We start from the raw sequence: 144179 nt of genomic DNA, 5'->3' as shown, positions 1-144179 counted from the left end.
TTTTTGTTTTATTTTTTGCCAGTCCTGGAGCTTGAACTCAGGGCCTGAGCACTGTCCCTGGCTTCTTTTTGCTCAAGGCTAGCACTCTACCACTTGAGCCACAATGCCACTTCTGGATTTTCTATCTATATATGTGGTGCTGAGGAATCAAACCCAGGGCTTCATGTATATGAGGTGAATACTCTACTGCTAGGCCATATTCCTAGCCCTTCTAAATATTTTTTTTAGCATATTGTATTAGATATTGCTAAATGAATCTTGGATTGATGGATTCTCTGAGTGTGGCACTCTTGGAATGTTTGTTCTGGGTAGATGCAAATGCTCTCCGTAATGCCACCCACAGTTCACACCAAAGCTAAGCTGAGATGTGATGGAGGAGGAAATAGGGGTTTCTCTTCAGCCTGAACAGATTTGAACTGAATGTGTAGGTGGTGATGATGTTAACTATGTACACAAACTTGCAGATTTATTTTTTTACTCATATGCAATTTCCATGGTATACATGCCAGCCACCAGCCACTTTCAGCCTTATCTACGTTTCACAGCTTCTGAACAGTTGATAGAATTCTAGCAGAAGTTCTCATAGTGTTAAGTGGGTGGTGGGTGGTCAGAGGTTTTCTTTCTCCCTTGATGATTACATTAGGTCTCCCATTTCTGGAGATCAAGTGAGGAACTAAAAGGATGCTTTTAGACTGATACGGGAAAATAAAATCACAGCAGTGAGAGAAAGGTGTAAAACTCATCTCTGCAGACAGAATTTATTTTGGTTAATCGTGCTATAACTCCAATGGCTGTCCTTGGCATATTGTGGCATCCAAAATGCAATACTGCTTGAAGTTTGGGTTTGTCTGAAGGTAGTAAGGTATGTAAAGCATGTAAGACAAGGAATGAAAAACTGGGGGTTCTTATACTACATTTGCCTCGAACTATGGAAACGAACTTGAGTAAGTCAATTAATGTTTTGACTCAGCCTACAGCAAAGATCTCACTACAGGAGTAAATGAAAATTTGTTGGGAAAGCTCTTTGTAAAAACACCACAGAAAAATAAAATGTCACCAGTGTTCTATCTTGACAACCAAGGACAAAATCTACCACTTAGATAAAACCAGTCCTCTGTTACAGTCATACATATGGTAATAATACAATAATACATATGGTAGGAATCATTAACATTTCTTGATTAAAGATACAAGAGGCAAACTGTTCTGGAATGTATTTATTTAGCTCATAGGTTCACATAATAGTGAATAAGTGTCATGTTATTGCAAAAGGAATAAGAAAGTGGGGAGGGGAGGGAAAGAGTTACTTATATTTTCTAACACTTACCTGAAAAACACTTGAGAATTTTGTTTTTTATATATGGTTATTCTTCTCTTGTTAGAAAAAGCCATCCCAATGTCCTGGACTTTGAAACGAATGAGTATTGAATAGTAAAGTTAATAATAGTGCCCACTAATTGTTATTTTAGTGTTTTCAGCCTTCCTTTTGTTTCCTTACAGTTTAATAGTTTTTCACATCTAGTTAGTCCTAATTAGAGTACATGGCTTTTATGTTCTAGATGTACCCATTTTTAAATGCAGAGATCTTGTGATTTACATTTGCTGGATTTTCAATGTCATTGGAAGTCATGGCTAACTTCATTCCTTTCCTGTTCTCGGTTCATTTATTCATTTAATGAATATATCAGAAGCCAGGTACTAACCATAGCTACTCAGAAGGCTGAGATTTGAGAATCATGGTTGGAAGCCAGACATAGCAAGAAAGTCTGGGAACTATTTGAACCACAGCTCTGCTTCTAGCTTTGTGGTGGTTAATTGGAGATAAGAGATTCACAGACTTTCCTGCTTAGGCTGGCTTCAAATGATGATTCTTAGCCTCCTGAGTAGCTAAGATTACACAGGTGAGCCACCAGCATCCAGCTTAAAAACATCTTTGATAGGTTATAATGAATTTCATGCTGAATTATATTCTCTGGGACAGTTATTAAGTGCTAATGCAATCATTTCTTAAAAGTATGAGCACATTGGTTAAAATTTTATTAAAGAGTTATTGTGTATTTAGTCTTCAGTTTTAGGGCTTTATTGATCATATTTTGGTGCTTAAGTGTGAATGTTTTTATATAATAAATTGTCTTAATTGTAGAGTAAATAAATAAAATTGCCTTAGGTTGAGTATATGAAAGTATCATATTTATAATTCAAAAGTGAGAGGCTATTGAGTTTCATATACATTGATCTCACACAAAAAAGGATCCATTTAGATATTACTGAAGCAGAATTTTAAATAATTTGCATACTCAGCATATAGGGAATAACTCAAGTCCAACATTGCTATTAACCAAATAAGTGTTACAATGTGTGAGTAGAAACTTACTTTCTAGAAAAATTAGCCATGTAACTATCTCTAAGGGAGTCAGGACAGGCTTCTGCCTCCTCCATCCAACCAGTTTTCCAAAACTAAAAGCAGAAACTGGGATATAAGAAGTGCCCAAGAGATGCCCAACCATCATTCCTGGTAGAGCCTCCAGGGCCTGAAACTCCACCCCTCACCCAGCATTTATCTGCCAAGATCCAGTGTTCCAGCTCAGAAAGCAACAATATGAAACCAGAGTGGAGTTGAGTCCTGTTAAGTTTGCTGTCAAAGAGGACAAGGTTAGAAGAGAGGAACATAGCAATGTAAATTAAGCCAAATATTGACTGAAGAGGTGGGGACAGTGAAAACTGAGGAGCAAGGATTGAGAGGAAATGAATCACCCAATATAGGGTAGAGATGAGATACATTATTGAATTCTCCTCTTAAAAAGATTGCTCATTCCTGGTTGATAGAATTGTGATGATGGAGTCAATACTTGTGACAAGTTGAGACTGTGCCAGCCACAGTTAACTGTTAACCAAGGCAGAGAAACAGTCTGATGGCAAGGCTCATCAACCTCTACTCTTCACTTTCATGAGTCAGATCATTCTTTGTCTTAGGGTGCTATCCTGAACTTTGTGTGAGATGCATAACAGGACCCCTGGCTGCTACCCACGTGATGCCAGTAATATTTCCTACCATTTATAATCACTGAAAAAAATCTCACAGTACTGCCAAATGTGCTTATTAGGAAAAGGAGGTAAGGTAAGGAGTAGGGTAGGGACAGTATTTCCCCTGGTTAAAAACTATTGATTTAGATGCATTATTTATCTCTTCATACAAAACTCTTTACTCCTTTCCAGGACGATTAGCTTCCGTAATTTCTTTTAAGTGGAACTTCAAAACTCCAAGCCCAGGCTGACTTCCTAGAATGGTTTCAAAGTCGGCCTCCACAGTAATAATTTACTGGCTACAGGAGGTGAGGGGATTTGCTTATGATCTGTAAGGTATAATGTCCTGCTCAGAGTCATCATGCTGGATCCTATTCCTACTCTGCAATTAACTCATTGGGTCTCAGTTTCATCATTGCCCAAAAGGGAGCAACAACACCTCACCCACCTTATAGACAGGTGATTATAAAGGTATCATGAAAAGTAATAGAAAAGTGCTTTGAAGTTAAAAGAAAACATAACCAGACAGAAGTCTCTGTTGTCTTTGAAAAGAAAACCAGAAAGAAACAAAAAGTGAAAATGCATTAACAACATTAAAGGGCCTGAAGCCCTTTTCTATTTTAATTCCAGATGATTTGCCTTTAGGATCACTAGCCACTAAAAAACACTACTCATGTGCTACTACTAAAAAGGTAAATGTGAGCTGATTCTGTGAAAAATGCTATATTCAATGACCTTCAGATTTTCAGTTGATAGATCACCTCTTCTTATAGGCTATCACCACAGCTGAAGTGACTATAAAGAAAAAAAGCAAACAAACTCTTAAAGCTTTTTAGAGGCACAATGGATACGTACTGGTGAATAGGAAGTTTGAGAGATCTTCAACAGTTTAGGAGTAATGAATCCAAATTTCTTTGAGACAAGGAAGGTTTTTTGTTTGTTTGTTTTGTTTTGTTTTTGCTAGTCATGGGGCTTGAACTCAGGGCCAGGGCACTATCCCTGAGCTGCTTTTGCTCAAGGGTTGCACTCTGCCACTTGAGCCATAGAGCTACTTCTGGCTTTTTCTGTTTATGTGGTGCTAAGGAATCAAACCCAGGCCTTCATGCATGCTAGGCAAGCATTCTACCACTAAGCCACATTCCCAGCCCATTTGTGACAAAGAAATTCTTATAACTTTTGAATTAGGTCACAGATTTTTTAGGTCCCTAAAGAAAGAGGTTTCAGAGATAAAAGAGACGTGCATAAGGAAGATTGCAAGACAGCCAATTTGCCTTCAGTTGGCTGACAATTTTCTAAGTTGCTTCTGGTACCAATGGTTCCATCAATAACCCAAGTCATTAAAATATCCTTCCACCAAAAAAGATAGCCTTTTCAATAACTGAGAAAACTGAGCATCTATATGTAGAAAAATAAAAATGGAACTGTTTGTCACCATGCACAAATACTAACTCAAAGTGGATCAAAGACCTCAATGTCAGACCTGAAACTGGAATTACTGCAAGAGAGAGTAGGAGAAACACTGGAACTTATAGACAAAGGCAGGAACTTTTTGAAAAGAGGGGCACAGCAGATAGGTGACAGACTTGACAAATGTAATTACCTCAAAATAAAAAGTTTCTGCACAGCAAAGGATATTGTTGCTAAACTAGAAAGACAGCCAATAGATTGGGAGAAGATCTTTACCAGCAATACATCAGACAAAGGCCTAATATACAAGGCAAAATATACAAGGAGCTCAAGAAACTTACCCTTCCCAAAGCTAGTAAACCGATCATTAAATGGGTAAAGGAGCTAAGGAGAGACTTCTCAGAAGACGAGGTAAGAATGGCAAAGAAACACACAAGGAAATGCTCAACATCTCTCACCATAAAGGACAGGCAAATCAAAACAACTTTGAGATTTAATCTCACTCCAGTTAGATTGGCCAACATCGAGAATTTGAGCAACAACAAATATTGGCAGGAATGTGGGGGGAAAGGAACCCTATTGCATTGTTGGTAGGAATATAAACTAGTACAACCACTTTGGACAGTGGTCTGGAGGTTCCTCAAAAAACTAACCATGGATCTTCCCTGTAAATCAGTCATACCACTCCTGGGCATCTTCCCAGAACATCAAGAGTCAGGATTCCATAAAGACACTTGCACAGCCATCTTCATTGCTGCATTATTTACAAGAGTCAAGCTGTGGAAACAGCCCAGATGATCTGCAATAGATGAGTGGATCAAAAAAATCTGGTACCTATACACAATGGAATTTTACATGGCCATTAAAAAGAATATATTATGTCATTCGCAGGGAAATGGATGGACCTAGAACAAATCATGTTACATGAGATAAGCCAAGCTCAGAAAGACAAACAACAGGGAGGAGGAAGATGGCGCCATCACAATAGGGAGGCACCCCAACTCGCTCCAACCGAATAGTGAGCTGGGAACTCCAGCACCAAACACCCCATCAAGAGTCCAGCAAACCCAACAACCAGAAGCAACAGAGAAACACAGGAAACAAAAAAGAACAAAAAAATAAGAGCCTATAACATACACATAGCCAGAAAATCTCCGGGGTACCCCCCTCCCCCCACCGACTCCGCCCCGAACAGGGCCAGGCTGGGAAAGTGGACCCGGCCCAGTAAATGGGACCACAGACCATCAGTGACCAGAGAAGCAACAGCCAAAAAGTCATGCCAGGAGTGTAGAGTCCAGATAGCAGGAGCTCCATGGACCCCAGACGGAGCACAGATCAACCGAGACAGACGGCAGGCCCGGGACCAAACAGCCGGGAACAGACAACAGCAGCAGGGGAACTGGGCGGCGCAGACAGGGAGAGCCAGACGGAGAGAGCCGGGACCACCACCACCAAACGACTGATCGCCACACCCCAACACCCCAGCCCCAAAAAGCCCACAGTAGCGCGGGACACACACACAATCCAGGACCAGTAAGTTCCCCACTGCCCCCCCTCACAATGGGAGACCAGCTCTAGCAAAGACCCAAACCCTACACAGTAGCTAGAGCTCCCTCACTCCCCCTCCCTACCCCGAGGGAACAAAGGAGCCCCATATCTGACGGCTCTAGGACCTTACAGCCTCTGGAGGACACGGGAGCTAGCAGAGGCCAAGCAGCACCCAACAAAGTGACCGGGAAACACCTTAGACAGGCGTCCCCCAAAGCCCCAGCTGGGGAACCTGAACTTGGCCGCACCAGCCCCCCTACACCCCCAAGCAGGGGCCCAGGGACTGGTAGGCCTTGGAACGCCACCTGAGGTGCCCTGGTCCACGCGGACTTTTTGAACAACAGTCACAGGCTTGCTGGTGTGCAATACCAGCCAAGCAGGGACACCTGGGCTCCAACACATGCCCCCTCACATCAGAGGCACAGAGAGTCTGTGTGCACCAACCCACGCCCAGACACTTGAACCTGCTGGGGTCCACGCATACCACCTCGCACAGAAGACTCACAAGAGGGCACAAGCACCCTCCAACAACTCGGGACAGCACGCCCCCAAAGGAAGCACTAGAGTGCACATGCACGTGCCCCCCGGAGGGCCAGCATGGGCCAGCGTGTTAGCCCTCCAGCAGGAGGATCTCTTGCACAACCCCCCGCGGGAGCGCAAAAGTGGGCAAGCTTCCCCCTCAGCAGCAACACCCACTCTGATAGGTGCACTCGCCCAGGAGGGCAGGGCCCCGCAGCAGCCGTGCCTGCTCTGATAGGCACACTCCACACAGGTGGGCAGGCCATCCCTCAACAGCAACACCTGCTCTGACAGGAGCAATCCACACAGGTGGGCGAGCCGCCTCTCAGCGGCAATTCTCAATCTGAGAGGTGAGCTCCTCTTAACACGGTACTGAGTGGGAAAAGAATCAAATAAGAGAAAAGTCTCCACGCCACACTGAATCAGCGACCTGCAAACCCCCATCAGGGGCACACTAGGGTCAGCACAACACAGTGGCAGGACACAGTCCTGCAGAGAAAGACACAGAACCTACCCACCCCCAAGTGCAGTGAGGGTGACCACCCCGGCAACAACCGAGATGGTCACACTCACCCATTGGGCAGTAAGGTTCAACAGCCAAACTCAAACCCAGAACCAGGACACAAACAAATCTCCACTGATGGAACAGCAGGAACCAGCACAAAGCCAAGCCAAGGTCACCACCTACAGGTGCAGATCTCCAGATGCGCAAATCACAAAGAAATATTACAAATTTCATGAAAGGTCAAGACAATTCGCCAGCTCCAAAAAGTAGTACCACTGAAGAGGAGATGGAGAATAAAAAAACAACAGAGGCGAAGATAGCAGAAATGATGGAATGCCTCAGGAATGAATTCAGAAAACAATTCCAGGAGTTTAGAATGGAAGTCTCAAAGGACCTTCAGGAAGTCAAGAAAGAAATGGAAGCAAAAATGGATACAGTACACTCCTCCGATAAAGAAGACCTTAACATCCTGAGAAGCGAAATGCATGAAAAAATAGATTTAAAATACAACTCTTTAAAGGAAGAAATTTCCACTATCAGAGCTTATCTGGCAACTATAAATAGCTCGCTGACATCCATAAACTCCACACTCAAAGCCACATCACAAAGAATTGATCATACTGAATCCCGAGTCTCTCTTTTGGACGACTATGCAGCTGATAAGGACCAGAAAATTACCACACTCCAAGAAATGGTTAAACTCCAGGGCAGACTAATCCAGGAGCTAGTGGACAAAGAAAAGAGATATAATCTGCGCATAATTGGAATAGATGAAGGAGCCAAATACCAGAGCAGAGGAATACAACATATTTTCAATAGAGTCATTGCAGAAAACTTCCCCAATCTCACAAGGGACCTCACCCAAGTAACCGAAGCCTATAGGATGCCTGGCAGACCAGACCCTAGAAAATCCTCACCCAGGCACATAATAATCAAGACTTCAGATCTCAAGAATAAAGAGCAAATTTTTAATGCAGCCAAAGAGAAGAAAGAGCTATATTACAATGAAAAAAGGATCAGGATCACAGCTGACCTCGCCACACAAACCTAAAATGCACAAAGAGCGTGGAAGTACACAATCCAAGTCCTCCAGGCCAACAATTGCCAACCTAGAATTAGATATCCTGCAAAACTAGAATTCACCTTCGAGGGAAAAACCAGATCTTTCCATAGCAAAGAGGATCTAAAGGAGTATGTGAATAAAAAACCAGCCCTACAGTGAATTCTAAGAGGGGAACCCCACCCAACAGAAAACCTACAGTACCCCCAGACAGAAACAGAAAGAAACTACAATAGCCAGAGCCCAACAGAAAGAGCAGCTCAATAAAGACAAGAAAAAAAGGAGAGGAAAAAAAGCCTAACACGAAAATGGAAGGGAAAAAACACTCTTATCCATGATCTCTTTGAATATAAATGGTATAAACTCTCCGATAAAGAGGAACAGACTGACAGAGTGGATCTGTAAACAAAAAGTTGCCATCTGTTGTCTTCAAGAGACCCATCTTACAGCAAGGGACAAAAACAGGCTCCGAATGAAAGGATGGAGCAAGATCTTCCAAGCAAACGCACCTACCAAAATGGCAGGAGTAGCCATCCTGATTTCAGACATGCTGGACTTCTCATTAAAATCAACTCAAAAAGACAAAGAAGTGCACTACATTTTAATACAAGGAAAACTCCAGAATCAAGACATCACGGTGATAAATTTATACTCACCAAACAAAAGAGGCCCTACATATGTCAAGCAAATTCTCATAGAACTACAGAACAAGATAGACCCAAACACTATTATAGTGGGAGACTTTAATACCCCACTCTCTCCAAGAGACAGATCCAACACCCAGAGGATTAGCAAGGGAGCTGAAGACCTAAGTAACACCATATCCCAAATGGATATGATAGATCTGTACAGAGTCTTTCACCCTACAGAGACCCAATACACATTCTTCTCAGCAGCCCATGGAACATACTCCAAAATAGATCATGTCATAGCCCACACAAAGAACCTCAACAAATACAAAAGTATTGACGTCATCCCATGTAGTATATTTGACCACAGTGGAATCAAGGTAACCCTCAACAACAAAGGATACCACAGAGGCTATACAAATACTTGGAGGCTCAACCCCTCACTGTTATCTAACACTTGGGCCACAGACCAAATTAGGGATGAAATTAACAAATTCATAAGCCACAACGACAATGAAAATACATCACAAAGAAACCTATGGGACACAGCTAAGGCAGTACTGAGGGGCAAGATCATTGCCCTCAGCACTCACATTAAAAGAATGGAAGCAGAGCAGGTGAATAACTTCACGATGAAACTAAAACATTTGGAGAAACAAGAAATGATCGAATCTAAAATGACTAGGAGAAGAGAGATCACAAAGATTAATCTGATTGAAACTAGAAAGACCATTCAACAAATAAATAAAACTAAAAGCTGGTTCTTTGAGAAAATAAATAAAATTGACAGACCCTCACAAGACTTACAAAAAAAAGAAGAGACTCATATCCGTAAAATCATGGACTCCACCGGAAAAAATCACAACAAATACACACGATATTCAAACAATAATAAGGAATTATTTCCAGAACCTGTACTCACTAAAAAACAATAATTTTACAGAAATGGATCAATTCTTAGAGAAGTATAAACTGCCCAAACTGAATCAAGAAGAAATAAATCAACTAAATAAACCAATAACTTACAGCGAGGTACAGGGGGTAATCAAGAGCCTTCCAACAAAGAAAAGCCCAGGCCCAGATGGATTCACCAATGAATTCTATAAAACCTTTAGTGAGGAACTAATACCAATACTCCTCAAACTCTTCTGCGAAATAGAAACAGAGGGAGAAATCCAAAACTCATTCTATGAAGCTAATATTATACTCACCCCCAAACCAGGCAAAGACCCAACAAAAAAAAGAAAACTACAGACCAATATCACTAATGAACACAGACGCTAACAGGATCCAGAAACTGATAAAAAAAAAAATTATACATCATGACCAAGTAGGCTTCATCCCACAGTCACAAGGATGGTTCAACATCCGTAAATCAATCAATGTAATTCACCACATCAACAGAACTAAAATCAAGAATCACATTGTTATCTCAGTCGATGCCCAAAAAGCCTTTGACAAAATACAACATCCATACTTATTAAAAGCTCTGGAGAGAACAGGAATAGATGGAACATTCCTTAAAACAATAAAAGTCATATACAACAGACCACTGCTAATATCATATTAAATGGGGAGAAACTAAAATCATTCCCCCTAAACTCAGGAACAAGACAAGGATTCCCACTCTCCCCACTTCTTTTCAACATAGTGCTGGAATCCCTAGCCATAGCAATAAGGCAAGAGGAGGACATCAAAGAGATCCACATCGGCAAAGAAGAAATCAAACTATCCCTATTTGCAGATGACATGATCTTATATCTGAAGGACCCAAAAAACTCAGTCCCCAAACTCCTACACCTAATAAACCATTTTGGCAAAGTAGCAGGATAGAAAATCAACCCACAAAAGTCAGCAGCTTTTCTGTACACCAGCAATGTACAAACAGAAAAGGAAATTATGGAAATAATACCATTTACAGTAGCTGAAAAAAGAATAAATTACCTAGGGATCAACCTAACTAAGGACGTGAAGGACTTATTTAATGAGAACTATAAAAATCTAAAAAGGGAAATCAGAGACACAAGAAGATGGAAAGACCTCCCATGCTCATGGGTAGGCAGAATCAATATAGTGAAAATGGCCATATTGCCCAAATTGTTATACAAATTCAATGCAATCCCCATCAAGATCCCAGCTACATTCTTCAGTAAAATAGAGAAAGCAACCCATAAATTCATATGGAACAGCAAAAGACCTAGAATAGCCAAAGCAATTCTAGCCAAAAAAAAAAAGCAGTGCAGGAAGTATCACAATACCAGACTTCAAGCTCTATTATAGAGCCATCATAACAAAAACAGCATGGTATTGGTATAAAAACAGACCTGAAAACCAGTGGAATAGAAAGGAAGACCCAGAAATAAAACCACACTCTTACAGTCAGCTGATATTCTACAAAGGAGCTAAAGACATACAATGGAAAAACCAGCCTCTTCAACTACTGGTGCTTGGAAAACTGGGCAGCCATATGCAGAAAACTCAAAGTAGACCCTAGCCTATCACCATGCACCAAGATGAACTCAAAATGGATCAAGGACCTCAACATCAGACCTGAATCCTTGAAACTACTGAAGAACAGAGTAGGAAAGACGCTAGAACTTATAGGCACAGGAAGGAACTTCCTTCTTGTCAAATGGTATTTCCCACAGGTTTGGGTCAGCGACCCTACGTTATGCAACCAAAGAACTTATAAACTTATAAAGGCCAAAATTAGACCTCTCAGTGGATCACAATAGCTCAAAAGCTATGTATGCATGATCATATAAGACAAAGATAAGCAAACTCTATTGTTGACGTTACATTTAAAGTCCTAGGTGAATTTCCTTTGGTGTAGGCCACATGGCTACTGTATATGTTTTTGGTACACTGTATATGTCTACCTGATCTAGGGAAGGGAAAGAAAAACAGGGTGTAAGATATCACAAGAAATGTATGCACTGCCCTATTATGTAACTGTACTCCTTTTGCACAACACCTTGTCAAAATTTTTTTAAATTAATAAATAAATTAAAAAAAAATAAATGCTGCCCTGGTAACTTAGCAGAGGGGCCAAGAACAGTAACTGTTACCAGGTGTCCTCATTTAAAAATATATGATTGATCTTATCACATGAGCAAAATGCATAGAACCCAGGCACAGTGACTCACATTTGTAATCCTAGCTACTCAGGAGGCTGAGATCTGAGGATCACAATTTAAAGACAGCTTGGGAAAGTGCATGAGACTCTTATCTCCAATTAACCACCAAAAAAGCCAAAAGTAGAGCTGTGGCTCGTGGTTAGACAGCCTTGAGCAAAACCAAAATTTTTTTAAAAGCTCAGGGACAGCACTCAGGACCTGAGTTCAAGAACCAGGAACCTCAGAGAAAGAAAAAAAATATTAATGTATAAGTCATGAATAACAACGCATGCCAACTCTTCTCAATGATTTACTATACACTGATTAAGTTTAGCATTGTGTTTTAGGACACCTAAAAAAAAAAAAAAAAGAAAGACAAACAACACATGTTTTCTCCCATAGGTAGGAGCTAGATCTAAAGTACATAATAAGTTATACAGGATTCTAGGCACTCACACACAGTGAGACCAAAGGAGGATACTCTTAGGGGAGGAATACAAAAGGCATAATGCCTCTCTGACTTTGATCATATAAAATAATACTTATTGAAATGAACTTTAGGAAATAGAAACAAGAGGGTTTTTATCTTCTTTATTTCACTTTTTTGTTTATTTTTTGTCTTGTTTGTTTTTCTGTCTTGAGGCAGGCAAAGGGGACACAAAAATGAAGGGACAATGGGTGAACAAATGCATAGACACTATGTTGAAAATGAACTACACATCTTGTGAGTCAGCACAGAGGGGAAAAAAAACGAGGAGAGCACCAAGGAAGGGGTGACATTGTCCAAAAAGACACGTACTCATTACCTGACTTATGAAACTGTAACCTCTCTGTACATCACTTTTATAATAGCAATAACATTGTAAAAATATTCTTTCACTGTAAAAAGTATGTCACAAGATGTATGAACAATCCCATAGATATGGAACTATGAATTGTTTCTGGTTTTCTCTCTTATTTAAAAAATATAGTTAGGGTTGGGAATATGGCCTAGTGGCAAAATTGTTTGCCTCATATACATGAAGCTCTGGGTTCGATTCCCCAGCACCACATATATAGAAAATGGCCAGAAGTGGTGCCGTGGCTTAAGTGGCAGAGTGCTAGCCTTGAGAGAGTGAGTTCAAGGCACAGGACCAGAAAAAAAAAGGATGCATTTGAAAGAAATGGCAGTATACATTTGATATTTTTGTTGGTGTTTAACTATATATAAATATATATAAATATATAATATATAATATATATAAAATATATAATATATTATATAATATATAATATAATATATAAATATATAATATATAATATAATATATATAAATATATATAAATTTATTTTTTGTTTTTGCCAGTCCTGGGGCTTGGACTCAGGGCCTGAGCACTGTCCCTGGCTTCTTTTTGCTCAAGGCTAGCACTCTGCCACTTGAGCTCACGTAAACTGGAGGTAAGAGTCTCACAGATTTTTCTGCCCAGGGTGGCTTCAAATTATGACCCTCAGATCTCAGCCTCCTGAATACCTGGGATTACACATGTGAGTCACCAGTACGTGGTTCAGAGGCTTTCTTGATTTATGAAGATTGATCAAGGACTATGTACATTTTTAAGCTTTCATTTTGACAATTTGTTTTGAGGAACTTCTCTTTAATTTCTATGGTGTCAGCTTTCTGTGCTAGATACAACTGAACCACTTAGCACTGAAGCAAGTGTCTAATGATACTTAGGATACATTCTAACTTTGACATTTTTCAAAGGAATGTGCACATGACCTTTAAATATGGAAAATCTCTAAATAGAAAGATCACAATTATAGTTGTTCTTTGTCTTCCTTTTTTTGGGATTGCCATTTGTGCTTTATACATCTTTAAATGTGCAGTGTTTACTTTGGGTAATCAGAAGAGAAATTGTCAAAAGGTTCTTTTTGCAACCCTGCCCTGAAAACAAGCTTCCTGGCTACATCAATGGCTTTCTGCAAGTATTGGATATTTCTCCCTATTGAAAATTATGTTCTAACAGCTTGATTCACAGTTGTTGAGAACATAAGAAACAGAATTGGGGATAAATGACAATTATTTTTACTTAAAGACAAAGAGACAAATGTGTCCATCTCACTAGGAAGTGGCAGCCTCTGAACTCAACCTTTGCCACAAACTCTGGCGTGCCACGCACATCACAGGATTATATCTATTTCACACTTAAGCTGGAGCCACAGCATTTTCCCAAAGCAGCTCACTTGTATAACCTCGTCACTGAAATTAGGGAAGGACAAAGTAAGCACATCTGTTGTTCAGCATCGAGTGCAGACCTCTTCTGTCAGACACTCATGTTCTTAAAGAAGTTGTACTTCAACATTGCACTTGCTGACAAGGACGCAGTAGAAGTGAGTAGTGATTCTGACACTGGCTCACAGGTGAACCTCAAAAAATAAGGAAGTGGGGCTGGGGATATAGCCTAGTGGCAAGAGTGCCTGCCTTGGATACACGAGGCCCTAGGTTCGATTCCCCAGCACCACATATACAGAAAACGGCCAGAAGCGGCGCTGTGGCTCAAGTGGCGGAGTGCTAGCCTTGAGCGGGAAGAAGCCAGGGACAGTGCTCAGGCCCTGAGTCCAAGGCCCAGGACTGGCCAAAAATAAATAAATAAATAAGGAAGTGCCAGTGTCAAGATAATGTTTTAAGCTAAGAAATGTGTATTTAAAAATTGTATTCCAGCAGAGATCTGGCAATCCTAGCTATGCAGGAGGCTGAGACCTGAAGATTATGGTTCAAAGCCAGCCTAGGCAGGAAAGTCCATGAGACTTTTATCTCCAATGACCAGAAAATCAAAAGCGGCACTGTGGCTCAAAGTGGTAGAGCACTAACCTTGAGCAAAAATTGCTCAGGGACAGCACCTAGGCCCTGAGTTCAAGCTCCAAGACTGACAAAAAAATTATATTCCAGCTCTTCTACATTATGGAGGAGAAGAAACAGTAACAAAAAGTAAACAACTTCCTATTGTTATAATATTAGGAGATTTTAGTGTTTTGTTGTTGTTCTTCCTTCAAAAAGAATTGAAAACCTGCTAGAAATACTTGTAATATACCATTCTAGAAGATGTGAACATACAAAGTGACTCAAAAATGAACTCAACTTCGAAATACTTGTTATCATAGAAGGACAATATTTGTACAAAAGGGGACTCAGCTCCAATTAACCAACAAAAAGCCAGAATGGAGATGTGGATCAAGGAATAGAGTGTCAGCCATGAGCAAAAAAGCTAAGGAGAATATAAGACCCTCAGTTCAAGCCCCAGTACACACACACACACACACACACACACACACACACACACACACACACGCACACACACACACACACAGAGAGAGAGAGAGAGAGAGGACTTAAACTATGCACCAGTGGCTCTTGTAATCCTAGCTACTCAGGAAGCGCAGATCTGAGAATCATGGTTTGAAGCCAGTCTAAAGCAGGACAGTCCTTGAGACTCTTACCTCCAATTAACCTCCCAAACGCCAGAAGTGGAGCCAGGACTCCAGTGGTAGAGTGGAAGCCTTGAGCACCTTGCCCTAAGTTCAAGTCCCATGGCCAGCCCAAACACACACACACACACACACAAAGATTTAGAGCCAAACTCGAGTCCAGTTACTAAATACTCTCCCCTCAGCCTCCTTTACCTCAGTTAGCAGCCCCCATATCCACTCAGTTGCTCAAGCCCCAATGGTATAAACTATCCTTGATACCTCTCTTTCTCATCTTCCATATCTAAGAAATCAGTAGACTTTGTCAGCCTTACCTCCACAGCACCTCAAATCTGGATACTTATCTTCTCTGCACATTTCCATTGATTCCACTCAAGTCTCAGCCATTTTGCTACAAGTAACATGGTGCAAAAATCTCTTAACTAGTTGCCCTGTCTTTGCTCTGGTCCCTCTTTTTACTACATGATATTAGCTAAGGTGTGACTGTCTAAAATCAGATCATGTCACTCTACCCTTTACAATCATCCAGCCCTTCTAACTACAATCCAAACTTCTCTTTGTGGACTTTAGGGCCCCATGTGACCTGGTCTTGCTTGACTCTGTGCCCTTATTTCCGTGTGTGCCTTCTCCATTCATGGGTGCCATCCCTGCCAGCCCCGTTCTTCTCATGGGTGCACAAAGCTCCTCACACCTTTGCACTTGCCATCCTCCTGCTGAGAATACTTCTCCTCACAATTTTTACGTAGCTTCCCAATCACCTAAACTTCTCCATCCTTTACCTTGTTGCATTTTCTTGTAACACTTGTTTCATTATATATTTTCCAAGTGTACTTCTCCTACCTAGAATGTAAGCTCTGTGAAGGATTTTTTTAGGCACAGCTCCTAGAACAGTGCCTGGTACAGAACAGTGCTCAGTAATGATTGTGCAATGAATGTGCCTGAGTTTCACTTACTTCCTGCCCCTCCTCTATCAATTTAACCCAAATTGTAGCTCTTGATTAAAAAACAAACAAACACTGGGCTCACTAGCTTTGTTATTTAATGCTTTCCCATAAGTCAGTTTGTGCACCCCTGGAAAAAGCGGGGCCTCTCTGGGCCTGGCAGAGACCTTAGGAAAATTTGTGCAGAAGGAGACATTTTTGTTCCTCATAGACATTCTCCTAGTGGGAAAAACTTTTTTCTTTGCATTGAGTCACTATCTTTACTTATGGATTGAAAACTTCAAAGTTTCTTATTGAGTCCTGATGACTGACCAAAATAACTGTATGATGTGTGTATGTGATGCGTGTGTGTGATGTGTGTGTGTGATGTGTGTGTGTGTGTGTGTGTGTGAGAGAGAGAGAGAGAGAGAGAGAGAGACATGAGGGCCCAGCTTTGTCCTAGTTCATTGAAAATGTTTATGTTTTTACAGCCATTGATACACATTCAGGGACCTGCAAATTGTGGAAAATAGTCCTTATAGTGAGGAAATGTTGCAAGGATTAATTTTTCTATGCTATTTGTATTTAATCCTAGTAAATTCTTGTAAGTGCCTACCTAGTAGTAGTTCAACAGATTCTGAGTGAAATGCTCAATTAGAATGTTACTAAATTCTAAATGGCTGAAAGCTGATTATATTTTATTTAAACACATGTACACACATGTACCTTGAATAAATTAAGTAGTAATGATCCTGAGCCACAAGAGAGGATTCTCCATTCCTTTGTTAGGGCAGAAAGGTATTTGTTGTGTTACGGGAGATCTTTACCTGTCTCCGGGTCTAAGCTTGGAATCATCGCTTGAACCTCTTCTGGGATTGTGAGTGTGCAAGGGCACCCTCAGCACTCCCCCACAGGGGGAGGAGAGCGTCAGAGATGAAGAAGAGAAGGGAAAAAGGGTAAATGGGACTGATTCTTTTATAACCAGAGGAAGGCAGCCTGAGAACCTCTTAATTAACTCCCTTTTAAGGTTTAGCAAGGATAAAAATGCATTGAATTTAGATATGCTTGCTCTTACTGCCTGAATGGCTTGCTTTCTCTGAGGAAAAAAGAAATGGGCAAGGAATTACAAACAAGAAAATGTCTTGCTTTTATTCTCTTTTCTTTTTAATTTTTTTATCTTTAAATAGTTGTACAAAGGGGGAATTTAGACTTTTTATGAAGAGTATATGAGAGGAAAATAGAAATGCCATATAAAAGAGTGATAATATTTTCTCCCTATCACTAATATCTTAGATTAATGTATCCGAGTGGCCAAGGACATTAGAGGCATCATGCTGTTTATTTTGGGCTGGATTATATCTCCTCAAAGTCCTTATGTTAAAAATGCACCTCCAACGTAATGATGTTAGGAGGTGGAGCATTTGGGAAATAATCAGGTTGAGATGCAGTCATAAGAAAAAGAAACATTATCCCTCTCCCCCCTTCCTCCCCTCTCTCCTCTATTCTCTTCTCACCCCTCTCTTTCTCTTTCCTCTCCTCCCCTCACTTCTCCTCCTCTTTCCTCCCCTCCCCTCCTCTTTTTTCTCTCATACATTTATGGCTATTAAGCGACTCAATATAAAAGAATTTGCTAAAGAGAAACAAATGCTATGTGTCACAAAACAAGCCAAGGAACTTGGATTTCAACCCACAGGACAGTATTTTCAAGATACAAGTTTTAAATAAATTTAGGGAATCCCTGATGAAATTAAATGGGGGGAGGGGGAGGAATCACCACTCTAGACAAAATCTCATTGCTGAGCTACCACACTTCTTTGTCCTCTTCTCCATCTGCTCTCCAGTCATTTTGGACGAAGGCTAATTGTCTTATTTGCTCTTTTTACCTCTTAGGAGGCATAGGTGTGTCTGGATTCCCAGCACTTAGTATAGAGTAAGTACTCAATAAATGTCGTGACACACTAGTGAAGGTGTAAGGTGAATTCATTAATTTGTATTATTTAAGGTATAAATGAATCTACTCAAACAATAACTACAGACCTATTATAAAATTTTCCTGGTATTTAATGACATAATGCCATCTGATTTCTCTCTTCCTATTTCTATCTCCAGGGTCTAACATTTCATTTTAGTAATAGCTACTTAAAGTTTTCTTTTCTCCACTATTGTAGCGTAGAAAAGGCATATATTCGAATCAAATAAGATATGGCTTATCACATCGCAGTATTTAAAGTGTTTTGGACCAAATTACCTCTATACACCTTGGTGAGAAGTAGTGTATGCTTTGTGCAAACCAAAATTTAGTCATTTAAGTTGAAAGTATTTTATGGTGATTCATCAGTAAAAGTAGAGGCTTTTAACAAACAGTACAAGAAATGTATCCAATGCCTAACGTATGAAACTGTAACCTCTCTGTACATCAGTTTGATAATAAAAATTTGAAAAAAAAAGTAGATGCTTAAAAAAATGATCTATTGGCTGGGAATGTGGCTTAGTTGTAGAGTGGTTGCCTAGCACACGTAAGGTCTTGGGTTCATTTCCTTGGTACCACATAAATCAAAAAAGTAAATAAAACTAACTAAAAAGAAAAAGAAGAATGCCGCACCCCTAAGTTTAAAAAAAGATCTAGTGGGCTGGGAATATAGCCTAGTGGTAGAGTGCTTGCTTCATATACATGAAACCCTGGATTCGATTCCTCCGCACCACATATATAAAAAAAAGGCCAGAAGTGACACTGTGGCTCAAGTGGTAGAGTGCTAGCCTTGGGCTAAAATAAGCCAAGGACAGTGCTCAGGCCCTGAGTTCAAGCCCCAGGACTGGCAAAAAAAAAAAAAAAACACACAAAACAAGGAAAAAAATCTAGTATAATTATAAACTTAAAAAAGTTAACATTAATGGATTAATATCAAACATAACTCTAGTAGCCTTTGATATAGCTTCCTTACTATGTATATGGAAAAGTTCATGTTTTTCTTGTTCACTTCATGCCTAGACCTTGAATCAGCCATTTTTCCAAGTAGTCTGGCTCCTTTTGTTGGGCTGTGTCATTTCAACACTGATCAGTGTCCTTGGAAAAGGTCACTGCTTCTGGGTTGGTTAGAAATTGACTTCAGAGTTTTAGATTACTGAGATGTGTGCAGTTAACAGCAGATGTTCCAGAGGTAGACTACCTGAGTTTGAATCACCACTTTCTACAGGTCTGTGAGACTGGGTCCATTTATCAATTTATTTGTCCCTCATTTTTCTCAACTGTAAAATCTGTACAACACCACCAGTACCTAAATTTGTAGGATTCTAGTAAAGTTTAAATTAAATAACCCATGTGAAGTGCTTAGAATAGGTCCTGGCACATAGGACCACATAAGTTGGTTATTATTGTTCTTATTACTTGTCTCATTCTAGCCTAGATATTTCAGTCATTGTAGTCATTGTTGCTTACTCATACTGTGGTCATCTGACATGCAATACAGACTTACATTTTATTCCTATCTAGTGACACATTCGTTTATTTTAATAAAAACGATTCTAAAGTTCCATGTGCCACATTTTTCCTGCTAGTATGCTGCTCTAAAAATGATTCAACACACATATTAGAACATTTCCTTTAAAGAAATCCAAGTTCAACAAAACAAATGGCATTCATAATGTCCCTAAACACCAGTGCACTTCCTGCTTTTTATATTTATCTGGAAAGGGACAGATTGGCAGGAATCTGGCTGGGAGTGACCAAAGGAGTTAAGGTTTACTTTGCTTTGGATATTTGCCAAGGCACATTTGTTTGGTCTTCCCTATTTGACCATAGAGAGTTATCAAGGATAGCAGTCCTCAGAGCCCTCCAGTGCCCTTTCTAATCAAACCAACAGAGCTACCAGACATCCACGATCACACAAATCCCAACATGAGTTCTACCCGGAATCTATTAAATATTATGAAATGTTAGTCTACTCGCCTTTGTTACACTATTCTTCCTACATGTGTGTGAAGTTAAATGTCCTCGGAATTACGACCACTGAGTTTTCCAGAGAAAAGATAGTGAAAGGGAAGCAATAGCCTTATGTGGTAGTCCAGGAGACTCAAAAAAAGCCTCTAGGTGCTTCTCTACACTTGAAAACTCTACAAAGTTCTAATGCAGAATCTCAATCGTGGCTATGCCAGACACCCTTCAGAACAAAGGGATTTCCAACTTTATGTGCTTGCCTCACTGACACTAATTGTGCTGCCATTGCATCATCCTGCCAAGATACCTGCAGCTTGTTCTCTAGAAATTCCCAGGATACACTGAGGTCCAGTGTTGCTAAACAAAGACTTACTTCCCTGGTTTCTTTTTCTTTTTCTTTCTCTTTTTTTTCTTTCTCTTGACAGCCCTCAGTAATTTTCAAAGAAGCTGTTCCACTTAGATGACTTGGCACTTAAAGTATTTTAAGATATAATATTAATTCAAATGTTTGTCAGTTGGAAAGGGTCTATAGATAAACGACAGCATATTTGTAGAGCAGATACTGCTCAGTCACTAAAAATAAAGTAGAGCTTTGAGTAGTGACAAGGAAACTTGTTTTGAGGAAAAAAATTCAAAACAGCAAATAGAGGATTGTATTTTAGTCAAATAATAATTACTACTACTAATAATAATTACTATATATGCTATGCTAGCATATATGTGTGTATGTGTGTATATATATGTGTGTATATATATCTATATCTATATCTATCTATCTATCTATATATATATATATATATGTCTGAAGAAAGCACAATTTGTAAATAGTGGTTACCTACAGGGAAAAAGTTATCATTCAATTTTCTTATGTATTTCTATAGTCCCTGATTTTCCTATGAATATATATTATTTTTTCAATCAGAAAAGATATACATTCTTTGGAAAAATGTATGTTATTACAATTTGTTCAGAACATAGACTACATTACAAATCGTAGAAAGCAAATTGTCTAATACTGGTAAGCTTCTATTTTCACTTTATTGTTAAACAGTAACTGAACATTTTTTAAAGTATATCTAGTGTTCATTAACTAAACAATAGGCTAGAATACATTCAATACATATTTGAAACTAAATGGAATTTAAAACATTGATAGAACAGACCACATTCACCAGATGGACATGTATTTCTGCTATATGTGCCAAAGAATGTGCTAGGTGTGTAAGTACCATCTATACAGAGAAGAAGAAAAAACTCAGCTCTCCTCATCTAACAGTATGAACTTCCCTATGTGTATCCTAGAGCATTATCAACCATTAGCTATAAGAATTACTGCGTATGAATAAATTATAAGCAAACTAATTATGGTTCTATTGAAATCTTCATGGCTAAGATGAATTTTTCATTTGATTAAACTAAATGTCTGAGAAGATTGTGTACTTCATCAGCATAGTCGCAATATTGTCACTTGCTGGAGGTTATGTGTTCAAATTATTGGTATCTCTAAATCAAATATAAGATAAAAAGAGAATAAATAGATGTGAAAGCTGATGGTTCTTTGTCAGTGGAACTTTTGTTTTAAGTGTGGCATCTGACTTTGTAAGGTGTGTGTGTGCGTGTGTATGTGTGAAGTGTGTCTGTGCTAGTATTAGGGTTTGAACTCAGAGCCTAGCTTACTTACTCAGAGCTGGTTCTCTGCTGTGTACCACACTCCTCCAGTCCAGCATTTTGCAGATTTTTCTGCCTACGCTGGCTTCAAATTAAGCTTTTCCGGGTCTCAGCCTCCTGAGTATCTAGGTTTATAGTCATGAGCCACCAGTGCCTTAAGGCATTTTTTTTGTCTTAAGACATCTTTTGGTTTCTGATTTCTGGTCCTGTTCTGGTCCTGTTCTGATTTATAAAGTTAACAAGTCAATTGCTTGACTTATGTAACTCCTCTGTACATTATCTTTATAATAACAATTGATTGATTTTTTTTTTTTTTTTTTGGCCAGTCCTGGGCCTTGGACTCAGGGCCTGAGCACTGAGCACTGTCCCTGGCTTCTTTTGCTCAAGGCTAGCACTCTGCCACTTGAGCCACAGCGCCACTTCTGGCCATTTTCTGTATATGTGGTGCTGAGGAATCGAACCCAGGGCCTCATGTATACGAGGCAAGCTCTCTTGCCACTAGGCCATATCCCCAGCCCCTTGATTGATTTTTTTAAAAGCTAACAAGTCAAATTTAAAAAATCATTAACACACCTAGCCAGGTACCAATGACTTGCACCTGTAATCCTAACTACTCAGGAGGTGGAGATCTGGGAATCACAGTTCAAAGTCAGCCAGGGCTGAAAGTCCATAAGACTCTTTTTTTTTTTTTTTTTTTGGCCAGTCCTGGGCCTTGGACTCAGGGCCTGAGAGCACTGTCCCTGGCTTCCTTTTGCTCAAGGCTAGCACTCTGCCACTTGAGCCACAGCGCCACTTCTGGCCTTTTTCTGTATATGTGGTGCTGGGGAATCGAACCCAGGGCCTCATGTATACTAGGCAAGCTCTCTTGCCACTAGGCCATATCCCCAGCCCCATCCATAAGACTCTTATCTCCAATGAACTACTTAGAAAAAGCCCAAAGGGGGAGTAGGGATGTAGGGAGGGAGGAGGTGGAAGAAAAATAACAGAAGAGGTAACAAATTGAATAAGAAATGTACTCACTGCCTTACGTATGAAACTGTAACCCCTCTGCACATCACTTTAACAATAAATGGGGAAAAAAAGTCCAAAGTGGTGCTGTGGCTCATAGTGGTAGAGTGATAGCCTTCAGCTCAAAGAGGCTTAGGAACAGCACCCAGTTTCTGAGTTCAAGCTCCAGAACAGGCAAAAAAATAATAATAATTAACACCAACTTCCATAACCTATAGTCCAAATTATACCTACAGCTGGCCACAGTGCTTTCTTTGAAACATCTGCAGATATCTAGGTAAACTGTAGGGAGGATCAAAACAGCACATGAAATAGATGAAATAGAATTTGGACATGTGGAACTGAAATTTCTTGAGAATGCCATATCTACTACTATTCTAGACCAAGGGTCAGCAAATTTTCACTGATATTTGTACTGAAAAGGGCCACGTTGTAAATGTTCTTGGCTTTGTGGGCCAGTAATCTCTCAACTTGTTGGGGTTCAGCTTTGGCCTTGAGGGGGAAGGGCAATGGAGAGCTCTCCCTAGACACCGCCCTTCTCCCAGCCCTGGGGGAATGTGGAAGCAGGCCACAATTCTCTGGGTCCAGAACCAGAAGAACTGGCTTTGCGAACAGCCCCCCAACTTTCTCGCTAGCCCATGTGCTCCCCATTCTCGCGGGCTTTTCACCCCTGGGGTGGTGCTAAGCAAGTGACATTAGCTCATGAGGGGGTCCTATGACAAGCTCGCCAGCCTATCGCCAGCTCTTTGGTCGATCACCCCCTTCCCTTGTCGCCCCCTACTATATCAGCTGCTAGCCCCTCCCTATTAAATCAGATTTGCTCTTGAAGCATCTCCGAGATCCCTGTACGCCTGGCTTTCTTCACGGGTAAGGAGGGAGGTAAAGCGATCTCGAACAGCCGCGTGCACCTGAGGTCTTTCCTGAGCCCCCCACTCCACTCTGGCCTTACCTGTGGGTCAGGTGACCAGGGGAGAGGGTGAGAAAGGGAGCAATTAGAGTAGAGTAGAGCCTAACCTTCCTCTCCAGGGGAGGCGACCCGAGCCCCGCATCAACTCAAATGGACTCAAATCTGTTGCTGCAGGGCAGAAGCAGGGAAAGACTATACAGAAGCAAAGGACTGTTGGCTTCAATACAGGTTGATCTATAGACATTAAACATGTCCATGTTGTGTAATTTTTACACATTATAAAACATTACTCTTGTTTTGATTTTTTTAAAAAAATCATTTAACAGTGTAAAATTCATTCTTAGCTGGATGACGTCACAAAAAATCTGGTGACTGCCTGAACTTGGCCCAGGGCTAGTGGCAAGCCTCTGCTAGGGCAGGTCAGTGCTTAGAATCCACCACATCTCCCCAGTCCTACAACTGGGAAAGAAGCAGGAGAGGGCATCCAAGAGACTTGTAAAACTTATTGCTTTTCTAAAATAATAATAAACAAATTCAAACTGCTTTGTTAATCCAAGAATGTTACTATTACAAAGAACATTTTAAACCAAGCTTATAAATAATATTTTTAAAAAACAGAGAGATTTTTTGTTGTTGTTGTTTGGTTTTTTGTAGGTCACAGGGCTTGAACTCAGGTCCTAGACATTGTCCCTGAGCTCTTTTGCTCAAGGATAGTGCTCTACCACTTTGAGTCACAGTACCACTTGCTGTTTTCTGGTAGTTTATTGGAGATAGGAGTCTCAGGAACATTTCTGCCTGGGCTGGCTTTGAAACATGATCCTCAGAGCTCAGCCTTTTGAGTAGTGAGGATTACAGGTATGAGCCAGGGTTACCAGCACCTGGGCTGCAACAGTGAGCTTTAAAAGGCAGCTCTGAATTATAGAGATGTCTATTCCTCCCTTTTCTTGTTGCACATTAGGGAACAATTATGTTTTTTAAAATTATGAAAATTTGTCTGGATTATTTATGTAAAATTCTTGACATATTCACAAGCCATTTACCTTTTATTTTTGCAAATTGTTCAATATCTTTTGTCTGTTTTTCTATTTGGATATTTATTTTTCTCATTTATTTAGTACTGGAGATTGAACACAAGACCTTGTACTTTCTAGGCAAGCACTCTACCATTTGAGCTACATGGCCAGCCCTCCAACTTACTTTATTTAAGTCCTTTGAATTGATATTGATCTTTTATCTATTGTTAAATAACGAATATTTCATATTTATGTCTTGTTCTTTTATTTTGTGTAGTATGTTTATAGTAATCTCATTGTAGTTAAGAGCAATCTTTTCTTCTATATTTTATCTGTTTTCTAAATGAACTTCCCATCAGGACATAGTAGTGCACCTCTGAATTTCCAGCATTTAGGAGTCTGAGTGGGTCAGGAGAATCCCAAGCTTAAGGGCAGCCCGAATAACATACTGAAACTTACTAATGTATAAACAGTTGAAAATGTAAGTGAATGTTTATGGGATTTTGAAACAGATAGATATATAGATAGAGGTAGAGATAGAGATAGAGATAGATATAAATGAGTGGGTTTTATTTATTGTTTCGTTTTATTTTTTGGTGCCAGTCCTGAGGCTTGAACTCAGAGCCTGAGCACTGTCCCTTTATTGCTCAAAGCTAGCACTTGACCACTTGAGCCACAGTTCCACTTCTGGATTTTTTTTGATAGTTAATTGGAGAGTCTCATGGACTTTCTTGCCTGGGCTGGCTTTGAACCATGATCCCCAGACCTCAGCTTCCTGAGTAGCTAGGATTACAAGCATGAGCCACCAGCATCCATCTGGCTTTATTTTTCCATATTAAACTGTTGGGATTGATATCCAGAAACCCAAAGTTATAATTATTTTGGGATTGGAAGCATGAACCACATGGTAGGGTGCCTACCAATGAGGCAAGTTTGAGTCTCTGTCTTAGAAATGAAAGAAAGAAAGAAAGAAAGAAAGAAAGAAAGAAAGAAAGAAAGAAAGAAAGAAAGAAAGAAAGAAAGAAAGAAAGAGAAAGAGAGAAAGAGAAAGAGAAAAAAGGAAGAATTTTCTAAATAACTCAGCTACTATCCTATATTCAAATCCTACCTAATCTTTAGTGTCAGCTCAAGTGCATGGTTCCCCAGGAAGCCTTTTAGAATCCCTCACTTGGAAGAAATTCCCCTGCTGTTCTTTTTCTCCCTCCTCCCCCATATTTCTCTTTCATATTCTAATTATTGTCTATTCTATTATACCAGGCTGAATGGTCCTTGAAAGCTGGAACTGGGTCTTATTCTTCTTTGTATCCCCCAAAGCTCTCATCCAGGGCCTCATGGTTTTGTGGGAGTAAAGGGCAAGTAATGTCAACTCTAGGCTCTGCCCACCCCCCACCTCCCACGTACTCGCAGAGGAGAGCAGATGAAAGCTCACAGTCTGTATGGACTGCCTGTCTAGTGCATCTAGGGATTTTATGGTGGCCAAGAATCTAAGGCCGCTCTTAGTTGAACTTATTTGAAGGATGCAATTTATAGAACAAAGCCACATACTTCAGGCTAAACAGATATAAGAGATGTCAGTCAGGAGCTAGGTAGATAAAGGACTCTTTGGACATCTAGATCCTTCCTATCTGGGAGCATCAGGAATGTCCATATCACTGCCAGAACAAACAGAGATTCCATGACAGATGTCTTAACCTTGCTAGTCGTGGGGCTTGAATAGATGCCCACAGAGTCCTTTATCTACCTAGATCCTGACTGACATCTCTTATATCTGTTGAGGATTGAGTTCAGCCTATTCCTTTTCCATTCTCCTCCATTTTCCTAACAATGCTAAATGCATTCATAAGTAAACCCAGTGACAGAGAGAAAGCCAAATCTAGAAGCTTCTTCAGGTCCTCAGCATTTTCCAGTGACAGCAAGCTGAGCTGGCTCCTGTTCCAAGTATAATTTCAGAATTATGAGAAGAGAGTCTGTTCTATCTTTATGGACTGAAATATTATTTCTAAATACACTTGCTTGATGATAAATCAGAAGCTCCTGAAATCTTGAAATGTAAAAAGAAAAAAAGTTAAACATGCTAAATTCCTTCTTCATTCCACTAATTGTCCAAGAGTTCAATCATAATGAAAAATGCAACAAGTAGGTTGTTGAATAGAAGAAAGTCCCTGAACAGCTTGAGCCCTTCAATAATAGATACAAAGTTAAGGAAATGTCAACACCAAGAATAAATTTCTTAGGATGACTCAAAAGCAGTTTCTACCCCACTGATCACTTCCAGTATTAACTGTGCTTTGAAAAGCAAATAGCTCTCACATTTCTTCCATGGTATAAAAAAGCCAACAAGTTCAGTATTATGAAGTTGGATAGGCCTTGAATAGGAATTACTCAGCATTGATTTTAAAAAATGTCCCCAGAATTTCTGTCTTCTGAAAATATTAAGCACATTATTTTTCTACCCTCCATTTACTCTTCTGGAACTCCAAGAAATGAAAGGACTTGAGCAGGATGATTTTCTGTTGTATTTTGTGTGTGTGTGTGTGTGTGTGTGTGTGTGTGTGTGTGTGTATGTGTGTGTGTGTGTATTGTTTTTGTGTATGTGTGAAGGTCCTGGAACTTGAACTCAGGGTTTGGGCACTGTCCCTGAGCTCATTTGCTCAAGGTTAGTGCTCTACTACTTTGAGTCACAGTGCCATTTCCAGGTTTTTGGTGTTTAATTGGAGATAAGAGCCTCACAGACCTCCCTGCCCAGACTGGCTTTGAACCACAATCCTCAGATCTCAACATCCCGTTGCAGGCATGAGCCACTGACACCCAGCCAGAGTGGTTATTTCTTTTAAATTTATTTATTTATTAAACAAATTTTTTTTGACAAGGTGTGCAAAAGGGGTACAGTTACATAGTAGGGCAGTATGTACATTTCTTGTGCTATCTTACACCGTGTTTTCTTTCCCATCCCTAGGTCAGGTAGACATATATACAATACACAATGTACCAAGAACATATACAGTAGCCACGTGTCCTACACCAAAGAAAATTCGCCTAGGTCTTGAAATGTAATGTCTACAATAGACAATTTTTGACCTGTATATGTTGAGTAGTTGTTTGGTTTTAGTTGCATAATGTAGGGTCGCTGACCCAAACCTGTGGGAAATACCATTTGACAAGAGGTTTTTGGTTTCACAGACCTGGTCTCTACTGTCTCCCCATCACCCCATCTTAACAGTCACATATCAGGGAGATCATGCCCCTTTGTTTTCTGTGTTCTAGGCTTGTCTCGCTCAACATTATTTGTTCAAATTCTGACCATTTCCCTGCGAATAACAATATTTCACAATTCCTAATTGCTATGTAGTATTCCATTGTGTATAGGTACCATATTTTTTGGATCCATTCATCTGTGGAGGGGCATCTGGGTTGATTCCATATTTGGCTATTGTGAATTGTGCAGCGATAAACATGGAAGTGCAAATGTCTTTTTGATATCTTGGGACCTGCTGTTCAGGATAGATGCCTAGGAGTGGTATGGCTGGGTCATAGGGCAGGTCTATATTGAGCTTTTTGAGAAACCTCCATACTGTTCTCCAAAGTGGTTGTACCAATTTGCACTCCCACCAACAATGGAGAAGGGTTCCTCTTTCCCCGCACCCCCTCCAGCATTTGTTGTTGGCTGAGTTCAGAGTATAGGCCATTCTAACTGGAGTGAGGTGGTATCTCAGGGTTGTTTTTATTTGCATTTCCTTCAGAATGGTTATTTTTTGCAGGTATGCTCTGGGCAAGAGAATACTACTGTATAAGAATCCATGTTAGGAATTTGTCCAGGGAAAAGCCACACACCCAAAGACAGAACATATGATGGTGTGAGTGCAGTACAACTCTCAGGAGCTCCGAGCAGAATAAACAGTTTCTAAATATTTGAAAATTAGGCTCATCCAACCAAAGGAGAAAATGTGAAGGAGCACATAGATAAAACCTCACACTCATAGAAGGATATCATTTATTCCTTGGGGAACAACTCTTTTCTCTTCATGGTAGTTCTCAGAAGTGGTAAGAAAAACCTTCAGTTAAAAGAGGACTGTCAAATAATGAGATTTAAAACTATTCTGGAATGTCAGTTCCAAAAGTTCTCTCTCATTGGTAGCTGTAAAAGAAACAGAAACACAGCTAGACGACCCTGAAGTCCCTTCTCACCTCCTATTTTATTATGGCCAGAGGTACATTCACTCCAGGGTACAATAATTTCAAAACAGAACAGTCAAGTACATGTTGGGATATAGCATAGCCAATAAAGGCTCAGAACATTCTTGCTGATGAAGAAAACAAATAATCACAACAGCATTTCTTGACTACTTATCAATAATGCAGAGTAGTGTCAATCTATTTTAGGAGACATATGCAACTCATTTGGATCCTTTTCCAAAAAAAATTGTCTCATTCTTTAAGTAAATGTAAAGGTGTTTATTCCAGAAACAAAACTGAAAATCAGGAAAGACAAACTTACAGACCAAAAATATCATCTTTTTCCTTGCAGGATCATGAACCTTGGAAAATTTGCTAGTTACCAAGTTGCCTTTTATTTTCCAGCATTATTTTCCCCACAATTCATGAGGGTAGATTAGAGTACTTACATGAAAGAAACCCATTTTTACCTTTCTTTTCCATGATTTTAAAACACCAACTAGCTAGCTAGCTGACAAAGCCTTTTCCAGAGGCTTCTTCATATCCTAGACTCAGCCTCATATCCTAGGCCCAAAGAGATGGCAGTATTAACATAACCAGATATCCATAGCAACAGTGAGAAAACATTTGCATGGTCTTTGCTGGTCACTTCGTTTTGTGGTACCTCACTCACCACTGTACAAAAATAACTCTACCTGCCATATATTTGTGGGGGAAAGGAGGGGTTGATCATTTTCCTAATCAGACCATCTTTCCTGGGAGTCTAGATTCTTCCCAAGCACCCAAGAAAGGTATTTGGGGCTTTTTTTTTAAGTCTCCACTAGGTAGTTTGGATGGGATTTCACAGAATGAAAGCCAGATTGCAGGGGCCAGATGGGTGGTAAGCATTTGATAAATATTAACACTCAGCCCTCTCTTCCTCCATCCTGTCAGTCACAATGAACTGATATATTCACAAAAATTCCCTGGAGGAAATCCGCCCGTGCTGGCCATTGGCTCTCTGACTGCCTTTTGCCCTAGTGATTGGCTGGGCTTGCAGACTCTGCAGTGTGACTCAGCGGGTTGAAATCAGGCTTTGTGGGCACACACAGTTCTCTGTCCTGCTTCAACTACCAAAAGCAGCTGATTGCAAGGATTCTCAGGGGACCCTGCTCCAACGGTGTTGTTCAAAAGGAGTGAGCACACAGGTAGAACCTTCCATTAAAATCCTGCTGAAACCAGCAGAATGCACGTGGCCTTGTGAAGAGCACAGAGGCTGTGAGAGGTTCCCTTGTGATTCCAGGTCTGTCTAATGGGGGCTGTGGCGGTGATGATGGAAGCACAAGCAAACAACACTACAAATAAGGTATCACGGTCACAGTGTTTATTATTTGCTCAAGGCTCAATCCTGAAGATAGTAAAATACTCATTTTGCAAATGAGGGAGTAGAGGAGTCACAGGACCAAAGTCAAGTGGAGAGTAAACAAGATATTAGACTAGACTGTGGGGTGAGGGGTCCAGATAAAAGTCACTTTAACATTCCTGGATTCAGAAAAGCTGCACTGAAGGGGCGGGGGTGAGGGTGGTTCCACACCTAGAGTCCTAGGTACTCAAGAAGCTGAGATCTGAGAATTGTGGTTCAAAACCAGCCTGGACAGGATAGTAGGTGAGGTTCTTATTCCAAGTAACCACCAAAAAGGTTTGAGTGGTAGACTAGCCTTGAGTGAAAAAGCTAAGCACCCAAGCCCCTGAGTTCATGCCCCAGGAACAGTACAAAAGGCATAAATAAATAAAAATAGAAAAGCTGCACTTTCTACCGTGGTATTGTTTATGTAAACCTGGCCCAGAGGAAGGAATATGAAGCCTCAAATTGACCTCTGCATTTTATATAGCGCGGCATCTTGCCAGATACAGCCTCTCCAGTAAGCTCGGAGCCTGGCTGCCTGAGCTATGTCTGCAGCAACCTCAGAAGCTGTTCCGGACACCGACCCCTGCGACTCCCTGCATCCAGCCTGCCATTGGCTCCTGGCCCAGCCTGCAGCTTGAAGTGTTTTTATAAAAACAGATTTCCAAATGGATAAACCCTGAAGATTCAGGGCTGAACCTCTACTTCCCCAACTGAATAAATAGCAGTTTGAAGTGGCAAGAATGTAATTAAAATAACCGATCACTCTCAATTCTCATTTCATGGTAGAATCTAAGTTCTGGACAATTCATCAGAATCACTTGTAACTCTGGCTTCTTGGTTTTATTTCTCTTATTAACCCTCAACTGGAGTTTGTAGAGTAATAAAACAGCTAACAGCAAAAACAAACAAGTGGCAAATCTGACATTTATAAAGATAGGGAAGCTGGGGGCTGGACATGAGAGAATAAATTTTAAAAAATGTGGCCAGAACCACGAGGAGCACAGCAAGATCCACAGACAGCAAGCCCTGGATACTTTGCCACTCCACGGTCTGTGGAAGCCCAGAAACGGGATGATTATTATCAGATAGGGAAAGACAAGACATGTCCTGTGCTGTTCCCAGCAAATCAAAATACCTCACCATGGGGGGACACCCCCACCCCCACATACTTCTTTTCTTCTGGGAGGAAATGAAATGATTGGGCCTCAGGCTCCTACAGTGAGAGAAAGTACATTCTCATCAGGAGCAGAAGCCTTGCCTACCTATGGAAAAAGATCCCCGCCCCGTGCTGGTTTCTGGGGCACACTTGGGAAGCTGGAATTAAACTTAAGTTTCAACACTCACAGGGTAGGATGTCAGACATGGCTGTGGCTCCTTTCCCCTTATTTAGTAGCCCTGACTGCTCCAGTCTCCTCTGGAAAGCTTCTATCAGTCTACAGTGGGAAGAAAAGATGAGGAGCAGCCACTGCCCTGAAGGGAAAAGTTGCTGGATGGCCCAGCTGAAGACCAGGAGTGTGGATTTTCTTTCATGAGGTGTTCTGTCTTCCTGACCTGAGGACCCATGCACCCAATATAGTAAATTGGCTCATCAGCCTGATTTTCCTGCCCATGCCCTTTCCACCCCATGCACACATGCCCACATGCATTGTACTCCCTGAGAGATCTCAGGAGGATCTATTACCTTTGTAGGGATGACAGAGAGGTGATCCCCAGTGCAAAGTGATTGCAGACTGTGACTGACCTGCCTGGGATCAGAAGGCCAAGCAATCTCCTATCTCCTCATCTGCTCCTGAAAAGTCACTCAACCACCACTCCCCTCCCAAATGCAGATGAAAAGAAAATATCTATGACCTCTGAATCTGATCCCTAAGGAACAAAACTGGGTTGTGAAAGAAACTTCTATGCTGGACCTCTTGGCCCCTGCAATGATCTTACAAACTTGCTTTAGGAAACCACTTATTTCCCAGAACTTGGTTTTCTTTGTACTTGCTGAAATTTGTGTTTTCCTTTTAGAATGCCAAATATACACATTATAGAAAGACATAGCTAGATTCACTTATTGTTTTCTAATCTATTGTCTGTGAATATACAACAAGACAGGCACACTTGGAAGAGTCTGGATGCCACTCAGGGCTTGCCTCTTTGGGATGTGTTGGTGTTGGTTGGTTCTGCTCTCTCTTCTGTGATAATTCATTGCAGCTCTGCTCTGCAGTGCTGAGAGGTGAGTCAGCATCAGAACAAACTCATTTCCCTACACAGTGGCTGCAACTTGAAGAAGGTAAGGAATCCCCAAAGCCCAGGTCACCACTGAGGTCTCCTGAGGAAGGCAATCCAGAGAACCACAGAAATTTAGCATACCCATTTAGTCTGCCTTTGAAAATCTGTCCTACTATCACCTCTGAAGCATCCTTGGATGCATCCCTGGATGGCCATAGCATGAAGAGCAGTGACTCCCAATTACCTCCCTTTGTCACTCCTAGTAACACTAAAGAGTGATTTGGCCTATAGGCAACATTGAAGACAGCTTAATAGACAGAAGTGTCTGTCTCCTTCTACCACGCTTTACCTCCTAGTAGCAAATACATAGATTTCAAGCTCCAATTCTGGGAATACAGATGGTAAAGTTGAGAGAATATTTTAAAATTCTTAATCCCTGACTTTCCAGATGGTGTGTGTATGTACATGCACAAGCATGTGTGTGTGTACACGCATGTGCGTTCAGTCTTGGGAACTAAACACAAGGTTCCAAATTGGCTAGACAAATGCTCTGCCACTTGAGTAACACCCTCAGTCCTTTTGTTTTTTCAGTTGGTTTTTCAGATAGAGTCTTGTGATTTTTGCTCAGGATGGCATTCAGATCTCAGTCCTCCTACCTCAGCCACATGAATAACTTGGATTACAAATATTACAAGTATCATGCCCATCCCCCACATGTATTATTAGCATTAAACTGTGCATATTGATTTTCTATGGCTTTTGTAATGAAATGACCAAAATAAATTAAAACAACATGTTTAATACACAAACATATTCTGTCATCATTAGAAGAGAAGTGTTCTGTCTTTCTCTCTGTCTCTTTTTCTTTTCTTTCTTTTTTTTTTTTTTTGCCAGCCCTGGGTCTTGAACTCAGGGTCTGAGCACTGTCCCTGGCTTCTTTTTTATCAAGGCTAGCACTTTACCTCTTGAGCCTCAGCGTCACTTCTGGCTTTTTCTGTGCATGTGGTGTTGATGAATCAAACCCAGGGCTTCATGCATGCCACAGAAGCACTCTACTGCTAAGCCACATTCCCAGCCCTAGTTCATACCTTTTTTTTTTTTTTTTTTTTGCCAGTCCTGGGCCTTGGACTCAGGGCCTGAGCACTGTCCCTGGCTTCTTTTTGCTCAAGGCTAGCACTCTGCCACTTGAGCTTCAGCGCCGCTTCTGGCCATTTTCTGTATATGTGGTGCTGGGGAATCGAACCGAGGGCTTCATGTATACGAGGCAAGTGCTTTTGCCACTAGGCCATATCCCCAGCCTAGTTCATACCTTTTTAAATGATTTCTTTTTACCACATGTTGAAAGGGTAAACTGTCAACTTGCATTTCCTGTTCAAATTTAGAGTCATTAATAATCTGCTACCAAACTACCCTCAATTCCTTTATAATATATCCTCAGGATCATTTTCAACTCTTGAAACATTCTCACTACTTACTGCTGCAGAATCTCAACTTATTGAGATATGGGGACTAGGGATAATAGTGCTTCATACTGTGACAGCTAAGACTCTCAGGGTATATCCAAGATGGCTGTTATGAAGGACAACCCCAAAAGAAAATCACACAGCAAGGAGAATAGACCTTCTTTAAAAGTTCCAGAGTAGCCTCGTTTCTAATTGTTTTATCAAGCTGCTCTGGGACCAGCAGCTGAAAGGACCCTGGGCATGCTAGAAGCCACATGAGAGATTAAAAACAGATAATGGGTGGGGAGCTAGGGGCTCACGCTTGTAATCCTAGCTACTTTGGAGGCTGAGATCTGAGTATGGTGATCATAAGTCAGCCCTCCCTGGAAAGCCCCTGAGACTCTTATCTCGAATTAAGTACCAAAAAGCCAGAAGTGGCGCTGTGGCTCAAGTGGTAGATTACTAGCCTTGAGAAAAGAAGCTCAGGGACACACCAGGAGTTAAGTCCCAGGACCACACCAACAAAAAATAAACAAAAAACAAATAAGAGACATATATCAAAAATAGACAAAAATTATAATAAAAGAATTCACCATTATTGAGCAATACAACTAAGTAAACAGGAATGTTAAATTGCTTTAACCACGTAATAGCCATATGATCTTAGGCAAGTTTCTTAACATCTCTGAACCTTAGTTTTTGCATATGAAATTGAAGTCAACAATAGACTCACTCATAAAGAATTCCTATATCAGAAACATTGGAAATATCTTCTTATTGTTATCTAGAAATATTATTGGTTAAATGGTACACTAGGCATTCTCCAAGCATTTCTTTGTGTGTGCTAGTCCTGAGGCTTGAACTCAGGGCCTAAGCACTATCCCTGAGCTTTTTTACTCAAGGTTCACACTCTACCACTTTGAGCCACAGAGCCACTTCCAGTTTTCTGGAGATTAATTGGAGATAAGAGTCTCAGACTTTCCTGCCCAGGCTGACTTTGAACTGTGATCCTTGGATCTCAGCCTCCTAGTAGCTAAGATTACAGGTGTGAGCCACCAGCACCAAGCTTAACATCCCATTTTTATTTATTTTTTTTTTTGGCCAGTCCTGGGCCTTGGACTCAGGGCCTGAGCACTGTCCCTGGCTTCTTCCCGCTCAAGGCTAGCACTCTGCCACTTGAGCCACAGCGCCGCTTCTGGCCGTTTTCTGTATATGTGGTGCTGGGGAATCGAACCTAGGGCCTCGTGTATCCGAGGCAGGCACTCTTGCCACTAGGCTATATCCCCAGCCCCTAACATCCCATTTTTAAATCCAAGGATGAGGCTGGGAATATGGCCTAGTGGTAGAGTGCTCGCCTCATATACATGAAGCCCTGGGTTCGATTCCTCAGCACCACATATATAGAAAAAGCCGGAAGTGGCACTGTGGCTCAAGTGGTAGAGTGCTAGCCTTGAGCAAAAAGAAGCCAGGGACAGTGCTCAGGCCCTGAGTCCAAGCCCCAGGACTGGCAACAAAGACAAAACAAATTTTAAAAAAAGGACAAGGATGAACTTTTCTAGTCACATATCTGATAAGTAACAAAGGCAGGATCAGAATCCAAGGTGACCTGATTGAAAGTCTTGATAAACACTCTTAACTTCAATGGGGAACAAAAGGCTGGGGAAAAGAATGGACTATAACTGCTCATCTCAGCTGTACTTTCTAGTACTTTGTCTTACGGATGGATGTTGCTGCTTGTGTGATAGATCATGAAACCTCATGAAGTAGGCATGAGGCACACACATGTAACTTTGAAACAACTAGTGTGGCACATCCCTAATTCAAGGCAACACCCAAGTTGAATGTGGGGTTTTGAGGCTGTGCATAGTTCTGAGCATTTTCTTCAGAGAAGCCTCCATTCCTGATGAGCCTCTTCTCCATCTCCTGGAAATCAAGAGCCATAATTTCCAGTCCTGATTCAACATAATACTGAGAGAAAATGAAATCCTAACCAAGTTTATTTCACACACCACACACACACACACACACACACACACACACACACACAGCCTGAGGCTTGATCTCAGGGCCTGGGCGCTGTCCTTTAGCTTTTGTGTTCAAGGCTAGTGCTCTACTAACTGAGCCACAACTCTACTTTTTGATGGTGACTTGAAGAGTCTCATGGACTTTCCTGATCTCAGCCTCCTCAGTAGCTAGGATTTTAGGCATCAACCACTGGTGCGTGGCAATTTGTTATAATCCTAAAGAAAAGGCTATGCTTCTCTGAGACATTGCTATGCATCTAAACAATAAGAGAGACATGGCTATCAAACAAAGAACAAGAGTTACCATGTTGAAAACTTGAAACTTTACAGATAAAACATTGAGCAAAAGAGATTATACACAAAAGAGTACGCACCTGGTGAATCCATTTGGATAAAGGTCAAAAGCAAACAAAACTATCCTGTGCTATGTGGGGATGTATTTTTAGATGGTAAAAAGATCAAAGGAAAAAAATTGTTTACCAGAGAAGTCAGGAAAGTGGTTGCTTCTGGGCTGAAGAAGGGGGTAGGAGTGTGTGTGATGCGTGATACTAAGTTGAAGGCATGGCTGAAGTGGTAGCACACCTGCCTAGTAATTACAAGGCCCTTAATTTAAACCCCAGTACCTCCAAAACAATAATACCTTGTCTTCTGCCCGTTTGATAATGTAGCTCTATCTAGCTTCTAGTCTGAATAACTTATTGCATCTAGTTTAGGATACGGGAAAAATCCTCCCTACTTCTCCCAGAACACACACATACACATTCACACACACACATACACACACGCACACACGCATACACACACACACCACTCTCAATCAACATGATCAATTATCCCTGTCAGATTGAAGTTCCACCAAGTCAGAACTAAGCTTAATGTTTCTGAAACCATGCAACCAGCCCTTAGAACAGAGGGAAAAGTCAGAACAGTTCTAGCCCAAGGACCCTGAAAGAGGCTGTTCCATGATGCAGGTGAAAGCACAGCCATTCTGTTCCTGTTTTTTTTTTTTTTATTGCTATCAGCCTTTAACCATCCAATATGGATCTCTGCCAATGTATCAGGAAGCAAACAGCTGACTTCTCTCCTGTCTAAATTCTACATTATCTTCCTCAGATGCTGCACAAAATGCAAAATAGCAGCTAAAATTAGAAGCTGAGGTGCTGGTGACACTGATTCGTGTGTGGAAAAGAAGAATGGAGATGTACCAGGAAAGGACTTGGTGGAAAGCTGCCTGCGGCCCCTTCCTGAGCTGTCAGAGCATTGAAAAGAAAAGGAAGGGGACAGGGAAGGAGGATGGGTGCACCAGCCAATTAGTATACCTGCAAGAAATTCTTGTGGATGGCTTTCTGTTATTGTTGTTCTTTAAAAACACCCTGACCTATTTTTAAAGTGATTCCTTATTCATCAAATTTTTGCTGAGTTGCAGTCAACTTTCCTACAGTGCAAAATTTTGTTTTCTACCCCAGGAGCTGTGGTTCAGATCTCTGTGCAAAATAGTAATATAGGAGGCTGATGATGGAGATACTGAATTTCTTGAAATGGCAGGCAAGCTGCAATTGTAAATGAATCCATCTGAAAAGCTTTGAGCAAAGCCCTTGGGTCTTTTCAAGATTGAGGAGCTCAGGTAATAATAGCTGGCTGGCCTCATTCCTCACACTTAGTAGATGTGAGTATAAAAGCCCTACAGTAGGAGTAAATATAATGGTGTCACGGATTTATAGCATACTTTTCCTTATATCCTCTCTGGGCAGAGTGACCAGTTCAACATGAACTCTTGTTTGATCCTAGAGTGAAAATTATGCAAGTATTACAGAGAGAAAAAGAAGGGGAAAAAAACCCCACAACCTAGGGAGAGAAACCAGTTGTGGCCTGGGATCTCCCAGGGCAGCCTTGCTCCTAGGCAGGTGGCCGGGCCTGTGGAAGGGCCTGTGGTTTCAACAGCTGCCCCTCCTCCCTCCTGTGGTAAGGCTTCACTATGAGACCAACCCATAATTTGCTGGGGCTGTGGAAGTCAGGCCATTGACTAGCTGGCTTCTCATTCCTCCTTCTCTCAGTTCCTTGCCAGCTTCAGACACAGAGTGTGCAGATGGAGTTCCCGGAGCCCTTCCGTCGCTCTGCTGAACTGGTTTTTAAATTGTGGCCATGGCAAGTAGCTGTGAAATGTAAGCCCACGCCTCTATGTGGGCTGCATGCAGCCCATACTGGCCCCACAGCCCTGAGCCATGGGACGATGAAGGTTTCCCACACCAGCCCAGGATGTGGGCTGCACTCCAGAGCCTCTCTCTGCCCAGAGTAGTTAGAGAACTAGCCCCAGGCAGTGGAAGCCACGAGTCTTAGAAGTCAATCAACCCTTCCAGTCTTACTCGCTGTAGCTCTCTCAAGTTGCTTTTCCCAGCAGGACTCTGGCTCACTAGAGACAGGAAGATTCTACAGGCTGGGTCCCTGGAACCCCAAAGAAACTGAAAGCCAGGCTCTAGCCCGTCCTGCCAGCCCCTCTCCAGCCCACACTTCCTGAAAGGGCCTTCTTCCCAGCCTAACACTAGCATCCATACCTCTCAATTTCCTCCACAGAGGACTAACAAGAGACATTTTTTAAAAAATCTTTAACTTGATCAAATTAATGTGGAGATGGGTAAAGAAATATCCAATGTTCCTAATGTTCTCTCTGACTCCTGTGAACAAATGTTGGTCTGAGAGAAGCAGTCAAGCTCTGGCTAGGAATATAGTGTTGTTATTATTAGAGCAACTGGAGGCAGTCATGCCATCTCCAGGCAGGGCCCCGGGTGGGCCCGTGTGGGAGGCAACTGTCAACAGCTGCTGGGAGAAAAACTTGTTTATTGTCAGCAGCCTGGTGCAGAGATAAGAACCAGTTTGGGTCTCCAGGTCACACCCATGTGGCTGTAGACAGTGGCTATGCCAGACATTGCATCCAATTGCGGGGGGTCCCCAGGGTCTTTATTCAGGGATGACTCAACCAGCAAGGAAACCCAGGAGGCTACCAGACAACTGGAAAATTCTCATGGGGCCATGAAACCACACACTCCCAATTAAAGGAAAAAAAAATCTGGGCTGGCAGTAGTATGCATGAGACCTTAGGTTTGATCTCTCCATACCACATACACAAAACAGAAGTACAATAGAGAATGCCTTCCGCAACAGAAGAAACCCAAGAACCCAGAACCAGCTGTGAATCCCACACAAGCACTCTGCTGTGTCAAAGAGGTTTTCAGTCATTCAGTAAATACTGGGGCACTTTTTGTTTTGAAAGACACAGTACATGGGACTAGAAATAAGACAGTGAACTACATAGACCTGATCTCTGCTCACACTTTATTGCTATAAATTGCTTGGGATTAAATTGGCTATCATGGTTGGGTGCTGGTGGCTCAAACCTGTAATCCTAGCAGTACTTAAGAGGCTGAGATCTGGGATCACAGTTCAAAGCCAGCCCAATCAGGAAAGTCCCTGAGACTTCTAGTTCCAATTAGCCACCAGAAAACCATAAGTGGCCCTGGGGCTCAAATGGTTGAGCACAATCCTTGAGTGAAAAAGCTCAGGAACAGTGCCCAGGCCCCGAGTTCAAGACCCACAACCCGGAAAAAAAAAAAGAAGGCTATCATGATGAGTGTTATAAAAGGGGAAAGTCCAGCAGCGCAATCACAGATGAAATCTAAAACAACCACAAATAATTGGCTGGACACTGAGGTGATAGATAACAGACCCTGGGAAGCTCAAGCCCTTAGACTCTCAAGAGATTTCAGCCTAAAGGCCACAACTGCTTTTTCTTCTGCACTAATTAAACTTTTAGCTAGTATCTATCTATCTTGCTCTTATTCTATTTCATTACCATCTCCTTGAATAGAAAACCCTGGGAAAAGAGAACTATAATCCAGATTTTTGAGGCATAATTTAATCCATTGCAGTCATTATGATTATGCTGTTGTCTACTGTTGCTATCTGCTATTAATATTACTCTTGGTCTGGCAAAAATAATCACCAAGAATGCCCTCAGGCAGGTTCATGGTCCATACATATGTCCCCTTCATCCTTCTACCCATCTCCCCTGGGTCCCACCCTCCCTTTCTGCAAGCACCTAGGTCCAGCCCTGGAATAAATAAATAAATATCAGCTAGAGGAACTGATAGGCTGAGGTACTCTCAATCTAGGCAGAAAAAGTGAGAAAATGAAAAGTTACACTAATTTGTACCAGCCTAGCAACCAGGGCAAGCCGTTTAAAATGTAAGTCCCATGTGCTCTCCTCTGCTCCAGACCCCTTGATCTTTCCAGACTCAAAGCCTGAGCCCTGATAAGGGCTCCGAAGGCCAGAGTGTCCCAGCTCCTGCTGGACTAATTGGCTTCCCATGGAGTTCCTCGGAATGAACCACACGTGTCTTCTTGGTGCTTTTCCTGGAACACACTGCTTACACTCTCCCCTCAGAAGCAACTTGCCATGCCCTCTGCCTGGAGCTTTTATGTACCTCCTGACTACTCTCTTGCCTCATGTCTCCACACAAATATCACATTGTAGGTGATGTCTCCATGATCCTTCTCCTTGTTCTGCTCCACTCACCTCACAGAAAATATGACACACCACATAATTCATTCAGTCACAGTTTGTCTTTCCTACTAGAATGGATACACACTGATACAGAGATTCTTTACCTTGACTGTTTTATCACCAGGGAAAATGTCAATAAATACCTCTGAATAACTAAATTATAAATTAATTAGGAAAGGAAAAATTCCCTTAAATGGTATTAAACTGTGGGGAATTCTAGATGAAGAATAACAAAATTCAATTCCTATCAAAGTAAATTCAGGTTGTATTAAACAACTACATATTTTTAAAAAAAACTTACAACTTTTTTTTTCATCCAAGACCAGGTTTCAAACTTGGTACCTGATCCTTTCGCTCATTGGCTACCACTCTACCAACTGAGCCATGCCTCCAAACATTTTAGGGTTGGTTATTTACTTATTGTTTTTAGCTTACAACTCTTAGATCATAACCTAGAGGTCTTTATGGTGCCAAGATGAGGAATGTTTTAAAAATAAGAATGAGGGCTGGGAAGGTGGCTTAGCAGTAGAGTGCTTGTCTTGCATGCAGAAAGCCCTGGGTTTGATTCCTCAGTACCACATACGCAGAAAAAGCCAGAACTGGCACTGTGGCTTAAGTGGTAGAGTGCTAACCTTGAGCAATAGCAACTCAGGGACAGTGCCCAGCCCTGGGTTCAAGCCCCAGGCCTGGCAAAAAATAAATAAATAAGTAAATAAGGATGATATAACAAGGTTTAAAAATACAATAAACTGAGATTGAAATTTGCATCATGTACATGGGTGCCAGTGGCTCACACCTGTAATCCTAACTACTCAGGAGGATATGAGGAGATGAGGATGTGGGTTCAAAGCCAGCCCAGACAGGAATGTCTGTGAGTCTCTTATTTCCAATTAACTACCAGAAAACCAGAAGTGGAGCTATGGTTCAAAGTGGTAGAGCGTTAACCTTGGTAGAGCATTAACCTTGAGCAAAAGAGTTCAGGGACAGTGCCCAGGCCTTGAGTTCAAGCCCTGTGATGGAAAAAAAAAGCTCTGTGTATGTGTGTGTGTGTGTGTGTGTGTGTGTGTGTGTGTATGTGTATGTGTATGTGTGTATATATGTGTGTGTGTGTGTGTGTGTCAAAAAGGATCTGAATTCAAAATATAAGAATTTCCAAAATAATGAAAGGTAAATTCCAGTAGGAAGAGAAGAAAGGGTGAAACAGAGAGGCAATTCACACAATAGAGAACTGAATGTCTGGTGAGTTTAGAAAAATCTGCCCAACCTCTAGAGCAATGACTCACTCACCTCATCAAACTGACAATAACTGAAAATTAGATCCATTAAATGCAGATGGAATGTTAGGAAAATTAGGCCTCTTGTTTACCACTACTTGGGAGTCTGAATTTGTATAACAATCATGAGGGGAATCTGTCAGGAAAACTACTAATGAGTGTCCATTTCTCTCAGCAATGGTACTTGTTGTGAGCAGCCTTCCAGTGCACAGGAAACCCGTGGCCATGGCTTCTGGTTCTGTCAGAGCCTCAGTGTTCTTCAAAGGGTATGTTTGTTACACACGTGCATAAAGGAAGTCTATACAACTGGCCTCAGCAAGCTTCTCTGAGCAAGAAGGTAAATATTTTAGGCTTTGTGAAACACTTAAATGTGTATGCTTCAGACTCTTTCTTTTTAATCATCTTTGAAATGTAAAAGCATTCTGAGTTGCAGAGAAGCAGCCAAACTTATTCACAGGCTAGAGAGGCTTGCAAGCCATCATTTGCCATTTCTGCTATGCAGAAATGAATAAATTTGTTCTATATGTGTCAAGTTCAATATGTCCCTTTAAAAAATGAATGAAATCTAAAATTTTAAAAAATGAGTGAATAAAATACTATTTCAGAAAAATATGTACAGGTTAGGTATGTCTAGGTAAACATTTTAATCTTCACTAAATTATATATATGTATATATACATACATATATGTGTACACACGTATATATGTATGTGTGCCTATTATCTATTTCATAATACATATAGGAAGGATATAGATGAATTCACAAAGAAGGTATCTTTGGGGAAGGAAGAATGAAAATGTGATCTGAGCAGGAACCAAGGGGACATGGACTTCATCAATAATATTTTGCTTATACAAAATAATCTAAAGCAAATTATAAATATTTATTCATGAGTATTTATTGTGTTCATCCTGTATTTCCTTTTTGTTTTCTGTTTTTTTGTTTTGTTTTGTTTTTGTGCTAGTCCTGGGGCTTGAACTCAGGGCCTAAACACTGTTCCTGAGCTTTTACACTCAAGGCTAACACTATCACTTGAGCCACTGCTCCACTTCCAACTTTTGGTGGTTAATTGGAGATAGAGTCTCATGGCCTGAGCTGGCTTCAAACCACCATCCTCCACTCTCAGCCTCCTGAGCAGCTAGGATTACAGTACCACCAGCCACCAGTACTCATTTTTTTTTCTATATTTAACTACTCTTTTGAAATATATGCAGGAAACAATAGTTATCTCAACATAGGTAAAAAATTGAATAGTGGTTATTTCTGTTAGATAGGAATGTCAGTCAGCTTTCTGTTACTATAAACAAAATGCCTGAGATAATCAACTTAGAAAGAGTCAAGGTTTATTTTGGCTCACAGTTTGGAGGTTATAATCCATTGTCATTTGGTCCACGGGAAGGCAGAACACGCTGGTGGAGCTCACATGGCAGAAGAGAGCTCCTACCTCATGACTCAGGAGGCATCTCAGACAGAGCCTCTCAATCCCCTTCCAGGGGGTCATCAATAACCTAAAACCCTCTCCTTCCCCCCATCCCCTCACTAGGCCCCACTTCTTTTTTTTTTTTTTTTTTGGCCAGTCCTGGAGCTTGGACTCAGGGCTTGAGAGCACTGTCCCTGGCTTCTTTTTGCTCAAGGCTAACACTCTGCCACTTGAGCCACAGCACCACTTCTGCCTTTTTCTATATATGTGGTGCTGAGGAATGGAACCCAGGGTTTCATATATACAAGATGAGCACTCCTACCACTAGGCCATATTACCAGCCCTAGGCCCCCACCTTTTAAAGCCTCCATCACCTTCTAAAATTGCCATTGGCTTTACCACATGAATCTTTGGGGACCATTTAATATCCAAATTATAATCATGGAGTGTCTTATTTTTCTACTTTCTATGTTTTCTAAATCATCATCTGTCTTTGATCATGAAAAAGTAAACTTATAAAAGCTTTCTAAGGTGGTAGCACAATGACTGAACTTGTCTTAATTTTTAGAATCCTGAATGAAAAAAGAAAACCTGCAACCATTTTCTAGAATGCCCTTGCGAAGAAAGCACTTGCTAAGAGTCAAAACAAGGTTCAGTCCTCTCGCCTAGACATAAGGCTTGGCCACCTGGTTTCCTGTATCTTCTGTTTCTCTTTGCAATGTATATTCATCTCCTTATCTGGGGAAGGCTGAGGGCACTGTTTACTGCCCTGAGCGCTGTTGCCAGCTCAGACACTAAGATGAGAGCTGAGTATCAGTAGGAGATCAGCTACCCTGGCCTGCTCTCACCACGTCATCAGATCTTGTGGTGGGAGTAAGGGACAATGACAGCAAGTCATTGTCTTTCAAGCTATTTGTCTATATGGTACCTGTACTTTATAATTTAGGCAGTGTGCTGGTGGCTCACGCCTCTAATCCTAGCTACTCAGGAGGCTGAGATCTGAGGATCACAGTTCAAAGCCAGCCCAGGGAAGAAAGTCTGTGAGACTTTGAGTACACTACTCAGAAAAAAAAGCCAGAAGTGGTGCTGTGACTCAAATGGTAGAGGGCTAGCCTAGAGCACAAAGAGGCTCAGGAACAACATCCAGACCCTGAGTTCAAGCCCTGGGACTGGCAAAAAATAAAAATAAATAAGTTAGGCAGTGATAGATTTCTATTTTGATACCATGTTTCTGAGTCCAAGGGGCCCTCTGACTTAGAATACTGGCTAGCTTGGAGTACAAAGAAATTAATTGCTTCACCATTAAGGTTTGCACATGCATACTGGGTCAGAGCTGGCTCTAAGGGCTTATCACTTCTATCATTGCGCAGACCCCACTCTGAATAAATACCCCCTTTGGTTTAAGGTTCCATGGCCACTGTTTGTCATGGGGCTTGAACTCAGGGCCTGGGCATTTTTTTGCTAAGGGCTAGTGTTTTACAACTTTAAGACACAGCTCCACTTCTGGTTTTTAGGTAATTAATTGGAGATAAGAGTCTTATGGCCTTTCCTACTCAGGTTGGCAGCAGCAGCTGCACCCCAGAAAAAGAACCGGAAGCCAGGGGCAGTGACAAGGGCCTGCCCAGAGAGCTTATACCTGCATCTCTACAGCCCAAGCACTGGGACAGGAACTGCCTGAGCTTGGGTAGTGAATTATGGAAGAGACTGAACTCCCAGGGAAGGGACTTAGTACCAGACACACAGAAACCCAAACAGCCAGTTTCTCAGCCTTTTCCTATGGATCCTGTTTGGCAGACAGATAGCCAGAAGTCAGAGTGGGGGTCTCAGCAATGACTAAAAGCCCTTCAGGTCTACAAGGCTAAATCATAGGACAGGGACCTGGGTGAAAGTGGCAGGTACTGAGTTTGAGTTCTGGTCTTGGACCTAAAAAACAAGAAGATGCATGTACAAAGCCAGTCGTGGTGATATACACCTGTAATGTTAATAGTAGGAAAACTGAGGTAGGAGGATTATGAGTTTGAGGCCAGCCTGAGCTATATAGTAAAACCTTGTCTGAAAACTAAAATAAAAAATTAACATGTGCAAAAATGATCATTATAACACTGTGAAGGCATACAATTGGAAATGGCCTAAAAAATGAATCTGCATTAGTGAGGGAGAAAGTGCTTTTGATCACAAATAAAAATGTTTGTGTTTGAATGTGCTGGCAAGGAGATCATTTCAACTTAATTATCTGAAAAAGAATCTAATTCACAGTAAGTAAGTCAGTTCCATTGCCTGAAAAGTACAGATAAGAAAAGGAGTATGATGTTTGTGTCTCTGGTAATATCTCCTCTGTCTGTAGCTAAGCCCAATGGCTCTCTTCCATTCTTGCCTAGTCATGCTGTTTGGTTGAGGTCATTTTGCACGAAGTCTACATTCCATAGAGGGTTATCAGCTTCCATCATTCTGAAAAGCTAAGCCAGCTAGGTAGGAAAGTCTGTGAGACTCTTATCTCCAGTTAACCCCCAGAAAAAATGAAAGTGGCACTGTGGCTCAAAGTGGTAGAGTACCAGCCTTGAACTAAAGAGTTCAGCAACAGTGACCAGGCCCAGAGTTCAAGCCCTACAACCAGATTAAAAAAAAAAAAGATCGTCTCACATACGAACTGTGATCTCAGTGATGTCAGCTTCTTTCAAGTAGCTGGATTACAATTGTGAGCCATGGCATCCCAGCCATTTGTGCTTTCATTTTTTAAGAACTGTCCAATTAATCTGTTCATCCATTGATTAAACTGTTTATTCTTTTGGTAGTTCATTTTGAGTTCTTTATATGTTCTGGGTATGAATGAATCACTTGTCAGATGGTATCTAGAAATTTTTTTTTTCCCCATTTCACACCGGTAACTGTTGTCTGCTGTGCAGAAGTATGTTTTTGTTTGTTTTCTGTTGATCATGGGGCTTGAACTCTGGGCCTGGGCACTGTCCTCAGCTCTTCAGCTCAAGGCTAGCACTCTACCACTTGGGCCACAGCACCACTGCTAGTTTTCTGGTGATTAACTGGAGATAAGAGTCTCACAAACTTTCCTGCCACGACTGGCTTTGAACCACGATCCTCAGATCTCAGCCTTCTGTGTAGCTAGGATTACGGGCATCAGCTACTGGCACCTGACTTGCAGAAGTGTTTTAATTTGATGCAATCCCAGCTGTCAATTCTTGTTATTATTTCCTGAACTATCCAGAAAGTTACTGTCTATGCCTATATCTTGAAGAAGTATTTTCCTGTAGTTGTTCCAAAGTGTGAGTCCTTATGTTAAGGTCTTTGCTCCATTTTGAACAGGGTGAGAGGTAGGGATCTGGTTTTACACGCACACATCTAGTATTCTAAGTGCCACGGGTGAAGAGGCTATCTTTCTTTTCTCCAGTATATGTTTTTTGCTCTCCTGTTGAGGATTAGACCACTGTACTTATGTGGGTTTATTTTGGGATCTTCTATTCCATTGGTCTAAATGTCTTTTTTTTTCAGTACCATGTTTTTGTTACTATAACTGTATGATATAAATTGAATCAAGTATTGTGTTACTTATTTTGTTCAGGATTGCTTTGGCTATTTGGGTTTTTTTGTGCTTCCATCTGAATTTTAGGATGCTTTTTCCTAGTTCTGTAACACATGCCATTGGAATTTTGATAGGAAGTGGATTGATTCTGTAGATTGCTCTTGGTAATGTAGCCATTATCACAATAATGAAATATTAGCATTGAATTGTGCCTGTCTGTAAACATAGGATGTCTTGGAATGATCTAGTGTCTTTTTCCAGTGTTTTATAGTTTCCATTGTAGAGCTCCTTTACCTTCTTGGTTTGGTTTATTCCTAGGGGGTCACTGTTATTGTTGGGGTTTTGTCTTGTCTTGTTTGAAGCTACTAAGAATGATGAGGCTCATTGCTTCCTGGCACCAGGACAGTCCAGGTCCAAAGTTGAGTTGCAGTCCCAGACTTATTCCAGTGCTTATCTGAGACTAATGCCTAGGATGTCATCATAAATCAAGTGTCCCCCACTTCCACCTGTAGTATACCTTCAATTAAGTCATTTACTTCCTGGTGTAAAAGGGGAAATAAGAAGCTGTTGTCTTAAAGCAAATAAGTATGCAAAGAGAGTATTACTTTCCAGGTTTAAACAAAGAAGGCAAAGGAGGATGGGATGGGAGGTAGGCGTCCATACAATGTTATGAGTTTAAAATCCAAGTCTCCAGATCCAGTCTCTGAACCTCATTCCATGATTGGAGCTTTTCAGAGCTTCAGGAAGGTGCTCTCAATGCAACCCCTCCCAACCTACTCACTACAACCATCCCTAGGTAATCACTGATCCACTTCCTGTTGCTATTACTAGAGTTTTCTAAATGCAATCATATACTAATATATTTTATAGCTTTAATTCAGTGTGTTGTGAGATTCATTCCTGTTACATGTATCCGAGGTTGTTTTTCATTGATGAGAAATATTTCATTATGTGCCTGTATCACACTTAGCTTACCCATTTACCTGTTGATGACCTCAGAGGCATTTCCAGTTTAAGGCTATTACAAATAAACAGGAATGTATGTTTACCCATTTATCGCCTAAAAATATGGCTACTAGCAAAACTAAAATGTGGCTCACATTTCTATGAGCACACATTTAGCTTCTTCTCCAGGCCCTCTACTTTCCTGTGGTCAGCTAAGTGCTTACTTAATTGAGATTAATTCAATAAAATGGTACCATGGGCCAGTACAGAGCAGGTGCAGGGAGACCATTGCTACAAAAGCAAAGAGCCTAGGAAGGGGAGGAACAGTGGACAAGCCTCCATCTCTGTCCTCCAGACCAAGGCACAGCTTCAGGGGCCGGCAGTCTGGTATAAGAGACAGATGCATATATAGTCCCTAAAATTCAATAGCAGAAGCCAGAGAGAGAAACAGAAAGGAGGAAGCACTTACTTCTGTCTGGGAAGCTGGGAAGGTTTCCCCAGAGTTGTGATTTGCACTGGGCCATGGAGGATGAGATTTCCACAAGCTGAGTGGAAGGGGCTTTCTCCATGTGGGAAGAAGCACTGATATGCCCCGGGCAGGGCAAGCAGGAACTGGGCAGAGAGGAGGGCATGGGATCCGGTGTCAGGAGAACAGGAAGGAGATCGGGGAGCTGAGCCTCATGGAAGGGCTTGTCACACCACACTGAGAGAAATGACCCTGTCCGTCCTCTAGACAGTGTGACACTGCAGAAGCAGGAGAGAGCCGGACTCAATTGCAGTGTGGGTAACAGGAGGGCTGATGAGCACTCATCTGATGGGGATGGGTGGCCGGAACTGAAGTCTACAGTTTAGAAGCAGGCTCAGAGGAAATGGTGACTAGCTGGAGGGAGGGTTTGGAATCCCATGGCTCTGGAGTCCCTCTGGGATCACCTCTGGTGGCCAATACTGCAGGATGGATGCCATCCTTTCTTGTCTCCACTCTGGCTACAGCATCCCCACCCCAGCCCTCTCACCTGGCCAGGCCATCATCCCTACTGGCACAGGGAGATTTAGTGTCTTCTATCCACTCAGTTTCCCCTGTAGCCTCGCCAGCTGTAAAATGAGATCTCACCTCCCTTATGTGGGCACCTGGCCCTAGGAAAGTGGGCCCACAGCAGACCTGTGCAGCCTGCTCCTTCCATGCCAGCGCACTGCAGCCCTTCCTTCCTGCCCTGCAGGCCTCCGCGCCCTGCCCCCAGCATAATTGAGCTGTGTGCCCCTCCATCTCCGTGTTCTCAGCCTATGTGCCTTGTCCCATATCCCACACACAAAGCTTCCTCCAAGGCCTGGAGATTCCTTCTCCAGGAGTGCTTTGTCTTTTTCTTTTTCCCTTTCTCTCTCTCTTTCCTGTCTCTCCCTTCCTCCCCTCCCCCTCTCTTTCTTTCTCTCTCTCTCTCCCTCCCTCCCTCTGGGCCCACAGCCCTCCTCCCAGACTCAGCTCATGCTGTACATTGCTAACCTCGTTCACACCCATGAAATCACAACTCCTTGAGAGCAGTGCCCAAGTCTTTTTGGTTTTGGAAACTGGAGTGCTAGAGATTAGAGCGATGGATATTGGCAGTAACTGGCCTGGGAAAGCTAACGATGGAAGAAGAAACTCAAGGAAGAACTTCTGTCCCACCACAATGTGAGAAAAAAGTCAGAGGTGCCATTTCCAGATACAGTCATTTTGTCCATCTTTAGTCTGAAAGTCCCAATGGGTATCTTGAAGGAGGGACAAGCTATAGGGAGGTAAAGAAAATACAGAAAATCTCTGCCCTTAATATACTAATGACTAAGGTGAAGCAGACAGAACATGCAAGCATAAAGGGACATCAAAATAGTTTCACGAAAGAACAAATAAAGGTGACTTAGAGGGAAATTTTTGCATTAAAAATTAACCACAAGTATTTATTGTGCTCTTACATGTAGTCAGTACTGGCCTGGAGCTATTACACATATCCAAGGGAAACCTTAGGTCTCATGTCCTTGTGTGAAGGTGGTTATACTCTTACTGGGGAAACAAGACCCACATGCATGAAGAACCTAGGAATGAGTCAATCACTAGGAGGAGAGGCATCTGGTACATGGTTTCCTAAACTTCACTGTGGGCATGAAATACCCAGAAGTTTTACTCAAAACACATATTTCTGAAAGATAATTCTTAAATTTTATTTAAAAAATCATCATGAAGGAGACTGTGGAGGGAATCTCAGAGTAATAAAAAATAGAAAATTTGGGGGAGGCATCAGAAGTGACCCTTCATGTTCCAGAATAAAGGCCTACAGTTCAAATATAAATAAATAAACTAAAACCAATTTTTACTTAGTATTTTTGTGGTAGAACTTGAGATCTTATAATTCTCACATTTCCCAGTAGAGGCTGAGGCTCCTATTTTGAGGAACAAGAACCCTAGTGAATGGTGAGAATGACGTGAGCTGGAACATTGAGGAGACTCTGACGTGAGCTGGAACATTGAGGAAGTCTCCATAAACAGGGCAGGGTGAGACCTGAAGAGTGGTCCATAAACAGGAAGGCTGTGGAACAAAGGGTGAACCAATGCAACAGTGATACTCATAGACACTATGTTGGAAATGAATTTTACAACTTGGGGGAAAGGGGAACATGAAGGGGCAGTGGGAGAAAATGAGGGAGGGCGTAACCCTGTTCAACCCAGAATGTACTCATTACCTTACTTATGTAACAGTAGCCTTCTGTACATCTCCTTTGCAATAAAAATTTTAAAATAAGTAAATAAAATAAATTTTTTTTTTTTTTTTTTTTTGGCCAGTCCTGGGCCTTAGACTCAGGGCCTGAGCACTGTCCCTGGCTTCTTCCCGCTCAAGGCTAGCACTCTGCCACTTGAGCCACAGTGCCGCTTCTGGCCGTTTTCTGTATATGTGGTGCTGGGGAATCGAACCTAGGGCCTCATGTATCCGAGGCAGGCACTCTTGCCACTAGGCTATATCCCCAGCCCCTAAAATAAATTTTTAAATAAACACATGAAGGGCTGAGACCTGAAGGCAGAGTTGACTAAACCAAGCAGGAAGGAGGATTCCAGATCAAGTCTCTCCACCTTAGCTGAAGTGTGAAGCAGAGTTCAGCTCACAAGTAGGAACAACCACTTAAATGAAAATAGATGCACCAGAACTGAGGAAGTCACACTGGAGAATTCTTAGCAAGAATTAAATGGGACTAAATAAGAGCTTTTAAATGTTACACTGAAAACTTTCCATTTACTTTTCAAGGAATACTGGCTAGGGTTGGTTCTTGAATCATATTCTGCTGACATGTTTGACAAAAGGAGAGAAAATATAGGACTATGCATCCATGCAGAGGATAAGGGGAAATAGAATGGACCTCCTTTTCCTTTTGTTAGAAATTCAACCCATCTCTTTGAGGGTCTGTCCCCAGCCACTCCCCTACATGCCCGTACCTCATTTTGGGCCCTTCTGTTTCAGAACTTGGCTCTAGAAACCTGTTAGGAAAAGAGCTGAGATGAGCTAACGACGTAAGTGGAGAAAAGCTCTCTGGTTCTGTGGAGTCTTTCTTTTTCTCCATGGATCTATAAACAATTCAACAGCACATGATGGAAGTGGAGGGAGGGGAACCCACATTAATTTCCTTGAGGCAAATGATAAGCTGGCAAGTTTGGTTCCATGGAAGGAGATAAAAGCTCCAAACAGGGCTGAATGACTCTTGGGATCCGAGCCTGGTACGGACGCAAATTAAAATACAAACTATATAAACAGCAGTACAATCGCACTATTCAGGGCCGCTTCATTAGCAGCCAGCTATCCAGTGCCACTGCTCCCAGAGACAACTCCCCTTTCTTCTCCCTTCTCACTAATTTCCAAACTGGTCAACAAAAGGATGCTAAGGACAAAGGCAGTTCTAATTGATGAGGCTCTGGGGAGAGGGTGGTGAGGGAAATTCATTTTATATGTGCAAATTAAAAAGCAAATGTGATGTGTGAGACCAGCTGGGGACAGGCCTCCTACCGAGGTGCCAAGCCCTCCTCTCAAAGTGCCCCAGACCTGGCTGAGCTAACAACTCAATGGCCACATACATCAGCAATGTCCCCTTAGTGCCCCCAAAATGCTGTCTTGTGTAGGGAAATCCCATTCAACAGTCAGGCCCACAATGCAATAACACAGCACCAGAGTCCAATAAAGAGTACCAGCCTCGACCCTTTACTGCACTGAAGAGTTCATTCATTGTGTGAGCATGAAGCACCATTATGTTGGGCAGGCATTGAGATGAGAAGACACAGTTTTCCCAAAATTGGTCTCTCTCTTTTTGTGTATGTGCTTGGGGGAGGGGTCCTAGGGCTTGAACTCAGGGCCTGGATGCTGTCCCTGAACTTTTTCCTCAAGGCTATCACTCTACCACTTGAGTCACAGCTCCACTTTCCATCTTCCTGGTAGTTAATTGAAGATGAGAGCCTCATGAGCTTTCCTGCTTGGGCTGGCTTTGAACTTTAATCCTCAGATTTTAGCCTCCTGAGTAGCTAGGATTACAAGCATGAACCACCAGCACCTGCTTTAAAATCCATCTCTTATTGCGTGTTCAGTCTCCAGATGGGAACCTTTGCCACAAACCACAGGATTCCTCATTTTCTTGCCATTTAGCTAGATTTCCTCATCACCCACACCTGCCTCTTCAGGAGCCTTTTCAAATGTCAGGCTGTTTCTTTTAGAACAGGTTCTTAGAAACTGCTTTTTGGTAAGAAGCATTGATTCCTGGCTTGGGCCTACAAGATAACTAAAACATAATACACTAAAAATATAATAAACAAAAACATAATAAAAGTCTGACACCTTGACCTTCACTTTGTGTTTGCCTCCTTTACTTTGTCAGACTCATGTTAATTATGAAAGGAGTGTCTGTCTCAATACAGGCCATAACTCATCGCCCTTCTCTGCTGAAGGCACAAAGATAAGAGTCACTGAAACCACTTTGTGTCAGCTTTTAAAGTATCCTGTCCTAGACACTCCAAAAGGTGTTCAAAAGTGCCCAGGCATAGTTCCAATCCACCACGGATTCCAGGAACAGCACCCCATCATGAGCTCACCCCCAAACAGGGACAACTATCTCAAGAGAACCAGATTGTCTCTCAAATAAGGACTTCTTTGAACCACCCTGGAGAACCAGAGATGATGACCAACTACAACTATGACCATGGCTGCTAATTACACACATGCAGACTGCACGTTCCCTGCTCCAGTTCTTCCTCTCTGTAAACCTAAAGCTCATGTCTGTCCCTTAAATAAAGTATGGGCTGAGATGCTTAATCTCATTCATATCTCCAGCTTAGCTGTGTTGGTTAAGTGCCTTCCAGCCTCGTGGTATGCTTGCTTGCTCTGGAGGGGCCAGACTTGACACATTGGAATCCTCACATGCACTTTCGCCCCCACACCCTGCTCTGCAGCCCCAAGGGTCTCTCCACCTTCCCAGCCTCCTCCCCTTGCTTGGAATTCTCTCCTGTTCTCTCGCTATCCATCTACATGCCTAAGTTGCATGAGCCTCCATTTTCTCCCTTTAGTGTGATCCAGCCATCTCCTTGCCTACTAGGAGTCTCAAATGAAGTCAGGGACATGAGAGCAACTGTAGATGGGATTAATGTATTAACAGCCGTCTTCGTTAAGACTATATATAGCACTAGGCCATTTAGAGACTGGCAAGAAAAGAATATCTCTGTATTTATAAGTGAGACAACTTTTCAGCCAAAACAAATTGAGGGCAAATTGAGATCCTTGCATGTCAACACCAACATGCACTTCCAGCATTTTACAATGATAGAAGCCAAACAGCTGAAGCAAGCCATGCCCCACCTTGGCCTCCGTGGCTCCCAGTGTGCCTCACCTGCACACACATACCTGCTGGTCACCCTCAGCCTCCCTCCACTTTTGCTTCCAGCCATGCTGCTCTGCTGCCAGGTGGAAAGAGCTGGAGCCAGGAGAGGTAAAGCCAAGAGAGCATGAGGATGGGAGGAGGTCTTGTCTCTGATTTCGAATAGTGCATTGCTTTCTCCATTTGAAAATGATTACTATTTGTAAGAAAGAAAGAAAGAAAGAAAGAAAGAAAGAAAGAAAGAAAGAAAGAAAGAAAGAAAGAAAGAAAGAAAGAAAGAAAGAAAGAAAGAAAGAAAACTATTTGTAGTCTAACTGCTATATGGATGGGAAGATTAGGGAAAGTGATTGGAAAGTTCTGAGTCTGCTCAAAGGAGCACCCCCTTCACTCTCCCCTCTCACCACAGTAGAAAGAGCTGCATGCTTGTCCTCTCACTTGCCCAACTGTAAGAATGGGTGGTAAATCCAGATATCTGTAATCCTAGCTACTCAAGAGGCTGAGATCTGAGGATCCCAGTTCAAAGTCAGCCCAGGTAGAAAAGTCAGTGATACTCCAATTAAGCAGCAAAAAGCCAAACATGTAATTTAAGGCCCTGAGTCCAAGCCCCAGTGCCAGCAGACAGAGAGTCAGAGAGAGAAAGAGAGACAGAGAGAGAAAAACAGAGAATAGAATATGAGAGAGAATGAGAGTAAGGAAGGGAGGGAGGGAGGGAGGGAGGAAGGAAGGAAGGAAGGAAGGAAGGAAGGAAGGAAGGAAGGAAGGAAGGAAGGAAGGAAGGAAGGATTGTTATCTGCCACCACCATCCCCTAGCTTTAGGAGGGAACCCCAGGGCTAACGACACATGACCCAGCACTATTCTCCTCAATACTTCTAAGCCCTGGCTGTGGTCAGCCTCCAAGGTGCTGTTGAAAAGATAACCATGTGGGTTGATATGCTTTGCTCTTGAAGGTCTTTTTCGGATTACATTCCTATCACCATTGTACCAATTTCCTAGGTTGCCACAACAAATGATCACAAACTGGGTGGTTTAAAACAACAGAAACAGACACTCTCACATTTGGGGGAGGCCAGAACTGCTAAGTCAAGGTGTTGTTGGGGTGGTTCCTCTGTGTGCTCTGACAGCTACTTACTGCATATGGCTTTCCTAGCATCCAAGAGAGAAGATGGCTGCCAAATTTTGGTATTCTTTGTCTATGGCCTATTGCAATGCCTGCCTCCACCTATAGCTTTCTCTTCTATGTCTATGTCTATGTGACTGGTCTCTCCCTTTCTCTCTCTTTGTGTTTCTATTTGTCTGTCTTTCTCTCTCTCTCTCTCTCTTTCTCTCTCTCGTGAGTGTGTGTGTGTGTGTGTGTGTGTGTGTGTGTGTGTGTGTGTGTGTTGATGCTGGGGAATGAACCCAGGCCAGGGCCTTGGTGAATGATAATCGCATGCTGTACCATAAAGATATACCCTCAACCCTTCTTCTTTTCTTCTTAAAAAGACTCTCACTATAAGAGAATGATCTCATCCCAAAATTCTTATGTCTCCAAAGGCCTTTCTTCACCCACAGGTGTACCTTCACGGGTTCTGAGAATTAGGACTTAGACATAACTTTTTGGGATGCCATTACTCAACCCACTATAGTATCCAAAAGTAGCAAGGGGAGAGATGAGAAGGTCAAACTGAGCCTCAAATCAAATGTGTATGAATTCATGGGACAAGGCAGACACTGGCATTAGTCAGCTAAATTATGGTAACAAGGGCCATAGGGATGCTGAATGGAGCTTTATCATGGCTGTCACCAGAAAGAAAGGACAAAGCTTGGTATCTTCCCTCCACTGAGACCCACAGAGGGCACCTACAGTGGCTATATTGATAAAGGGAAATAGCTACATCAATATCAATATCTTGCCTCCCTCATCCACCCCCATTTCTTCTCACCCTTCTTAGCTAATCTAGAGCATTTGACCCTCCTGGGGTGGGGGTGGGGTTTGAAGAGGTCCAGCCTGGGCTGAGTCCTGAATCCCAGGGTCCCTTCAGTGAGTACTTAGCATGCCAGCTTTGCCAAGGCCAGTGAACTTTGCCCATTCTGAGACTGTACTCCCTCCATTGGTATAATAATACAGGACTCACCCTCTAACTTTCCTCTATTATTGTTAAAGTTTACCAAAAAAGGAAAACAGAGAGTAGAAGAAAAGTCACCCTGAGTTAGCAAAATCCAATTGAAGGATCATTAAAAGGCATCCTAGATTTAAAAAAAATATTCTAAAACTTATTCTCTTGAAGAATAAGAGGGAAAAGGATATTGAACAAATGACTATTCCCAAATTTGAAAGGAAATATTGGCTCATTTAAAAGGAAAAATTATTTTACTTTTGACTTTTGGCAGTTCTGGGAAGCTCAATGCCTCATGCTTATAAGGCAGGTGTTCTGCCACTTGGGCCCTGACTAACTAGCCCCTCTTTGCCCTGGCCATTTTTGAGGTAAGATCATGTTTTATGCAAGCTAGCCTGGACTGTGATCTCCTTATCGTGCTTCTGGAAGTTGCTGGGGATGACATAAACATGTCATGGTGCCGGCCATTTTTATTTCCCTGTCATAGGGATAAAGGCTATGTGACAATATACACACCCACTGGCTGAGATTCTTACATACTTTTATGCCCTGGGTAGCCTTGAACCGCAATTCTCCAATCTTCTAAGTAGCTAGGATTAAATAGGCCTGAGCCATTGCACCTAGTGATTTTTTTTTTAAGATAGGTCATACTAGGTAGTTCGAATGTCTCAAATATGTAGCAAAGAATGTCATCATTAACCATTAGTGAAAAGTTGGTTGGTTCTCACATCTACAACACTCATAACAAATGGTGCCATAAACTTAAACCTGAACTTCAGACTCCAAATGACTGCAGATATCTTGGCTGACCCCTTAAAAGACTGTGTGGATCATACCTATAGACACCATTTTCATCGCTGCAACAGAGAGAGCTGAGAGTTTAGGACGTTGGCCTCAAGTTTACTTCAAGTCCTTGTAAATGAAGGTGGTCATTTGGGCATGTAGAACCCAGTAGAAGTGAACACATTGCTTAGAACATGTGGTGCACTTTCCATATGCACTCTTTATGAGCCTACCAGGCTTTTCCAGTACTTCAATATTAGAATGTTTCCCTAATCCTGAGGATGCACCAGGCTGGGGAGGCTAGATACTGCAAGAGATAATTATCAAGGCTCATGCCGCTTAAATATAGGTTGTCATTATTGTTCATGGCTCAAATCAGTGGGATTTGATCTTACATTCTGTTTTCCCATCTGATCTGGACTGAATCATCTGCCATGACACTTGCTTCTGGAGGCTCTCAGGAGGGAAACAATGAGCAAATGATAGTTAACCCATGTGCTGATTAGAGGCTGTTTTGCCAACTGTCACCTGAAGAAACCCTTCAGTGCTACTGGGGTTCTATTAGGGTGATTAATGGGCCTGTGAGTAACAGCAGATAGCCGCTTTTGCTTCTAAAACTGAAAAACATCCCTCACCAGAAGCATGCCTGCCAGTATATAAGAATTTCAAAGCTTTTAGGCAAATAATTGAAGTGGGAAAAGGGAAATAATCCCAGTCAGAAGAGCCTTCAAAGTAAGAAAGCAGGATGGAATGGAAGTGATGGGCCCTTTTCCGCTTCATAAGGGCACAGAACATGTGCTAGGGAGCACCATGAGGCTGAAGGGGACAGGATGGGGCTAGAGTACAAAGTCCTTCTGAAGCAAACACCAGGGAGTGCTTCATGCTGTAGTCCAGTGTTTGTGTGACTTACCTGTGTATTAGTGTCCCCTGGAAGGCTTACATAAGCATAGCTTGTTGGCCAACCACAGAGCATCTGATTCAGTGGGGCCTGGTGGAACTCAACAATCTACCTGTCTTCTAAACTCTCAGGTCATGCTGATGCTGCTGGTCCAAGGACCACTCATTCATTCATTCATTCATTCATTCATTTGCTTGGACTAGATTTTGAATTCCAGATCTTGCTCTACAATTTGAATCACACTGCCTGTCTCAGGAGTCACTCTTTGGAAACTGCTAATAGTTTGGAAATGGAGAACTAAAAGCTATGTGTTTAGGGTCTTCAATGGGCCAATTTGAAAAACTTAAATTCTGTGGAAAGATATGTAAGGAAAGAAATTTGAAAGGAAAAAATTTAACCTTGGCAGTGGGTTTATCATCAGTAGTTTATCCAATCAAAGCACCTCACTTTTCACCTAGCTACCCCTGGGGACTAAGGAAGAAGAGGAACCACACAACCCCTTGTCAAAGAACAATGGAGCATGCTGTCAAGGGTGTGGCTAACATGCAGAGTGCTTGCTAGCATTCTGGAGATCTTGCGTTCAATCTTTAGACCTTAAAAAAAAAGAATACACACAAATACAGTAATGTTTTAAAAATGACTATGCCATTTATTAAGCTCCAAAATAGGTTTTTTGGGTTTTGGTGTCTTGTTGCTTTTTTAATAGAGCCATGCCTCCAGTCCAGCATTCTGGTGATTAATTGGAGATCAAGTCCCCCTGCCTAAGCTGGCTTCAAACTTCAATATTCTGATCTCAGCCTCCTAAATAACTTACACACACACACACCAACACAAACATATACATGCACACACACATAAGTGCATTTTCTCAATGTCAGTTTTCCTAAAGAGAGTCATTATTTTAGTCACCAATGACCCCAATGACTTGCAGAGAGATTTTTAGTTTCAACTCCTGATCTAGGTCGAAATGAGACATTATGAAACTTATTCTGCTGCATCTTGAGTTTCACTTTGTTGTGGAAATTATCACTTGGAAAAACACAGAAAAGTCCCTGAGAGTTGCCTTGTCTAGTAGAATGTCATCTAGCCTTTACCCCCAATCAAGAGAGTCAACATGGTCTTCTCTATGCTAGTTATTAGCAAAGATGCTTGCATGACCCAAATGGCCATCTGCTTTAGGCAGAATAGAGGAAGAAGAAAAGAGGGCAGTAAAGGAAAGCAAATCTTTTCCACAATGAAATATGACTGATAATTTGTGCTTAATCATGACCCTAGTTTGTATTTTATTAAGATACTTCTCCAGCCAAGAACTTTAATCCCTCTGGACATCGTGTGCTCAAAGCTACTCTGCAGAGTTGACCTCTCTTCAGGAGAATGTAGATTCATGTCATCTGCAACTCTGAATTTGCACAAGATCTTTTCCGGACTGCAGATTTATCAGTGGCAGGTGGGGGGGGGGAGGGGAGGCTGTACTCAGTGGTCTGTAATCCCCACAGTCACTGGTCTTCAGTGATTCTGCAGAGGCCACCCAGATGTATAATGGCACTGCCCCCTTGGACAGCTGGTTTTTACCTGAATCTTAAGTTTCATTGCCCGATGCTATTAGTATTTTCCTCTGTGAGAGGGGAAAAATGTTCTCTTCAAACAAAATTCAATATGATAGAACAAATGAGGGAAGTGTAAGCCTTGGCTCCTTGTCAGCATGATTGAGTTGCATGTCACAAAGAACAACATCAACCACATGAGGAGATTCCCAAGAATGAAAACTCTCCTCCCTTTGGGATCACTGAGGTTAGTCAATCTCAGATCCAACTCACACTCAATATTTTTTTTCTCTTTACCCATGACCCTAACTCTGTTCACATCCCTATACTATGTGTCTGTGTTGATGCCCTAATTGTTTCATGACACTGCGATTCTCTAGGAGAGTAAGGACTGTAGTTTGTTCTATTCCGATTTGTTTTCTAAATATGTCAAATGTGGGTAATCAAGACTCACCATGAAATGTGATTCCTCATTCTTTTTTGTTGTTGTTGTTTGTTTTGCCAGTCCTGGGGCTTGAACTCAGGGCTTGAGCACTGTCCCTGGCTTCTTTTTGCTCAAGGCTAGCACTCTACCAACTTGAGCCACAGCGCCACTTCTGGCCTTTTCTATATATGTGGTGCTGAGGAATTGAACCTAGGGCTTCATGTATATGAGGCAAGCACTCTTGCCACTAGGCCATATTCCCAGCCACAATGTGATTCCTCATTCTTCACCAAGTGTTGTTATTGTAAGTCTGAGTTTTCTACGGAATCCCCACCATTCCTAAACATGCTTCGGGACTCTACTGCTCAAGGGAATTATGGTCCAAAACTCTGTTGCTATTGAAGGAGACCAACAGAGCTCACTGTTGCTGGCAGCAGAATGACAGGGCCCAACTTTGCTCTGATCTGTTGCTTGCTATGTTTTCTCTCCCAATTTTTGCTTCCACTATGGAGAGAAAAATTCCCTCTTTTCACCTGTGATGGCAATTCCTAACAGACTTCTCCCTTCTCTGTCTACAGGTAGTGAGACATTCACAGAGCTAGAGAAGATTGCATTAAATCATGCTCCCAGTGTCTTACTGCACCAATGCTGTTGGTTCTTCTATCCCACGATAAATTCCGTCTATTTCTAAGGTATTAGAATCAGCCATTGTCTCCCCTCCTGGTATATAATTATGAAGCTTTTAAAATCCTAGGGCTGGGGCTGGGAATATGGCCTAGTGGCAAGAGTGCTCGCCTCATATACATGAAGCCCTGGGTTCGATTCCCCAGCACCACATATCTAGAAAACAGCCAGAAGTGGTGCTGTGGCTCAAGTGGCAGAGTGCTAGCCTTGAGCAAAAAGGAAGCCAGGGACAGTGCTCAGGCCCTGAGTCCAAGCCCCAGGACTGGACAAAAAAAAAAAAAAAACAACTTAAAATCCTAGGGCTCATAATCAATCTCAAGATTCTTTTATCCTGTGAGAAATAAGGCTGTAGACCAGAAGCAACAGAGTGTGTGGCAACAGGGAGAAATGAAAGCGGAGAGTAGTAAGGGGTTAGGGCAAAGAAAACAAACAACAGTATACAATTTCGGAACAGCTAGGGAAGGGGGAAAGGGCCAAGTCCACGTGTATCAACTTTTGTGAGCGAATATCATTGATTGACTGCAGTATTATATTGTAGTCTCTGGTGTTGATTGCCTCTAGTTATCAAAATTATCATTGTTACACTGAATATGTAATATTTATAAATGCAGATCACAAAGGCTTACATTTTTTAACTTTTATACTACAAGGGATAGGTTTTAGATATTAGAAAATTGTACTTTTGGGAGCTGGTGAGATGGCTCTATGGTAGAGCACTTGCCTAGCCTGTGCACAACCTGGGTTTGATGCTCTTCACTGGAAAAAATGTACTTATTATGAATAACATATTTAATATTAGTAATATAATATATAGTTAATAAGCATATGTGCATTCATATAAATATATGACATGTAACAAGGCATATTATAAGTTGTATATTATATATTATGTATAAGCATATGTAATATATAGATGTAATTTGTAATACATCATTTCCTGGGAAGATTAGAAAGTTAGGAAAACAAAATGTTAACATATGTAAGATGGATTCTAAATCTCTGCCTATTGTATATCATTACCTAAATAACTATCCAGGTGGTGACTACCACAAAGAGTACTGAAAACAAAGTCTTATACGCACAGCATTGGTAGTCATTACATGACACAATTTCACCAGTACTATAGATGTAGTATACAGAAAGAAAAAAAGAAAATTAAAAACAAAACAAAGGACTGGGAATATGGCCTAGTGGCAAGAGTGCTTGCCTCGTATACATGAGGCCCTGGGTTCAATTCCTCAGCACCACATATACAGAAAACGGCCAGAAGTGGCGCTGTGGCTCAAGTGGCAGAGTGCTAGCCTTGAGCAAAGAAAGAAGCCAGGGACAGTGCTCAGGTCCTGAGTTCACTGCCTAGGACTGGCAAAAACAAAAAACAAAAACCCTTGTCTGCAGGACTAATGGAGGCACAGGGCAGGGGACTCCTGCTCCGCAGGTCTCACAGGGTCCTCTAAGGAGGTTACCGAAGGCCTGGCAGCTGAAGCTAGCAAATCCACAATTCTGAGGCAATGACATTTAGAGGACGTGGAACACAAGGATGATATGTCAAGGCACCATGTGCCAGAACCGAATGCTTGCAAACCCTTTGGAGGCTTGGGCCTATGGCAACAGGGGCCTGGCTGCGTTTTGCAAGCTGGAAACTGTTTTGCAAGCTGCTATTGTGAAGCCAAGTAATAGCACTCCTAAAGCCAGCTTCAATGGGTAATTAAAACAGGTTTCAACTCATCAGCCACCACACCCATGCTCTGAAAATATCACCCCCCCAAAAAGGTCAGATGCCTTCAATGAAACAAAGTAGGGCAAAGTTAACAGCTTCCAGCTAAGTGATGTCGCCAGAAAGCTGGGCCTCTAGGAGCAGCTGAGCTGTGAGACCACTTGCCTCCATTGCTCTGAACCAGTGCTCAGATGGGGAGCAAGGAGCCCGCTGCTTCTCCAGAGTGTAAGAGGGGAGACAGGCCTGGGTGTGCAATGAGACAAAGCCTTTCCTTTTCTGAAATCTTCACAATGCTATGAACCAGAAGGATACAGTCTTCCATACCAGAAAGGGTAGGTTCAATTTCAAATGGCATTTCAGCCAACTGCAGAGAAAAAAGAGCAGGAGACTGTTTTATGTCGCAACTGACCTAAGCACATTGCAGGGGGTGGTGTTGGTACTTCCAGCACCCAATACACACAATAGCAGTGGTCATTACATGACACAATTTCACCAGTACTATGGATGTAGTATACAGAAAGAAAAAAAGAAAAAGCCTCGTTTTAGCACCCAAGAATTCTGTAGTCATCTTTCTTCCAGGAACTGCCTTTTCTAGGCAGATTCCGCTCATTTGCCCTCAGAAATCTGAGAAGAATGACCAGCAGCTAGTGGAGTTTAGTGGAAAAGGTAGCACTTCGAAGCCAGCTGGACCTTATTATTACTTAGTAATCTACTAATTACTACCTGAGCTGTCTGACCCCATTGAGCTGAATTTCTACAAGCATTGAGTTTCCAGTAATACCTCTTTCATATATATGTATACATATACCCACACATATATATCCTTTCATATAATATGTATATACTCTTTCATAAGTATATATAACCTTTCATATTATATATATATATATCCTTTTGTATATCTGTGTGTGTGTGTGTGTGTGTGTGTGTGTGTGTGTGTGTGTGCTGATATAGGTCCCAAGCATTTGATCTTAGGGCCTAAAGGCCTTGTGCTTGCTAGGCCTGGTGTTGTAACACTGAGTCATACCTGCAGCTCTTTTTTGCACTGGTTTTCTTGAGGTAGTTATATTTTTTTTCTTTTTGCCCAGGCTAGACTGGACTCCTGTTCTCCTAGTTTCACTTCCTGCCATCACGGGGATGACAGGTGCCTGTCATCAACACCCAGCATCTTCCATTGAGAAGGAGAGCTGTGAACTTTTGCTTCGGCTAGCCTCAAGCCACGATCTTCTCTATCTCGGTTTTCTGAGTAGCTAAAATGACAGGCATGAGCCACTGCACCCAGCTTCTCTTCCACATATATTTTAAGAATTCAAGATAATATGATATTAGCAGAGTTCCTGACACATTGAAGTACTCAATAAATAGCAATTATTGTTAATTACTAATAGATTCTCATGATCAATTACTTGTCAAGAATGGTTAAGAGGTAGAAATATATGTGCATATATATAAATACACACACACAATGAAATAGGCTTCACTTGGAAAGAAAGATTTTTCAGGGCACCATGTTGAGGTCAAAATTCTGGCTCCTTCAAGATACTGACAGTAGCCATTCTTTATTCTCTTCGAGTGAGATTCCCACAGCCACGTGGTCTGCAGAAGGCAAGTATCATCTTGCTTTCATGGGTAGGAGAACTGAGGTACAAAAGATCAGCTAGGGGCTGGGAATATGGCCTAGTGGCAAGAGTGCTTGCCTAGTATACATGAAGCCCTGGGTTTGATTCCTCAGCGCCATATATACAGAAAACGGCCAGAAGTGGCACTGTGGCTCAAGTGGCAGCGTGCTAGCCTTGAGCAAAAAGAAGCCAGGGACAGTGCTCAAGCCCTGAGCTCAAGGCCCAGGACTGGCAAAAAAAAAAAAAAAAAAAAAGATCAGATCTCAGAGTGAGTCAGAGATGCCTCCCAGAATAAACTCAGGAGCTACAGTCTCCATTCTTTCTAGCCTGGAACTGTTTTAGTAAATATTGTTTATATTGGTGGAAACCTTGATTTGAAAGAGAAGAAAGAGAGGCGTCAAGGAGAGGGAGGAGGTGGCGGAAGAGCAAGGAAGAGGAATCCATTGACCTTTCATGGAGATCACTATGTTGCTGGCAGTCTGGAAGTAAACAAGGTAACTTGGGCTGTCTCCCACAGCACATGTGCCAACACCATCCTGGGTTGTCAGTCTCTCCTCTCTTGGTTATGTCTGCTTTTCACAGGAATGAGCAGGAGCACAGAAAGACTGAATCCTACAGCACCCCTCTCCTCTGTAAGGGCCTCTTAAACTCACCATCAAATTCTGTATCACCTGGACCAGTTCTTGAAACCAAACCTTTCTATCTAGCAGGCTAATTTAGATAAAGTTGTCAGAGCCCCGGTGAAAAGCAGGCCAAGGGTTTCTGCGTACAGAATAGAGCAGCTTCATGGGAGGTAAGCCAGTTCATCCTCCCTCACTGGACTCCACCTGGAGTTTAGCTCCTCATCTTTCTCCTGCCACTCAGCCTAATGCCTCCCATAGACCCCAGCCTGGTTGCGGACCTCTTCTTCTAAAACTTAGTAGCTTCCAAAGTCCCCATTGTGAATGAGGCTGAAGTTGATGGCCAAATGACTGCACAAAGCTACTGGAGAATTCCCGTGTCTCCATCCTTCCCACTTCTGCTGGAAAAGACTAGAAGGTGGAATTCTTTGTGCATCCCAGCTGGCTTATTATATCTTGTGTTTTAGCATTTGAAAGCTAGTTGGGTAGGGCTTTTATAAGTAGGTCTTTAGTTTTGTGCCTACTAAGAGTGACTTGAACATAGTAGGGACAAAAATACCCATTGAATGAACCGAGTGCTGGTGGCTCATGCTTGCAATCCTAGTTACTCAGGAAGCTGAGATCTGAGGGTTGTGGTTTGAAACCAGCAATGAGCAAGAAAGTCCACAAGACTCATCTCCAATTAACCACCAAAAAGCCAGAAGTTGAGCTGTAGCTCAGGGGGTAAAGTGCCAGCCTTGAGCATAAAATGCTCAAAGACCGTGTGTGTGTGTGTGTGTGTGTGTGTGTGTGTGTGTGTGTGTGTGTGTTTTAAATGTACCTGAAATGATTATGTACCATCTTTTACACAAATCAAATTCACTTATTTTTGAGAAACCTTAGAATTTGTCCAAGTCCAGGGTAGGTGAGAAAATTCCAAAGCCCAAACTATCTGCCTTATTAGTCACTTATTAGTCACTTTTTCTACTAAAATGACAGAGTCCTGTCTATTGCTATTCTATTTCAGGGGCCACAGGCATTCCATTGTGTTCAGGGAGAGGAAACTAAAGCAACTTTTTGGGCCCAGTTTAAAAAGCCAAAGAATCTACTAACTGGAAAGGTCTTGCTGAGCCTGTGAGACTTTGCTGCCACTGTCACCAAGACAATAGCATTGTCACACACAGCATCACAAACATCAGGCCCTCGGCAGCGAGGATCACTATTAAAACACAGGTATGCTTAGCCTCTGATTTCTTTTCTCTCTGCTTTTGCTGGCTGACTCTTCTGTGGCAAACTGGAAGCTCTGCAACATGGAATCACTCACTCTCACTGCACATTCCTCATGCCAATCCTCTTTGTAAATGTTTGCTTTAAACATAATCTGCAGCTTTACTAAGATTATTTCCTGAGCGCACATTTTGGACTCATCTGGATCTCTGTGCTGGGAGGGTTGACACTTTCCTGTACCCTCAATTCTTGCCTCCAGCTTTATGCTTTAGACTTCTCCCAGGCCTTTTCTATTTGACTGGGGACATTTCACAGTCTACAGAATTGCTTGAACAAAGATCATTCTTTGCCCTTACTGTGTGTCTGCCATGTGCCTCATACATGGAAAATGCTTGATAAATATTTTTAGCAAACGAGTTTACCCGTTGCTCTCTGAATTCATTAACCACATTCCCATCTTTGAGTGCTTGCTGAAGTCTTACCTACTGCCAAGAATGCTCTTTGCTCTTTTCCATTTATGCAAATCCTAACTGTCCCCCAGAACCCACATCAAGCCCTCTGAGATCTCCTGACAATTAATATATTTTAAAAGACACTAGCATATGTCTAAGTCTTATCTCCTCAATTAGACTGAAGCCCTGCATGCTCTGTGTAGACCAAAGCAATGTGCTGGAACCCAAACCAAAAGGCTGTCCAAGGTGAGAAAGGAGGTCCAACACTAAAGCCTTGTCTCCGAGGTGATCCTGGCCATCTTTAGAAGTCTGACACAGACAAGTGAAAAACACTTAGCGGTGTAATCTATGACTGACAGACCTTCAAAGGCAGGAGGAAGGAAACAGAACAGGCGCAGAAGCTGAGGTTGGGATCCCGAGGGCCGCTCTTGGACAAGCTGTGTTTGACTTGAGTCTGTGTTTGACTTGAGGCTGGTGTTGAAACACCTCATCCCTGCCCCTCAAGCTGCATAACCTGGCCCTTAAGATGATGTCCTGTCTGTAGGGTTTGTGGGTTTTTTTTTCCTCTTTCATTCCTCTTAGTTTGCTGTTCTTGTGTGTTGTATGTAAGATTAATCGATCTGTGGAAGTCAAAGCAAATCACAGAAACAGCAGGGCAAAGGATGAACCAATGCAACATGGATACTCACTTGACACTATGTTGGATATGAACCTTACAACTTTGGGTGGGGGGGTGGGCTGGGGATATGGCCTAGTGGCAAGAGTGCTTGCCTCGTATACATGAGGCCCTGGGTTCGATTCCCCAGCACCACATATACAGAAAATGGCCAGAAGTGGCACTGTGGTTCAAGTGGCAGAGTGCTAGCCTTGAGCAAGAAGAAGCCAGGGACAGTGCTCAGGCCCTGAGTCCAAGCCCCAGGACTGGCCAAAAAAAAAAAAAAACAACTTTGGGTGGGGGGAGAGGAAGAGGTAAGTGGGAGAAAATGAGGAATGGGATAACAATGATTAAAAACAAATGTACTTGGGGCTGGGGATATGGCCTAGTGGCAAGAGTGCCTGCCTCGGATACACGAGGCCCTAGGTTCGATTCCCCAGCACCACATATACAGAAAACGGCCAGAAGCGGCGCTGTGGCTCAAGTGGCAGAGTGCTAGCCTTGAGCGGGAAGAAGCCAGTGCTCAGGCCCTGAGTCCAAGGCCCAGGACTGGCAAAAAAAAAAAAAAAAACAAATGTACTCAAAGCTTACTTATGTAAATGTAACCCTCTGCACATCACCTTTTCAATAAAAGTAAATTAAAAAAAAAGAGAAATAGAAGATGAAAAAAAAAACAAGAGATTGTGCACAGACATCCACTTATCAAGACTATTGAGCTTCTTATTGGGATGTATCCATCTCTACCCAGAACATGTTGTATACAAACACGTTATTATACAAATAGTAAAGAGGAATAAAGGAAGGCAAGCAGATTATAAATCCACTCCCCTCTATGAGTTCAAGAGGCCAAAGGCAACTCAGGTAAAATGTCATTCTCTTTCTTGTTTGGGGATGGCTCTAATCTCAAGTCCCTCCAGCACAGGGACATTACTCATCCCTCCCCCCACCCCTTTTTCATTTTTATTTTTTGCCAGTCCTAGGGCTTGAGGCTCAGGGTCTGGGCACTGTCCCTGGCTTCTTTTTGCTCAAGGCTAGCACTCCACCTCTTGAGTCACAGCACCACTTCTGGCTTTTCTGTTTATGTGGTGCTGAGGAATCAAACTCAGGGCTTCATGTATGCAAGGCAAGCACTCTACTGTGAAACCATATTCCCAGCCCCCTCCCCCTAATGACTCTGAAGAATGAGCACTGTTTCCAGCCTCTACGTAGGGAATTGGAGAGTTACTGCATTGCTCACAAGGGGCTCTTGGCAAGATAGTTTCAAAGATTGCTGGCATGTGTTCTGGTTTAGCCATCTGCCTTTGTCTTTGCTGTGGTATCTCTTTCTCCACTCCACTCAAAACACCCAGAGTCAACCCTGTCAAGAGGGGAGCACAGTTCTTGTCCCCCACCCTTGACCCTCACTGCCTTCCCCAGGCTCCAGTCTATTTCAGCAGGGAGGAGGTGGTAGGAACCGTACCCCTGACTTTTTCCCATTCCCAGCAGCAGAGGGATCAGGACCTATATTTATGATCCTGTTGCAGGTCTGGCCAAACACTGTAGCATATCACCAAGAATGCATGTGAAGCAAGGTCTTCACGGCGAATGGCCCTCCCCTTCCATCCTTACTCCTCTTGAGGCAAATTACACATCGAGGAAGGAAATGAGGAAGTTGCCATCCCATATTCCTAGAATGACCTCTCCCTGTCTAAACATAAGCAAAGTCAGAAACTTGTTTATTAGGAGAATATTGTTTCCCTTTTATTCTTTTTTTTCTAAGTGAGTCCTGGACAGAAAAAACAAACAAGATTTAAAGAATGAAATAAATTGGGTTGCACTCAGTGGTACAGTGAATGTTTACCATACAGGAAGCCCTATACTCCATCCTTAGCACCACACAAAAGAAAGAGAAACAAAGTAAAATCTACACCCTTACAAAAGAAAGGGTGTGAAATTCAGCTTCATTAGGTAAAAATCCAAGTTCAGATCAATTTATTGCATGAGAAAGAAAAAATAAACAAGCAACCCTTTACTCCCCCACCACATTCCAAAATGAACCACTACCACCAACGAATCCCACAAGCTGGAACACTGAATTAAGGCCGCCCAGTAAAATCCAAACAGTAGATGGAGTTACCAGGAGGTAATGCATGCCTGCTTATTCTTACAATCAATGTGAAAGAGAAGCCAGCTGGGGAGGAAGAGAGGCTGACCCAGTCAGTCACAAAAAAGAAGCTCTCAGAGTAGACTGGTCGGCTGTGGCTTGTCTTTCCTGTTCCTGGCCCTGTGGGCATGTGTTATCACTAAGCACACAAACACTTATCTCTTATTAGCTTGGAAAGTATAAGGTGGCTTTTGCTCAGCAGACAGAGGACAATCCTATGGCTTTGTGAGTAGGCCAGACAGAGATTGTTACATCCATTACACAGATGAGCAAAACAAGTCTCAGGAAAATTTGTTGAAAGCCCTTCTGACAAGGGAAATGATGTAACCTGGATTTGAATTCAGTTCTTCTAATGCTAAGCATAGAGCGTGGGCAGCTACAAAAAGGAAAAGAACTCAGCTGAGTAGTTGTTGAGGCTCCTAAAGCAGAAATTTCTTCTTTTGCCTCTTCTTTTTTTTCTTCCCCCTCTTCCTCCTCCTCCTCATTCTTTCTTTTCCTTCTCCTCCTTTCTTCTTGCTTGACAGAGCACTTTACCACTTGAGCCATGCCCCAACCCATCGACCTTCTTTTCTCCCTTTTCCACAGGAAATAAGAAAACAAACTCTTATCCACCTCCCAAGATAAAATGGCTTCACATCCCACTGGCAGCAAACTAGCCCCAGGCCAAAGGGTCCCAAAAGATTCACTCCCTTATGCCCAAATTTCTTCTGGTGGAACAAACACATCAAGAAAGATTTATCATTGGGCTGAAGAGGCCCCAACCAGTTCAGCCAAAGGGAATGATGGGGGGGGTGGGGGTAGGGAGTGACAAGGCTTGCTATTTTAGGAAATGTGTCAGTTCTCTATCAGCACAGCCTGGGCATCTGGCCAACAAGTCCTTGGAGAGAGGAAGAGTGAGGGGTCGGGGGCAGCTTTAGAGAAATCCATACCCCAGAGGCTCCGAGGCTGCCAGGACTAGGTAGATCCAGCTCTGCTAAGCTCATGCTAGCAAAGGCCACCATGGCCTGGCTTCCTTCCTCCACCACAGGACAGGACCACTTCCCATAGTGTATATGGCCACATGCCCACTGGGGAGGAGGGATGAGTGTGTGTGTGTGTGTGTGTGTGTGTGTGTGTGTGTTGCCTCTACCCACAATGAAGTTTCTGTTCCTGTTTCTTCCTCAAAGAAAAAGGGGTGGCCTCATGAAATAGCTGTGATCCTTGGTGGCATCACCCACTTCACAGAAAGAACCTGGTAATGATTGGCTGAAATTATGTAGGTGAAGCACCCAACACATGATGGGCACTCAAGTTGAAGCATGGTTGTCCCTTCTGAGCCATGGTTTATGAATTAGCATGTGCCTTGCCCCTCATAAGTAGATCTTGATCTGTACCATCAGTACCCCTGTTCCTTTCAGTCCCACATGTACATTTCTCTTTGTAACTCGTAGGGTCCCATTTCGGGCTCTCAGTCTTCTGGATGTTCTAATTATCATGTACTTATCACATATCTACTATATACTCAGCATCCTCTGAGACTTACATATCTTTTCTCAAGAGCACAGCCCCTTTTCACTGAATCATCAGAGCTCCTCCACCCAATGCTCCCAACAGTACCCATGAGGTACTAATTTTGCAAAGGAAAACTTACTGTAAGGCTTGCCCAAAAAACTGCCAAATGGTTCAGGCAGAAAAGTTTATTGAGGGAGATAGCAAACTGCCAGCCTGCAGAAGTTGGAGACATGTGGAGAAAGAAGGGAAGGAAAAAGAGGAAGGGGACTGTGGGTGAGTATGATTATACAAGGGAAGGTGGGAGGCAGAAGAGAGTCTGGCAGGGGGGTGGGGGAGTGATTCAGGAAGTGACCTCAGCAGATGAGGAAGTGACCTCAGAGTCTGCAGTCCTTTGCTGACTCACAATCAGGTTATTGACAGGTGATTACTGGTTTTAGGCAGGTGAAGAGGAAAGGCAGACCTAACACTTTCTAATTTTTATTTCCGTTTCCGAAGGCAGTCTATTTCTCCCCATCAGAGTGTTTCAAAGTCTTATCAGGTTTCTGAAGCAAATGCATTATTTTTCTTTAAGAACTTCCCTTGGCTCAGCTCCACCCACCAGACATTTCAAGACTGAAGCAATGTTAAGAGTGCAAGCCAAACTGCTGTGCCTAGCAGTTTGCCTAGAATGTGGATGCTTTTCTCAGACCTTTTCAAATGAGACAGTAAAAAAAGACCAGGGTAACAAAGTTAGGAGCCCCAGTAGAACTGGCAGGGACAGAGTCAGGATCCGCAGCTTCTGAAGAACAAATACTTCAAGTTAAAAGTCTCTGCATAGGCCTTGGAGAGCCAGTGCCGCACAATACAACATGATGAGAGGGGAATGACCTAAAGTCAATATTGACAGGGCAGCCAACACAGCATCTATGAAAATAGCCAAGCCATGACTCCTCACCTTCAAAAATTGAGCAGGACAAATAAGGAAGCCCCAGGCAGCACAAATAAGTAAATTTCTTAAACCAAATTAGTATCCAGGGTCTGAGAAATAAAATAAACTAGAAGAACTGGGAGTCTTACAAAGTCCATTTCTGCAAAGAGAAGCTAACAGTAAGATGAGTCCCATATCAACCCTCCTCCTCTTCATCACAGCACCTAGAATGATGATGAGGAAGAAGAGCAGGCTTGTGTATCCAACAATGCTCCATCTTAGGCACCAAACACATCGCCTACTCATCTTCCTGATTTGTCAGCTGGTGCATAGGGCAAATAAAGAGGTTAGGTATGTCAGAGTGGGGATAACAAAAGAGCAGGATCAAAGGAGGTATACCTAGTAGACCAAGGCCTTTTACCATGTATCTGAGATGCTACCCAGTCAGTCCCTGGCTTCCATTGGGGAAAGTGGGGTAATGGAGTGACTCAATACCAAAGCTTTGTTTCCATCTCCCTCATCAGAACCCCCCTTCCCTAGTATGCTTGAATTGGCAAATCTTTTTTTTTTGGTCTGTCAAGGCTGTAAGGTCCATCCCGGGGAGGCCTCCATGCAGATGCCCCTCCCCACCCATTTAAGTCCCTGCCCAGCACCTGCATTACCTAGGTAACTGGTACACCTGGAGGGAGTTACCTCCCCCTTCTCTGAGATCACATCTAATCCACCTGGCCATATTTCTCCACCCTGCCCTAGGTAAGGCATGGCCCTTTGGTGCTTCAGCCCTTCTCTCCTGCCATGCATCATCTTGCCACAGGCCAGCAGTTTGGTAATAAACTTTTCTCTTCTGCCTGAATAGTGTGTTCTCATTTATCAACTACCTACTTTAGTAAACCTTACAGTGGGGCTTGAACTCAGGGCCTGGGTGCCTATCCCTGAGCTTTTTTGCTCAAGGCTAAGCATTCTACCACTTTGAGCCACAGTGCCACTTCTGGTTTTGTTGTTGCTTTTAATTGTAAAGGTAATGTATCATGTTACCCTTTCCCTCATTTTCTCCTGCATTTACCACCCCCAACTCCCACCCCCAGTTGTAAATTTTATTTCCAGTATAGTGTCTAGTGAGTATCGCTGTTGCATTGGCTCGCCCTTTGCCCCACCATTTCTGTGATTCCCCTTCCCTTCCCGAGCCCAGATAAACTTACACGAGACAAAGTATACCAAAAAACAAAACAAAACAGTAACAACAGGGAGTAAACCAAAGGAAAAAAATAACTAAGGAAAAAAGAAATAACTAAAAAAACCACACTTGTTTCCATATCTTGGAGTTCATTTCAATTAGCATCATTTATGTGTTCGTATGTACTCAGCTAATGAGCTATTATGATCCTCTTCTAGGACTATCCCAGATATATGCCAATTATTACAATGAGGGAAACCATGGATCTGGTTTACTTCACTTAATATGATTTTTTTTTCCGAGTCTTTCCATTTCCTTCACTTCTGTGTGGTTAATTGGAGATGAGAATCTCACAGACCTTCCCACCTGGGCTGGCTTTAAACTCAGATCTCAGCTTCCTGAGTTGTTACAGGCGTGAGCCACTGGCTCCAGGTGAACTGGCACATCTTGACAGTACCAGGAGACATTATGTTCTCAAGACCTTGTCTCATATGTGTTTTCTGTTTTAGTAAAAACATTATTATATGATTATTTAGTGATATTTTACAAGCAAACAATTCTCTTGTGGACCAGAACTTGGTTTGGGTTTTTTGTTGTTGTTGTTGTTTGTTTTTGCCAGCCCTGGGGCTTGAACTCAGGGGCTGAGCACTGTCCCTGGCTTCTTTTTGCTCAAGGCTAGCACTCTACCACTTGAGCCACTGCACCACTTCCAGCTTTTTCTGTTTATGTGGTGATGAGGAATCAAACCCAGGGCTTCATGCATGCTAGGAAGCACTCTACTGCTAAGCCACATTCCCAGCCCCCAGACCAAGGTTTTATCAGATAATCCATCCATCTACTGTGCCCTGACCAACCTGAGTGTTTTAAGAAGACTGACTCATTAACCAAAGATAGGAACCCTGAAGTGTCTCTTCCCACAGGCACTGGGTCTGTGCAGTGTGTGATTACCTGGAACCAGCTCAGGAGGGTTTCCATTCAGGACACACAAGGACTCCTGAGCCCACCCACTATGTGACAGCACTCCACTTTTTTAATTCTTGCTCAGTGACTGAAATCCATCGAGGCTATCTTACTTAATCACCCAAGCCAGCTTTTCACTGCTGATTTTATGCCTTTCATTGCTGATGATATTCTTCCTCAGCTATATCCCTCATACCTTCCTCTTTTTCCCTTGCCCCCCAACTCACAGAATGGGGGCCTACCCACAGCTGATGTGCTTCAAGACACAATTGGACATGAACTCCCCAAGGGCATCCTAATGTGGTTGTCATGGTGGCAGGCCGCTTAGTGTCCCTGCTCTTCACACAGTCCTAGCTGCAGCTCCCTAGGCAAAAGAAGCAGAATACTGATAAGGCTAGAGGTAATGATCAGGGACATTGAAATCTCATTTCAGTCAATAGGTCCCCATCATTCATTGACAAGCATCGAACTTCCTTTTATCCTCCTTGTCAACACTGGAAATCAGAGGTTAAAAGAAAACCTCTAAAAGTCAGTCCTCTTAAGTGGAAAAGAATACACAGAAAAGCCTGCTGATCCATATGGCAGAAAATAAGCCTTTGGCATATGGCAGGTGTTCAGTAAAGATCTGTTAAGTAAATGAATAAAAGCTGCTCAGCTATGGAATAAACCCCTTTAGGGATATTTGTTGAAAAGACAAGACATGGTCAGTATTAATACTTAGCACATTTGCAGTATCCTTTTCTGCCTTCCAAATTGCTCCCATGTGTTCATTACTTTTGATCTTTGTAACAATGAAAGAACACTAGAACTGGACTGAGAAATCATTTCCATTTTGCAGTTAAGGAAACTGAGGCAAAGGTGACATTGCCGGGTGACTCAGTGTGTTAAAGGAGGTCACGAGGGAGAGAGCCCTGGCCTCCAGCACTGACTGTGACCCACCTTCTCCCCTCTCCCACCTCCTCTGGCAACTCAGCCCCAGGCCCTCTCCTTCCCCCTTTCCTGAGTAGGAGTCACTGGACATCTGAGAAGAGTAGGGCCCTGCCTCAGCTCAGTGGGGACTCAAAGGATGAAATATTTATTTGGTGATAGGACCTTGCATTTCAGCTCAAATGTCCACTCTTGCCCAGATTACTTTACAGTAAAGTAGACCTGCTGTCAGCGTCTGCTGTGTGCTGTGCTCGAGCCCCGGGAGGGTCACTTACTCTAGCTCACACAGGCACCTCCCAACCACTGAGTCAGGGAAACAGACCAACCAGAGTAGCAGTAGACCCCCAACTAGCTGCTGACACAAAATCCAGGTCATGAGCCAGCAAATCCCACCCACAGGCCCTGACCTAAGGCAGCCGCAGAACTGTCAGCTCCTGACCTTTCTGCTTCCTCTTCCTCAGCAACAGCACCCAGGGGCCAGTCTGTTCTTCCTATGAACACTGTCACTTCCCACAGCATCCCACAGGACTTCTCACAGTTTTGCTTGTGAGCAGAAGACAATCTTGCTATGTGCAGAATAGAAAGCCTAAATGTGGGCAAATCACAAAGGCTGAAAAGAGTGGACAATGTTTTCTTAGTCACTATCTAAAAGCAATCTTGTTTCTACTTGATATTCAGAGCTTTGGTCTCCATCTTCTGATGATAGCTTTCAAAATACTTCCCCCTTTTTTCAATTTACTGGCCTGAACGTGCCATGAGAAGTAAGAGTATATTATACCTGCTTGCCTCTGTTATTTTTTTTTGTCAGTTGTGGGGCTTGAACTCAGGGCCTGGGTGCTGTTCCTGAGCTCTTTTGCTCAAGTCTAACACTCTACCACTTTAAGCCACAGCACCACTTCCATTATTCTGGTGATTAATTGAAGATAAGAGTCTCAGAGACTTTCTTGCCCAGGTTGGCTTTGAACCGCAATCCTAAGAGTAGCTGAGACTATAGGCGTGAGCCACTGGTGCCCAGCCTACCTCTGCTATTCTGAGAATAACTGCTTTATAGAACAAATTTGAGGGTTAAGTGAGCTAACATACAAGAAGTTATAAGAATATCACGTCTGTATCTACTTAGCTGGAAAGATCAGCCTGTCTTCATTCATGGCTGAGAACTGAAGATTACCGTGTCCAATGCTGGTTAACTTATTTTCATGCATTGCTTTCAAATTCCAAGCAAAAGGAGCTTGCCCTTCCTTTCTCCCTCATCTTTCTAGAAGCAGTGGCCTAGCAGCACATTCCTTCAAAGCAGCTCAGCGTGGGCTGCCAGTAATCTGACATCAGGATGGAAGAATACAAAAGCCTCAAAGACCCAGCATTTTCTGGAATGTAGTGATTCTGCTGATCCTCTGGTGTTTGGTAATGGCAATTTCAGTTTCAAGAATCTTAAATCACCCTTTTGTTCTTTCTGCTCTGAGCTAGGGCACTGCCAAGAGTCTAGAGAAATAGTATTTGCAATATAGAGGTTGTTTTTGTTGTTATTTTGCTTTTGAGGAGGGAGAGTATTTTGGACTTTCTTTGCCTTGTTTTGGAAAAACTTCAATTTTCATTGAAATTTCCTCCTGCTGTAGGGTCTCCAGCTGATCCCTTAAAAAATGTTCTTTGAGCTGGGTGCAGGTAGCTCACACCTGTAATCCTAGTTACCCAGGAGGCTGAGATCTGAGGATTGTGGTTTGAAGCACTCAGGCCCTGAGTTCAAGCTAGACATAGTTAGCTTATGCTTCTCTTTAATCCTAGCTATGTAGGAGACTGAGATCTGAGGATCTGTGTTTAAAGCCAGCCACAGCATGAAAGTCTGTGAGACTTTTATCTCCGATTAACCATCAAAAAGGTGGCAGTAGAGGAATGGCTCAAAATGGCAGAGCACCAGCCTTGAGTGAAAAATCTAGGATAGTATACAGTATACAGGCCTCGAGTTCAAGCACCAGTACTGACACATACACAAAAGGCTCTTTTTCCTGTTGTTCCATCTCCTACCTCCACCCCACCCAATTTCTGGGCATTAAATGAATTGTCTTCTTCTATTGTTGGGGTGGGGGGCTTTGATTTGGGGAAATCAAGACCTCTCCTCTTGTTTTGTGTTTACTTCTTTTCAACTTCCAGGTAGTTGCAACCTTCACTGCTAAGTCACTCCATGGGTTGGTTGCTCAGATGCCTGTTCATTTATCCACTGAAGCCAGCTGTGGGCCAGGCCAAACAATAGTAACTGAACACTGCTCCTCCTCCCAGGATCTCAAGGCAAGTAAGCAGACCCTTCGGATTCTGCTATTTCAACCGGGAATTATGGAGGGGTAAGGAGGTCACTGCTGTGCCGACTCCTGACCTTGAGCATTCATGCTAGGGCAGGGATCAGGTTCGTAGCTTGCCTATTTTCCACACCTCAGAGGAAACATAAATAAGTAACCAGACCAGTGCCGCTATGCAAATAAGCTCAGCTCGGCTCTCTGAACCCCAAGTTCCCTTTTCCAGTAGTCTTTTCTCTCCAGCATCTCCCCTCTATGTCATGGTTATTCTCACCTCATCAATCATGGACTGTCACTACTGAATGAAACAACTAGTCTGGAACAGAAAAGACTTGAAGAGCCATTACCTGGTCTCACCAAGCCTGAGTTCCTTTCTAGACTCAATGTTTATTCAAGTCTAGTCACATGGGGGGAGGGAGAAAGACAACAAACAAAATTGCTTCAGAGAATACCAACAGTACTAGCTAGCTAAATCTATTAAGATTAAGGGAGAGGTGGACACAGTGAAACCATTGGCAGCAAACTTGTTTTTCCCCAGTGCATTTCAAATGTAGTAATCACTCAAGTCCAAACTGACCTTCACTTGTACAAGAGCCTTGAAGACAGGCTCAGAGCAGCTTCAAAACGGGTTGCCGAGACTTCCAGATTCAGACTTGTTCCCCAGATGTTCGGGGGATCATAAAACCATCTTCCCTAAACACAGATTCTGCTGTAACTAACCCCACATTCTAAGCATTTCTTTAGGAAAGGAATCTCCATGTGGGTATGATAGAAGGTAAATTGGAAAAGGAATGTGGAAACCTTTTCAAATAAAAAGTTGTCAAAAGTTGGAGTTAGAATTAGAGATCACTTAGCCCAATGGCATCTCCTTGTTTAGAGAGGAAATGGTCCCAATGATTTAGATCCTCTAAGGCTGTGCCTCATCTAACATAGACTTCAGTTCAGTGTTCTGAAGCTAACACACACTCTAGTCCAGCATTCTGTCACCCAAACTACAGCCCTAGGAATTCATCTGCAAAGTATTTGCAGAGGATATGAGAGGGAATACATGGATACTAAAGGAATGATGTTAGAACTCCAAAAAGGGAGAAATTGGCTTAACATTTAGCTTGTCGTCCAGGCTAGCTGTCATGGGGCTGTGAATCTGCCCAATAGGAAGGATGGAAGGAAGGAAGAAAGGAAGGAAGGAAGGAAGGAAGGAAGGAAGGAAGGAAGGAAGGAAGGAAGGGAGGGGGGAAGGGAAGGAGGGAGGGAGGGAGGGAAGGGGGAGAAGGAAGGAAAGGAAGAAGGAGGGAAAGAAGGAAGGGAAGGAAGAAGGAGGGAAAGAAGGAAGGGAAGGAAGAAGGAGGGAAGGAGGGAGGAAGGGAAGGAAATGAGGGAAGAACAAATGTGATCTATTTTCATTCATTCTCTGTACTGGGGTGGCAATGGGTTGGGTGGGAATGAGGGAGAGTAAAATGCTCCCTGCGTAAAGGGGGAAAGGCAAGTCTCCAATTCCAATAGACGGCAGGAGAAGCTGCTTGTAGTGGACACTTGATGCTCTTCAGGCCCTCTCCCAAGAACAAAGGATATACTCCCTACTAGAAGTATAAATGTTCAGCCCCAAGGCCCCATCTGGGGATGGCTCAGAGAGGCCCTTCCAGTTTCTGATCATTCCATATGTTCAGTATTTGTGGGGACTGCTGTAGAGTTTAACTTTCCTGGACCCCAATCCTATGGCTCCCCTTCCACAGTGAAATCAAGAGCTCTCCCTAATGAACAACCAGCATATACATCATCTTAAAGTCAGCTTTTGATGGAGCCTAACCATCAAAACCATCAGCACTGGCATCAAGTAAATATGCAGAGAAGATTTCTGTTGAGTCTGATCAGTCAACACATCTGCCAAAGAACATTGCTTTGCCAAGCACGTGTGTACTGGGCCATCCAAACACCAAAGCCGTGGAGCTGAAGAGGGGAGACCTGCTTCAGTCAGTCAGCAAAGAGTACGTACAGACAATTCTCAAGGATCTTTAGGTAACCCCCAAACTCCTATATAACCATCAAAAGTGTTCTCCTGGGGCTGGGAATATGGCCTAGTGGCAAGAGTGCTTGCCTCCTACACATGAAGCTCCCGGTTTGATTCCCCAGCACCACATATATGTAAAACGGCCAGGAGGGGCGCTGTGGCTCAGGTGGCAGAGTGCTAGCCTTGAGCTGGAAGAAGCCAGGGACAGTGCTCAGGCCCTGAGTCCAAGGCCCAGGACTGGCCAAAAAAACAAAAACAAAAGTGTTCTCCTGAGGGAAGAAATGAGAGAAAAAGAAGGAATAGGTTGTATTAAGCAAAAAGAAAGAAATGTACATATCACCTGACCTAGAAGGAATTGTTTTGTTGTTAATAATCATAGAGTTCTTTCATAAGCATTGTAGACTAGAATGATGTCCATCATTAGGAAGGTTAAAAAAATGATGAAAGCAAGGGAGTGGGTTGGTGGGAGGGAAAGCAGGAGAAAAATGAGGGGGAGGGAAGCAAGTATGACAAGAAATGTGTATGTATTCACTACCTTAAGTATGTAACTGTAACCCGTCTGTACATCATCTTGACAATAAAAAAAAGAAGTGTTCCCCGGTATAACTTGAAGTCCTCACAGTTACCTAGGTGTGATACTCATGACTGTAATCCTAACTACTCAGGAGACTGAGATCTAAGAATTGCAGTTTAGTTCGAAGCCAGCCCAGGCAGAAAAGTGGGATTCTTATCACCATAAACTATTCAGAAAAAGCTGGAAGGGGCTCTGTGGCTCAAGTGGTAGAGCACTAACCTTGAGCACAAAGAGCCTCAGGGAAAGTGCCCAGGCCTTCAGTTCAAGCCCCAGGACTGGCAAAAAGAAAAGGAAAGAAAAGTCCTCACACTCCATGTCATTTTTTAAATCTTAAGCAGAAAAAGAAAAGATTTATAAGAATGTCTATATCATGACCCTTAATGGTTCATCTTCTTCCATATTTTCTCCCAGGTAACTAACCCATTAACTTAGGTTTTATCCTGTCTTCTTCATCTCTGTGGCTTCTGTAGAGCATAGAAGAGCCTTTTTCAAATCTTGGTCTAAAGTTGGGCAGCTTAATGGTTATGTCTTCTTACCTCCAGCATAATAACAAGTTACAAGCTACTGAAGCCACTATCCTTACTTTCCATTCTTCAGAGCAGACATCTCTACATCCTAGAGTCTCTAACAGGGATTCTAATTAAACAGACAGAAATAAATATATGTATATACTTTTTTTGCTAAGTGGTGGGATTTGAACTCAGGGCCTTGAGCATGCTAGGTAGATGCTCAATCACTTAAGCCACATCCCTAGCTCTTTTTGCTTTAGTTACTTTTTCAGGTAGGGTTTAGTATTTGTCCAGGGCCAGCCTCAGACTGCAGTTCTCCTATATCTATCACCTCCTGTGTACCTAGGATCACAGATGTATACCACCTTGCCTGGTTTATTGGTTGGGGTGGGAAGTGGGAGAGAGTCCTGCTAACTTTTTGCCCTAGTTGACTTTCCAACCAACTTAGATCCCTCCCAATCTCCATCTCTCTAGTAGCTATGATTACAGATGTGGGCCATGTCCTGCACTATCTTATTCTTAATAGAGGCAGAACTGAGGATAAAAAACAATAAGTGAAACCCCCACTGTGAGGAGAAAGCACACTTTACCTTGCTTCATAGGCTCCCTATAAAAACTGTATTATGGGGCTTAGTGGTAGAGTGCTTACCTAGCATGCATGAAGCCCTGGGTTCAATTCCTCAGTAGCATATAAACAGAAAAAGCCAGACGTGGGGTTGTGGCTCAAGTGGTAGAGCACTAGCCTTGAGCACAGAGAGGCTTAGGGACAGCACCCAGGCCCTGAGTTCAAGCCCCAGGACCTGCAAACAAACAAACAAACGGTATTATGCATGGTCAGAAAGGAGCAAGACTTTCTTAGAATTATAATGCTTAGAAAATAGTTGAATACTTAGAATAACAGGGCCTTATTCAGAGACAGAAAGAGATACCTCTGTAATAATCTTCCTTTGTTGAATCAGAGTTGAGCACTTCAAACAGAATAAGCAGGTACCTTCTTCTGTTTGTTTTGAAAAATCATCTCAGTTTTGGGAAAAGAAACTCCCCACAATCTGGAAGTAAACTGGGATAATTTTATGCCTATATTCCTTAGTTTCTTAAATAATACACTAGCCATGCCAAAAATTTTCTAAGCTATAGTTACGGCATCAGCAACAACTTTTCAGCCAGTCTGTACTTCAGCCCAAAGCAGTACAAATAGAAAAGCCAGCCAAACCATGAAGATCTGGTCAAAACCCTCACAGTGTGGCATAGCTACATAGCATAGCAGGATTCTGCTACAATACAGCTTTTGAAGTGCCTTGAAAAGAAATCTTATGTCTAGAAAACAAAGCGTTCTTCCCCAGGCCCCATACACCCCACTCACCCTCCTGCATCCCTGCTTCAACTAAAGAACTAAAAAAGAAAGTTTCTACAATTTTTTTCTTTAAAGGACCATCTTCCTAAGAATAAAAATTCCCAAGGTGTTCAAAATTCTCAAAAGGTGTTCAAGCTTTCCAATCAGTATAGGCATAAACACTTGGCTAGCAACAATAAAAAGAGCCTCATTTCTTTTTTGTTTTTAAAGAAATAACAATGAAGTATTTATTTTTTACAGTTGTGGCAGGCACAAAGTAAACTATAAAATTCCAAATTATCAGTAAAGGAAATCCTCTATTAAATGGTTTTACATATTAATTACTCTGTAAAGTTTCTGAACTCTTTTTAGAAGCAAAAAGCAGCCTCATTTCTTACCATTAAGAACAATTCAGAGGCTGGGAATGTAACCTAATGGTAGATTGCTTGCCTAGCATGCTTGAAGCCCTGGGTTCAATTCCTCAGCACCACATAAACAGAAAAAGTTGGAAGTGGCACTGTGGCTCAAGTGGTAGAGTGCTAGCCTTGAGCAAAAAAGCCAGGGACAGTGCTCAGGCCCTGAGTTCAAGCCCCAGGACTGGCAAACACAAAACAAAACAAAAAACACACAAAGTCAAATTGCGTGTCTTTCTGGTATCTCTGCTGCCATCTACTGAATCAAATTGATACTGTATTTTAGAAAGTTCTAAGCAAAAAAAGGGTCTTTGACTCCATTTGAACTGATTGTTTGCATTTAACTTTACAGACTGAGGTATGCACAACATATACTAATGACATTCATCCATTAGGAAATTATTATGAAGGAACTGTGGAAATTGCATATCCTTGACTGAAAAAAGACTGAAGACTTCTACTCCAGCATCCAGAAACTACTATAGTCACACAATTTCATAATCAACTATAGGAAACTATACTCATAATTTGAGGGCCTTTCTGCTGTCAAAAGCAGCACTGTGATTGTAATTTTTTTCTTCCAAAACGAACTGATTTTCCTTCAACTCTTATATGTCATTATCTGTAAGTGCTCAAATTTGTGATCATTTTCTTAATGTGATCCCTTAAAATAACTTCCACTACATGAATTTAGACAGAGGTGAGTATAGCAAGTCTTCTGTGGTGCTTGCTGTTACCCTGGATATAGAGGCATATGTCACATTCAGCAAACCTAACCATTACAGGCAGACAAATCAGGAGCTGGTGACCTATTTGAGAGCCTTCCCAGAAATATTTCTTCAAAATGACTATTTCAGTTCATAAAATTTCTTTTAAAAAACATTCACTTTATTAGCAACTTTTAACGAATTACAAGTCACAGGATGAAAGTGGCCATCATCCTTCTGATGTCTAATTGTTCTAAAACTTGGGCCTAGGATAAGTGATTTTTGATGATATCTACTACTAATGATACAAGCTCCTCAAAAATTTCTCATGCAGCCTGGAGACCACTTGCTAGATGAGAAAACATCACCACGTTTACTTGTGACCTGAAAAAGCACTCCCAGAGGGTAGAAGAAATTTGGAGTTTACGCCTACAAACAGCTTAGGAGACTTTTCTCCATCTTTGTAATAAACATTCTTGGCAGAGAAAAAAAGATTGTCCTTGGCAATTAGTCCCTACATCCCTGTACTGCCAGGGAGACAGGGAAAATGACAGAGACATCCTAATGCCAAAGTTAACACTGCCTTTAGGGTCTTACTCTGAGCAAGCAGGCTCTCTGCACTGCAATCAGGAAAGCTACTGGAGTCTCTGCAAATGTTTTTCCATCCTTGTTATTGATTCAAGTGTCAGTACAAGCCTGTGTCTGGATATTGTGCCAGTTGCTAGGCTCAGTAAATGAAAGTGCTCATTCCAGGGAGGAAAGGCAAAAATAGCATGCAGACATTTCCAACTAACTTATCAATTATTTGCTTAAAAATCCAGGGAAGCTTGGCCGGTGGCTCACACCTGTAATCCTAGCTACTCAGGAGGCTGAGATCTGAAGATCTTGGTTCAAAGCTAGCCCAGGCAGAAAAGTCGGTGAGATTCTTATTGCCCATTAACCACCAAAAAACTGGAAGTGGCACTGTGGCTCAAAGTGGTAGACCATGAGCCTTGAGCTGGAGAGCTCAGGGACAGTGCCCAGGCCCAGAGTTCAAGCCCCACCACTGACAACAACAACAACAAATCCAAAGGGATTAGTCAGGGCTTGCAATTAAAAATCTGCATTTGTTAACCCATACATACCTAGCTCTTAAAGCAAGTTGGCAAAGATCTTCAACAATTCAATCACATTGATCAAGGTGGCTTCCAAAATGTATCCTCTCTCTGCTTCAAAAATGGTTGAACATGGAGATCAGGGGTGAAGCTCAGTAGTAGAACAGGAAACAACAGAGTATAACCAATACAACTGTTCTTTGAGTCACAAAGATGATCCACAGTGGCCTTAGCACATTAATACACATGGAGGCAGGAAGATACACTTTGCACCTAGAGGAGGACTGAGCATGCTTGGTAGCTATTGCTTCTGTGAGCAGTTTGCTTCTGTGAGCAGTTTGCTTCTGTGAGCAGTTTGAGCAAATAACATGATAATAGCACCCCCATAACCATCATGAAATTTTCCTTAAAGAATTATTTTAATATAGATAAAGATCCATGTGGGGAAATATTCAAAAGTATTTGTAGCTGTCTCTCTTTTAAAACTGCAGTAGTTCATGTCTTAATGGTTTGTGAATGGATTTTTAGTACAGTTCATTATATTTCATTTGGTATATTATTTGATATATTTTGTGGTCTCTTACAAGAGGCCATTCACACCAGTGTGATATATCTTTAGATGTGAAGACCAAAGGAGAAATTATAACAAAACTAATAGTTATTATAGTGCAAAAATGAAGTGAAATGTAAGTGGAAAAAAATGCCATTTCAACTCAAGCATGGAATGATATTTTTGTTGTTGTTGCTGTGGGACTTGAACTCAGGGTCTGGGCTGTCCTTGAGCTCTTTCACTCAAGGCTAGGGCTTTATCACTTTGAACCATAGCTCCACTTCTGATTTTCTGGTGGTTAATTGGAGATAAGAGTCTCAGGGACTTTCCTGCCTAGGCTGGCTTTGAACAACAATTCTCAGATCTCAGTAACTAAGATTACAGACATGAGCCACCAGTGCCTGGCTGGAATGATAATTTTTGACAAATGTGTAATGTAAATTAAATGCTTGGAGATAAAAAAAAATAGAGCTGAGAGGAAGAAAAAGAGCATAAGGTCTTGATTATGACATTTTCAGGTATCTTCTCAGTAAATGGAAATGATGACATTTACTCTATGTTAGCTTAAACACATACAAAATTCGAAATTCTAAAAGTCTCACTTTAGAAAAATCTAATTTGAAGGAAGTATATAACAAAAAGTAACACTATAAAATCCTCCCCAAATATATTCTTTGAAGTCCTAACATTAGAATGTGATCTTATTTGGATAGCATATGTTAAGGTCATTACGGTGGACCAAATTCAGTATAACTAGTATACATACAAGAAAAGGAAATTTGGCAGGCACACCTATAATCCCATCACTTAGGAGGCTAAGGCAGGAAAATTGAATTCAAGGCCAATATAGACTACACTGTGAGACTCAGTCTCACATAACAACAGCTAGGGATATAGCTCAGTGGTAGAGCATCTGCCTCAAGTGCTGAAGATACTGGGGTTTGAGTCCCTGCACTGAACAACAAAAACCTGACACCTTGATATAAGGCTTCTGCCCTCTAGAAGTATGAGACAATGAATTTCTCTCATTGAATCACAGTCTGCAGTAAGCACTTTTGAGCAATAGAATAATGATAAGTTCAGTAAAAGAAAACCTGTAAAAGGAGAAATTGATATTAAGGAACTATAAAATGTTTCTCCGAGGAAAGCAGAATTTGGGTTTATTTTTTATAGATTAAAAAAAAAAAGTACTTCTGAGGATTACACCCAGAGTCTTACACATGCCAGGCAAGCTCTCTACTGCTGAGTCATATCCTTTAAAAATCTGGGAAAGGAACAAGACTTTCAGGTAATGAATCAGCATATTTTAAATTCCCTTACAAAGTGAGAAGTATGGCTGGAGGTGAGGCTGCAGAAGCAACTGGAATCCTGATCCCATAGGCCTTCCTGGTCTTGCTTAGGTTTTAGACTTCATCTTAAAAAGCACTGACATGAGACAACCAAACATTTGGTACCTTATATAATGTGAAGGAGCATGAAGGGCCAGCATTACCTGTGAATATCCTTGTAAAAACAGTTGAACTTAAATTTAAATGAAGTCTCTAGAGTTATTGATTTATGGAAAATAGGGGAATAGAAAATATCATGTTCACAAGAAGAAATAAATCAACTAAATAAACCAATAACTTACGGTGAGATACAGGAGGTAATCAAGAACCTCCCTACTAAGAAAAGCCCAGGCCCAGATGGATTCACCAACGAATTCTACAAAACCTTTAGTGAGGAGCTAATTCCAATACTCCTCAAACTCTTCTGTGAAATAGAAACGGAGGGAGAAATCCCAAACTCATTCTACGAAGCTAATATCATACTCATTCCCAAACCAGGCAAAGATCCAACAAAAAAAGAGAACTACAGACCAATATCACTAATGAACACAGATGCAAAGCTCCTCAATAAAATATTAGCTAATAGGATCCAGAAACTGATCAAGAATATCATACATCATGACCAAGTAGGCTTCATCCCTCAGTCACAAGGATGGTTCAACATCCTTAAATCAATCAACGTAATTCACCACATAAACAGAACTAAAATCAAGAATCAATTTGTTATCTCAGTCGATGCCCAAAAAGCCTTTGACAAAATACAACATCCATACCTATTAAAAGCTTTGGAGAGAACAGGAATAGATGGAACATTCCTCAAAACAATAAAAGCCATATACAACAGACCAACTGCTAATATCATATTAAATGGAGAGAAACTTAAATCATTCCCCCTAAACTCAGGAACAAGACAAGGATGCCCACTCTCCCCACTTGTGTTCAACATAGTGCTGGAATCCCTAGCCATAGCAATAAGGCAAGAGGAGGACATCAAAGGGATCCACATCGGCAAGGAAAAAATCAAGTTATCCCTATTCACAGACGACATGATCTTATATCTGATGGACCCAAAAAACTCAGTACCCAAACTCCTACACCTAATAAACCAATTTGGCAAAGTAGCAGGATACAAAATCAATCCACAAAAGTCAGCAGCTTTTCTGTACACCAGCAATAGACAAACAGAAAAGGAAATTATGGTAACAATTCCATTTACAGTAGCCAAAAAAAGAATAAAGTACCTAGGGATCAACTTAACCAAGGACGTGACGGACCTATTCAATGAAAACTACAAAAATCTAATAAGGGAAATCAAAGAAGACACAAGGAGATGGAAAGACCTCCCATGCTCATGGGTAGGCAGAATCAATATAGTGAAAATGGCCATATTGCCCAAATTGTTATACAAATTCAATGCAATCCCTATCAAAATCCCAGCCACATTCTTCACTGAAATAGAGAAAGCAATCCATAAATTCATATGGAACAGCAAAAAACTTAGAATAGCCAAAGCAATTCTAGGCAAAAAAAGCAGTGCAGGAGGTATCACAATACCTGACTTCAAGCTCTACTACAAGGCCATCATAACAAAAAACAGCATGGTATTGGTATAAAAACAGATCGGAAGACCAATGGATTAGAATTGAAGACCCAGAAATAAAACCGCACTCTTACAGCCAACTGATATTCGACAAAGGAGCTAAAGACATACAATGGAATAAACATAGCCTCTTCAACTACTGGTGCTGGGAGAACTGGGCAGCCATATGCAGAAAACTCAAAATAGACCCAAGCCTATCACCATGCACCAAGATCAACTCAAAATGGATCAAGGACCTCAACATCAGACCTGAATCCTTGAAACTACTGAAGGACAGAGTAGGAAAGACACTAGAACTTATAGGCACAGGAAGGAACTTCCTGAATAGAGTCCCAGGGGCACAACAAATAGGGGAAAGACTCGACAAATGGGACTACTACAAATTAAAAAGTTTCTGCACAGCTATAAGGACATAGCCACCAAAATAGAAAGACAGCCAACGATATGGGAAAGGATATTTACCAGCACAGTAACAGACAAAGGCCCGATATCGGTCATCTACAGAGAACTCAAAAAACTAAGCCCCTCCAAGCCCAATAAACCTATTAGGAAATGGGCAAAAGAGCTAAAGAGAGACTTCACAAGAGAAGATATAAAAATGCAAAGAAACATATGAGGAAATGCTCAACATCCCTGCTAGTAAAGGAAATGCAAATAAAAACAACCCTGAGATACCACCTCACCCCAGTTAGAATGGCCTATACTCTGAACTCATGAAACAACAAATGCTGGAGGGGCTGTGGGGAAAGAGGAACCCTTCTCCATTGTTGGTGGGAGTGCAAATTAGTACAACCACTTTGGAGAACAGTATGGAGGTTTCTCAAAAAGCTCAATATAGACCTACCCTATGACCCAGCCATACCACTCCTAGGCATCTAGCCTACACAGCAAAATCCAAGATATCAAAAAGGCATTTGTACTTCCATGTTTATCACGGCACAATTCACAATAGCCAAAATATGGAAACAACCCAGATGCCCCTCCACAGACGAATGGATCCAAAAAATATGGTACTTATACACAATGGAATACTACATAGCGATTAGGAATGGTGAAATACTGTTATTCGCAGGGAAATGGTCAGAACTTGAACAAATAATGTTGAGTGAGACAAGCCTAGAACACAGAAAACAAAGGGGCATGATCTCCCTGATATATGACTGTTAACAAAGGGAGACGGAGAGACAGTAGGGACCAAGTCTGTGAATACTGTATATGTTCTTGATACATTGTATATTGCATATATGTCAACCTGACCTAGACAAGGGATAGAAAAACAGGTCGTAAGATATCACAAGAAATGTACACACTGCCCTACTATGTAACTGCACCCTCTTTGCACAACACCTTGTAAAAAAATTTATGTCCAATCAATAAAAAAATTGTAAAAAAAAAAAGAAAATATCATGTTCAATAATAACATAAGGAAGAAATAAGACAAATCCAGAACTGGGAACATTCCCAGTAATAACCAAGCCAGTTCACATAGCCATTGGCAAGAGAAAAAAAAACAACCCAGAAGACTCTAGAACAGTGTTTAGATCTAGGCACTTGAAAACAACTGATGACATTTAAATATAGTACTAATGGCACTAAGATTTACTGTCATAAATTTCAAAACATATGCTGTTTTTTCAATGAGGTTGTAATCTTCATGCAGAAACTGTATGCAAAGCAAGTATTTAGTGTTCATTACCGATGTCAACGTATTTTAGTATTTCAAACTTAGGTAGGAGCTAGGTGTCAGTGGCTCACACCTATAATTCTAGCTACTTAGGAGGCAGAAGGTCAAGAAACACTGTGAAATAATTTGTACCTTTTCAGTATTACTGAATTGTTGTGTGTATGTTAGTTGTAGGGCTTGAACTCAGGGCCTGGGTATTGTCCCTGAGCCTCTTTGTGCTCAAAGCTAGCACTCTATCTCTTGAGCCACAGCACCACTACTGATTTTTTTTTTTTTTTTTTGGCCAGTCCTGGGCCTTGGACTCAGGGCCTGAGCACTGTCCCTGGCTTCTTCCCGCTCAAGGCTAGCACTCTGCCCCTTGAGCCACAGCACCGCTTCTGGCCGTTTTCTGTATATGTGGTGCTGGGGAATCGAACCTAGGGCCTCATGTATCCGAGGCAGGCACTCTTGCCACTATATCCCCAGCCCCACCACTACTGATTTTTGAATGGTAAATTGGAGATAAGAGTCCAAAGAGACTTTTCTGCCCACAGGGACTTTTCTGGCTTGTAACTGCCACCCTCAGATCTCAGCCTCCTGAGTAGCTAGGATTCCAGGCAACAGCTACCAGTGACCGGCTATATTACTGAATTTTAAGAGTCGAAATAAGAGAAATGATCTAAAAATAAATTTAAGCTAGTAGACAAGAACACAAAACTCAGCAATGTCAGATACGGCCTTCAATCCAGGCTTCTATTCTCTATAGATTACAGTACAATGCAGCGAACTCACAACTCAATTCTTCCTCCTTTCCTATTTGACCTTATGCTCTTTCTCTTCTCAGCTCTATTTTTTTTTATTTCCAGGCATTTCAGTTACATTCACTTGACAATTTTTACTTTCCTTGGGAAAATTGCCAACAGAATAATAATGAGCAAAAAACCCCAAAACAGAACATTTTTAAAAACCAAGGCAAAATTAACAGGACAACAGCTGTTGTTTCAACCTTTCTCCAGATTTACATACCTACATTTACATAGCCACTTTTCCCCTATATTTTGTGAATGAACCCAAAATAGTTTTCTATCAATCATATAGGCCTCAAAGGAAAAAAAAAGGCTTTAATCCATCCATACACAGAAAATCAATGCTGCCAAAATGCTTAAATTTTGTCCTTCATCTGTGCTTTTGAAAAGCAGCTAATGTAAAGGGCCAGGGATTTTAAAAATATTAGTTATTTAGGCATATTAGTCATAGATTGTTTTTTAAATGGTACATATGTATTTTTAGCTTAAAATATGTTGGAAAATTGAATAATTATCCTGTACAGTCTCTAGCACTATATGGAGAAATTAAGCTTAGCCAGTGCACTTTTTATAATATGTTCCAGGCAACCATAATATGAATTTGGGCTTAATTAAGGCTGCTTAATATGAACAGAAATGTGGGATTTAGTAGAAGGGGGAATATGTTTCTGTGTTCTACTACACAGAAGTAGTAGCTATCTTCTACTAAATTCCTCCACTACGTTATATACTTACAGTAGACATACACATCATCAGTAATCCTCACAACACAAAGAAGGCAAGCATTACTGTCCATATTTTATAAAAAGTGAGATGATACCCAAATCTTAATATAAGATTGGCTTCAAGTTCATATTCTCCCACAGTCAAATAATAAATAGACATTCATTCATCAGGAGGAGAAAATGTATGCTCTTTGCCCTTATTCTAGGTAATAGCAGCTCATTTTTATCATGTCTGTGGTCAAGGCTGGCATTCAGCTGGCATGTCTTGATGTGGCATAAGGCCTAAAAGCTGCTTGAAGTAGCTGGATACTTATTCTGCTTGATTGGTATCCAAACTGATCCTTAAATATTTTGACTATCACATCTGTCCATGGCATAACAAACCTGAGTTTGCAAGTACTTATTCAAACCACTTTTGTATTGTTGGGGGAAATGTTTGTTTTGTGGTGGGGTCTTCCTGTGCAGCATGGCTGGCCTCTACTGCATGCTCCTCCTGCCTACAGTGTGGGGATTACACAAGCCCACACAAGGTCTACTTCTATGCAAAATGTTGCTGGTCTTTAAGTAAGAACAGGCCAAGAGTCCAACTTTAATGGAAGCCTAATCTTTGCTACATCTTTAAATCATCATTATAAAATTACTGTACTTTAGGTTATTCCAATCTTGAAATAACATCTTGCTTTTCTTGTCAAGGTAGGCTGTCACACTGACTATTTAGAAAGTCAACCTATAGGCAGAATACTATTCACACCTTCTTCAGTTCTACCTGTCAAATGAGATGGCCAGGAAGAAATATATTTGGACATTGGTTTATGTCCTTAGAATGCCTATGCAAATTTCACTCAGTTGTAATCTTGGGTTTGTTTTTTTCCTGTCCATTATGGGCTTGAACTCAGGGCTTGGTCACTGTCCCTAAGCTCTTTTTTTTTTTTTTTTGGCCAGTCCTGGGCCTTGAACTCAGGGCCTGAGCACTGTCCCTGGCTTCCTTTTGCTCAAGGCTAGCACTCTGCCACTTGAGCCACAGCGCCACTTCTGGCCGTTTTCTGTATACATGGTGCTGGGGAATGTATACCAGGCAAGCTCTCTTGCCACTAGGCCATATCCCCAGCCCCCCCCACCCAAGCTCTTTTGCTCAAGGCTATCACTCTACCACTTGAGCCACAGTGTCACTTCCAGCTTTTTCTGTGTATGTGGTGCTGAGGAATTGAACCCAGGGCTTTATGTATGCTAGGCAAGTGCTCTACCACTAAGCCATCTTCCCAGCCCCATTAATCTTGGATTTTTATCAGATTCAGTATTTTATTTATTTATTTATTTATGTGTGTGTGTGTGTGTGTGTGTGTGTGTGTGTGTGTGTGTGTGTGTGTGTTTTGTTTGTTTTTTACCAGTCCTGAGGACTGGACTCAGGGCCTGAGAACTATCCCTGGCTTCTTTTTCCTCAAGGTTAGCACTCTGCCACTTGAGCCACAGCGCCACTTCTGGCCGTTTTCTGTATATGTGGTGCTGGGGAATTGAACCCAGGGCTTCATGTATGGGAGGCAAGCACTCTTGCCACTAGGCCATATTCCCAGCCCAGATTCAGTATTTTAAAATGACCATATGGGGGAAAAGGAAGAAATGATTTACATTTCAAGGACCAATCTCAATGTTATGGTAACAAAGGAAGTGTAATTTACTTTCTGGGGTTTCTTGTATAGATTTGTGTTTATTATACCAAAACCAGTTTCCCCAATGAACATTTGTAAAATGTCATACACGCTCCCTCAACTGGTTAAAATGTAGAACTACCAAAAGACATGTTCCATTAGGTTGACTGTATCCTCTTCAGAAACTTCTGAAACTCCAGCTTGAGATCGAAGAATGCACATGATATCATTAGATAATCTTTCAAAGCCATTCTGTAAACATAAATCAGCCACTTCTTGCCACTGTTCTATGGAGCAAAATGCATCACTTAGCACAAGGTTTTCTACTGCATCTGAGAAGAAAAAAATTCAATATGCCACTCATTCTTATTGTAATCCACACTTGGTGATTCTTTAAAAAAATTTTTAAAAAAGATTACTTTCAACTCAGTTATTTTCGAACTTACCTGATTCCCATACATTTTATGATATATTATGTGGATTATTTTGTCTAGATTGTACGTGTTTGGTGTTTGTTTTTGGCAGTACTGGGATTTGAATTCAGGGTCTTAAGCTTACTAGGAAGGTGCCCTATCAAGTGAGCCAGACCTGCAGCCCAGTATTCTTAAGTATTACTGGTCTTAAGTATTCATTTCTTCTCCTTTATCATTAGCCTTTTATGTCTCAATTCAGCCCTCTATCCTTTTTTACTTTCCATACTTCTCTCCTCACCTCCTTTTCAGTAAGGTAGTAGATGTTGAAAGCTACAAAGAGTTCAGAAAGTGAAGAATATGGGCTCCTCCTTACTTAGAATCCACAAGGCACTACTAGAAACTTCTAATGACTCATATTTTACTTTCATCATTCTTCAAACTGCTAATTCCCTATGTTGTCCAAGGAGTTTCAGAAACTCTTTGGCAAACCCTCCTGCCTTTCTCTAAATGGAGATCTCTTAATCATGTGACTTCTATCACAAATATTTTTCTAAAGGAAATGAAGTGATTCCTTTTAAAAAGGGTTCTTATTATTTATCTACTTTTCAAAGTGGGGAAGGGTAGTGGTTCATGCCTATAATCTGAACTACTCAGGAGACTGATATCTGAGGATTGTGATTCAAATCCAGACTATATAGAAAAGTCCATGAAATTCCATTTTCAAACAGCTAGAAAAAAACTGGACTGGAGGCACTGCTCAAGTGATAGAGAGCCAGTTGTGAGTAAAAAAGCCAAGCAAAAGCACAAGGGCCATGAGTTCAAATCTTCATACCCACATATAAAGAAAACAACCACTACAACAAAAAGTCAGTTATGGTGACTATCAGGTTAAGGATGGGGTGTGATGGTAGAGCACTTGCCTAGAAGGTATGAGGCTCTCAGTTTGGTTTCCAGAACTGTTAAAAAATAGTGTCAATTATAGTAACTTTCTTTGAGATCTACCAATTTATGCAACTAATTTCTTATCTACTCCAGTATTACTTATGAAACTTTATTTGAGATTTCTCTTTAGGATACAGTACTCTCATCGTTATAATTTTCTTTTGACTACTATTATTTCCTATCATATATTTTAATTTATATCTAAATAATAATTTCAAAATATAAAACTGTCTTCCCAAACATGTTTTCAGGTAAGTTACGTGTGTGTGTGTGTGAATGTGTGTGTGTGTGTGTGCCAGTTCTTGGGGCTTGAACTCAGGGACTAGGGCTCTGTCCCTGGCCTTCTTTTTGCTTAAGGCTAGTGCTTTACACTGAAGACACAACTTCACTTTCAGCCTTTTTGGTAATTTACTAGAATTAAGAGTCTTCTACTTTCCTGCCCTGGCTGGCTTTGAACCATTATCCTCAGATCTCAGCCTCCTGAGTAGCTAGGATTACAGTCATGAGCCACTGGTTTTCAGCTTACTTTTCTGTTTTCTTTTCTTCTTTTCTTTTTCTTTTTATGCCAGCCCTGGGGCTTGAACTAAGGGTCTGAGCACTGTCCCTGGCTTCTTTTTTGCTCAAGGCTAGCACTCTACCACTTAAGCCACAGTGCCACTTTCGGCTTTTTCTGTTTATGTGGTGCTTAGGAATCAAACCCAGGGCTTCATGCATGCTAGGCAAGCACTCTACCACTAAGCCACATTTCCAGCCCAACTTCTCTTTTTTTGCCTAAGGTGCCAGGTACCAATGGCTCATGCCTATAATCCTAGAAACTCAGGAGGCTGAGATCTGAGGATAGTGGTTTGAAGCCAGCTGGTAGAAAAGTCTTTGAGACTCTTATCTCGAATAAACTACCACAAAGGCCAGAAGTGATGCTGTGGCTCAAGTGGTAGAGCACTAGCCTTGAGCAGAAAGAAGCTCAGGAACAGCTCCCAGACCCTGAGTTCAAACCCAAGGACTGGCAAAAAAAAGAAAAAATCAAATTGTCTGCTAAAATTCTTATGTAAAATTAATGAAATAAAAAAAAGTGAAATTGAATTTTTTTTTTTTTGCCAGTCCTGGGGCTTGAACTCAGGGCCTGGGCACTGTCCCTGGCTTCTTTTTGCTCAAGGTTAGCACTCTGCCACCTGAGCCATAGCGCCACCTCCGTCTTTTTCTGTATATGTGGTGCTGAGGAATTCAACATTGGGCTTCACATGTATGCTAGGCAAGCACTCTACCACTAGGCCACATTCCCAGCCTTGAATCAATTATTTTTGACACATTTCCTTTCTATAAAGAGTAAGATGCTTGTAAATATGTATGTGTTTTGTTTATGAATTTAAGAATATATTTTATATCGAAATAACACTTAACTTCACATAGATTGCTAAAGATACACACAGACACACATATTAATGTTAACTCTTACAATTACTATGACATTCCCTTTGGGTTTACTTAATAGAGCTTCTCTGTTCATTCTAATTTACCCCAAAATAAATGTTGTTGGCAACAGACAATTAATGACATGTAATTTTTACATTTAGGAACTCAATGTTAGCTCTTGCTAAGAAGGAACTATATGGAAAATTTGAGTTAACTTATACAGTCTTTTTTTTTTTTTTTTTTTTTTTTGGCCAGTCCTAGGCCGTCAACTCAGGGCCTGAGCACTGTCCCTGGCTTCTTCTTGCTCAAGGCTAGCACTCTGCCACTTGAGCCACAGCGCCACTTCTGGCCATTTTCTGTATATGTGGTGCTGGGGAATCGAACCCAGGGCCTCATGTATACAAGGCAAGCACTCTTGCCACTAGGCCATATCCCCAGCCCCTACAGTCATTTTTATTGTTATTGTAAAGGTGATGTACTGAAGGTTTACAGTTATATAAGTAAGGTAATGAGTACATTTCTTTTCAATGTCACCCCTTCTCTCACTCTCTCCCAATTTTCCCCTCCTGTTCCTACCTACAAGTTTTATATGGTTCATTTTCAACATACTGTCCAATGAGTACCATTGCTGCATTTGTTCACCTTTTGTCCCACCCTTTCTGCTCCCCCCTTACCATCCCAAAGACAGATAAACTGACAAGACAAAACATACATAGTCCTTTTGAACTTTTCCCTAAATAACTCACTGCTTTTTCTTTCACATTATCCTCTCTTTACTTACCTTTCCCACCCTTGCTTATTTTTTGAAGTAGCTTAATGCCAGATTTTTTCATATCCACAGAGAATAGATGAAGTATGGCAAGCCCACAAGATAAAAATGGTGGTTTCCCATTCCTTTCTTGAATAAGACATTGTATTAATTTGGTTTGGGGACATGATACAATTAGCTGCATCAGATCATCTGAGAATAAAGATATAAAATATATCTCATGTGATAAATCAACTAGAAATAGGCCAGCTAATATCTATACTTTTAATATCAACATTAATGTTTCCAATTCCTCCAAACCCCTCAATGAGTCACTCCAATGTAAAATCAACAGTATTATCTTCAATCAAAAGAAAAGAGCAAAGAAAAAATAAATCATGCTCAGCATAGAAAATAAAAAGTATGACTACCCATAACAGAGTATAATAAAGAAATACCAATTACCAAAATGTTTACTAAGATCACTACCCAACTGTAAGCTAAGTATTTCAAAATTATAAAAATGAGTATATTTTATTAATTCTTCACTTATATTGCTTATATTACAGTTTAGAATATTATATATGACAGACAAGTTGTTATTTTTTGTTCGTATGCTAGTCCTATGTGAACTAAGGGACTGGATGCTGTCGCTGAGTTTTTTTGTTCAAAGCTAGAGCTCTAGTACTTGAACCACAGCTCCACTTTGGGCTTTTCCACCAAAAAATGGGAGATAAAGAGTCTCACCAGCTTTCCTGCTTTAGCTGACAATCCTCAGATAACAGTCTCCTTAGTAGCGAGGACTATAGGTGTGAGCCACCAGCATCTGACTACATTTAGTTATTTTTAAAAATATTTTTGTAGCACCAAATAGCAAGACCCAAGCACCTCTTAGGACTCCAAAGATAAGGAAACAAAGGATCTCTTCTGGAAATGAGCTATTATTTTTAGGTTACTATATATTCCCTACCTCATGTAAGGAATATACACAAGCACACCCAAGGAGAGCAGGGAGGAGGGCACAGAATGAGTGGAAAGAGGGTGAAAAATAATAATATAGCAGAGGGGACCATCAGCCACATTGTAATTAATGAAAGTTAACTAAGCAACTCATGGGTGGTGATGGGAAGGAGGGAAGGAGAGAAAGAGGGAACAGATATTACTAAATAAAAGGAAAGTCATGTACATATCACCCGAATTGGAAGAAGTACTTTTATTGTTAAAGTTCATAGAGTTCATAAGCTATATAGAGCAAAATGATGATTTTCATCATTGTGAAGGTTAAAATGTGTATTGTGAAATATATGTAGTAACTAAAACAATAAAAAAAATTAGCGAAGCATGGTCCAGTATATCTACTAAATTGGCCTTTAAGACTATACATTTATAAGTACTATCTAGCTTACTAGATGCTTGCTGGAGAAAATGTATAACAAATATCCATCATGAAAGCCAATTAGCTCTGTCTATTCTTCATGAAAATTTCACAAAAGAAATCTACTTATCAGTTATATGTAAAATAGATTTTATAATGTAATTTTTTTGCCAGTCCTGGGGCTTGAACTTAGGGCCTGGGCATTATCTTTGAGCTTCTTTCACTCAAGGGTAGCACTCTATCACTTGAGCCACAGTGCCACTTCTGGCTTTTTTGTTTATGTGGTACTAAGGAATCGAACACAGGGCTTCATGCATGCTAGGCAAGCACTGTACTATTAAGCTACATTCTCAGCCCTATAATGTAATTTTTTTAAATAATGCCTTCATTAAGAGTGATCTTAGAATTAAAGCTCAGAATTTGAATGCATAAACATAAATAGGCCTTTTCACTTACCAGAGGTAAAGTCTTTAAAATGTTGTATGTATTCCATGGCCCCGTGAATCTGACCCTGTTTACATAGACAAAGAATAGCTTTCTTATGAAGACCACACTCATTGTAGATAATATGAGCTAAAGCCAGAAACTTGGACTTGTTATAAGCATCCTGCTCCCCATAGTCACAAATTACATCTCCAGCTTCCTCAGAAAATGTCAGCCTAGAACAAACAGGTCAATAAAATACATATGAAGGAGTTCTTGTTGAATAACTGAGAATAAAATATTTGAGCAACTAGAATGGTAACCAATAAGAATTCCAAGCTGGGCAGCAGAGATCTGAGGATCACGGTTCAAAGCCAGATGGGACAAAAAAGTCTGTGAGACTTTTTATCTCCAATAAACTACTCAGAAAAAGCTGGAAGTGGCACTGTGGCTCAAGTAGTAGAGCAGTGGCCTTGAGCACAAAGAGGCTCAGGTACAGTGCCCAAGCCTTGAGTTCAAGCCCCAGGACTGGCCCAAAAAATCCAGGGGCTGGGAATGTGGCCTACTAGTACAGTTCTTGCCTAGCATATATGAAGCCCTGGGTTTGATTCTCAGCACCACATATACAGAAAAACCTGGAAGAAGCGCCGTGGCTCAAGTGGTAGAGTGCTAGCCTTGAGCAAAAAGAAGCCAGGGTCAGTGCTCAACCCTGAGTTCAAGCCCCATGGCTGGCAAAAAAAAAATTCAAGTCAGTAATCAATTGATGCAGGAGAAATCAGACATATCTGTGATATAATATTAGCAAAAACATGTACATATTCCTTTGGGGAAAGGTATTTCTGAGACAAAGATTTTTTAAAATCTACAACGAAGGAATCTTTAACTCCTATTTATTGCACAGGGGGGAGGAACAGTTTCTCTTTCCCATTTTTTCAGTACTTTAATCAAGGTATACTAAACTGAATACTTGCTAAAGCTCTTGTGAAACTCTGCTTTCTGTGAGACTTTCTGAAATTTTTTCCACAAGTGGATCTCAAGGACCTGAGTTTTTGGTTTTTGGTTTTTTAGCGGAAACTGGGGAGCTGATGGAAGCTCATCCATTCTCCAGAGACAAAAATTGGCCAGCTTAAGCCAGAAATTGAACCTCACAAGATAGCCAGTTCTCTACCAGTATCAACAGATATAAGCTTTTTCACTGCAACAGTTAAAACCCTCAGATCTCAGCCTCCTGAGTAGCTAGGAATACAGGTGTGAGCCACCAGCACCTGGATTAATACTTTTTTTTAAAAAAAGGATAACTTCCTTTACTTTTTACATAGTGTATGTTGAATACATGACTGCATTTGTTCATCCTCCCTCCCACCATTTGTTCCCCTCTTTTGCCCCCTCCCAAAGACAAAGAAAAACAAACAATAACAACAACAACTTGAAGTCTTCTGATTTTGATCATTTTCTAGTCTTGATCATAGCAGCCTGTTAACTGGATATTCTGCCAAATGAATTTCCTGCCAAATGAATTTCTCATATCACCTTCTAAATTAGATAAAGAGATAACTTGGTTCTCTTTTTTTCTCTCCGCATAAAGCAGCTATATTAAAAACAAACAAAAGCCACCCCCGCCTCACAGCAGCCCCTTTAAGATTAAAGGGACTAAATCTTTAAGGAGAGTGAGGAATGAAGTGGGGTAGATAGGTAAGGAGACGGGGAATTACATTCTTGCAACAAATGTCAAAAGATTGGCAGATTCAAAGGTTAAAGCACAGAAGAAAACTGAAAAAGCAGGTAAAGTCCTTAAAACTTAACTTAAAAGCTTAGGAGATCTAGGAGGGACTATCTAAATCTGCCCTCTTCTTTACCTTTGAGTAAGACCTATCTAACTCTGTTTGTCCTTTGAATTGATAAAAATCTGTGAGCTCTTCTTGAGTGGGTACAGACAGAAAAAATAATAATAAATGAAAGACATGTCAGGCCACAAGAAAACCGAGAGCTGCCTGAGTTTTTGGGTGGGCCTCATCTTACTCACACTAAGGATTAGGAGTCTCTAGACTGACAAGACTATTTGAATTTGCCCAGCTCTGAAAGAACAAAGGCTACAGATAGAAATTGAGATTTTCAGTCTTTAACTCCCATTTCTTGCCCACTTGGTATTATCTTTCCCACTTCTCCCTACTTTTTCTTATACAAAAGTAAATGTTTAATAAAACTTTCCCCCCAAAAATCTATGGTTAATACTCTCCTGAAAAGACACTCAGGATTTAAAGTTACAAAAATAAAATAAAAATGTTCAAATAGGGCTGGGGATTTAGCTCAGCAGAAGAGCACCTACCTGGCAAGCGCAAGGCCTCGAGTTCAGTCCTCAGCTCTGGGGGAAAAAATGTTCAAATAATTAAGGGTCTCAGTGTTCTCTCAGCGTTCTAATAACTGAGGGTCTCAGCAGTTATCTAGAGTCTTTCTAGCTCCTACATTTTAGCAGGCTGGGGATGTAGCTTGGAGGTAGAGTGCTTGCCTAGCATACATGAAGCCTGGGCAAAAATAACAACAAAACCTTAAATATTCCATAGAATGTAAGAACTTTTGGGGCTGGGAATATGGCCTAGTGGCAAGAGTGCTTGCCTCATATACACGAAGTCCTGGATTTGATTCCTCGACACCATATATATATATATATAGAAAATGGCCAGAAGTGGCCCTGTGGCTCAAGTGACAGAGTGCTAGCCTTGAGCAAAAAGAAGCCAGGGACAGTGCTCAGGCCCTGAGTTCAAGGCCCAGGAATGGCAAAAAAAAAAAAAAGAACTTTTCTAAAAGTTGGTTGGGGCTGGGAATATGGCCTAGTGGCAAGAGTGCTTGCCTCGTATACATGAAGCCCTGGGTTCAATTCCCCAGCATCACATATATATAGAAAATGGCCAGAAGTGGCACTGTGGCTCAAGTGACAGAGTGCTAGCCTTGACAAAAAAAAAAGCCAGGGACAGTGCTCAGGCCCTGAGTCCAAGCCCCAGGACTGGCAAAGAAAAATAAATAAATAAATAAATAAATAAATAAATAAATAAATAAATAAATAAATAAAAGTTGGTTAAAAATGCTGAGAACAATTTTAGCTCATAATTACTGAGAGATCTTGCAAGCATTTATACTAGAAGGAAAAAAGAGAAAAGGTTGACAGCAGTGTTACTTTTAAAATTTGTAACTGATTTATAAGAAGCAACAGGGAGAACACGTAACTGTGCCTATTAGAGGGACTGAAGAAGCAGTTTTTTGGAGATAGTTCAAGGAAAAATTTTAATTTGCCATCATAGTTTTTAATATGCTGTCTTCACACAGCTGAAGTGAACCATCTGTACTATCACAGCAACTCCACCTAGAAACTATTAGCATGAGCCAAAAGAACATTTGGGTATTATTAAAGATATCACTTCTAATTATTGGTTATATGGAAATTGTACTTTATAGTTTTAATTAGTGGCTACAAAATAGCAAGACTGACATAGTACATCTAATAAATGCTAACACTAAAAATAATCTTCAAACTCCTCCAAAAAGTTACTTTATTGAAAATTCAGTAAATAAAATACTCTGTGTTTATTGAGTGTAAGCAGATGGGCTAAGGCCAGAAGACAGCTTGAGTACAAATCAATTATCTGTTAAGCAATAACTTTAATTCTACATTTTAATTACAAAATCTAGGTTTTAGTACATATGGTCACATTTTCTAGAGATGAATAAGTAATTATGTTAGTCTATAAATATTATAATATAGGCTACACAGTAGAGCAAAATTACAATACCAAGCCAGGCACTGGTAGCTCACGTCTGTAATCCTAACAACTCAGAAGGCTGAGACATGAGGATCATGCTTCAGAGAATGAACGGGAGCCTGGGCAGGAAACTCTTATTCTCAATGAAAACTACCAAAAAGGTGGAAGTGGACACAGTGTCTCAAGTGCTAGAATGCCAGCCTTGAGGAAAAAAACAAAAAACTCAGGGACTGTCCCAGGCCCTGAGTTCAAGCCCTAGGACAAGTGCATACGTGCATGCATACACCACACCACACACACACACACACACACACACACACACATACACACACACATACACAAATAAAAATACTAATACCAGTATCTAAAGTTTGTTTCTCTTATAGATACTGCCAGGCTGGTGGCACATACCTGTAATCCCAGCACTCAGACTGTTGAGGCGGGAAGAGTGTGATAGAGGGGGAAACTTGATTGGAACCTATTGTAAACATGTGGTAATTTAACAGTACAATACCCCTAGCTCTAACTTTTAAAAATCAGGTTGAGGCAGGATTATGATTTTTTTTTGGGGGGGGGGGGCAGTCCTGGGCCTTGGACTCAGGGCCTGAGCACCATCCCTGGGTTCATGTTTTTCCTGCTTATGTTGTTATCTCCTAGATTTATCTTTTACATAGATCCACAGCCTATCTAGAACCTGGTACTTCCTGTATTTTCTCTCTCGGGAAGTGTGAAATGAATGATTCTCTAGCCTTATTGCTCAACTTCTGTCTACCATTGAGCTGTCATAAATCATCTTATGAACTACTATAAACTGACTCTTAATCTGATGTGGTTCACTGTAAATACGCCTCCATGAACGCTTAGGAAATACTTTCTCATTTTAATAAGAACCTAAATTAAATCCACAAATGATGCATTGAAAACAAAATCATTATAACTCTGAGAATAAACACTAATAACCAAATGTCAAGTAAAAAGTTTAATTTTTCTTACTTTTCCTGGGTGACCCAGTTGATAACTAAATCAAGCCGTTTTTCAGATAATCCACATTTGATTCCTTCCAGGGTTAGCTCCTTATTAATAGGACGTCTGAAAGCATGACTTGTGCTGAATATTGCCTCAAAAAATGAGAGTAATGGAAGAGGCTTTCCTCTAATTTTTCCAACCTCTACAGAAAGAAAAACGTTGAGTCAAGTACATCAAGAAATGGTTTGCCCTTTTTTGTTTCATATTACTTTCATCTCTGCATTTTCTAAACCTTTAATTATACATATAAATGAAACTTTATACTTTCAGATAACTATTATTATCTAAGCCATGTGAAATGGAGGCAGAGAACTAGAAACCAAGGATGCCAAAACTTTTCAACAGTCACCAGAAGTTAGAGCTCCCTTCCAGCTAATCTGTGTCTAGCTATTTTACTTAGCACATTGTCCTCCCTGTTTATCCAAATTGTTGCAAATTCCAGGATTGCACAGGGTGCAACTTGGAATAGAAAGAAGTGTGATCCTGGGGAGCAAGAAGACTAAGAGGAACCCTACAATTTGGGTCACAGGAGGGGTGTGTGACATGTTTAGGGCAAAAAATAAGTTCATCCAGGCCAAACTATACCTCTTGGAAAGTAGATACATCTTTACTTTCTTGCTGGTCACTAGAGTTTCATTTTTCCTTGCTAGTAGCAGGACTTTAACTCAGAACTCTAGGCTTGCTTGCTAACATCAGGAGCCCTATCACTTGATTCATGCCTTCAATCTGGCTTTTTGCAGGTTAATTGAGGTAGGAATCTGGGCTGGCTTCGAACTGTGATCCTCAAATCTCAGCTTCCTGAGTTGCTAGGATTTACAGATGTGAGCCACTAGCACTGAGCTACCACCCTGACTCTTAGTGAATTCTTTCACATCTCTCATACCAGCTGAAACCAGTGGACCTAACAATCTATATTCTTTCTATGAACTATTACTCATCAATAAAAGGGAACTAACTATTGCCAAATCCAGTCACATGAATTTCAAAGTATTCATGCCCGAGTACACAAAGCCAGTCAAAAAGGAATGATAATGAATGATTCTTTTATAAAATTATAGAAAATACCAGCTAATCTACCATGACTGAAAGCAGACCCATGGTTGGCTGGGGACTATGGAAGGAGAGGCTGGGGTACTAGAGGGGAGTAAAGGGGGTCATGGTGAGGAAGTAGAGGAGGTAGTGGAGGGGGATTTGGGGGGGAGTAGAGGAAGTAGTAAGAGGAGAAGGATTAGGCAAGGATATGAGGGATAATGTCATGGGCATATACATAGGTCAAAACTTACCAAATTGTGTACTTTAAATATGTACATTTTAGCTTGGGAACATAGCTCAGTGGGAGAGCGCTGGTCTCGCTTGTATGAAGCCCTAGGTTCTACCTCCAGCAATACAAAACAAGAAAAAAGTATACCATTGTTGTATGTATGTATGTCATTGTTGTATGTATGTCATTTTACCAAACGAAAGGTGTCCTTTAAAAGAATGTAGAGCAAAATTGACAGAATTTATTAACATTTCTTCAGTCTTGATAGTGAATACATAAGTACTAAAATGTTTTCCATACTTTTCTATATGCTGAAATAGTTCACAATTTAATTTAGAAAATCTAATCAAATCCCTTAATGTTATAGCTAAGAAACTAGTAGTGGTAGACATAGGGTTGTGGGCTTGACCTTTAGCCACCTCTCTGTTTATTATTCTTTCCATTCTATCAGGGGAAAACAAATTAAACTTTGCACATATTTGTAAGGTCCAGAGAGATGCTTGCATGCTTACCCTTAAATTTATTCATGGTACCAATGTTCTGCAGGATTCTCCGAGGACTGTTTGCTGCAAAAGAAGCTGCCTTTTCATATTCACCTAGTGAGAGTAATTCATTGAGCCTACAGCCATTCCATTTTGTAACGTGTTATGATGGTACACAAAAAAGAAAGAAAACAAATTAGAAAGGTCTGGTAAAAACTAAACATAATGGCAAAAACAATTCTAATACATTGTAAGTACACTTATTCATCTGTATGATGTTCAATCTCCTCTAATACTCCAATGTTTGTTTTGTTTTGTCTGATTAAAATACTGTCACTTGCCAGCTGACTTTAACCTGATCCTGTACTTTATCCCTGTAGTCCTCATAGGAAACCATAGAAAATGAGAACTTGAAGTAAATTCACAATAAACACTGATTTGGGGGTTTGTTTGTTTGTGGCTCATCATTAGGGAAATTAGGGTAATCTACTTTGAAGCTCAATCTGCAGAAAATTCTCATTGAAAGAAGATGCAGCCAAACTGGAAATCATGAAGTGTTCTTGGTATTTAGAAGCCTATATTTCTCTGCCAAGGCATCAGTCCCCCAATTAAATATTAGACTAACACCGGACCTATAACAGGTAACTGTAGCCTCTACTATATTACCTATATGTCTTTAAATGAGCCCTTGCCTTACAATTAGTAAAACTGTGGCAAACAGGCTTAATAAGCAGTATTGCAAAGGAATATGAACAAGAAAGGGGAAAATTAAAGTCATATTAAGTAAAATATATAAAACTTTTACTCTCAACAATATTTTTCCTCTCGTGAAAACTAGCAGGCTTAGAGAAGCATTATACAGTGTAAGAAAATACAAATGGGTCATCGTTACCCATTTCTTTGTAATATGACAACAAGGAATTCAACAGGTAAAATCTGTTCCAAATATAAGAATAATGATGCCACGTATATTCATTACACATTAGCCTTACGGGCTTTGCATTAACTTTTAAAGAAAAGAGTCATGGATATCTTGTGCCTCTAGTTAATGCTATGTATACATACAAGGGAGAAATAAACCATTTTCAGATGTCATGAGATGGAAATATTGAGAGAGAAAAAAAGAACTGAATTGGCTAGGATAATCTGAATCAAGAAATAATATTCTGTCTGTCTGTCTGTCTGTCTCTCTCTCTGTCTCTCTGTTTCTCTCTCTTGGCCAGTCCTGGGTCTTGAACTTGTGGCCTGAGCTTCTTTTTGTTCAAGACTAGCACTCTACCACTTAAGCCATAGCTCCTCTTCTGGCTTTTTTCATAATTTATTGGAGATAAGAGTAACACAGCCTTTCCTGTCTGGGCTGGCTTCAAACCACAACCCTCAGATCTCAGCTTCCTGAGTAGCTAGGATTACAGGTATGAGCCACCAGCACTGAGCCAAGAAATCATTCTCTTGCTGGGCACTGGTGGCTTACTCCTATAATCTATGAAAAAGTAAAATAAAGTTCTAGCTTTGCTTCTAATTCATGAACTTGGATACTTTTTCCTTTTCTTTCTTTTTTCTTTTTTTTTTTCTTTTCTTTTTTTTTTTTTGCCAGTCCTGGCGCTTGCACTCAGGGCCTTGACACTGTCCTTGAGCTTCTTTTGCTCAAGGCGAGCACTCTACCACTTGGGCCACAGCACCATTTCTAGCTTTTTGTTAATGTGATACTGAGAAATTCCTGGAGCTTCATACATGCTACGCAAGCACTCTACCACTAAGCCACATTCCCAGCCCTGGGTACTTTCTTCAAAATGCAAAATCGCAAGACTCTAGCTCATCAAAGTATTGAATAAATAGTAAATGTTGATATATAAGTATGGGAAATCAGAGCATTTAAAATGTTTGCCTTTCAATGTAGTAAAGCATAATTTCAGCTTCTTTTGTCTTGCTTGGAGTGTCTGCAAAAAGTTCATCAGCCACAATTTCTTCAACTGTGAATATTGAAAAAAAACCACCATAATACATTAAAGGTTGTTTACCAATAGAAGATAAACATGTTTAATACTAACAAGTTATTCCTTTGGTTTCAAACTGCATCAACCTCTTCCCAAATGGCATGACCTCCCTAGCCTTTTCCATTATTTTCAAGTACATTTTCAGGTATTCTCTCTTTGGCTCATTGTGCCTATTCTTTAGCAGCTATCTGTCAGTTGCTATAGGAAGAAATACATGGGGTAACAGGGGACAATCAGAAGTAAGTATATTTTTTGCCGGTTTTATTTTTTTTTTGTTGTTGTTGTTGGTTGTGGTTAGACACAGGGCTTTAACTCAGGTCCTGGGCCCTGTCCCTGAGCTCTTTCACTCAAGGCTAGTGCTCTACCACTTTAAGCCATAGCTTCACTTCTGGTTTTCTGGTGCTTAATTGGAGATAAGAGTCTCACAGACTTTCCTGCCTGGGCTGGCTTTGAACCATGATCCTCAGATCTCAATCTCCCATTTCAGGCATGAGCCACAAGCAGCCAGCTTATTAATTTACTTTCTCTAAACTCATCTTAGAAACCTCATTCCTTAGCTTTCAGGGAGAAAATGACTTCCACTTTTGGTGCTAATTAAAAAAATACAGATGAACTGCCCTGGAGTTCGATGGTTTCCTGAACTTGTTCCACGATCTCTTCAAATGAGCCATTCATACCAGACTCCGTCCATACAAAAAGTGCATGTGAAATAACCTGCAGTCTTTGATAACTACAAAGAGAAAAAACATGAACGACATACTGAGCCTAAAATCAAGTGGTATACAAATAAATGCTTCACATTTTGAAAACATAATCAACTTCCATACCGAAACTGTAATTTTTGGTTCAGATTTTCTGCCTCATCTCGTCGTTTTAGTAACAGAATCATTTCCTCATCTAAATCAGCCTTTCTCTGAGCTGGTATGTATTTTACAAGCATAGCTTGTTTGATGTCTTCATATTTATCTTTAAGCTGTTTCATATATTCACTAAGAGCTTCTAGATTGACAGAGTCTTGAATATCCATGCCTATAAGAAAGGAGACAAAACACCCAGCTATGTGTCCATGTGTCTATGTGTGAGACTCATGCATTCAAACAATGTCTTAGCAAGATTGGTTTACTATGTTATGAAAGTAATTCTGAAATAGTAATACAGACTTTGTTTCTGTTGTGCATGCTAGGCAAGCACTCTACTACTTGAGCTTTAGCCTTTTATTTGGTTTTTCAATAAGAGTCTCGCTCATATCTTTACCTCGTATGGCATCATACTTGAAATCCCACCTCTCAGCATCATACTTGAAATCCCACCTCTCAATTAGTTTGGATTACAGATATGTAGCACCAGACCCAGGCCAGGCATGGTAGCAGATACTTGTAGCTTACTGAATGAACACAAGCAGAAGTTGCATAAAACTGGGTACAATAGTTCACACATGCAATCCTAGCTATTTTGGAAGCAGAGATTAAAAAATAGCATGGTCCTGAGCCAGCCCAGGCAAAAAGTTTATGAGACCCTCTCTTAATCAACAACGTGATACAATGACATGCACCTGTCATTCCAGCTATGTAGGAAGCTTAAATCAAAGGATCACAGCCCAGGCTACCCATATATAAACACAAGACCCAACCTGAAAAATAACTTAAGCAAAAAGGACTGGAATTGTGGCTCAAATAGTGGAGCACCCAAGCATGAGGTCCTGAGTTCCACATCCTAGCAATTAAAAAATAAAAGAAACTGTAAATGGATACCAGTTTTAAATAACTCAGTCAGATTGGTCTTTGTGAGAACACACAAACTTTAGCTTCAGAAGGATTTTTTTCCTACTGGCCTCATCAACATAGCCTGGAAACCCCTAAAGTTTATTATTATTCTATAACACCAAGACTCTCCATCTAGTGACTATTGGAACAACAGATTTATCTGTAACAAACTTTTCTGTTACTTTGTCATAGTTAAATCCAGAATAATTGGTTTATTTTTTCCAACAGAAAATCATTACGCCTTCCAAATCTTCAGTCATCTCCTTTCTATTACCACCTTGTACTCATTAGTCATATCCTATACAACTTCAAATGTCTTCCTTTCATATCCAAGCCAACTGTTGACTTTAGGACACAGCTCAAAATTTCCCTCTTCCAAACCACCTTCCAGATTAATCTTATTGTATTTTAATTAAAAATATTACTTGGAGGGGCTGAGAATGTGGCTTAGTGGTAGAGTGCTCACCTAGCATGCATGAAGCCCTGGGTTCGATTCCTCAGTACCACATACACAGAAAAAGCTGAAAGTGGGCACTGTGGCTCAAGTGGTAGAATGCTAGCCTTGACCAAAAAGAAGCCAGGGGACAGTGCTCAGGCCCTGGGTCCAAGCCCTAGGACTGGCAAAAAATAAAAATAAATAAATATATATATTATTTTGAATCTTTTTGGCATTTAGCCAATTTGTTACTTACTCCATACCTATTCATATTATTTTATTTGGACTTTGCTAATCACAATTATTTTGTGTGCCAGTACTGGGGCTTGCGTGACCTTAGAGCCTGGAGCTCTCACATGGCTTTTGCACTCAAGGCTGGTGTTCTACCTCTTGGGCTACACCTCCAGTTCTAGCATTTTGCTGGTGAAGTGGAAACAAAAGTCTCACAGACTTTTCTTCTGGGGTGGCTTCAAATCTCAATCCTCAAATCTTATCCTTCTGAGTGGCTAGGATTACAAGCTTGAGCCAACAGTGGCTAGTTGCATATCATAATTTCTTTATTTGAAAGTGAATCTACTCTATACTTTTATCAAATACAAGATGATCATCCAAATTTTGTTGAAATTCTCTAGTGTGGAGTATAAGGCATAGCTACTTCTATTCAGATCAAATCTGGCTTCCCAGAATTCCCACTGATTGATTCTACCACTTCTACCACTGAATAAACACTAACACATTAATCTTTACATTCTAAATACTATTATTTATTTTCAAAGTCTGTTTTCTCCAGAATGTTTCCAATTCCCTCTATTATTCACATGGGTATAGATCTTACAAACCTCTTGAATCTTGAATGAATTCCAGGATATATTCTAATTTTTAATGTAGCAAGTATTACATTAAAGTTATACAATCGGGGGCTGGGGATATAGCCTAGTGGCAAGAGCGCCTGCCTCGGATACACGAGGCCCTAGGTTCGATTCCCCAGCACCACATATACAGAAAACGGCCAGAAGCGGCGCTGTGGCTCAAGAGGCAGAGTGCTAGCCTTGAGCGGGAAGAAGCCAGGGACAGTGCTCAGGCCCTGAGTCCAAGGCCCAGGACTGGCAAAAAAAAAAAAAAAAAAAAAAAAAAAAAAAAAAGTTATACAATCAGTGGATACTGATATCAAGATCAGTCAATAGTATTTATCAAATGTAAGGCACCACAGTTTTGCATACATATGCCAGAAGAGTGCATCAGAATAACCAGAACTTAACAAAACACTGACTGCTGAACTCAGTCACTAAGATTCTGACACATTAAATGTGTGATAAAGTCCAAGAATTTGCATTTCCAAACAGTTCCCAGTTGATGGTGATACTGATGCTGACACAAGAACCATACTTGACAGTAGGCATTATACTTTATGTAACCCAGTCTGGGTGAATTCCAGTCTGGATCAATCTTTTGGGGCTGTTTTACAGTTTTTTCATTCCCATGTATCTACCTAGAACTGTGATTAAGTTGTTTGCATAGCATACCACTAGAAGATGCGCATATATCCACACATCCATACTAATTTGTATGATACGTACTAACTGGACATACTTTAATGTGTCTAATATCTTTAAAATATTTTAAACAGAATTTAGTACCTGGAATCATTTTTGAAGGATCTTTGGAGAAAGAACAATATTTTACTACTTTCTTCTCGTACTCGGCCCTAAGCTCTTTGATTTGATCTATTTCCACTTGAATCATCAAGGAATTATTTTCAATCATCCTCTTTCTGAAAAACAGAAAGGATTTTTTTTCAATAATCAAATTCCTAAATCATTAGAATAAAGTAACAGGTTAAATCATTGCTTTCCCTTGGCTAATTTTCATTTGAAACCATTTTATACGAGGTCGAAATTTGTTAAATGACCTGAAAAAGTTAACTGACCTCACAAATGGGGAACAATTTTCTTTCAGGGCATCAACAGAATTTAATACTGATTTTTAGCCCCTTTGGAAAACCATAAGTGTTAAGCATAATCTGACACACACACACACACACACACACACACACACACAACATAACACACACAGAGTGTCTATTCCTTGGTCAAAAATTTCTTTTGCAATTAAAAAATAATGTTTGTAAATAACTGCACAAGTTTGCAGTACAGTGTCTTGGTGCTTGCCATAGCTACTCAGAAGGCTAAGATCTGAAGATCATGGCTCGAAGCCAGCCAGGCCAGGAAAGTCCTTAAGCCTCTTACCTCCAATGAACCACTAGAAAACCAGAACTGATACTGTGGTTCAAAGTGATAGAGCACTGGCCTTTGAGCAAAGGAGCTCAGGGACAGTGACCAGGCCCTCAGTTCAAGCCCCATAACTGACAACAAACAAACAACAAAATAAACTTAGTGATTGAAAACAACCGAAATTTATATTCTCACCTTTCTGAAGGTCAGAACTATACCAAAATCGAAATGTTGTAAGGGGTGGCCTTCCCTGCAAAGTCTAGGGAGAATCAGTTCCTTGCTTCTTCCAGTCTTTGGGGGCTGCAAGAACTCCATGCCTGCCAAACTTCAACTCTGCTGCCAGACTCACATGGCCTTCTCCACTGCCAGTGTCAGTGGTTTTTCTGTTTCTTTTGTAGACATGGGCACATCTGGACAGATTCCCTACCTCAAAGCCTCAGTTCATTATATCCACAAATAAGGTAAACATTTACAGCTCACAGCTATTGGGGGTTGAGTTATTAATATTATCTCTATCCTATATTCTCTTCTTTTAGAGATCCTCCATATCTTTTACAATAGCTTTATTGATATGATTCACATAATTTGAAATCCACCCTTGTAAATTGACAACTCAGTGAGTTTTAGTATTCACATTATACACGCATCACCACCATTTTATTCCAGACCATATCATCATCCCCCAAATAAGCCTTGAATTCATCAGAAGTCTGGGGAGTAGAAAGTAATTTTCTCTGCAGCCTCTAGGCATTCACAGTTGGTTTCTAGCACATTCTACTAAGGTATAGCCATGTATCAGTATAGCTTTGCTTGAGGATTTCCCACTGGACAACAACCCTACTGGCTTTGTTTTTTTCATTGTGGGGCTTGAAGTGGGCCTGAGAACTGTCCCTGCACTTTTGTGCTCAAGATTAGCCCTCTACTACTTTAAGCAACAGTTCAGCTTCCTATTTTCTAGTGGTTAACTGGAACTAAGAGTCTTATGGACTTTCCTGCCCAGGATGGTTTCAAACTGCAATCCTCAGACCTCAGCCTCCTGAGTATCTAGGATTACAGGTGTAAGCCACCAGCACCCAGTTAGGCTTTGCTGTTCATGCTGAATCACACAGAAAACTAAAACTGAAGGTCATCAGACCTATTGGGTATAGGGAGGAGGTGAGTTGAGACAGGGTCTTGCTATGGTGCAGGCTGGCCTCAAATTCACTGTGTACATCAAGCTGTCCTCAAACTTGTGATTCTCCTACCTCAGACACTGAAGTTCTGGGATTACAGGCCTATAGGCCTGTGCCACCAGTCATTAGTTTAAAAGCTACTAAAGCAGATTTAGTGATGCTTTTGACTGCATTAGCATTCAGAAAGGTATTAAAAAAAAAAACAACTGTATGTAAGGCAAGGTATAATGTCCCACCCCAAACAAAAAGTTAGCAAAAATTTTTCCTAAGAAGTAGGTCTATCCTAACAAGTAGCTGGGCATATTATTAGAAATGGATAATTTACTACATTAAATTTGAAGTCTATAAAAATGATTATTTGCTGAATGTTAGCAAATAGGAGACCATTCAACAAAAGTGATCATTCTCTCCTCCCCAGTGGACTACTTACCTTTTTGTGTTACAGGATTGATTATTGCAATCTGCTATGATCCACATAACAATCCAAAAATTAGACTAGCAAATCTTCCATGTAAGAAATTACCTGATGCTGGGAGCTGGTGGCTCACGACTGTAATCCTCGCTACTCAGGAGGCTGAGATCTGAGGACTGAAATTCGAAGCCAGCCCACACAGAAAAGTCCATGAGACTTTTTTCTTTTTGCCGGTCATGGGGCTTGAATTGTAAGCCTGGGTGCTGTCCCTGAGCTCTTCAGCTCAAGGCTAGCGCTCTCCCACTTGAGCCACTTCTGGTTTCCTGGTGGTTAATTGGAGATAAGAGTTTCATGGAGGAAGACAGAGCTCAAGGACAGAGCCCAGGCCTGGAGTTTAAGCCCCACAACCAACCAAAAAAGAATAGAAAAGAAAAGAAATTACCTACAAGAACTACCAACTTATACTCCTTATTTTATGATACCATAATGTACTTCCACTTATATTAAGAGATATCATAACATCTACAAACACTTGAAATATGTAAAAAGTAGTTCATGAGAGAGGGTAACAAAAATATGACTTTTGGGGCTGGGAATATGGCCTAGTGGCAAGAGTGCTTGCCTCATATACATGAAGCCCTGGGTTTGATTCCTCAGCACTACATATATAGAAAAAGCCAGAAGTGGCACTGTGGCTCAAGTGATAGAGCACTAGCCTTGAGCAAAAAGAAGTCAAGGACAGTGCTCAGGCCCTGAGTTCAAGGACCAGGACCGGCAAAAAACAAATATGACTTTTAAATAAAAAGTAAGTAAAATCTGAGCATGGTAATATATGCCTGTAATTCCACCTCTGAGGCAGGAGGCTGAGGCAGCAGGCTGTTGAGTTCAAAGCCAGTCTCTGCTACAGAGCAAGGTCAAGGCCAGTCTAAGCTACACAGCAGCTAAATAATAAACAAAACAAAAGTTAAGTTGAATTTCAAAATTAAGATATTTAAAAGACTATGAACTTTTTGACAACTTACTAAAATACTCACTTTTCTTCAAGTTGGTTTTTTCTTTTCTGGTGATACATTAAAGCTGTAGGCGCTGCTGCCAAAACTTTAAGTTTTCCATGAAGACAAAATGCAGTTCTTTGGTCTTTCTTTATTGTCTCAATAAAGGTATCATACTCTTTTTTGATTGAAGTAAGAATGGATTTGTATGCAGTGACATACTCTATAACCTGAAATATGATTTGTCTGCCTATGGTATTGATTATGGATCAAAAGCATTTCAAATAGCATTATATTCATATTTTAATGAAACATGATTGCTAGAAATGTAAAATTTTACAGCTAACTCAAACATAACCAGGCACTAAAGACAGTACTTAATGCATATATGTATGTTCTTTGGGGATCATTACAATATACACTGAAATCTCTCTTGTTTTGTTTTTTGGTGTGTTTTTTTTTTAATGCCAGTCCTGGACCTTGAACTCAGGGCCTGAGCACTGTCCCTGGCTTCTTTTTGCTCAAGGCTAGCACTCTGCCACTTGAGCCACAGCGCCACTTCTGGCCGTTTTCTATATATGTGGTGCTAGGGAATCGAACCCAGGGCTTCATGTACACAAGTCAAGCACTCTTGCCGCTAGGCCATGTTCCCAGCCCAAATCTCTCTTTTTTTATTTGCTGGTCCTGGAGTTTGAACTGAGGGCCTGGTCATTGTCCCTCAGCTTCTTTGTGTTTAAGGCTAGTGTTCTACCACTTGAGTCACAGCCCCACTTCTGGCTTTTTCTGAATACGGTATTAGAGAGAAGAGTCTCATGGACTTTTCTGCCTGAGCAGGCTTTGAACAGCAATCCTCAGATCTCAGCCTCCTGAGTAACTAGGATTACAGGTGTGAGGCACCAGCGCCCAGCTTACACTGAAATCTTGAGACAGATATATACAAATAAAAGCATATACAGAAAGAAAAGTAATTGATCCAAATATTTCTCTGAAGTCTGTGCTACATTTATCACCTCTGACATCCCCACTGACGTTATTTAGCTAGATATCTTTTAAAACATATCCAGAAGACCCTGGATCTATTAAAACAAATATGAGAGAAAGAGCTGGGCACTATTGGCATACGCCTGGAAGCCTACCTGCTCGGGAGAATGAGATCTGAGAAAAGCCAGCCTAGGCAGAAAAGGCTGTGAGAGCCTTATCTCCAGTTAAGCAGCAAAAAGCCAGAAGTAGAGCTGTGACTCCAGTAGTAAAGCGCTCACTTTGAGCAAAAAAGCTCAAGGAAAATGAGTAAGTCAAGTTCAAGCCCCAGAACCAGCATATGTACACACAAAAATAATACTAGAAAAATATTAATCAGTGGCAAGTACCAGAAAAAGGGCATCTGAACAGAAAATATTGGTTATTTTGTTGTTGTTGTTGTTGTTGTTGTTGTTACATAGCTATACCCCTTATCTACCCAATTCAGGAAACTTTAACAGAGCAGAGGCCACAGCTTATCTTTCATCATCCTAAGCAATCTGGTGCTCCTAGCCATCCTTCACTTCACAATGATATGCTCCAACAACCCAAGATAGCTCAGTTATGTGGAGAGTTAATACAACTGACCCTTGCCCATGGCAGTTTGCTAAAAGAAACAGAAAATGTACTGGAGAATGCAAAGTTGCATACCACAGCTAGAATACAGCTGGCGATTCAGTCTGACCAACAAAATATATTACTGTAGGCAATTTTATCCCCAAACAATTGTTACTATTCCTTGAAAATTCTCAGGTCTACCAATACACCCATTCCTTAATGGCAGTAATAGCTAGAATATTATACCGACTGGTTCTTTATTTTACGAGTCTCTACCATTATTCCCTCATAGCCAGCCCATTTAACTCTTTTATAATATTTCCTTCTTGGCCTCTAAAAACAAAGTGCGAGATTCCATAAACCCAAGAAAATCTTAACTGTACTTACTTGGTACATGGATTTGGGAAGGAAGAGGAATGGCATTCATTTGTACAACTATTTGTAAAGCTATCAGGAGCACAAAAGCTCTGTCCAGTTGCCCCTATAAGACACTGATTTCTACAGAAGCTCACTCTTTTAGCTTTGGCCTTCCTCATTTACCATGTCTTTCACACTCTACAGTGTAGCCTCAACTTTGAGTATAGGAGTCTCAGGCCCGCACTGTTTTTGATTCAGGTGTAATTCTACAAGTCAAATCACTTACAACACAATTTTTACTTGCTCTCCTGTTTCAAGTAGCTAGAGATGCAAGTTGACACTATTATTTTCTGGTTAACTAGATCCTTCCAAGAGAGAAAGAATGTCAGAGGAAGTAGTCAAATCATTTTTAATCAATCAAGTCATATTATCAATAATCAAATGTGCAAAACTAATGAGGAAATTTAAAAACTACAAGAAAAATTTCTCCTTTCTAAAATCATTAAACGCTTTCAATTTCAGACAATCCTCAGTCCTGAAGAATAGAATTATTATACAAACAAATGCATGATTTATAATTATGCAGTGTACAAAATCTTGGAGGGATGAGAAAAAGGGAGAATGGGAAATACAAGCAGATATTGCCCTTTATTTAACTCCATGTGTTTTCTCTCAAGAATTAGATTTATCAATATCAACGCCAAAGTGACTTCTCTGTACTCTTAGTTAAAGCAGACAGCTCTTCAGTGAGAAAACCAAGTGGCAGCATTCAAGCATGAAAAGAAAAGCAAGTCAAATATATATACCTTTTCTTTGCCAATATCACACAAGCAGAATCTCAGCATTCTTGGTTTTTAAAACTATTCTTATAAGCATACATAAATAGTACAAGGGGAAGGATTTATTGTGATAATGCCATAGGTTCAGCATGACTTTTTCTTTTTTTCTTTTTTTTGGCCAATCCCAGGGCTTGGACTTAGGGCCTGGGCACTGTCCTTGGCTTCTTTTTGCTCAAAGCTAACACTCTACCACTTGAGCCACAGAGGCACTTCTGGCTCTTTTTGTTTATGTGGTGCTGAGGAATCAAACCCAGGGCTTCACGCATGCAAGGCAAACACTCTACCACGAAGCCATATTCCCAGCCCTTGGCATGACTCTCCATAGTTATGACACTTAATCAAGATACTACCATTATTTAAATATTCATCAAATACATTACAATAACTAAGAGAAAAACAGCAATATCATTGGTCATAACAACATATAAAATGAGGATAATCTGCCAAGATAGTTTTTCTTCTGGATGGCTTAAAAGGAAGGAAAGACCAGTTTACACACTTACACATAAGTATCACTACTCTGTGCTTACTTTTCCTTAAAGCAAGGCACTAAGTTTCCTTAAAGTAAGGCACTATGTCTTGGGACTTGAATTCAGGGCCTGGGTACTGTCCCTGAGTTTTGTTTGTTTAAGGCTACTATTCTACCACTTGAGCAACAGCTCTACTTCCAGCTTTTTGGAGATGAGTCTCACCTTGGCTGCCTTCAAACCTTGATCCTCAAATCTCAGCCTCCTGAATAGCTAGGATTACTGACATGAGCCATTGGTGCTGGACTACTAAGCTTTTATTTAGAAAAAAATCAGATTCATAGTATATAATATTTTAACAATGAAGCAAAAAACTGAGTCAGCCTATGGTTGTTTCACTCAAAGACCAATAATTTACTAAAGTCTTCAGGAAGCACTTCATTTGTGCAAAAAGGAAAAGCTGCTAATATTACTTATTTATTGTCAGAGGTCTTCTGGGCAGGTGTAAAAAAATGAAAGCTAGGTAAATGTTAGGATGAGAAAATTGCAATTTTATGAGAAAAACAATTATATATAGTATAAAGGGTAAAATCAAGTTTGCTGTGTGAAGTTATTATATTATGCACATTTTCTAATCTATCTCCATTATCCCCAAAGTTAAGTCTCATCAGATCCCTTATTCTACCATATCTGGTTATTTAGTTATCGTATAGAATCGTCCACAGTAGCCTCCAACTCTTGGCCTTAAGGGATCTTCCAGTTTCAGACTCTCCAGCAGCTAAGACTACAGTCATATGCTACTGCATCAAGCTTTAAGTCTCAATTTAATAAGCTAAATCAAATTTAAACCAAGATTTTAGTGATTTTTTTTTTGTACAGCCAAGGACTGAACTCAGAGCTGTCTTCTTTCACTGAGATAAGTCCCCAACCTCTAAACCAAGATTTTAGTGATACCACAAGGAACTACCAGGTCCTTGTTTACAACCTAACAAATTAGAGAACCCCTTGATATGGGTCAAGATGATTATCAAAAAGCATATCCAAGCTGTTGATCAGAAATGTTTATCAGCTAAACTAATATAACTGAAACTAATACAACAGGAAATATAAATCTGGCAATCTCCATGCTTCCCTTTCTGACAAATAGGACAAAACTTCTCAAAGTGGCAAACAGAATATGGCCAAATAAGCAGTGGTATTAATTATTAAGGCAGGAATGTCAGTTGCTAGTGATAGGTCAGTTCTATCCAGTGAAAACTAAAAACATAATACCTTATCAAAAACATTTCGGTAAATGATGTAATATTCATCAGCAGGTCCTTCCTCATTACAGCCCACCTTTTCAACTTCTGTAATAATGTATCTTTGCATACTTTCCAAAAATTCCTTGTCACACCTACTAAGGATAGGAGGAAGAACTGCATGTTTATTCATTTCCTGAACTGACATAAGTCCCAACCTACACACTGGTCACCAGAGAAATGTAAAATTTCGACCTCCTTTTGCAACAAAGTCAAAAACTTTGGTAAGCCTGAAAGAGAAGAAAAAAAAATCAGTTAACCTTAAAGTTTAAAAATCTTAACTCAAATATTAATCTAAAAAAGTGTTTCTCTCCTTAGGGGGAATTTTTTTTTTTTTTCCAACTTTGATGGAGAGGGCAAGAGATTTCTTTCCCAAAGTCCCGGAGAGCGTCCCGCGCTCTGGTTGACCTTCAGCTCCTCACTAAGTAGAACATCACTTTGGGGGTACTACGCCCCTTTCCTGCTCCTTCAACCTGTCCTTCAAGTCATTCCTAGCCCTATTCCACCTTCCGACACCACTATTCCGCCCCTAACCTCCCGCCCTCACCTGAATCCCCTTCCAGACACTGACTCCCGAGTTTACGGGCGGTAACTAAGGAGCCCGTATGTGAAGTGCATCTTGGGACTAGTAGTCCTAACTAGAAGAAAGCAGTGGAAAACTACAATTCCCAGAACACACATGCTTTTCTTCCTGACTTTTTTGTCTTCTCTCTCCCCGCCTTCCCTTGAAAGACCCCCGTAGCCACGTCGGCTGTATGAAATCTTTATAGGGCACTAAAAATGTGTAAAATTTCGAGAGCATTTTGAGGACTACAGTGGGAAACGAGCTCGGACTTGGTAAGTGAACCAAGGTTCCCGACACAGTCTGGCACTCGGCTAGACAGCTGCCACGGATTCATCCAGGCATCTGCCGTAACCGCCTAAGAGGCGGGACCTTCAGACAGGAAACCCCGTGGGGCGGCAGGGCGCCCTTCTTTTCCGATCCGCCATCAGCGGTGAGCGTGTGCTCTGGGTTGGCTCCTGCGGTGGGTTTGTCTTGCGCGCTCCCTGGCGTCCCCAGATCTAACCAGACTCTTCCTTTTCCTCCATTTCAGGTGGGATCACCGCCAGGATGCAGATTTTCGTCAAAACCCTTACGGGGAAGACCATCACACTCGAGGTACGGGCCTTGCAGTGTGAGGAGGCCGAGGCCCGAGTAAGGTCTTCGGTTGTACTCCAGGGCGAGGCTTGAGGGTACCGCCGCCGCCGCCAGGCCTTCGAACACGTTCCCGACGGGGGTTCTCAAGGCCGCCCTGCCTGCGAAGCGGACGCGAGGGCGGGCTGGGCCTGCACACTCCCGAGCGGTGCGGGCTGGCTCAAGTTGGGCCTGCGGCCGGGGACAGCGCGCACGAGGTTCTGCGCCGCCCGCCTTGGGCTGGGAAGTACGGTGCTTGGAGGGACTTCCGCCCCGGTTCAGTTCGGTGCCCCTCAGTATACTTTTGTCTTAAACTCGCAGGTTGAACCCTCGGATACCATAGAAAATGTAAAGGCCAAGATCCAGGACAAGGAAGGCAAGTAATGTTTTGTATTTCCACTTATAGCTAAGCATATGTGTTGGGTAAGAGGTCAGAGTGACAATGCTTTGGGGTGATGTCCGTAAACGAATGTTTAAACATGGAGCCACGTAGATTAGTATACCTGCAGAATGGTTACCTTATTTTTTGCCAGTCTGGGACTTGAAGTCAGGTCCCTGAGCTTCTTTTGCTCCAGGCTAGCACTCTACCACTTCTCAGCACCACTTCTGGCCTTTTCTGTTTATGTGGTACTGAGGAATCGAGCCCAAAGCTTCATGTATGCTAGGCAAGCACTCTTAACCACTAAGCCACATCCTCAGCCTACCCTGGGTTTTGATGAGTTATTTCTCCTATTTCTTTGTGATTTATAAGGTGAAAAAGGTGATATGTTTGCTAGAGTGGACATTTAGAAAGATATTTTGATTGTGATTGGGTTGGGATCATTGCTTTGTAAATCTAGAGTAACTTGTTCTGATGTGATTTTCTTCATTAGGAATTCCTCCTGATCAGCAAAGACTCATCTTTGCTGGTAAGCAGCTGGAAGATGGACGCACCTTATCTGACTACAACATTCAAAAGGTTTGTTTTCCTCAAAATCTTTTTTTTTCTCCATTAAGACTGTTATTTTTAATGTTTGCCTTTTGGGTTTTTTTTGCTGCTGCTGTTGCTTGTTTCCCACTCCCTCCCTCAAAATCTTAAGGCAAAGGCAGTGCTATTTATAAATTCCTGGTGTCCACTAATCTAGTAATAAATGCCCGTTTCATTCTATTTCATGTACAGGAGTCCACTCTTCATTTAGTGTTGAGACTTCGGGGTGGTGCTAAGAAAAGGAAGAAGAAGTCTTATACCACTCCCAAGAAAAACAAGCATAAGAGGAAGAAGGTTAAACTTGCTGTCCTGAAATACTATAAGGTGAGCCTATGACAAATGAAGTTTGGAAGACCAGCAAAGTTAATGGTTTATTTGGGAGTGGCCCTGATAATAGATAGCGTAAACATTTTGGTTATGGAATACCTTGACCTACACTACAACTCCTTTCTTTGAGACCAAGTTTTTGCTTCTATTTACCACTTGGAAAACAAGTTTAATTTCCAGAGTCCCAAGCCATCAGAAATTCTGGTTACAGATAATGGTTTTCATGTATTAAGTTGTGGGTCAAGAGTAATTAAATCAAACTTCAGAATGTGTCTTGTAGAATTCTCTTACAGCAAGTGTGTATTTTTCAGGTGGATGAAAATGGCAAAATTAGCCGTCTTCGCCGAGAGTGCCCTTCAGATGAATGTGGTGCTGGAGTTTTTATGGCTAGCCACTTTGACAGACATTATTGTGGCAAGTGTTGTCTAACTTACTGTTTCAACAAACCAGAAGACAAGTGATTGTGTATGAATTAATAAAAGGCATAAACTAACATCTTAGTTGTGTTTTATTGCATATTTAAAGAATGTATTTGGGCATCAAGTTAGTGATCACATAATTTCCTTTGTTGGGGTTGTGTGGCCCAGTTAATGTCAGCTGTTAATATAAGCTAGTTTGTATTCCTGCCATTTTAGAGAGTATAGGTTTTTTTTTTTTTCTCGCCAGTCCTGGGCCTTAGATCAGGGCCTGAGCACTGTCCCTGGCTTCTTTTTGCTCAAGGCTAGCACTCTACCTCTTGAGCCACAGCGCCACTTCTGGCCATTTTCTATATATGTGGTGCTGAGGCTTCATGTATACAAGGCAAGCACTCTTGCCACTAGGCCATATTCCCAGCCCAATCAAGTAGTTTTCTATGTATGAGAACATTCTTGCCTTGCAGAATTTCTGGACTCCCACATTTAAAGACATTACCTTGAAAGTAGCTATGGTATATGTCTCTAAAGTTTATATGGGTCGCAGTTTCAATTGCTAACTCAAGTACACATCCAGTCTCAGCATTGTTTACAACGTATTACAACATGAACTCCTTAAGATTTTGAACTGGAGTGGTGCGTTAACACCTTGTCTGGTCTTTAGTATTTGTGGTTGGAGGCATCCTTGAGAGTTCCCTGCTTCTGTAGTACTTGGACAATTTTAAAAGTGTTTTTTTTCTGCCAGTCCTCATGAGGGCTTGGACTCAGAGCCTGAGCACTGTCCCTGGCTTCTTTTTGCTCAAGGCTAGTAGGACTCTACCACTTGAGCCACAGAGCCACTTCTGGCTTTTTCTTGGATTCTTTTTTTTTCTTTTTTGCCAGTCCTGGGCCTTGGACTCAGGGCCTGAGCACTGTCTGGCTTCTTTTTGCTCAAGGCTAGCACTCTGCCACTTCAGCCACAGCGCCACTTCTGGCTGTTTTCTATATATGTGGTGCTGGGGAATCGAACCCAGGGCTTCATGTATACGAGGCAAGCGCTCTTTCCCAGCCCCACTTCTGGCTTTTTCTATGTTGGTGTTGCTGAGGAATCAAATCCAGGGCTTCATGAATGCTAGGCAAGCACTCTACCGGTAGGCCATATTCCCAGCCCTTTCAAAGGATTTTAACACTTTGAAGTAACAGGTTTATTTAATCAAAACTAGAATGGCTCAAGTGGAATAGCCACCTGCCTAGCAAACATCCTGGGTTCAAACTCCAGTTACCACCAAAAAACCCCAAAAACCTCTACCATATAAGACAAGACATTTTAGTCATTGATAACTTTAATTTAAATTTAAAATCCTGGATCCCAGGAAGTCTTGACTGGAACCTCCTTTTCTTCATAACAAATGATTTCATCTCCCACGTTAAATTCTACGTTTTCTTCATCTAAACTGAGACCACACTCCATCCCGGTTTTGATGACTGAAGTGTCATCTTTATGGTGTTTCAGTGAGGTTAATGAACCTTAAAAAAACATTTAAATAACTCCTTAGTAAATGTGTGGTGTTAAAAGAAGAAATACACATTCTTAAATTCAGAAGTTGAAAGACTTCAAGGTAGCAGAAGACACTAAATTTCCCATTTTTTTTTTTTTTAAGTAAAAACGTCAAGGACAGTGCTCAGGCCCTGAGTTCAAGCCCCAGAACTTGCCAAAAAAAAGACAGCAAATGTTTGGTTGTACTCAGCAAACCAACATAAAAGACGTTGCAGGAAAAAAATAGGAAATGGGGAGTTAAAAGATTAGAAGCAGTCTGGGGTGATGTGGGGAAGATAAGTGGATTTCTGAAGGGTACACAATCAAGCTGGGTTTGGCGATGGTGTATTGCAGAAATAGACTGATGCTATAGCTCAGACCTTTTCGGGGGGCTGAGATTGGAACAATGGCCAGTAGGGCTCATGACCACCTCAACCAATGCCTCGGTGATGTGGCTAGTTATCCCCAGTAACACAGGAAAGCATACAGGTAGGATAGAAGCTCAGGCTGTCCAAGGCCCAATTCCACACCATACCTAGAAAAGAGCCAATGGGAAAAGGAGTGGAGGTATGGTTTCAGTAGTGGAGCACATGCTTATTATTAGCAAGGGTGAGGCCCCGAGTTCCATCTCCAGTAACACAAAGAAGAAAAGTGGTAATGCTTACCCCTCCAAATAACATGTCCATTATGAATTAATTTAAATTTTTTTTGTTTTTCCAATTGTCCCTTTTGGACTCGGCATCCAGCAACAGGAATTTTTTTCTTCCCTTCCGTTATAAAGAAGATAGCTAGTATAGAAGCTTGACCTTTTAAGAAGAAAAGAATGTGAACATACAGAAAACTAAGGATTCTGAGTGACATTCTACAGTGTAACTATTAAAAATATGAATTCAAGCAAAGAAAAATCTTGACTGCTTTGACACCAACTTTTAAATAACAAAAATCCTCAAGTGATCGATAGAAATTATTCTTGTCTGCTCCATGAAAACCTAGTGTTAGCTTTCCTTCAATTTGGTTTGTAGGTCATCATTTCCTGACTTAAGTCAATTAAAATGTTTTTATATTCACTAATCAATGCTAATTCTGTAGCTCAGAGTTTTCCTTCATTACCAACACCTTCACTACCAATTTTTGAGAGGATTACCTGACATTTTCCAATTCTTAGTATAAGAACACACAAACCTCCAATTACCCAGCAGGAAGTAAGGAATAGAGCCAAGCAAAGAGCAAGAGGCCTGTAGCTCAAGCCCCAGTATAGGCACATACACACAAAAGATCAATTGAAGAATTCACTAAGTTCCAGATTTAGAGGAGAAAGGGAATATATAGTACAGGCAATGAATGTGTACACTGTACACATCTATAGAATTAGCACAGTGAAACTGCTTTGCACTATCAATGTGTGCTAAAAAAATCAACTAACATTAAAATTATCCCATTCCGCTCGAATGCTGCTTCCTATAATGCCCTGTGTGCCAGCTCAATCAATGAGAAAAGCTGAGCACACAAAATCAAGCCACCAAGCAATCAGCATCAAGCCAAAGGGAAGAGATATGGGAGGAGCCCCATGCTATAAAGCAGTCCTCAGGATTCCAATGGACTCCTGTTTGGAACCCCTCTCTGGATAGAGACTATTTTCTTTTTGCTGCTTTATTTTCAAATAACCTACTCTGTCTGCTTAAAAAAAAAATGTCCCAGAGTAAATGAAACTAAAGAGATCTGACAAATAAATATAATCCTAATCCTGGGATATGGGAAAATATATACTTATTTTAATATATTTAGCATTTAAACTTCTCAAAGAACAGTCAAAGAACAAATCAGTGGCTCTTTCAATGCAGTTAATTTTTATGTATTACAATTAGTTCTTCATGTCCAAGCTTGAGAGCAAGTTCAGATGCTTTGTCTATTTCTTTAAGGTTAAATTAAGTAAAATATGTGGTACAGAGAGGGCACATGTTTATAATATATATGAGGTTACTATGAATTCTCATGGTAATCACTTTTTTAGGACACAGTATGTGGAACAGTAAAAACATTTCCCCTAATTTTTGCTTTCAAATACTATTTACACTTAAGATAAACATGCTAAAAAGTAATATACAGCCAATACTCACCAACTGGGTGTTCTTCTACTATGCAGGGCAATCTACTACTCAGTTCCTCCTTCAAATCTTCAACAAGATGGTAAATGATTTTGTGGAGTTTAATTTTTACCCCTTTTCTTGCAGCTGACTGCTGGATAACATTGCTTGCATCCACATTAAAGCCATATATAACTCCTGGTAGTAAACAGCAACTCAGTAGATGAGAAATTATATTTTTTCTTATGAAAGCTAGTAAGGTTTCAGATTATTAGAAGAACATTCCACATTATAACTTAACAAAAGAACTTTCTTTGACAATCCAAGCAATAAAAGATGGTCAAGAAGCATTATTTTAAATGCCCATAATGGCAAGGCATTATAATATTATACAATACATATACTAACAGGAATAATTGAAATACTTTTCTTTTATCTATCTATCTATCTATCTATCTATCTATCTATCTGTCTATCTATCTTATCTATCTATCTATTTTACCAGGCCTGGGGCTTGAACTCAGGGCCTGAGCACTGTCCCTGGCTTCCTTTTTGCTCAAGGCTAGCACTCTACCACTTGAGCCACAGCGCCACTTCTGGCTTTTTCTGTTTATGTGGTGCTGAGGAATTGAACCCAGTGCTTCATGCATGCTAGGCAAGCACTCTACTGCTAAGCCACATTCCCAGCCCACTGTTTTAATAAAAATTATATTTTTAGTTAAAACACTGCCTATGATTTTTGTAAAAATAGTGATTTAAATGGCAAAATTCAAGTTATTTTAACAAGCAAAATTATATTTATGGAAATGACACATTTACCAAAGAACAAATGGTATAAATAACTGCAAATAGTTTGAGGAAAAAGGAAACAAAAGCAAAATACTATTGCCTTAAATAAAATGAATGAAAAGAATTAAGAAAAACACAATTACCTCAAAAGTCTTAATAAATCCTTTCTTGGCTACAAGATGCCAGGCTACACAAGTGCTTAATAAACATTTCAAATTTGGTCGGCACTGGTGGCTCATGCCAGTAGTACTAGCTACTCTGGAGGCTGAGATCTGAGAATTGTGGTTTGAAGCCAGCCCAGGCAGGAAAGTCCATCAGACTCTGAGCTCCAATTAGTAACAGAAAAAAGCTGGAAGTGGCACTGTGGCTCAAGTGGTAGAGTACTAGGCTTGAGCAAGAAAAGCTCAGGGAACAGCACCCAGGCTCAGAGTTAGAACACCAGGACCGGCCAAATAAATACTTCAAATTCATCATCATTACTGAAAGTATCTTTTCAGTAGTAGAGATGACACCTAATTGTAGTCAAATCAGGTTATAAATCACCTCCTTTCTAAATAATTCACAAGTACTTAACATTTGGGGCTTTGCTGGTTATTGGGTCTAATTAAAATTATAGTTATGAGACAGCCTTTTGTGTAACTTAATAATGACAGTATCTCTTCTAGGCATTTAAAACTAAAAGGAGATTTTTTCCTAAATAGAAGGGGAATAACAAAATGGTGGGACAAAGAACAAAGGGTGAACTACTGCAACAGCGATACTCACAAGACACTATGTTGGAAATGAACTTTACTTATGAGGGAGGGGAGTTTAGCGGGGAGGGAAAGTGGGAGAAAACCAGGGAGGGGTTCAACAAGAAATGTACTCATTGCCTTATTTAAGTAACTGTAACCCTTCTGTATATCACCCTTACAATAATATAAAATTAGATAAAAAAGACTTACAAAGTTACCAATTGAAAAAATAGGTAGCTAAAAGTAAAAAGATGAAGGAAAGTATAGAGGAACTCCCTCCTCAAGGTTGCAGTAAGCCATGACGAGTACAGCTATGGCTGTATAACTGCACATCTTGTTAACTGCTGGCTCAGACTGAACTAGAGTAGGAAGGGTGATGCTAATAGGAGTGGGTGACAAGCCAAGCAATAAGACAGAAGCAAATGATTCACAATATGATCTAGGGAACACAGCTAAACACATAGGGAACAGAATTCTTACCACCAAATGTTTCCGCAAAGGTAATATCATTTTCACTAATATCACCCAATCCAAAATGTACCAATTCTAGTTCACACTCGTGTGAGACATCATAGGTATCCACAATGTTCAAAATAGCCTCGATGGAACCATCAACATCACCTAAATAATGCAAAAGGTTTAAATTGTTGGTGCAAGAGATCAGCATTAACAGATACAAAAATTACAATAATTTAAAGCCACGACATGAATGATTTTTACCAGAAAAAGCACATTTATTTACCAGTAAGAGCACTATTTATTTTATAAATATCTACTAATAGATAGGTGAAGATGGGTGGATCCAGCTACTCAAAAGCAGAGAACCAGAAGATTACAGTTTGAGGCAAGGATGGGCAAAAAATTAGTGAGACCCCTGTCAAAGAACAAAGTAGATGTGGTAGTAAGGCCTTTCATCTAACCCAACTACATGGATACTCAGATATAAGGATCAGGGTTCAAATCAGCCCAGACACAAAACATGAAAACCTATCTTTAAATAACTAAAGTAAGAAATGCTCAAGAGATCGAGTGATGGATGACAAGTGCAAGACACTGAGTTCAAACTTCAGTCACAATTAAATAAATACAGTATAATAAAACAAAAGGACATTTATAACAAAAACAAGAAATATTTTTACTCAGAAAAATGCCTCTCAAAAAACAGAAATAACTTTCAGTTGAATTGAGAGGCCTTCCAGCGATGGAAGTGGTGGAACTGTAGCACCGGAGAGACTATGGCAAGAAGATGCTAAGTTCAAGGTCAAGCTGAACTACACAGCAAGACTGTCTAAACTGAAATAAAATAAAAAAGTAAGCTTAGAAAATAACTGTGGGCATAAAGATACACAGATATTCAAAAACTGAGTTGTAAAGTAAAATCCTTTAAAATGTACCTTTAACAACTATAGGAAGTACATTTGAATCTCTTTCAACTTTTTCTTTTGGCTTTAAGATTTTTTGTTCTTTTCTTTCGAGGTACTTTTTATATGATATCTTCCTCCAGTTCAAAGTGCCATATCGTTCACGGGCTGCCTGATATGCTTTTTGATGTTCCATTCGCTTTTCTTCTATTATTTTCAGATCTTCTTTATTTTTCTCCTGTTCTTGTTGAAACTTCCTCCAGTCAATAACTTCCCGTGCCCTTGACTTCAGAGGGGGAAAGCTGTTAGCAGTGAATGAAACAGACACCAATGCCTAAACACTTGTGTTCTCATTATGAACTCATACTATGAAACCTGTGATTTTAGAAGTTACAAGAAACTTAAATTTTTTATTTATTTTTTGCCAGTCCTGGGGCTTGAACACAGGAGGCTTCCTTTTGCTCAAGGCTAGCACTTGAGCCATAGCGCCTTTTCTGTTTATATGGTGCTGAGGAATTGAACCTAGGGCTTCATGCATGCTAGGCAAGCACTCAACCACTAACACATTCCCAGTACTCAAACATCAATTTTTTAACTTGGGAACTTTGAATATGATTGAGATAATTTAGTTTTAAATTTAAAATAATATAGTATTCAAATTCTAAAATAGCATGACTGGGCCCTCATGGTCCCTTACAAACAAGAATTATTTGTTAACATTAGTATACTTATATGATAGAACAGTACAGATTGATCATTGGAACTATTATGCATTTAACATAGAAATACATATAGTAGTAACATATGGAATCTGTACCTCAGATTCTACTTCAAGAATTTCATCTCCTGCAGAAGGAAGGTCTCTCCAGCCTACAATTCCCACTGGCATGCTAGGATAGGCCTCATTGATGGTTTTTCCATTTTCATCAAACATCAAGCGTACTTTTGCCCAACACTTTCCAGCAACCAGAACTGAGCCTTTTCTCAAAGTTCCTCTTTGAATTATAGCTGTTGTAACAGGACTAAAATGAATATAAAAGTAAATATTCTTAATGCCATAATCACAATATAATTGTAGTTTCTTTTTTTCCCTCCTTTAAAAAAAGTGTTATTATAAAGGTGATGTATAGAGAGAGGGGTTACAATTACACAAGTCAGGTAACGAGTATATTTCTTTTTGTATAACGTTACCCCATCTTTCACAAAGATATAATTATGAGGTTTAAAAATACACATTTTCTTGGAAAGGTTAATATAGTTTGAAAGTAGCCAGGCACTTTAGGTAACCTGAAGATAACTCTTGCCTTCCCTGCCCTTCCCACATACACTTTTTTTTTTTTAATATATTCACTCTTACAAATTTTGTAACAACCAAATAAAGTTCTAGCAATAAAAAAAAATACACAAGTCAGGTAACGAGTACATTTCTTTTTGTATAATGCTACCCCATCTTTCACAAAAATATAATTATGAGGTTTAAAAATACACACAGCTGAGCACTGGTGGCTCATGTCTATAATCCTAGCTACTCCTGAAGATTGCAGTTTAAAGCCAGCCCAGGCAGGAAAGTCCTGAGATTCATATCTCCAAGAAACTACTTAGAAAAAGCCAGAAGTGGTGCTGTGGCTCAAGTGGTATAGTGCTAGTCTTGAGCACAAAGAAGCTCAGGAACAGTATCCAAGCCCTGAGTTCAAGCCCCAGAACTGGGAAAAAGAAAACACACACATTGTGTACATAGGATTAATTCCTTTCTCAACTTCTCAAGCAAGTTTTGGTACTATTTATTGCCAGGTGCTAGTGGCTCACCCCTGCAATCCTAGCTACTCAGGAGGCTGAGAAGTTAGGTTCACAGTTCAAAGCCAGCCTGTAGGGAAGTCCATGAGCTTCTTATCTCCAATAAACTACTAAAAATCCCAGAAGTGGAGTTGTGACTTGAGTGGCAGACAGCACCCAGGCTCAAGTTCAAGTCCCATGATGAACCAAAAACCAAAACCAAAAACAAACAAACAAAAAACTTTAGTATCTGTGCACTGGTGGCTCAAGCCAAATGGTAAAATGCGATAAAGCTAAGTAACAACTTCCTGACCCTGAGTTCAAGCTCTAACACTTGCACAAACACAAAAATGTGCTTTGAGAATAGCTGCTCCTGAAGAAACAACATAAAATAAAAACAAATACATTGCCAAATAATCAAGTCACAAAAGCTATAGAACAAAATCATTAGGCAGCAGTAGTTTAGCGAAGACCTACCCTCTTCCTTTGTCTGTGAATGACTCTATGACTGTGCCTTCCACTGAGCCAGTAGGATCTGCTTTCAATTCTAACATTTCTGCAAGAGCAATTGTTGCTTCTGCCACAGCCATCAGATTATGACCCTTTAACAACAAAGATTAATGTACATTAATAAATATTACCTGTGAATGTAACTATCAGGATCAGAAAGCCAAATGATCCTTAAGTTGTACTTTTGTCTCGAAGCATTAAAACTGTGAATTACAGCCAGGTGCCAATGGCTCACATCTGTTATCCTAGCTACTCAGGAGGCTGAGATCTGAGGAGCGCTGTTCGAAGCTAGCTTGGGCAGAAAAGTCCCTGTGAAACTCTTATCTCAAATAAAAACCACTCAAAACAAACAAATGGAAGTGGCGCTGTGGCTCAAGTGGTACAGCGCTAGCCTTGAGTACAAAGAGGCTCAAGGACAGAGTTCAAACCCTACAGCTGACAAAACAAAAGGCTGAATTACCTAATTTAAAAGGAAGAAAGTAAAAAGGAAGAGAAATCAGCAAGAAAGCTTGACATGGACAGATTCTGTTAATTCCCAGTCATAAACAACTGCTTTGGTCTCCTCTACTACTTCTCACTAACTTTTGTAAAGAGGCTGCTTTAAGCTTTACCCAGCTGAACAAGTCTTCACACATATTATTTTATTTGAATCACTTAACCCTTAAAAATAGGTAAATCAAGCATTACTTACTTTTTTTTTTTTTTTTTTGGTCAGTCCTGGGCCTTGGACTCAGGGCCTGAGCACTGTCCCTGGCTTCTTTCTGCTCAAGGCTAGCACTCTGCCACTTGAGTCACAGCGCCACTTCTGGCCATTTTCTGTATATGTGGTGCTGGGGAATCGAACCCAGGGCTTCATGTATACGAGGCAAGCGCTCTTGCCACTAGGCTATATCCCCAGCCCAAGCATTACTTACTTTTATTAAATAGGAAGAAATGCACATACTTGCTCTTCTTCAACCAAAAATGAAGCTAGATCAAATTATCTTTTACATTTGGTGCTCAGAATGCTCGCTGGGACTCCAAGATCACATAACTGATTAACTGGTGATAGAAATGAAACTAATAGGCTAGGGATTTTTCCATTCTGTGTCAGCTAACTATGAGATTCCTCATAGTTGTACCAGAGGATAGAACAAACTGTAGAAAAAACTAAGTCCTTGGTTCTCCTACCCACTTATTCCTAGTATTCATTCCAATTTACAAAACACTGCTCCAAAAAAGCATGAAGCAGTCCTGTACATCTTGGAAAAGTCATCTTATTGCCTAGCCACTCTCTCCCACTCCTAGGGGCCGCCTCTGCCATGCCGCAGCAGTTTCACATCTATCTACTCAGTTGATGGTAAATGGGAAGATATGGTGGTCTGACTCAAATATTTCTCATGTTTTTCCCCCCTTCCTTCCTCCTTCTCTTCCCTTTCATTTCTCCCCACATCTTTCCCTTGCTTCCTTCCTCTTTTGTGATGGTATAGATTGAACCTAGGGAGCTCTACCACTGAGTTACATTTCCTGCTCTCTTAAAATTTAAGTTTCATTTTATTTTGAGACAGGGCATTGCTAAGTTGTTCAAGCTGGCCTTGAACTAGAAATCCTATAGCCTCAGCCTTGAGTAGCTGGAATTATAGGCTTGTGCCATCACACCCACCCACATCTTCATTTGAATTTTATTGTATTAAGTTTGCTATGTGGCTTTCAGAGTATAAAAACAGCTGAGAAGTATAATGGAAAAATTAAACAAGGTGACATTTTATGAATTTCAGAGGAAAAGATGCTAATCAAAGAGTACTTTCTTTGTTGTTGTTGTTGTTGTTGTGGGGCTTGGACTCAGGGCCTGGGCACTATCCCTGAGCCTCTCTGTACTGAAGGCCTGTGCTCTACCAACTGAGTCACAGCACCACTTACAGTTTTTGAGTGATTAATTAGAGATAAGAGTCTCATGGGGATTTTTCTGCCCAGGCTGGCTTCAAATCACAATCCTTAAATCTCAGTCTATTGAGTAGCTAGGATTACAGGCGTGAGCCACTGGCACCTGGCAAAGACTAATTACTAAATATCTTAGAGATAACAAAAATTAAGAAAATTATATATGAAATGAAATTTAACTGGAGAAACTCAGCACAGAATCATCCCTTTAGTGAATGATCAGCATAAAAAAGTCTACAGTGAGCTGGGTGTTGGCGGCTCACACTCGGAATCTTAGCTACTCAGGAAGCAGAGATCTTAGGATTGAGGTTTGATACTAGCCAGGCCAGGAAAGTCTATGAGATTCTTATCTCCCAATAAAATCTCCCAGAAAATCGAAAGTGGCACTATGGCTCAAAGTGGTAGCAGTCTAGCCTTGAGCAAAAGAGCTTAGGGACAGTGCCCGGGCCATCACCATGACCAACAAGAAAGAGAAAGAGAGGGGGGGGGAGGGAGAGAGGGAGGTCAGTCTAGAGTGTAAGTAAGCTGTGGAATATGGTTAATGAACAACAAAAAAAAGTCAGTATTAAAACAATCTCCTGTGTAGGATGATGGGTAGGAACCGCTGATCCAGGCAAGTTTAAGCTTATTTGTGTTTTTCATCCAAGAAAGAGTAATTGGTAATTGAAAAGAAAACTATCTTAAATAATATTTTAATTGATAGCATTTCCATCCATAGAAATATCCAGATAATCAACAATAAGATCAATCAAAATAGTTAATCTTTATATGAGTGTGAGGTTAATTTATTTAAATCTCTTAAATGCGCTAAGAAATTTCTATTCAAAAAGCCATAAAATACAAGCAATTTCAATTCTGCTTGTTTTACACTTGTTTTAGTTTCAGCTGACTGTAATCTTAGCTCCTCCCCACACAATTTACCATCGAGTTCCCTCATCCTATGTATCCCATAAAGTGAAAAGCCTTAGCTTTAGAACCAGCTCCTCACCAATCAGCTCTCACTGTGAACTGGTAAGCTGACATCTGTAGGCCTAATTCCTAATTAGGAAAATTATACTACTTTTGATTAGTACTGAAAGGATTTTTAAAAGCAGAAGTTATGTATGGCAAAATGCTCTTCAGACAACATACAGCACTCATATTCGAGCATGTATGCCTTTGAGGGGCCCGTATTTACCGTAAGTGCAGAGACAGGTACTGCCTGAACATCCCCACCATAATCCTCACACACCACATCATAAGCCAGAAGCTCTTTCTTCACTTTTTCTGGGTCAGCACCAGGTTTGTCACATTTATTTATTGCAAGGACAATAGGAACTGAAAGAGACAGAGATAATAAAAGTACAAATGAGAACACCTTCAACTCCAACCATTCCAGTGAGGGATACCAACCTGATGTGGCTTTCTCCTTATCCTGTGCATGTATTTAATCAAAACACCTAAAAGACCCACAGTTAGACATTCACCCACCCACTCGGCTGTACATATGTGAAAGAAATCCAGAGATGAGATTTTAGATTATAATTGTAAGCAGACATTAAACTAAGGACAGACACTTGAGATAATAACTAAAATTAATAATACATCATAAAATAATAAAAATAAAAACCCAGTATTTTGAGTAGAGAAAGACCAATCTTTAAACTTGAAAGTAAGATCAATAAGTACACTGGTGATAACCTCCAGGAAAAACTCAAGGTCATTCAAGTCCCTCCAGATCACTTGACTCTTATTTCTAGGTTTTAATCCATTGCTACACTTCAACATGACATCCTGAACTAAGAATCATTATTGCAATTTTTCTTTAAGGATTTATAGTGCCTCTTTACAGGGCCAGCCATGAGTGACAAAACTAAATATGAGCACAAGGCACTGAATTCAAGCCCCAGTAGCAGCACCAAAAAAGTAAAAATTAGAAGAATATATACTTTTACATAATGTCCTTGCTATATATCACTGTCTATTCAATTACTACTCTCATGCAATAGAGAGAACCATAGATGGAAGTAAATATAATGTATACCATGGCTGATGTTCTCTAAATCATAAACACTTTTCAAGTAAACTCAGAGTCTGCCCCACCTCGTACCACAGACACTCTACTGCAGATGAATTTTAAAATAACAAACATGATTTTCATAAGTAAGCCTTGTAGTAAATAAGTAAGGCTTTAGTCAAAAATTGACCTCTCAGTGGAATACAATAGCTCAAAAAAGCTATGTAGGTACGTTCATATAAGACTACTGTCAACATATTGTCTAATATCAACATTACATTTAAAGCCCTAGGCAAATTTTCTTGGGCTTGACCACGTGGCTACTGTGTATGTTCTTGATACATTGTGTATTGTATATATGTCTACCTGACCTAGAGAAGGGAAAGAAAAACAGGGCATAAGATATCACAAGAAATGTACACACTGCCCTACTATGTAACTGTACCCTTTTTGTACAACACCTTGTCAAAAAATTTGTGTTCAATTAATAAATAAATTAAATTTTAAAAAAAGTAAGGCTTTAGTAGTTAATACCTGGAAGTAATGTTAAGGAAACAAACACTAAACTCATGAAAGCAATTCCTATAACTGCCACAATCTGAACAATTATTCTGATGTGTAAATTGTGAATATATTATGTTAGAAATCAACTAAATCCTCCAGCAAAAAATGACTCACGAATGTTAGTTATCTTTGGATAGGTTGAGGGTAGCCTCTTCTTCACTTTATATTTTAGCAAAGCATTCTGACCTCCTTATGGTTGTTGACATTCTCACCTATTTCATACATTGAGATCTTCAAAGCCTTTTGATAAAATATCTCATCCATGTACGGTCCATCTACCTTTTCATGTTTTCTCACCTCCCCCTTTCACTGAATCTCATAAGCTTCCAGTATTTCTTTATTTTTAAAATTTATTTTATTTTATTGTATGTAGGTACTGGGACTTGAACTCCGGGCCTTGAGCTATTGGTTGGCTTTTTTGCTCAAGGCTGGCACACTACCACTCAATCTACAGCTATACTTCCAAGTTTTAGGTGGTTAATTAGATAAGATTCTTATGGACTTTCTGCTCAGGTTGGCTCTGAACTGTGATCTTCAGAGCTCAGTCTCCTGAGTAGCTAGGATTACAGGCATGAGCTACCAGTGCCCAGTGTGCTTTCTTTTCTGCTCTGGTTAAGGTTGATATATAGTCACTTCTGCACATGCTCAGCACCTTGGACAGCTGTTAAATTGTATAAATGGTCTATTACTGCCCCGTGGTTTCACAGATACAGCAACAACAGCTCTAGCCGCTGTTTATACCTTGCAATCCAAAGCTCCCTATAGTCTCTCTTATAGCCTCATTCCTTTTGTTGTACAATATAATCACTCATTTCCTTTTGAAGAATAAAATGGATGAGGGAATTTTCTATATATTCAACTTGCTCCTTTGGTATGGGGAAAGAGCAGCCATAAGGTAGCAGTGACTTTCAGTTCACAGTACAGGGAGTCAAGTAACTGTTTGATTTGGTATTGTTTCAATCACAAGGTAGAGGGCAAAAACAATCCCATGGATCCAGTGGATCACTCAGTGGGCATACTCCACAGTTTTCGTTTTCAAAGCTTTGGATGAGTAATACCCAGGATAAAGCATTCCAAACTCCAGCACCCAGGACATCATCTTCCTGGTGAGCACTGGGCACTGGTGCTTCCGGAGAACACAGGCCCTGGGACACAGGCCCAGTGTCTCCACGAGGCAACCATTCTCCCTCTTGTTCCCCTCTTGTTGTAATTTCAAATCAAGGTAGGCAATTGTTTTTCTAAAAGTTTCAGTTTTATGCCTTGTGTGTGTGCATGCATACACACGCACTACTATTAGCACTTAAACTCTGAGCATCACACTTTCATTAGGCTCTCTTGCTCATGGCTGGTGTCTACCACTTGAGCCATACTACCAGTCTTGCTTTTTGCTGCTTAACTGAAGATGGAGTCACAGTGATTTTGTACTCTGGGCTGGTTTTGAACCTCAATCCTCCAAGTTTCAGCTTCTTGAGAAGCTATAGATGTGACCAGAAAATGGGAGAATTTCTCTTTGGAGAGTTCAGATAAATGAATAAGGAATAACAAAATATCACTACTATGTATGTCCTAATGAATTGATATGGCAAGTATGTAGAAGTTCATCATTCTATTCTTATTTCACATCTCTCTAAAATTTCCATGTTAAAGCTTTTTTTTTAATGTCCCAATAGGCCAGGCACCAATGGCTTAAGCCTGTAATCATAGCTACTCAGGAGGCTGAGATCTGAGGATTGTGGTTCAGAGATAGCCTGGGCAGGAAAATCCTTGAGATTCTTATGTCCAATTTGCTACCTAAAAGCTGGCATGTGCACGTGCACACAGGCATGCTTGTGCACAGACACACACATATGCATAATGGAAAGGTAGATCCCCTCTAGAGGGTGGATCACCCCTAGCTCAGTGGAAGAGCACCTGCACAAGGCCCTGCATTCTAATCTCAGAACAGAAAAAGACAAGAAAAACTGTAGTAGGAAAAAAACAAACTATACTTTTCACCACAAGTTCCATATTAAGTCCAGCTGTCCTTTTAAAAATATATATATATATATTTCTATGGTAAAACAATTATCTCTGAAGCTATGAAATATATGTAACAAATCTGAGACTGCTGTGAAGATTAAATAAACTTACATGTAAGAGGATCCACACTTGTAACTTTATGTAGTAGACAGTCAAAAAGAAAATTAAAGCCAGGCCCTGGTGAGTCATGCATGTAATCCTAGCTATTCAGGAGGCTGACATCTGAGGATCATGGTTCAAAGCCAGCCTGGGCAGGAAAATCCGAGAGTCTTATCTCCAATTAACCATCAGAAGACTGGAAGTTGCACTATGGCTCAAAGTGGTAGAGCATAGCCTTGGGCTGAAGAGCTCAGGGACAGCACCTAGGCCCAAAGTTCAAGCACCACGACAAAAACAAAAACAAAAAAAACAAAAACCCAAAACAAAAAACACAACAGAAACCTTCCTTTCTGATACATGTAAGTCAAACACAATACCTTGAGCGTCTTTGGCATGCTGAATAGATTCTATGGTTTGTTTCATTACTCCATCATCTGCAGCCACAACTAACACCACAATGTCAGTGACCTGAGCACCTCTGGCTCTCATTGCTGAGAAGGCAGCATGTCCTGGAGTATCAAGGAAGGTTATCTTTTCCCCAGAAGGCAGAGATACTGTGGAAACAGAAATTCAAAATCAACAAGTACTCAAATATGTACTCCTGAAACAGGCAGGAATACATGACATAAACAAACCTACTCTGCCACTTGAGAAATATCCCTAGTTCTTTTAATTTTATTTTGTTTTTCAGATAGGGTCTTGTGTTTTGTCTAAGCTAGCTTGGATTGCCAACCTGGGACCATGATTCCACTGTTTCTACTTTTCAAACAGCTGGAGTTACCAGCATGCACCACCATGCCAGGCTTCTTTCCATTAGTACCAATCAGAACAACACAGACTAAACTTTCACAATGAAAACATAAAATACCTTTAGGGAAAATAAAGTATTCGTGAGACTCTTGAGGATTTTCTTTTCAAGTAACTTCTTACTTTATATTTCTAGAATATAGCTACTTTCACCAATGCTTACCAATCAATAGCCATTCTAGAAAAAATAGACAAGTAATTGGACGGGAAGTCACACCATATTAGCAAACTCCAGCTACATAACTGACTTAAGCCACAGAAAGGCAGTTCAGGATACAGTTACTAGCTTAACATTTGAGTCCAAGAACATTGTGATGAAGTCCTGCCTTTGCCAGTTACTACTATGTACTTTGAGCAATTAGTTAAGCTGAAGCTGTCTGCTAAGTGGCCAGTAAATGGTGGCTACTACTTAATTACTAATAACAATATTACCCAATCCACCACTACAGGTTATTCACACTTAACTTATGCTTATTCAAACTAATAAGCAAGAATAAAACATGTGACCTAAGTTTCTTCTTATAGAAAGTATAAAGTAATTTGTAACCACCTACTCATCATTTCATCATATGATAGCTTTAAATTTCAACTCTCCTTTATACTTTGACTCTATTTCATATTATGACATTTCATTGAAGAAAATAGTAAGTGTGGTTCCCAAGCACATTGTAAGGTAATTTGTGTTCATACCAAGAAAGGCACCAATGTGCTGAGTGATGCCTCCAGCTTCCATTGCTGCCACTTGAGTTTTTCGAAGTTTGTCAAGTAATGTCGTTTTCCCATGATCCACATGGCCCATTATAGTAACAACTGGGGACCGTGGGGCTAATAAGGCTGGATCTGCTTGGGGCCTACAATTAATAGCAAAGGAGTTTCACTTCTTAACTATCAGAAACATTTTATAACTTGTGAAATGGTTTGCAATGATTTCTATAAGCCACCATTAAGGAAGAAAACCAACATCCTAGTTCCCCACCACCCCCCTTTTTAAAAATGTCCTTTTTTCTCCTCTTAAAAATATAATGACCTGCCAGGAACTTCTGGTTCATACCTATAATCCTAGCTACTCAGGAAACTGAGATCAGAGGGTCATAGTTCAAAGCCAGCCCAAGCAGGAAAGTCTGTGAGACTCTCATTTCTAATTAACCACCAAAAAGTCAGAAGTAAAGCTGTGTCTCATGTGCTAGAGTACTATCACATGATAATGCTCCTGAGTTCAAGCTCAACACCAACACTCTCTCTCTCTCTCTCTCTCTCTCTCTCTCTCTCTCTCAACCAATGATAAAAGACTGCCCAACTGTTACAAAGTTGGCAGAACTAAAATGGGCAAAACTAAATCAAATTTTACGATTCAAACTAATAGAATAATTCAGAATACTATGAAAAATAAATTTGAGTTTCATAAGAAGGTAAATATACTTTCTGGTGCTTTGAGCACGTTGAATAAAGGTTTATCTTTTACTCACACGTTACTTTAATCCTGAAAGAAAATGTACGGTAAGCAAAACTGTGTGGCCTCCTCACCAAAACACAATTAAGTATTACCTTTTAACAGCATCTTTATTTTCTCTGACTTTTTCCTGTTTTAATTTGCTCCATTTCAGCTTCTTGCCTGCCTTCTTTAACACTTCTTTGATCCAGACATCATCTAAACGTGAATCTGCTTCTAGTGAATCTATGTCAATAGCAGTGTTCAATAAAGCTTCATATACATAATCTGGGTTGCAATAAAACAAAATGTTTTAGGATCATGATTTAAATGCCTAAACAAGTAATTTCTGTTAATAAAAGCCAATATAAATGGTTCACTCAATATAAGTATATAAACTGCTTAACAAATAACAAAGAAGCTGAAATTTTTAATTCTTTAAACTATCATGCACTCAAATTTCTGCATATTCACAAATATCTGAAGATTTATGTATCTTCTGAATAACTGCACTCTAAATGAATCATTAAATGGCTCATTGTCATTGATCATAGTCTATTTCTTTTTTTTCTTTTTTGGCCAGTCCTGGGCCTTGGACTCAGGGCCTGAGCACTGTCCCTGGCTTCTTTTTGCTCAAGGCTAGCACTCTGTCACTTTAGCCACAGCGCCACTTCTGGCCATTTTCTATATATGTGGTGCTGGGGAATCGAACCCAGGGCTTCATGTACACAAGGCGAGCACTCTTGCCACTAGGCCATATTCCCAGCCCCGTGGTCTTGTGTTTTTACCCAGAGTCAGTCTGGCCTACATCTTCCAGTAGATGGGATTATAGATGTGCATTATCATTCAGCTCTTTGTTGAAACGGGAATCTAACTTTTTGCCTAAGCCAGCCCTAAACCATAATCTTGCCATGCTCTGCTTCCTGTGTATGGAGATTATAGGTGTGAGCCACAGCACTCAACCTTGATGAGTTTTTACTACCTTTATGATTTAATTTTTAAAGAACTGCTGTAGCATGTGCAAGGGCCAGTTTAAATCTCTAGCCCTGAAACAAACACACATGTGTAACAAGCACACATAATATTAGAAGTTACAGTTATGAAAAACATTACAAAAACCACTCACAACCACATCTATTTCCTTGTAAAGGTATGTGGCTCACCTATGTCTTTTTTCATTACTCTGGCTAGTTCTTCAACAGTCATTCCAATCCATACTTCTACTTCCTTTTTAGATTTTGCTGGAGATAACTGCGATTTCCTTGGTCTTTCTTCCTATTAAAGTGACAATACATTAACACAGAAGAAAAAACATTAAGTGAAAATTCTGCTACTCAGGAGGCTGACATCTGAGGATTGCATTTCAATAACAGCTCAGGCAGGAAAGTTTATAGGAGTCTAATCTCCAATTAACCACCAAAAAAGCTAGAAGTAGAGCTGTGGCTCAAGTGGTAGAGAGCTATCCTTGAGCAAAAAAGCTAAGGGACAGTGTCCAAGTTCTGAATTCAAGCCTCAGCACCAGCACAGAAAGAAAAAAACATAAAACGTTCCTTGAGCACTTAAACCTCAGATTAAAATGAAAAAAAGATCTTGCATCTTTAATTCATGGCATCTTTAATTCATGTGCCAGTACTGGGGCTTGAGCTTGCAGCCTTGTGCTCACTTGGCTTTTTCTACTCAAGGCTGTGTACTCTACTACTTGAACCATATTTTCACTTCCAGCTTTTTTGCTGGTTAATTGGAGACTGAGGGACTTTTCTGCCTGGGCTGGCTTTGAACCTCAGTCCTCAGATCTCAGCTTCCTGAATAGCTAAGATTACAGGTGAGGGTCACGGGCATCCAGTATAAGTCACTGTTTCATACTGATTTCTATGTAATGAAATTCATCAGCATAAGCAAACAACTAACCAGAATTCCCCTTTCCCCTGTAATCTATTTTGGGAGAACAGTATTTAAGTAATAAATTCTTTTAAATGACCAAATCCTCAAAATAGATTTCTCCTCATGGTCCTAGGCACTTTTATTTCAGACCAAATAATACAAAGTTACAGAAATCAGTAACTACCTTCTTTGTTACTAGAAACCTATACTGAGATAAAGCAGTGCCAATGAGCATATCTGTCTGCCAGGATGGGGCATAGAGCTGAGCAGTCCACACCGGGTAAGCAGATGAAAACCTGTGTGCCCAAGGTGCATAAGTTCTTGGTCTCAGGCTGTGCAGGTGCCTACATAAAGTGTGAAATCGTAGCACAGTTTCCAACCTCATTAGCTTCTGATTCATGCTTCTCCTGGAAAAGAAAAATTAAGTAAATCTTTAGTTAACATTTAAGTCAAGTTAGAAAATATGAATTGAAAACTTACTAGACCTAGAGCACTGTGCAAGGAACTAGGGTACAAAAATGAGTGAGACTTCCCTGAAAGAATTCAGTCTAGTCAGAGAGAGAATTAAATACCAAACATTCTCTAAGTAATGTTTACTACTATTATTCATGTTATTATTGTGATAAGACTGAAATATCATAATCAACTTTATAAAAAGTCATTTTTTACAGCCATTTGGGATATGTCCGTAATGCCAGCATTACAGTCTGAATCAGGAAAACCTTTTTTTTTTTTTTCAAATTTTTATTATCAAACTGATGTACAGAGAGGTTACAGTTTCATACGTTAGGCATTGGATACATTTCTTGTACTGTTTGTTACCTTGTGCCTCATACCCCCCTCTCTCCTCCCCCTTTCCCTTCCCCCACCCGAAGTGTTCAGTTCACTTACACCAAACAGTTTTGCAAGTATTGCTTTTGTAGTTGTTTGTCTTTTTTTACCCTGTGTCTCTCAAATTTGGTATTCCCTTTCAATTTTCTGCATCCAATACCAGTATACACGGTTTCCAAGGAAAACCTTGAGTTCAACAACAAACTGGGCTATATACAGTGAGAACTCATCTCAAAAAGAGGATTTTTTTCAGTCTTGAACACTTACTAGTGAAATCACAATTAACATGATCTTCAGGGCAAGTTACATAGCTCAATAGCAGAATACTTGCTTAATGTGCACAAGACCCTGAGAGAAAAAAAAATCCAAAAAAATCAGCTTTATACTCTACAACAAAATGTATGAGAAGGCTGGGAATATGGCTTAGTGGTAAAGTACTCATCTTGTATACATGAAGCCCTGGGTTCGATTCCTCAGCACCACATACATAGAAAAAGGTCAGAAGTGGTGCTGTGGCTCAGTAGAGTGCTAGCATTGTGCAAAAAGAAGCCAGGGACAGTGCTCAGGCCCTGAGTTCAAGCCCCAGGACTGGCAAAAAACAAACCAAGGGGCTCGGGATATAGCCTAGTGGTAAAAGTGCTTGCCTCATATACATGAGGCCCTGGGTTCAATTCCCCAGCACCACATATACAGAAAATGGCCAGAAGTGGCGCTGTGGCTCAAGTGGCAGAGTGCTAGCCTTGAGCAAAAAGAAGCCAGGGACAGTGCTCAGACCCTGAGTCCAAGGCCCAGGACTGGAAAATAATAATAATAATTAATTAAATTTAAAAAAACAAAACAAAACAAAATGTATGAGAGACAGGTGCTGATGTCTCATACATGTAATTCTATCTACTGAGGAGGCTGCAATCTGGAGGATAGTAACTCAAAGCCAGTGTAGGTAGAAAAGTTCACTACATTCCACCTCCAAAATAATCAACAAAAAGTAAAGCTAGAGGTGTGGTGAGTGCCAACCTACCAAACATGAGGCCCTGAGCTGAAACCCAATTGTTTGAGGGGTGGAGAGAGGGAGAGAGGATGAGTGAGCGCTGTATTAGCTCAGGCTAATACAAATAATTATTATAAACTTGAAGGCTTAAACAACAGAGTGGGCACCAGTGGCTCACGCCTGTAATCCTAGCTAGCTACACAGGAGGCTAAGATCTGAGGATCTCGGTTCAAAGCCATCCCAGGAAGGAAACTCTGTGAGACTCTTATCACCAATATTCAAAAAAGCTGGAAATGGCACTGTGACTCAAATGGTAGAGTGCTAGCCTTGACCACAGAGATGGTCAGGGACAGCACCCACACTCAGAGTTCAAGCCCCAGGACAGGCAAAAAACTAATAATAATAATTTTTCTAACATGTACATTTGAACTCATCAACTCTTTGTTAAATACCCTTCCAAAATGGTTCACCATCACCTTAATTTAATGTACAACTGCATATAGGGACTCATTATGTGCCTAGTATTAAAATAGTCTTCTCATTTCTCTCTCAAGTTTTTTTTCCCAAACCATAACTTTGTTCTCACATTTCTAAACCTTTATATATGCCTCCTGAGTAGATAGGATTATATTCAGTTTTTATTGCTTTCTCTGTTTGAGTCTCATAGTCTGTCCTGTCCAGTCCCGATTTGAACCTTGATCCTCATATCTGAGCCTCTTTAGTAGCTAGGATTACAGGAGTAAGCCACTAGTGCCTAGCTGGGAAGTCCTATCGTAATAAATAAGCAGGCTGTGGTGATGTAAGCGTGAGGCACAGTGAGGAGGAACTCCCTGATGCCTACAAACAGAAAACCATGAAACCCTATCTGAAAAATAACTAAAGCAAAAAAGAGTTGGGGGTATGGATCAAGTGGTAGAGAACCTTCCTAGCAAGCACCTGGCCTGAGTTAATAAGACTAAAACAATTTAAATGCTAACCTTCCATCCATTTTTCTCAAAAATGTTTTATGGTAGCACATACCCTGATATAACACTGGGGTCCTGGGATTTGAACTCTGGGCCTGGGTGCTGTCTCCAAGATTCTTTTGCTCAAGACAAGCACTCTACCACTTGAGCCAGGGTGCATCTTCTGGCTTTTTGAGTAGTTTATTGGAGTTAAAGAGTCTCACAGAGTTTCTAGCCAGGCTGGCTTCAAAACATGATCTTTGGATCTTGGCCTCCTAAGTAAGGATTATAGGAATGAGCCACCAGTGCCTAGCTCAATATCAATATCAATACATATATATTTTTTAATGAAAGAAATGGTAACTGGAAAGGGTACAACACAACAAAGAAAGTACCTGAATGAGTAAAAAAAACAAACCTTGAGTGACACTTGGTTGGACATTTAACCAGTAGTGCTATCTTGGCTAAGTTATTTCTTTCCTATGGGCCACATTTTCCTGAACTCTGTAAAAAGAATAAAAGTGTTTAAATGTCTATTCTTGGTATTATAAAGAGGTAAAGAGATGATCTACACACTTTATCACAAGCTATCCTAAGCAATATCATGTTTTTTTAATGAGGACTTACATGCTTTGAGAATTCATTCATAAGTTAAAAATAATGTTATATGACACTTTCTTTGTACAACTAAAGATCATTTTTTAAAAATACTTGTAAGTCATATATTGCTTATTCTTAACTCATGAGGGTTTGTGTGCTTAACAGAGTTAAGCATTTTACCTCAAGTTAACACAGTTCAGCATTTTACCTCGAGATTTATTCCAGTAACAATCAAAAGAAATTGATTTAATTCAGAAGAACTAAAAACATCATTACTTAGAAATTCAAGCAGCAAGAACTAGCAATTACACACACTGAGCACTTCAAGAACTGCACATATCAAAATCTTACTTAGATATATCTCCCTGGTTGGAGGAGTACAAAGTGCTCAGGGAACCTTGAAAAAGGTACTTACTAATGAAGAGTCCAAGAACCATACAGGCAATGAATCAACAGTGATGTAGAGGCAGGGAGCAGTTGCATTGGGAACGGTAACCCAAACGTCAAAACTAGAAAGACTGCTTATCAAAATGAATAACAGAAGTGGAAACACGTTTTCTTTTTCTGGGGGGGGGGGGGAGGTGGGCACAAAAGAGGGCACAGGAATGGAGGAGGATGAGCAAATGCAATTATTATAGCCAATATACATTATGTAAACAATGAACTATGTAACTTGACAATAATGAAGGAAGAAAATGGGGGAGAACAAGAAGTAAGGGTGGTGACGCTGATGAAGTAGCATTGTACTTACAACCTGACTTTTGGAATTGTAATCCTTTTGTACATCTATTTAATAATAACAATTTTTGGTGCTTATTTTTCTTTTTATTATCTTTAAGTCGTTGTACAAGGAAATGTCAATTAACAAAACAATTTATGAATACAGTATATCTTGCTCAATGTAATTCCTTTCAACGTTCTAATGTCTCCCTTCCTTATCCACCCCTTCCCTAACTCTCTTTAACTTTGTAGGATGTACATTAGATTCCTGACTGCATTATCCGCCCCCCCCCCCCTTGAAGTGGAGGGGTGGGGTCAAGGGGAAAGTAGTAGACATGTTTTGTGCTTTTTATGCTTTGTTTTATGGATCTCGTGGGTAGCATTAAGTAACTTTCACATATGGAAATAATAATACACTCACTGGATACATTCATTACTTTGAAACAATAATAACTTTTTAAAAGGTAATTTTAAAAACTGGAAGGAACCTCACTTTGCAGGAAAGAGAACCGGAATCCTTCGGGGGTCACCACGGTTTTTCCAATGTCATACCGGAAAGAAGTTCAGAAAGCTTTCGCAGCTATGAACATGCTGGCCACGGGTGTCTCACGAGCAAGCGGCCCGAACCGGCCGCAGGTGTGGCCTGGAAGCTCTGGAACGCTCCCAGTGAGAACACGGGGAGCCGGAGTACGGAGGGGCGGCTGGGCCTAGGCGCGGGGAGCAGGGCTGACGCCGGCGGCGAGCGGGAACCGCGCACACCGACGCTGGAGGCCACGCACGCGCCGCCTGGACGACCCTGGCCTCGGCGTCTCCACTCACTTCCACGTCTCCTGCCTGACACTGGCCCAGGGAGCGATCACCTTGCAGGCCGGGGAGAACCGTGGGTCGCTCAGTCCGTTCCGAATACAGTCCCCGTCGGACCTCCGGTTCTGTCGGACTTCCGGTCCCGCTGGAAAGCGGTTCTTCCGGGAGTTGAGAATCCTCCCTGTCTGGGTCTGAACTGGAGATAATGGGCGGGGTGGTTCGGCTTGTGGCTTTTCCCCCGGTTCTGCTGCGGGTTGTAAAACGTGTCTGCAGGTCCCGTCCCTCCTTAGGAAGTAAATAACTTCCGGGAGGAAATGCGAGTTAGCTAAAGATCGCAGGCCTGAGCCACCGGCCCCCGGCCTGCCAGCACCGTTTTTTACGATCATTTTAGGAATCAACGGTAGCAAGTTTCTCAGATTGCCACTGATGAATTACGGTCAGGCTGC

At 40.9% G+C, this 144179-nt stretch overlaps 3 protein-coding genes across 9 annotated transcripts; 1 reads left to right on the top strand and 2 right to left on the bottom strand.

The window, feature by feature from the left end:
- Positions 1 to 91044: 91044 nt before the first annotated feature.
- Clhc1 (clathrin heavy chain linker domain containing 1) lies at positions 91045 to 117114 on the bottom strand. Of its 5 annotated transcripts, none has more exons than XM_048352913.1 (12): positions 117031 to 117114; positions 116455 to 116713; positions 111987 to 112174; positions 108775 to 108908; positions 105766 to 105967; positions 105556 to 105668; positions 104830 to 104914; positions 102975 to 103081; positions 101169 to 101343; positions 96454 to 96656; positions 94656 to 94835; positions 91045 to 91441 (listed from the first exon to the last, which is right to left on the bottom strand). In XM_048352913.1, the coding sequence occupies exons 2-12, from the start codon at positions 116629 to 116631 to the stop codon at positions 91248 to 91250; spliced, it is 1758 nt and encodes a 585-aa protein (XP_048208870.1). In that variant the 5' UTR covers positions 116632 to 116713; positions 117031 to 117114; the 3' UTR covers positions 91045 to 91247. The 5 variants fall into 5 exon arrangements, with proteins under 5 accessions (XP_048208870.1, XP_048208871.1, XP_048208869.1 ...); XM_048352914.1 differs by lacking the exon at positions 117031 to 117114 and having other exon boundaries at positions 116455 to 116578; positions 116679 to 116964; XM_048352912.1 differs by lacking the exon at positions 117031 to 117114 and having other exon boundaries at positions 116455 to 116964.
- A 314-nt stretch (positions 117115 to 117428) lies between these two features.
- On the top strand, positions 117429 to 119444 carry Rps27a (ribosomal protein S27a). Its single transcript, XM_048352918.1, has 6 exons — positions 117429 to 117478; positions 117578 to 117642; positions 117979 to 118033; positions 118530 to 118615; positions 118817 to 118948; positions 119263 to 119444. Exons 2-6 carry the CDS (start codon positions 117595 to 117597, stop codon positions 119410 to 119412), a joined length of 471 nt encoding a protein of 156 aa, XP_048208875.1. The 5' UTR covers positions 117429 to 117478; positions 117578 to 117594; the 3' UTR covers positions 119413 to 119444.
- Positions 119445 to 120668: 1224 nt separating this feature from the next.
- On the bottom strand, positions 120669 to 143841 carry Mtif2 (mitochondrial translational initiation factor 2). Of its 3 annotated transcripts, XM_048352910.1 has the most exons (15): positions 143423 to 143841; positions 142028 to 142113; positions 139031 to 139253; positions 138129 to 138240; positions 137082 to 137253; positions 136227 to 136387; positions 135107 to 135283; positions 131229 to 131368; positions 128099 to 128223; positions 126666 to 126870; positions 125882 to 126134; positions 124968 to 125108; positions 122998 to 123162; positions 121546 to 121686; positions 120669 to 120870 (listed from the first exon to the last, which is right to left on the bottom strand). In XM_048352910.1, the coding sequence occupies exons 3-15, from the start codon at positions 139244 to 139246 to the stop codon at positions 120698 to 120700; spliced, it is 2181 nt and encodes a 726-aa protein (XP_048208867.1). In that variant the 5' UTR covers positions 139247 to 139253; positions 142028 to 142113; positions 143423 to 143841; the 3' UTR covers positions 120669 to 120697. The 3 variants fall into 3 exon arrangements, with proteins under 3 accessions (XP_048208867.1, XP_048208866.1, XP_048208868.1); XM_048352909.1 differs by lacking the exon at positions 142028 to 142113 and having other exon boundaries at positions 143423 to 143840; XM_048352911.1 differs by lacking the exon at positions 142028 to 142113 and having other exon boundaries at positions 143749 to 143835.
- Positions 143842 to 144179: the final 338 nt, after the last annotated feature.

This window comes from Perognathus longimembris, chromosome 8 (assembly GCF_023159225.1).
Source record: "Perognathus longimembris pacificus isolate PPM17 chromosome 8, ASM2315922v1, whole genome shotgun sequence".
Taxonomy (NCBI): domain Eukaryota; kingdom Metazoa; phylum Chordata; class Mammalia; order Rodentia; family Heteromyidae; genus Perognathus; species Perognathus longimembris.
This window is presented reverse-complemented; position numbering and strand designations above follow the sequence as displayed.

Coding starts and splice junctions, on each gene's coding strand:
- Mtif2 (XM_048352910.1), bottom strand. CDS start 139,246: ATGAATCAGAAGCTAATGAGGTTGGAAACTGTGCTACGATTTCACACT. Junction 128,224..131,228: donor TACCTGTCTCTGCACTTACG/GTAAATACGGGC, acceptor TTGTTGTTAAAG/GGTCATAATCTGATGGCTGT. Junction 126,135..126,665: donor TTCTTGAAGTAGAATCTGAG/GTACAGATTCCA, acceptor CCCCCTCTGAAG/TCAAGGGCACGGGAAGTTAT.
- Clhc1 (XM_048352913.1), bottom strand. CDS start 116,631: ATGTCAGTTCAGGAAATGAATAAACATGCAGTTCTTCCTCCTATCCTT. Junction 103,082..104,829: donor ATGCTTTACTACATTGAAAG/GCAAACATTTTA, acceptor GAATGGCTGTAG/GCTCAATGAATTACTCTCAC. Junction 101,344..102,974: donor TACCATGAATAAATTTAAGG/GTAAGCATGCAA, acceptor TTCTTTCTGTAG/AGGTTGGAAAAATTAGAGGA.
- Rps27a (XM_048352918.1), top strand. CDS start 117,595: ATGCAGATTTTCGTCAAAACCCTTACGGGGAAGACCATCACACTCGAG. Junction 118,616..118,816: donor CTGACTACAACATTCAAAAG/GTTTGTTTTCCT, acceptor TTTCATGTACAG/GAGTCCACTCTTCATTTAGT. Junction 118,949..119,262: donor CTGTCCTGAAATACTATAAG/GTGAGCCTATGA, acceptor TGTATTTTTCAG/GTGGATGAAAATGGCAAAAT.